Source organism: Melospiza georgiana, chromosome 8 (assembly GCF_028018845.1).
Source record: "Melospiza georgiana isolate bMelGeo1 chromosome 8, bMelGeo1.pri, whole genome shotgun sequence".
NCBI classification, from domain to species: domain Eukaryota; kingdom Metazoa; phylum Chordata; class Aves; order Passeriformes; family Passerellidae; genus Melospiza; species Melospiza georgiana.
The window spans coordinates 20,338,319-20,479,965 of record NC_080437.1 but is presented as its reverse complement, the minus strand read 5'-3'; the positions used below and the strand labels follow the sequence as shown (position 1 = coordinate 20,479,965).

The window sequence follows — 141,647 nt, the reverse complement described above, 5'->3', positions numbered from 1 at the left end:
CATACGGACACAGGCTGCCACCTGCCACAGGGACACCCGTGGGACAGACACACGGACACAGCCTGCCCCCTGCCGCGGGGACAGACACACGGACACAGGCTGCCCCCTGCCCGTGGGGACAGGCAAGGACAGCCCCCGCTGCCCAGCGTGGTGCTCAAACAAGTTTAAAGGAGCTTAATTCTGAAGAGATGTGAGTGGGAAGCTTGAAAATATTGAGTTATTTAGTGAGCACTATGCATCCTTGGGTAAATGAGGGGACACTGTCAGGTATGAAGTTAGCTGCTGCTCCACTCGCTCCAAGTACAGGAATAGGTGTTGTCCTTGTATCTTAGAGACACACCTGGAACCCCAAGACCCTTTGGGGCAGCCCAGATCATGGCCATCCTTCCCACGGGCTGCAGTGACAGCCCCGGTCCCCACCCAGCCGAGCGGAGCCGGGTGCCAGGGCACAGCCAGCCCCCACAGGGACAGAGAGTGCCACGCCAGGGGCCTCCCTGTGCTTCACAGCAGCTTGAGGAGTATCATAAAACATTCCCTGCAGCTTCAGCTGTCCCAGAATTCTGGAGAGGGATCTTCATGTAGTTTTAAGGAAGGACTAGGAAAAGACCAAGAAACATAAACCTTCCAATACCGATAATCTGGAGAATGTATCAATCCTGTCACTGACTCTAGGATAAACATGCAGGAAATGAAACTGGGTATTTCTGTTTCATCAGCTTCTTGTTCATGTCCCAGAGACACCCATACAGGCAGATCCATCCTGTCCTACGGGCAGCCAGTCATGTGGACATCACTGTGGGAAGATGCATGGGAGACAGGGTCAGTGTTTTCTGCTCTGCACGCCTCAGAAGTGTGGGATGCTCAGTGCTGGCTCCCCAAGTCTGTGCCTTTGGATTCCTCCTGTCAATACTTTTTATCACTTACTTCTCTCCTACAATTGTTCAGGTCCTATTTTTCCAGCATCCCTTTGGTCACAGACATTTTTTGCTGATTTTCCACTAGGCTGAAAATAAGTTGCACTTTATTACAACTGCTAGTATATCCAGGGAGCAAGAGACCATTGTGTAAAGTGACGGGAAAGGGCTCTCTAGCACTCTGAAAGATTTAAAAACCTCGCTTTCAGTTTGGAAGGGAATTTCAACTAAAACCACTGAAAAGGTCTTCAGAAAACGCTGACTGTATGTTGTTTTGTGATTGTTCCCAAATCCCTCATAATTCTCAACCACAGCTCTGTGCTAGAGGCTAGATATGCATGGTGGGTGTTTTTGCTCCTGCTAGCAGTGGGGTAGCAGGAATGCGAGCTTCCCTTTGATGTCCAGAATCAAAGTATTGACAACACTAAGAGAGGGATGTGAGTTTTGAGGTTGTATCTTCCCTCAAAACAGGAAAACTGCCAATCTCCAAGGCTTTTCCCAATACTCTTTTATTCTTCTCACGAATTTGTTGGTTTGTTTTTTTTCTTCTCCTTCATACAGGAAATAAGCCTGAGCTCTCACTCTTCAATATGCTTGTCATGCTATCTGTGCAGAAACATTTCAGCCTCCTTGTACTGAGAACTTAATTTCTCAGCCATGTCTTTTCAAGAACTGGCAGCCGGCAGAATAACCTTGAAAATTATTTATTTCATATTGCAGCAGTCCTGTATACTAGAGCTGTCTTTAACCATTCCTCTGTTCTTCTGGTACGATATTACAACATAATATTGCTTTTGTTTCTGTCATCTTCAGGTGTTTGGTTTGCTTGCAGAGCAGCTGTAACTGCACTGCGTTTTGCAGCATGGATGAACAGCTGGTGTGGGTGTGCACAGCAAAACAACCCTTGGAATTTCTAAACAAACATCTCACATGTGGGCACTTTTAATTTGAACTTGAGTAAGATCATCCCCCTGGCCTTTTTTTCTATGTTCCTGTTCTTCTATTGTAGTTATTTTAAAATAACAATTGTTTTGGGCGTACTATTTGCATGACACATGATATTGTTCTGCAAAATTTTGGCTTCCTGAAGAGAGAACTTTTCCTTTTCCAGTAATCTGCTTTTCAGAACGTGACAAGTCATTCCCTGGGCAAGTTTCTCTTTCAGTTTTCACTTGCTTTTCTGATGCTGTGTTTCTGTAAAACAGGGGAGTTTGGGCTTTGGTTTCATTTTTCTTATACAGCCTAGTTTGAAAATTATGTCAGAAGTGGGAGGCAATGGAAATTTGGATGTGCTGCTGCAGGCCAGCAGAACTAAACCACCTTCAGTCCCTGATCCAATTACTCTAAGCTTGATCCAGCTCTGCCCTGCACTGCTGACTGCAATGTAGACACATACAGACTCCTTTGAAAAAACAACTGCACAGTATAATCAGTCCTCCTATTTGATGCAGAGTGTTACAGTTAAAAACAAAAAATTATGATGTATGCTAACCACCAGAGTCAACGGCAGTGTGAGCTGAGCCCTGCAGACCTCTCCTGAACAAAATCTGACTCATTGCTCAGGGATTTTTTTTAAACCATCCTTTTTATACTGAGGTTGGGGAATTCCAGTGTGATGAAAGATAAATTATCATTTTATTTCTCTGACAGAAATTTATGAGGTTTGGTGGCTCCGTTTTAAGATGACTGTAGTTCAGATTGGTCAGTTCCCTGCTCCTCTGGAACCCTGGGAGGTGGACCACCTTCATTTCTGCTGGCCAGATGCTTCACTTGGAGAGACAAAGCCAGAAGCCAAGGGAAGAAAAAGTTCAAGTCAAGCATCTGCCAACACAGCTTTAAGCTACATTCATGCCTTCCTGAATGGGACATGGTATAGGGAGCTGCCTATCTACCAGGGCATGTGAGAGCATGGAGCTCTCCTTCCTCCCTTCCTGTCTTGGCCTCTATACAACTGCATCCTACAGAAGATGGCACACCTGACCCCACTGCTGGGCTCCTTTTCTGAAAAGCAGATATTTTATTCTCTTAGGTATGTGAATGATATTTTATTCTCTTAGATATGTGGACCCTGGCCAAAACAGGACCAGGAACAACACATTTTCATGGTGTGTCAGAGCTGTGCACAGAGAGCATAGATACAGGCCATTCACACAGTGCCAGGCGTAATCAGTCCATGGATGCACAATTTGGCCCAGGGTTAAATCATCTGACTGCAGCAGCCTGAAGGTTTTCCTTCAAAAAGCAGCACAGTGTGTGGATTTTGGCAATATAGCAGTGGATTATATACTTAGGAAAATACAGCTAGATTAGAGGCTCCAAAGTGGGGTGGAAGGTTTTTCTGACTGCTTAGCATGGAAGGTGCTTAAGAACTGTACAACATACACTGGTTCTGGGCAAAATGTGCTCTGTGTCATTGAGACCTTTAACAGGTCAAGTCTATGAAACAGGTAATGAGTTCAAAGCTATGTCTTGCTTTTCCTTTAGGCTCCTGCTTGATGCCATGCACAGATTTTAGCTGTTTCCAAAGGCTATGTACTGCCTTCCCAGGTACCTCACTTCCAGCTATGTGACATTTTGGAGGAACTCCACATGGCTGTGGGCACCCGGCATTGATTGCCAGCCTCTGGCACCCTGTGGCCAGCCTTACCTTGTCCTTTCCAGGTCCCGTGGTGTCAGCCCTGGGACCCTACCCCACAGACCCAACACCCTGGTGGGCAGGTGAGAGCCAGCCCAGGTAGCTCTCTTCCTGTTTTGGCTGAGTCCTGATACTGGCTGGAGATGTTCTCCAGGGAACTGATGACAGAACCAAAGAAAGACATCTTTCTTACCCTGTAATCTGGAAAAATCAAACCTTTCCAGTGAAGTCTCCCCTTCTGTTGAAGGACTGTGTGAGATTTGGACAACTGGGTGTGTGAAAGGGAAAGGCCTCACAGCAAAGCTGCCAGCACTTCACTGGTCCTTTGAATTTAGGAGTAGAGTCCTCTGCACTTGGTGATGGAAGCAAGGTAAGGTGTTTTTTCATGACAATGATCTCCTTTATTCTGATTTGCTAACCTGAGTAAAAGCAAACTTGAACATGACAGCTATATACTGCACGATAAGAAAGACAGAAGTCATGTTTTATGCAGATTTTTTTTAATGAAGAAGGTGCTTTCATTGTATCAATTTCTGCATTAGAAAAGCATCATACACTCTGAAGGCTGCCTTCCAGAAATGTTGTGCTGCTGACTCTATTAACTCCATGCTCCTATTTCTCTGAAGGTTTCAAACATTAGAAGAGGCTTACAAACATTGCTGAGAACAACAGAGATAATTATTTTTACCTAGAACTGAGAGCTTTTAGTATACAAAACTTGCACACATATACAAAACTCCATATACACACAGAAGTGCATTCATGAAAAATAGAAATTGTATTTGCAGCAGAGTGGAATCTACACAGCAACACCTATATTTCAGATTAATCAGGTGTAAGGCAGGTAACACTATTTTTTCAAGTACTCTTCCTAGTATACTTTGTAGACTCATAACACCAGAGCTTTCCCTTCAAAAAAACAAACTGAACAGTCTCCATTTTTAATGTATGCAGAATCTTACATTGATTAAATAATGCAGGACCATGCATTTAAACAATTCCTTTTCTTCAAATTATAACTTCTTTCCTCTTGTAATGACTCCTATACTGGAGTCTTATATTGCACCTTTTAGTAAACAAGTCATAAAACTTCAAGTCCTTAACAATGAAAAAAGGCTAGAACTTTTTTTAAAGGAAAGATATTGCTGCAAAATTTGCAATTATTCCTTTTACATGTAATAACTTACTTGAGTTCGATCAGAACTGCCAATGAAAATGTCATTTTAAAACTTTGCTATTTATATTAGAGAAATACTCATTCAGAAATAAATTTCAAGTTACTCTGTGCAAGGTCTCTTCCAAACTAGCAGTAGAGGCTTTACTTTGCTCAGCACTCTCACTGTAAGAGTTTCCACTCTCCTGAGTACTTTGCTCAGTGTCAGGATTACAAGACTGTCCCCCTTCCTGAGAGCTGGAAATAGCTGCCTTCAGTTTTTTCTCAGTTTTATCAGCTACAGCACACATTTTTAACTCTCTCAGGCTCCTTATTAGGGTTTCATAGGCTCCCTTCATCCCATGACTTTGATACCAGACTTGTAACAGCCTAATCTTCTGTTCAGATGTATCACCAGGAAAATCGTGCATGCTTTGGTCTATGGCAGGTTCTGATACACCACGGTGACGAACAAATGTCTTGACTTCTGTGAGTGTCATCTCTGCCACAATACCAGGAATGTATTTGTACAGGTCAACATCTAGGAGCAGGAAAGGAAATTAATGCACCTGGCTCTTTTATCGTACTGGGTTTTATCACCTGCACTCAGATTTGATGCTTCTATCCAAAGCAAATTAAGTTTCAGGTATTTGTGACTCAGTATAGTTTACGTGTGATTTTTTACAATGCATGGCAGATCTCTTTTTACAAGTTCCTGCCAGATGCTAGGTATTTCAAAGATTCAGGCTTGCAGCCATATGGCTTTCTACCACCTAAAACAGTGTCTCAGTTCCTTCTGTAACCTATTTTGTCCTTCTCTATCATGGAAGTGTGGTCACCTCTCACGTACCCATTTTTCTCAAAATAGCATTGGGAAAGGTCATGAAACAGGACAGGTTTTCTGTTGTGATACAGTCTTGGAGCTTATCTTTTTTCCTGTTGTGTACCACTCCTCTGGATTTGCCCTTTAACAGAATGTAGGTTTGTGAATCTTCAATCCCATTGTGGACTGTTCCCCTGTCATAAATATCCATGGTTATAGAAACAGTTTGCTGTTTCCTAGTGTCTGTACCACATGCAGAACTGAAATTCACTTGTAGACAATGTGTGATTGCTCCCTATACAACAGAATTCCTCCTGAGGCAAGATTTCCATGATGCCACTAAGTGCCTTGATGAGCATTATATGAACTGGCACTTCTTTAGCAAGTGTTCACTTTTGTGCTGGCATGACAGGTCTGGACAGTGGCAAAGTCTACACAAAAATACTTTGGTTTTTTTTTAGTTTAGGATTTTTTTATCTGTATCTGTTTTTTCTTTCTACTGAATTTTGATAAATTGTTTCTTACCTTCAACTATAAGAGGTATATCCACCTGAAAAAAAAAAAAGGCAGGAGAGAAATAAGTAGAAACAACTTTTGTAAAATCCCACACTTATCTAAGAGGATAAATACATTTCATGATAAATCTATGATTTTCTTTTAGTTTTCTCCAGGATTCCTGTTTTATGAATGGGAGAGTCAGACCAGACATACAGACCTCTTTTGACTTGGGTAAGTTTGGGGAATCACCTCCTAATGCCTAGAATTATGCATGGGGACAGAAGCATCCTGGGTTGGTGGAGGCCTGATGATTTGTGAAGTTTTGATCATGGTTATGTGATTTAGGAAGCATTCCAACAATCCTGAAGAAGTAATACAGGGTTTCTCTTACTTCTCCCAAAAAATTCTTGTGGTAAAATTTGCTTCATTCATGTCATAGAAGAAAGGCACACAAATATTTGGGGAGACCCAATGCAATTTAAATGGAAAAAAGTTCTTGGCATAAAGCTGAGTTTTTTATGATCAAAGCAACAATACTTACATGCTCTTCTTTGTAAACTCCATTACCTGGGTCATTGATTTTAAGAGCCTTCTTTTTTCTTCTCTTGTCTGAAACAAAAAAAGCATTTTTAAAATTTAGGGTAGGATATCTCTCCTTTGGACTCCAAGAATATAAAATTATATTTGAATAAGCATCTGAATACCTCATTCAGAGTATAATAGGAATAAGTAGGGAATCACTTACACCAGACTATCACTCCAATTGCTCCAGCTATTATTGATAGTAGTAGTAGTAGTACCCCAGCAATGATCAACGCCAGCTTTGCTGGATCTGTTGGAACATTGGAAAATTTGCATGGAAGTTAAGTCAAGAAACGCAATACAGCAGCACACCAAATTTTCAACAAGACCGTGTCAGGTTTTAAAAGCCCTCCTAACACAAAAGCCAAATATGTTAAAGACATAACCTATGGTGAGCTGCCCCTAAAAAGGGGTAACAGCCCCTACACCTGCACAGTGATCAAGGGAAAATCATACTCTGCAGGTCAGTAGAGGGAACAGTGGGACTGAGGCCCTGAGCTGTCAGGAATTACTATGGCCAGTGTGTAGAACAGGACAATTGCAATTGCCTCTCAAAATACAGCACGTGCTGCACCTTGCTAAGTTTTAATTGGTACCTTTGGTTCCGCACACAGTGTCTGAAGCTGCAGTACATTGCTCTTTAATTACACCACTTTCACATCTGCAGAAAATATGAACACAAATTATTAGGGGATGTTTCTTCTCTCTTAAGCTGTTCAGAGAGCAAATCAAATGTTATGAGATGCTTTATCAGCAAAATATTTCACATTTTGCTGATAAATATGCTAGTTTCATATTCTAAATTCCTGATCTTGGGGTTTGGAATTTAATAGGTATGAAAATGACATGAAAATTTGTGGCAGTGGGAAAACGTATGAAATTATATTTCCAAGTAACAGTAGATCACACAAAGACAACAGGAAAGCTCAGATACTTTATTTGACTTTTTGAAAAGCATATTCAGACTCAGTGGATACATAATTTTTTCTGCATGCTTTTGGAAAGCCTTCATGGCTGCAAATTGAGCTGACTGAACTCAGCTCAGGTGCAAAGGAAAATTGGTATGCCTTCCCTGAGGTTATAAATTACCTCAGCCTCTGCCTTGAAACCAACTGGAAAAAAAAATGTGATTACATATTAACAATTTCAGATGTGGTGATGAAGGCATGAACTTACATGGTACATGGAGTGCAAGTGTCACATCCTGTAGAACTGCAGAAATGGTTCTTTGCACAGGCACACTGCGTGTCCTTTTCTGGGGTACAGTTCTTCACAACCTCCAGCCCTAAAAACAGATCTCTTAAGTGTACTAGTCTGAAAAAGCAGGCTTCTGCCCACAAAGTCTTGTCCTCAGACTTGCTCCACCTCTGCTGGAACTGACGAGGCTTAGCTTTATCATACGCACACGGAGCTTTTCTAAGGAGCTGGGCTGGCAGAGCTGCCAGAGAGACCTCTGCTGGACGGGAGCGCAGAAAGCTCATCCATCACACAGCGCAGCTCTGAAACCCATCACACAGCGCAGCTCTGAAACCCATCACACAGTGCAGCTCTGAAACCCATCACACAGTGCAGCTCTGAAACCCATCACACAGCGCAGCTCTGAAACCCATCACACAGCGCAGCTCTAGAACTCACCACACAGTGCAGCTCTAGAACTCACCACACAGTGCAGCTCTAGAACTCACCACACAATGCAGTTCTCTCCAGGAGAGGACTCATTCAGCACAGCCAAATCCCCACTTCTTTTTCCCATTTAGTATTGTAAACTTCTGAGTTTCCAGAAGGAAACTCAGAAGATCACACAGCCAATCTCCCTACTTGATAATGGAGATGGGTTCTTTGCACTCCCTGACAGACAAAATGTTTTACCTTTTCTTGAAGACCTCCAATGATGGGGAATTCCACTGTCTCTTTTTTGGCTAACATATCCATGTTAAGTATTCCTCTTAAGAATCAAAACAAATAATAATTTTCTCCTCTCCTCAGTTTACATGATAATGCTATCTCCATCCATGAAAAATATACTTCTGCATTAAAAATTACTGTATCTCCCTACTATGAAAGCTATTTTCATAGGCATATAAAAACAGAACAAATTTTTTAGTTACTACATTCAGTGCCCTGCTGTAATTTGAAACTACTTAATATTTCAAAATTTGATGAAGCTCTACTGTAACATCAGTGCTAAAGTAACTCATGGAAATAGTGGATATGAATGATCATAAGAATGGTTCACAGGGAACTTCAGTGGTAATTTTCCTTTTGCCTATTGTCAGTCTACTGATTTCTCTTCAGCTACATTACTGTCTGTGGAATATTGGGGCTAGCCATTACCCTTTTCCTCCCTTCAGTGCTAATAATTGTGACACACATAAAATACTGAATTGTTTCACTCTTACCAATTTCATCACCCACACAAAAACGCTTATTATAGTAGAAAATGAGAGGAAAGTTTTCTATTCATATTGAGGTCCTAAAGGAAGGGGAGAGGACTAAAGACTGATATTCCAACAGGTGATCTGAGTACACCCATATTGGAGTTGAGAACTGTCTGTCCATTCACTAAACTTGATTTTGGGTATGAGGAATGAATAACTGTCATTCCCTAAATCCAAGCAGAGGACATCTACAGGACACCTGGTGGAACTGGTAGGAGATAAGTTTAATGGAATTTTTTAAAAAAATCTGTGATGGGTATTTATGCAACAGGTAGTGAATTTCTGATGTCACCCAGCAGGTTCATGAACAGAGGGCTCATAAATAGACACTGAAATGACTAGGTAGGGACAGATCTTCCAGTGTCCTTTCCCTCAGCTGTGGATGCTGACAGACTGCAGGGCCCAGAGCACGGAGAGCAGACAGGTTGGTTTGTGTTATCCCTGAACAGCCCCTCGTGCCTGTGCTGCTGACTGCAGAGCCCTGGGTGGCTGGGCCCCTGCTCCGCCCCAGGAGGGCCGGCCTCAGCCTCACACACTGTCCCAAACTGCATCCTGAGTGTCTTTCAAAAGACACAATCAGTTTTAAAGAACATTATCAATTTGTGAAACGCTATTAAAAAATCATTACTTTTTATACCCCTCTTTTAAACAGAGGAAGAAGAAGAGGGAGAACTTGCCTTCCTTGACTCTAACCAGTTTGTACAGTGTCAGCTTAGCAAGGACTTTGGCTAAGCAAAGGCAGATATTTGGAGAAATAATAGACCAACTATTTGTCTTCCTACTTTGTGCTTGATGAAAGGGAGCTGGAGGATAAACTTACTACTTTCTCACAAATTCATTCATGTCCTACCACTAAAAGTTTTGACTCTGCGTGCTAACCACGACTAGGAATTGTGGAGACTTTTCAGTGAAATCCTGTGTGAAAGAGGAGCCATTGCTACAGTTGCTATTTCTATACACTTACCAAAGTGGCTGTCACACCATTTGCATCTCCAACACTTGTCTAAGTCATTGAGGTGATCCATGAATTCCTTTCCTTTCTGACATGGAGCACAGTGTTTGGTAACATCTGTTGGGCAGGAGACGTTTTTAACAAAACCTGTAGAGACAGAAAACCAACAATTTAGAGAGCAGCCACCAGCTCTAAGACTAACATCAGAATTTCATTTTTAATCCCAAATACTTTTGATTCCAAATATGGAATGTATATTCTTTGTGCATGTGTAGATGCCCTCCAGAAATGTAGTATACATAACTTTTGATTATCCCCACTCTTCCTCTAATCTAATACTGAAGGGGAACACACTAAACAAAACTACATGAAAAATTGTAAAACCCACAAATCTATGGAATCCTGTAGGCAAAAGCATGTGTTTTCACTTTTTCAACCTTTTTCAAATATGTGCACGTTAATTCTTGGCTCTTTTCTAACAATCACATTACGAGAGAACTACTCTTTGTAGTGAGAAGTTATTGGTGCATTGAGCTTAAGAAATATCTTTGAAGTGGCTAATGTCCTGTAACAAAACAAAGATACAGCTGGAATGAAGTACTGCATCCAGGAAACCACTTCATGCCTCCCCAGTATCCCAGCACAAAGCAATGTGCTTGTGTGGTGTCCCCTGTTAATGACTTCTCAACACACATCATACTCACCCCTTCCACATTTCTTGCAACACTGACTATCTAAACTGTATTCATCCTCCCTGCAGTTAACTTCCCTCCTGGAAATGATTCCAGTATCATTTTTGCACTGTGTTTCAATAACTAGGAGAGCCACCTAGGAGAAAACAGAAAATTAGACAAAAAAATGTTTAGGACTGTGCACTAAAACTGTGTAGAAGAGTCACATTAATAGCATTATCTATAACTAAACATATTAAAATTCACTCCCTTATTAAAACTGTTCATTGCTTTAGATTTAATAGACAGTGAGGGCCCATATTAAAGCCATGAACACTACCTTTACAAACACTCTCCTTTCAAATTAATTTACAACAGATCCATTTCTTTGAATTTTTTGCACTGTCAATTGCAACTGTCAGTTGCACTGTCAATTTGCACTGTAAATTGCAAAATGCTGGGAGCTTTTTGTTTGTTTGTTTTTATTTCGGTCATTAGGCAGTAGAGGTTTACTGGTGGCCCCTGCCCTGCCTCTTCTCATGATAATAATAAAGCACTGTGGCTCAGAGGCCAAACCATGGTTTTTGTATTACTTTGGAAGAAGGAGGAAGAATGATAAGGATAAATCTGGTATAGTTTGTCGTCTTCTCAGCAACATTTTCTGGGGAATTCTATATTTACTGTGCATACACTAAATATGAGATGTCTACATAATGGAGCTATGGATGCTGACCACAATTTCAGTGAGATGCAGAAAACTCTTTATGTTAAATTACTGAAAAAACATTTTGGATATCAAACTGGGTTCTCAAGTGAAGGAAGTGTTATCTGTTGCTAACTAATGATGTAACCAATAAGACCATTGCCTTCTACAGGTAGCCATTTCTTTTCATCTTCTAGTCTATTCACAAGTGAGAAGGTGGAAAGAATTTTATTTCTTTAGCAGCTGTCTGTTTAAAATATATATACTATTAGTTACTGGATGTAATTAAGAAGGCCTTTCTTTGCACCTGGAGGTGAAGCTCCAGCAGCTGAAACAGCATAATTAGCACTGGAGAAACTCTGAGTAGAGATGCCCATCAATTCCCCTGTTTGGTGCTCTCTCTTCCTTTGCTGCCAAAGCTTTCAGGGTGCTCTCCTCTAAATCCTAGTGTTAAAAAATTAAAGTCTCCACAGAAGCTTTCAAGTGGATGTGCCAAATTAGTGTGATTTGTTTTCCTTTTGTCTAGGAGAGCTACCTCACTAAACACTGGATTAGAAAGTCCAATTAAAAATAATCACTAAAATATAGTTAGGGATGTATGACCAGTCTGGTTCGGTTTTTCCTAAAGCAGTATGAAGGAAATGTCGAGAGAGTCATGCAGACAATAGAATATAATCAAAGAAGGAAACATATTTCTAAATTACTAATACCAGTAAAACCTTGGTTATTTTACCAAATGCCTGCAAACACAATGAGTGCAGAGATGTGTTCCCTCACACCAGCAAAGCTCCCTGCCTCTTGTTTATGCTTTTGTACAAATGGGCTGTGCTGGTATGAGGGGCTACAGAAGCAGAACATTTTCAGATGGATGCCCTCGGCTCCTGCTCACGGAGATGAACTTCCTGGTACACTTACAAGAAGTGGGGCTGACTTCTCAGAATTTGACACTCAAGCAGCACCAAACACCTACATTGGCTCTGCTTGCAGGGATGTCTTACAACATCTTCCTGTGGAAGGAATAATGATAAAACTGTGAAGGCTTTTCTTCAAAGCAACGCCCTAATTGTTTCAAACATTTTTCCTCCTGGATTTGCACCCTCGTAAAAGCAATCCATTTGCTATTTAAAAATTTGGGGGTGTCTCATAGGAAAAAAAAAACAGAAAAGAATCAATAGTCATTTAGCTTCCTGTGGACACCTTAGTTGCTTTTTCTGTTGTCACTGAGCAGTAAACACCAATATCAGAAAGGAAGCAGTTTAAGGGCTTTTAGACAGGGATGATAGGTGCTTTTTTATGACATGTACACTCAAGCAGTGGTTGTATGTTTTCAGCCCAGAATGAGTCACAGAGACTCCCTTTCAACTTTCTCAACCTAAAAAAAAATAGTTTTGGTATCTAAACTGAAGACTTAGATTGCACTAAGCAGTCAAAGGGAATAAGATCAATCAGCTGGGGACATCTACTCTTAGCAGAACCCATAAAAATATGAGCCCAGGTTTTCTGGTTTTGCTGCATTTGCATTACTCAGACAATGAAAAGAGTTTTCTACCTAATTCCTCTCCTTCATTACAACAGGGCCCTCCAAAATGCTTTCACCAACAGGTATTTGCTAAGGACACTTTTATGAAACCTGCTTTCATCTGCATTTCTAGGGCACAGTGACAAGAACTTTCATTTCTTTGAATACTCGTGTCATTTTGGGATTCTCCAGTTCTTCCTCTGTCAAAGTACTCTTCATGACATCTCAATCTGTTTCAACAGAAAAGCTTCTGCAAGACACAGCTTATAGGTATGTAATCTCAGCTTTGGAAATGTGTGAGCTTGTAATTTGCATACAGGACTTTTTAAAACTTTTTGAACACTCACTGTTCAAATTCAATCCACTACCCTTTCATATCTCAGCTGACTCACATGCAAACTGAAACAACATACTGGGGCTGGGGGTTCTATGATTGGTTATTTTGTTGGGTTTTGCTCTTCAGAAGTACTGTACTACTAAGCACCTACTAGTAAATACTACAGTAGTAAGTGTAGTAAATACTACACTATTTGGAGAGTTGGGAGAGATATTGACAGCTCTCACCTCAATTTGTTGAAGCTAAGCATGAATTAGAGCTTGTCAGATAAAATCTAGCAACTCTCACCCTTCTCCTTTTCTAACACGAAATGGTTTTCTTATGATTTTCTCTTTGTTCAGTGAGTTACTGCAGAGATGAGGGTGGTTACAGTGGAAACATGCACAGACATGTTTCCAGAATTGGGACCTTTGTACTTCTCACTTGAGTCTTGGGTCATCCCACCATTTTATGGCTGTTTATGCATGTAAATGTGTGTATTAGTTTTCCATGATATGAGGAAGAAAGGCCAATGCAGTAATGCAGGAACCTTGTTTTCAAAGGTACATCTTCTGAACTTCCGGAAAACTGCCTGCTCTGTGGTCATATCATAATTACAAAATATTTACATGACAGGTCACTCTCTGGCCTATTCCTGTGGAGGACTGTCTTGAGGTGATTTTATGGTGGTACTTCATTCCCTAAAGGCCAGGAGAGGTTGGAGATGAAGCAGGAGGCTGGGCTGGGGCCTGGGAAGGCCGGGTGCAGGCTCGGTTCTTTCTCTGGCGCGCTTCAGGCTGTGCCTCGGACTGTTAGCTCACTGCCTTTGCTCCATCTGCATCCCTGCTTGCTCAGGAAAGCAGCTCTTCTTTGTCTTTCCCCACCTTTCCCCCTGGACTTCAGCAGAAATCATTCAGTGGTTTCTTTTTGGTTTTATTTTTCCACTTCATCTGTTTCGGCTTGCAGTCCAGGGAGCCTATGGGGGTGGTGGGAAAGACCCAGGCCAGCAAATAAAGGACACTAAACCCCACCAGTTTCATCTGCTGTGAGGAGCAGACCAAAGCCAGAAGCTCAACAGGTTCCTATCTACTTTTTGCGTGAGCTGCTGCGTGGATTTTTTTTTCTTCCCTTTCCTGAGACAAAGGGAGCAGCCACCATCCTTGACCCCTGCCCATGGGGCTGGATTGGGGATATAAGGTTCAATTTATTTTTTCTGTCTTGTGGGTATCTTGTTTTGTTAGTAAACAGGGTTTATTTTCACTTGCACCCACTAGTATTCATTTCTCTCATTGGCAAAAAGGGATTATTGGAGCCCTTCTCTTTAGAGGAAACATTCATTCCAGAGCATTTTCTCCTAAAATCTGTCTCTGAACTGATACAAGTTTGTCTCTCAGTGGTATGTAGCTTTGTAGCTTTTTCTACATGGAGAACTCAGATGTTTTCTAACTTCATAGACCATGGCTATTTTTGCATGACTATCCCTAAATCTTCTTTTACTTGAGTGCAGTATGGATTCCTTGCGAAATTGAGGTCTCATTCAACAAACTGTTTTCATGTTCTGGTTTAACCAAATAACATGCCAAACTCTGACCATGTTTATTTTATAAGTAATGAAACAACTTGCTAATTAAAACAAAAACCTTTTTAAAAATAGAGATTATGTAGGAATGCTACAGTCTTTCTAAGGTATACTGAAATTTGGAAACTACTGGAAAATAAGAGAAAAAATATATATATATTCTCTGGAGCATTGTTATAAATGAAATTATTTTTAATATTAAGATATATATTTTGAATTGTTCTAACATACTGAGCTACACTGACTTTTCTGTCACTAGTTGGCTGCTCCTGTACAGGAAAAGGTAATACACACTTCTGTCAGCAGATGAGAATCCTCCTTTGTATTTAATTATGCTTTAATGATTTGTGCAGGGGCATGGATAGAGCTCTTTGAAATACTTTAAGTATTTTACTACCTGTTATACAGTTGGTCAGACCACAATTTGAGTGGGATTTTATCCTGGCTAACAAACACAGTTTGTGTTGTGATTTGTATTAAAACCACATTGGAAAGAGACTTGGGAGGTCAGCTGCAGCGAGGTGTCTCTGGAACGGGAGAATCGGGCTGGGTTAGCAGTGTGTTCTGCAGGCACACTTCCAGGTGGCTGTGCTGTCCAGCAGGGCTCACTGCCACCTGCCTCATCCCCCGGCATCCCTGGGCTCAGGGCAGCCCTACCTGGGCACTGAGCCAGGGCAGCCACACACGCTGCACCTGCCCAGGTGCGCTGCCCTGGAGCTCCCTGCCGCTGCAGCAACGCACCCTGAGCAGCGCAGACCCTGTGCTGGCCACTGACACGCACTGACACTTCCCTGCTTTCCCTGCTGCTGACGGCGGCCGCTCGGAATGGATCTTTGTCAAGGTAACTTTACTGATGAGAGTGAGACAGGAGACGGAAGCTCTCGGAAGGGACTCGCTGTGTGCACAGGCATGGCTCATGCAAAAAGGAAGGCCCTGCCCTACTGATTCCAGTAAATGCTGACGGCAGGCTTGGACCATTCCTCTGGCTTCTCCTGGGCCACTAACATAGAGGTTCAAACTCCTTCCCCACAGGTATTTGCTTTTATGTTGTTTTCCCTGCTCGCTGGTAGGGATCGGCTGAGGTGCAGCGCAGGTCGGCTCCCACCCAGCCCGGTTTTAGCCCGGGCACGTCCCGCACCTCCCCGTGCTGGCGGAGCGGGGGCTCTGCACCTGCCTGGCCCGCGGCTCCGGCCGCTGTGGGTGCCTGCGGACCAGCGCCAGCTGTCCCTGGGTGCCCCACCTACAGCCACCTGCATCCATCCCCCCTTTCCTCCGTCCGCTTGACACAACACGCACCTCACTGAGCACCCTTCAGAACTGCCTGGACTTGAAAGTGAGTTTTTTCCACTTAAAACATCGCCCAACGAGCTGACTGAAATGTCGCTAACAAGTTTGCCACGGCCGGCGCCGAGCAGCAGCCGGGCAGCGCTCCCCGCCCCGCGGCGCCGCGTTCCTCGTCCCCGCCGGCCCCGCCGCCCCGGTCGGGGCTGTCCCGCCGCCCGCCCGCCGCCCCGCTGGGGCGGACACTTACGAGGAGCAGGGCAAGGAACCCTCGGGCCACGCCGCCGCCGCCCCGCAGTGTCCCCATGCCGCCGCTGCCCGGCACTCTCCGACGGGAAGTGGCCCGTTCCTGCGGGACAGCCCGAGCTGCCTGCGCCCTCCCATGCCCCGCCGCTCCTCCCATGCTGGCAAACACGGCACGGCACGGCCCGCCCCCGGCTCGGCACGGCTCGGCACGGAGCGGGGGCTGGGCTGGGCCGGCCGTGGGGCAGGGGAGCCCGGGCGCGGTGATCCGACCCCGGGCAGGGCTCCGGCCGCCGGGCGAGCCGCGGACACCGGCGGGACAGCCCCGAGCCCCGCGGTGACCGGGAGAGAGCGCTCGGGGCTCCCGCTCGGGTGTCCCGGAGACGCGGGGACCGCGGGTGCTTGGCCGGGGACACCCACTCGGCAGCTCGGGGTGCCAGCACGGCCCCGAGGTCACCGAGCCAGCAGCCTTAGTGCTGGGAATGACACATTCGATTCCTGCGCTTCAGGTGCTGGGTGGAGCTATTGCCTCCCTACCGGGGCAGAAACTCTGTTTTGCAAGTACTGCCAAGGACGGGCAGTCCCGTATGGGTAGAACGGAGCAGGCACTCAGGACAGGCTAAACTCACTGCAGCAGGCAGTACTGCCCTTTGCTGTCTTATTGAAAGGGTTGCGCAAGCCCGTGACTTCTATTTTCTGCCTATTTCCAGTCAGTTCTTGTGTTTTTCCTGCGAGCTTTCAGAGGTTTGAAATGCTGGTAGTCTGGCCTCCTTTGCAGAGTTAAAAATGACGTGATGGAGTTAGTTATCGATATGTGTTTTCATCTTTAAGGTTTTGACATGATTCGATTGCCTTGGGAGGACCATGGTTGCAATCGAGATGGCATTTTCATTTTAAACACCATTTTTCAGTGGTTTATGACTCAGATTTTCAAAAACTCTTCTACTTTTCTGCTGGTATGGGGCTCTTAGCTGCAATACATAACACTGACAAAAAAATAGCTACTGTTTTAAATACTTCAAGCTTTAAAACCACTTCCGGATGAACCAAAAGTACTGCTGACACACTTTTAGAGATGCTGCCTTTGGAGCAGCCTTACCATCCACTTTTTGCCTTCCCAGTGGCAGTATGGAATGTAAGGAGGAAGAGGCATCTCTCTTGGGTGCAGTGCCTGGGTTACACGTCTCTGGTTCCTACTGGGCAAACCCAAAGGAGCGTGTCTGTGAGGCTGCTAATTTTAGCGGAAATTTGCGTGCGGGTAGGGGTGGAGTAGGGACTGCAAGCAGTGTTGTCCAGATCCGGATCGTTGGTGCAGCAGAAAGCTTGGTAGAATTGTTTCCAGATCCATCGCTCCAGGGGATTGTGTTTTGCCCTAAAATCCAAACCGAATGTGGCCGGGCCCTCAGCAGGCATTGCTCAGGGTTCAGCGGCACCTCGGTGTGCCTCTCGCACTATTTGCCTGGTACCTTCCTCTGATGTCACTCTAGTCTGTGGGGTGCATGTGGTTTGCACTCCTCCCTGCCCCCAGGGTGTGATGACTGTGTGCATATAGCTTCTTTGCGGTGAGCTGTTTTTCTCTTAGGTAGGGAGCTTTGAGAAGCCACCAGATTCATGTCAAAACAGCAGTGCCTGGATGTGACGTGAAGTCGTTCCTTGTGTAGTTAATAACTGTAGTTGTGGAGGGTTTTTATATATATAATGAAGAAAGAGAAATGTGCTTGGAGGACCTTTTGTTATTTGATGAGAAGACAAAGGCCTCTGCATGATTTAATGTGAATCAAGCAAAAGCTGTTTATGGTGCTTCTAAACATTTTTTATATTTACTTCTTATCTTGGCCTACACAGTCACACATTGTTTAATTGGTAGCTCTGTTTTGTCCATGCATCTCTTGATTGGTAGCTCTGCTTTGTCCATGAGGCAAGCATGCATCTTTTCCTTAATCTAATTGGTAGATGCTGTGTCATTTTACTCGAGTTGACACCCCTATGTTTGTCAGCAACTTTTCTGCTTCTTCTTTATTTTTGCAACATCAGCTTTTTTATCCACAAAGATGACGTTGTTCTTTAGTTCCAGAAGGTTAGGTTGATTCATTTAGTATATGTCCTGTAAATATGATCCTACAGTTTGACTATTCTAACTGTGAGAATAGTCAAACAAATAGTTGGTATCAGTGAGGACTGTACGGCCAGTGTTTTCATCTTTGCTCTGCTCCTTGTGTTGCAGCAGCTTCTTTTCAGGTGGTAAAAGTGGCAGCATCCACTCTTTTCTTCACCCACCCTTCATCTAAAGCTTAATTCTTGTGTCAGCAGCGGCCTGCTGAGCAGTACATGCTCTGCAGTTTCTCTCTGCCAGCAGATGGCCTTGTGCCTCGCCTAATGTGGGAACAGGGGTCAGGCTGGGGCAGGATGCAACTCGAGGAACACACACTTTTTAGCTCCTTTGCAATTCCAGCTTTAAAAATGTAAGGTTCTGGAAATAAAGTGATTTTTTTTTGTTTTTTACTGTGATGGTTTAATTTGTGTGTAGGTGTGCATTGTGTTTCTTTTTCCCCCTTGTAATTGTTGTCCTATGTCACATGTACACTCATAGGAAATCCTGCTCTGAGCAAAACCAGCCAGGGAATAATTTTGGACACAGATAGTGACAGTATTCTTGCATTTGGTGTTTCTGATTTGGAATTGTTATTCACACTTTAACTGGCATCAAACCTTTTCTTCCCTCTCCAGAAAGCTGCTGCACCTAAAGAAGCAAGCTGATTCTGTTGATGTATTATGATATTGTGGATTGCTAAGTTTCTGAGAAGGTTAACTTAGCTAGCCTCTCCAGGTGAAGAAAAACTTGTCAAAGTGCAATAACACATAATTAAGGGCCCTGTGTCTTATATTGGTCTCACCTCAGAATATTGAATCCATATTTATATTCCAGAGGGAAAATAATGGGGGAGGAAGCATAAGATCTGACTTGCTTTCTACTACATTTTTCTCTGTTAAATTATTAGAAATTTTTAATTTTATTTTTTTTTTTATATTTTGTTTAGATTTTGGCATTTTTGTAATCTTTAGCAGTTCTTTTGTACTAAGATTGGGCAGTAGATTAACTGTGTAGTATAACTTGACCAAAGTAGTCCCATCAAACTTAAATTCTCCTTTGACCTAAATACACATTGGAAGACCATTGTTGGTTTGTTTCTTAGTTTGTTTGTTTCGGTTTCTGTCTTTTGTTTTCTTTTGCTTTCCTGTTTTGCCTCTCCTCTCCCTCATGTATGTTCAAGAGCAGCCAACCTTTGTTGGCTGTTCATGCCAACTTTTGGCTTTTTGTTCAAGTACGAGAGTGAGTGATCCATTACTCATGCAGTTCGATGATATCTCCTTCATTTTTGATTCAAACCTCTTCAGTGATGTGACTCATGTCACAAACATCAGCTAACACTATTGGGAAATCATTAGAGTGGCATCAGTATTTAAATAATGAGCTCTTGGCCAGGACAGTTTTATGACACTTGTATTGTTTTCCAGATCTTCTGTTAAACATTGGAACAGTGACCTTGCTGCACCCTTTGCCTTATGGTCTCACAGACCAGAGAAGATCTGTAACCACTGTAAATATGGCTATTTGTTGCAGTGCGGTGTGGCCAGATTCTGACACCCTTTGTTCATAAACCACTGTGAACCACGACTTCCAATCCCCTGGTTTTGTGGCGCAGTGAAAGGCTCTTTGTAACGTGATGTGGTAGTGAAGCACTTTGTTTGCGCTGACACCCTGGTCTGTGTGTGGAGAAGCTGACATGCCAGCACAGAAGAGGGAGAGCAGGGTGTGACCAGAGGGGTTTATGAAGACCCTGTGGGGATTTTTCATAAGGGTGCTGCCTGGTCTTGCATCAAATCACAGATCAGGGTGTTCTGGCATGCAGTGTACTCCTTTTAAAAGTAACAGTGACCTGATATACTCGCCTGTGGAGCCAGAGATGCTACTGTTTATCTGAAAAAACCACACTAGCAAGAAAACAGAATGGAAACAAAAGCCCAGCCTGGAACAAAACAGAGTGGAAACTGAAACTCACAGCAAGTAACTTGTGTCCTCTAGCAGCTCTCCTCTGGAGAAGGAGATACAGGAGAACTGGCCATAAACCCTGCCATTCTTTAAGAATATCAAAACAGATATGTGTCCTTTTTCTCATAATTTAACTTCCTGACACTACCCTGGGTCCATGCTTTTGTTCAACAGACCCAGTTTGATGACGTCAATGCATTCTTCACAGCAGGGGGGAAAAAAAAAAGCATTTTTCAAACAAACTGAGCATTTCCTTAGACTGGAAAAGCAAATTGGCTGGATGCCTGGTGGCTCCTACAGCCAATCACCATAACCTTACCATAAATGTAGATGTGTTTCTGTCTTAGGGTTGATTATTGACTTTATTTCAGACATGGGACCATCCTGTCCCAGTCCTCTGTTTGTGCACTGTACAAGGGAATGCTGAGATTCTAAATGCTGCATTATTTTCCAAATGTTTTGCACATTACATGGACTGACATAAAATTTGACTTTGTGACTTCATAGATTGTAAATGCATCTTTTAAATGGTTTTGCAGAGCTCTGTATCCATCCAGATTAAGCAGCAGGCAGCTTTGTTTCAGAAGCTGGCTGGTGATATTTTCTCTTTATTTTCAAGCAAATTGGTCTTAGTTGTTTTTTGAAGATGCTATTACAAAGATTAAGCTTTATACTTTCAAAGCTTGGTGTACAGCAAATGCTGTCAAATGTGTAACAGATCAACTGTAAAAGTTTTGGAGATAAAGTGCTAGGGATGCTAAATGTTCTTCAGAGGTGAGTGAGGAAGTGTTCAAACCTTTTCCCTTCAGGTACTGCCTGGACAGAGCACTGCTGATTTAATTTGTGGGTTTCTTCCATTTGTGAGATAAACCCAAGGCTGAATCCTTGTGCTAAGGATGAAAGAGGAAAATATCTATAGAGAAATGTCTGGAGTTAAAAGATAAATGTGAATAAAAGGAGATCTTTAGTTCTGCTTTTGACCTTTAATCTGAAGATGGCCTAAACAGGTGCACCTGATGGCTTCATTTCCCATGTAGAGTAAGTGATGCTGAGCCACCCTTCAAGGAAGTTTTCCTTACAATTTTAAAGAAAAGAAATTTTATTAAATGTGGTTGTGAGGAGGAGAAGCTAAAGGAAACATTTTAAAGGGTCTTAGCATGCTGTGGTTTCTGATATTGTAAGAAATATTACAAGTTTGGAATTCAGTTCCACTGTTTTGCTTTGCTCGGTCATGCTTCTCTTTCTGGGGTATCATCTGACAAGTGAGACTGGCAGGCTTAGATAAAAGCAGTCTCTTGTGGCTGAGACTCCAAACGTTCTTGTTTTGGTTTCTTTTGATATCACTTAACCTTTGAAATTCTTTGGGGGTGGGGAAGACGCAAGAGTGATGTGAAAAGCCTTATCCCTCCCACTAACATCGATGCAGCTTGGCATCCACTGTGACACCAGAGCCAGAGCAGCATGCAGTGACCTCACTCTGGGTGTTTGTTTCCTGGGCATGGCTGTGTGCTTCAGGTAAAGCTGCTCTGCAACAGCTAGATCCTGCTAGAGAGGGGCTGTTGTGCTGGGAACAAAGTTGGAGGTCAGGGGGTTATCCCTGCCTTCACCAACTCCCCCACTTGTACCACACATTTGCACAAACAGGAGAGAGGCCTGGCTAGCTGCTGAAGATACAGGAGTGAGTCATATTTTCTCTTTTCAGCTGCACAGCCCACTGCATAGTAAGGTTTTGTGAGCTGTAGCAGATGGATTGAGTATGTAGTACAGACTGATTTATATTTCTGTCAGAATGCAGTGGATTGTTTTCTGTTGGTGGTTCTCATCAGGAATTAAATGCTGTGCTTAAATAGCTGTGCATCTCTAAGGGTGGTCATAACCAGAAGGAATGCAGTGGTGGTAGCTGTCTGAAGCAGTCTGTTCAATTCCCAGATAAGACATCAGTGTTATTTTTCAGCTGAATAAATTCTCAAATACTTCTTGGAGGCCAGTATTTTGAAAGAAGCATCCTTTCCCTACTGCACAGTACATGTCTCTCCTGCTGTCAGCCAGCTCAGAGGCAGGAATGGGATGAGGGACTGCAGAGGGATGGGCAGCAGAACATGCGTTTCTGCTTCCCTGGGATGGGCAGCAGAGCCTGGTGGCAGTGCAGCCATGGCTCTGAAAGGCACAGGTTTCCCATACAGTCTCTCCCAGCCTGGGGATTCTCAGAAACCTCTCTGCCTGGAGGCAGCCAGCTGAGAGGAGAGCAGCTCCTCAGTTTCATGTGGGAAATGAAGAGGAAGTCACATGCCTTTGCTATCAGTGTAGGGAAATGGTCTTACCTTCTGGAAGTAGAGGTTTTGGACTGAATTCTCATCTTTCATTTATTCACTTCAGAGAGTCATGATTTTTTAGTGTGGGGGTTTTTTTGTTTTTTTTTTTTTGAGATCAATGGTAATTTTGATATTGCCTCGTTTGAAGCTAAGATTTCACTACCTGTGCATAAAGCATATTGAAAATATATTATATCAATACCTGGGATTTGCCTCTCGTGGGGAGGCAGGGCTGGCCACCAGCCCCTTGTCCCTCAGCTCCCTGCAGGGGCAGCAGGGTCTGTGCTGCACTGGGCGCATGGCAGAGCCTGCAGTGTCACAGCTCGGTGCAGTGCAAGGCTGTTGGCACACGGAGCTTGTTGCTTGTCCTCACAGTCACTGCCCCACTATTCCTGAGTGACCTGGTACAAACCCCACCTGGTTTTCTCTTCAGGAGGCCCACATGATAAACAGGATCTGGCAAAGTTACTAAAGGATAGTAAGTTTTTAAAAGCAAGGTGATAGGGAAGGTTTAGCCCTCATGAAAACAGTAGCTTGTATTGTATGCAGAGCAAAAGAACACAGATGTTAGCCCTTTTTCCCAAGTGTGGTTGTCCCCTGCTCCTTCCAGCCCCTTTTCCTAGAAGGCCTCACACATTTGCAGTGTGAGTGGTGTTCAGTCTCTAATGCAATAAAATGCTTTAGCAACACTACTTTATTTAAATGCCATTCAGAAAGGGGGATGTGTTTGTGCTGAAGATCTGCTAATTGCATCCTTTTCTCCTGGTATTAAACAATGTGTCCATGCTGTGCAGTGCAGAGTAATCAGCGTGCAGGGAAATGATTTATATTATATTGAAGAGGTCTGAACTTTGACCTTCTAAATTAATTCCCAGAGACAGCTGAATACAATGCAGTGAGTAACAGGCTTTAATTAGGAAGCTGGAAGAGTTGTACATAGTTCTGGTATCCTGATGTGGAAACTATCCAGGCATTTTCAGGATGCTTGTACAGCAGTGTTCTGCAGCAGTGAAAGGAGTTACTACGCCTTCAACAAGTTGCTAGCAAGGAACTGAAAGAAAGGGAAACTTGGGAACTACTTACAGGACTGGCAGCATGGTAGAAACTGTAATTCTGAGACTTGTCTTTTTTTAGTGATATTACTGGCTTGCAAGAAGAACAGAAATGGACCAAAAAGCAGTTGAGTTTGCAGAAATCTCCCACTGGCAGGCCAGACCTGAGTCCTGACAGTTTGCATCCCCCTTGAGACCAGTGGTGCAATAATTGGTCCTGAAATGGGCTGGAATGAGGAAAAGCTTTAGAGAATTCTGAGTTTTTCCATGTTTCAGGAGGATGGTTATGTTTGTTTCAGAATTATGTATCTAAGTCTTCCTCACAGTCATAAAAGGAAAGGAACAAAATTTTGCTCTTTGGCCTGTAAGGGAATTTGAGCAATTAGATAAAGCTGGGCATGTAAAACACATTTAGTGGAAGAGGAAAAGAAAACCCTAAGTTTGATTGGAAAATGCTTTTACACTTTCAGAAAACCAATGAAATTATTGAACAATTCACTATTCTATAATATTCTTCTGTTATAAATAATTCTCCTATTATGAACAGGATTCTGTTGGAGAGAAGTCTGTTTTATCTTAGATCTGTAATGTAGGTTGTAGCAAGTTATCAAAATACATACGTGCTCACACAGATTTTATCTGTGACTTTTTTCTGTAACTTATGTTATTGTTCAGATCACTGATAAAGGCATTAAAGTGTGCAGCCAGTGCTGGTCCCACAGAATTCCACCCACTCAGCAGAGATTTCCCTGCACTGTTGTGCTGTAAGGCTTCAGAGGCAGCTCTCATGCTACTCTGTATATCTTGGATCTGCAGTTGTTTGGTTTTTTTAATGTTTTAGAATGTAAAGGGGTTTAGAGGGCTTTTACAACTATGTTTATAATATTCCTCAAAAAAATTTACAAGAATTCATTTTTACACAGCCTTATTCTCAATGTTTATTATATTTTCTCCTTTTATTTTTGTTGTTTGAATTGTGTATTGGCAGTTGTGATAGGTTGACTTTGAGTGGTGTGTTCATCTGGCATGTTTGTAATTAACTACTTCTTGTCATTACATACTTGAAATTTTTGTTAAACTGCCTTTCTTCCTGGGGAAAACCCCACAATAATTTTTAAGGGCTAATGAAAGTAAGTGTTGATTTTTCTGGAGGCACTTTGGCCTATTTGTAACACCTGTGTGGATGCAGGCTATTCCTGCCTGCTGCAATGTCCATGCCCAGCTTTATTGATGGCTTTTTTAACATCCTCTTGCAGTGGAGTTGAAATCAAAAAAGCCCCAAACAGTTTTTGCAAACTTTCAAATTGACTTCTGACTTCTTTTTTCTGATACAGAAAATGCACATGTATTCAATATGACTGCCTTTGCCCCATTACTTTTTACTTTTTGCATATAACAGCACACACTTTCATATAATAGCATGCCAATTCCAAAAGTAAGTTTCCTTTTTATCCTTTTTATTAAAAGTATGTGTTCACTTTAGTCACAAAGGTGATAGAATTCCCCTTGTATATTTTGTACATTCTTTGGTTTATTGCCATTTAACGCTCATTCCTTCACTGTTATTTAGTGGTTCTTGTGAAGTTTAAGAAAAAAGAAGTTCAGCTGTGCTCTCAGCTGTTTGTAGGTTGTGCTGAGTGACTCATACAGAAGACAAGGAAGTTGCAGTGCGGCCACATCTTCTTGTCCTGCCCTACAGTGACACTTAAACTCCAAATGCTCTAAACCCAGTGCCAGGAGCAAGAGATGGAGACCAGGGCTAGGCCTTTGGGAGAGGCTGGTTCCACCTTGGTGGCACTTGTGGTGAGTGACTCCACAATTTGCATCATCTAGAGCCAAAAAGTGAAACTCTGGCACTACAGCAGATTATTAAATGTGCTAGTGAAAGCGGTGACCTTGTTGAGCCTGGGAAGTTTTTGGAGGAAGGGCCCCTGGCCCTCCCTGTCCCACACAGGCTGTGTAGGGTGACTTCCCTGGAAGTACAGCACTTGTTTGCCACAGTGATGGGCTGGGAAGATGTCATTTACATTTTGGCAAGTTGGGATAGCTTGTTGCTGCAGAGGTTCTAATCATCATGGGGAATGTGGCTCTTGAGAGATGTTCCAATGTACCATTATTGTGAGGCCTTACCTGCAGTGTGATTTTGGGCAGTTATGTCAGTACCAGCTGTGACCCAGCTGCTGAGGGGCTGCTGAGAGTTTGCACACAGTGGGGCAGAGAGTTTGCACACAGTGGGGCAGAGCTCTGCCCTGGCCAGTGGCCTGAGGGCTGACCCAGCATCTCTGCTGGATTTGCAGCTCTTGTATGCACAGCGTTGCTTTGAATATCTTTCTGTTATATTTGTTGCTTTCCTTGTAATATTAGGGATGTCTACACCAGTTAAATTGTGAGCTACAGGAGATGCCTTGCATACAAAATGCAGAGTTTATTTCTATAAAAAAAAAACAACTCTTGAAGGGCATTCAAAACTATGTATTTAAATTAGTCAAATTTATGGAGGGAAAATAGGAAATATATCTGCATCTATTAATCTATTATGCATGAGGATATGGGTACATACTCCTGTCTCAAGAAATCCTTCTTACATATACAATCCTTATAAAGGAAGGAGAGAGGATATAGGAAGTGTAGGTGTCCCATTTCTTTCCAAGTATCTGCTCTCAGGAAATCTCAGACACAGGATACTGAGCTATGCGGATATCAGCCTGACCCAGCAGGACTTGTGCTGATGTGCTGTTTATTTAGCTAAGAAGGATGATGGGGGAGACATTATCTCATTTTTGCTTTGAACATGTTCCTTTGATTTTGAATGAAGGATAATTTTACCACATTACCAGAGGAAGATACCTTGTTAAGAAGATGAAGGAAGGTTGTGAATTAACATTATCAGCCTACTTAAGAGGCCCACTGTCTGTCCTCTAGCTCTTGAAGAGCACAGGCAAAACTATTTTCCAAATTTTGAAGGTTGAAAACTGCCATATTTGAAAATGATTAGAACAATTTTGTCTTAGTTATTAGAAAGGGACCAGAGCAGGAGCCTGACAATCACAGAGAAATATAATCTATAGGTCTGACAGTTTATGGTTAATCTGACACTTTACAGATGCTTACTGTGTGACAGCTGCAATGAATCAGGTTGTTAGAGTGACTTTCTGCTCCCTAAAGCTTATTTATTCCTGTCTTTCTCAAAATAGGGGGTGGGGATGTGTAAAGCCTATCAATGAGATAGAGGAGAGGGCCTGAAGCCAGACAAACCAAAACATTTAGAGATTCTGCTAATGTTACGAAGATGAAAGGAATCCCCAAATAAAAGGGAGCCAGAGACATATTTAGCAGAGCCTCATTCCTAAACAGCCAATTGGATGGAGGCAGGAAGGTCTCCATACACATCTCAGAAGTTGTTTTCCCTTATAAAGTAAAGCAAAGAGATTACTTTATTCACATTCTTCTATAGACTGGGATAAGCCTGCAGCTTCTGTCCTCCCTTACCAAAAAAGTATGGCATCAACCCCCTGGTGCTGGGCCTCTGAGCTGGCACTCTTGGGGCCAGCAGGAGCCCATTTCCTTGGCACGGGGGGATCTGCAGCCCCTGCTGCTCTGGGGTCCCAGGCACACTTTGTGTCCAATCCACAGTTACTGAAAAGAAGGAGCTTAAGGAAGGTGTAGCTAAATTTCCACTGACACGTGGAAGGATGCTGGAAATCAACAGGAGAGTACCCAATGTGCGTTGGAGCTTTGCTGGGATCTCTATAAAGAGATCAGGGGAAATTATACTGAAGAGAGGGGCAAAATTAGTTTTTCCTCTTCTTTTTCTTTCTGTGGTTGTACTCCAGACATACTCTCGTGATGCTGACTGTAAAAGAGTTTAGCATGGAAGACCTGAGAAGTTCTCAGGGGAGTTAAATAAAAACCACAGGTTTTGGCTATGGAAATAAAGAGGGAAGGAGAATCTTGGGGTTCTTCTTGGGAACACCAGGCAAATTCTGCTGTGCAGTTTCTGTACAAATGAGTGGGATAAGGACTGAAAGGCAGCAGAAGCTGGTGTTGGAAGTGGCCTCCAGTGGGAAAGCTAAACTACTTTCAGGAATGGTGTTTTGTTCTTTTCCTTGAAAAACAAAAAACCCAAAGCCCCACTCCATATATATAGATATATTTCAGATGAGCTCTTACTTGCCCAGAGCTGCAGAGGAGGGTTCAGAGGTTTGATCCCTAGCATCTAGGCTTGATTCTCAGACTTCTTCTATACAATCCTTTTTAGGTTCTCATTCATGTCTCATGCCGAGTTCATTCTTCCCTCTCCCCTTTGCCCCTCTGGCAATGACCTAAGTTACTGAGAAGAAAGGTGTAACCTACTAATGCCATTTTTTTCACATGAACTTTTATGTACAGAAATATTTTCGTGATCATAACTTCAGCATGGAGCCACTGAAAAGAAAAGAAATTCTTTTATTCTATAATGTCCCTGGAGCTGGACTGACCTAATTTCCTTGTATAGTTCACCTGTTTGCCTTCCTTCCTTCCTGCCCTGGCATTTTCCATAGTGTCCCACTGCAGAGAAAAGCTGCCTGCTGAGCACTGCTCTTGATTGTGTGGCTGGGCAGCACCTCTGCATTTTCCCTGTGCTCTTGCAGTGAATTCATTCTCTACTGCTCAGTCAGCCTCTTCTAGCCTGCCTGTGCCTGCCTCTAACTAATATCCTTCACAGGGCAGCTCCTTCCAAAGAACTGGTGTTTACTCTGTATCCCCATGTCAACACCTGCCTGCTCTGAGTGCGGCTCTGTATCTGTCAGCTCTATCTTTTTCATGAGCACCCTGAAATCCCCTGTGCCCATGGCAGGGAGGGTGATGTGTGATCCCCACCCAGATAACCATTCCTGAATGCAGCCAAGGGCTGCTCCTGCCACCACTGCCACCAGCAGTAATTACACTAGGATAAGGTTACAGGAATCATGATGGAGCTTAACAGAGGTCCAGTCTCTGGTATCTGCGTGGCCACTGTCTCCTTTATATTCACAGAGGTAGGAAACTCTTGCCTGTATTTCTGGCTGTGCCAGGGAGCAGTGTGGATGATGTGCCAGCTCTGCTTGGACAATGTGCCAGCTTGTTTACTTGGCTGTGCCATCTCACTTGTGCTGTACTTGCCACAGTGCAATCACCACCAAGTTTTTTTGGGATTGTGAACTTCTGCTCAGTAAGGCAGAAAGTTGGGATTCTTTTAAATCTTTGTCCCAGTCTAGGTATTCAAGGATGATATTTCTGAAAACCTTGGAGTGTGTTTCTTCTGATCTAGAAGGTAATTGTGTTTGTATTGAAATCAGACATGATATTGCATTGAAGGGTTCTGCTCTGTGAAATTCCCCTTCCCCCTGACCAAGGTTCCCTGATCTAATACCATATGTTCTGTATGAGGTATGCAAGTTTTCTCAGCTATGTTGTTGAGTGTTGTTTAAAAACTAAGAATTTGGTTTTGGCTGTCCTTTGAATGTCAGTTGGGGATGTGCAAAAAAGGGCCTGTTAAGATCCTCAGTTTTGGGTTGCTTACCACAATGGGTATTTTCATTTTCTTTCCATTTTTCTTTCCCTTTTTCTTCCCCTTTTTCTTTTTCTTCCCCCTTTTTTTTTTCTTTTTAGTATCTCTATCTTTTGCCCTGGTGATGGAAGTGAAATAACAAATAGCTTTTGCATGGCTCACGTTCCAGCACTTGCTAGCTTCTGTTTCTGACTTTCCAAAGCAGTTACATTCCTTAGAAGTTCCTTTCCTTAAAAGTTAAATTCCTTTTGGTGTTCAATCCATAATTCTGCCTATTTAATATCTCGGGTAGTAGCTTATTCCTTACATTTTCACATCAAAAAACTTTCACTGTGGTTTTCTGGGAAGTTTTCTTGCATGAAAGCTACTCAGGCAGCAAGCACTCCATAACAAAGGCCTGGTGCCTCTCACTGTTGTAACAAGACTTGCAAAGCAAGGATCTGCTTGGATTATCACATCTCTCTTGGCTTGTGTGCTTGGAGAACTTTTGAATTTGTAAGTTTCAGTATTGGAGTTAAGAGATGCTGTTTCTTGTCTGTTGTACAAACTTAATGACAAAACCTTGTTGGCTGTGAAAGGGCTGCTTCACCAGAATTAATCTGTCCACACAACAGTTGGCTACAGCTGTAGAAATCCAGGCCTGTGCTGAAAATAACTTGTACAGTGAGAACTGTTCCTTTGTTTGCTAAAAGTGTGTTCAATGAAAAAGATAGCTGGGGTTATAAAATTCAACAACTTTATAATGAACAATTTGGGATGTGAGTTTCTGACAGTCTAGATTTGTGGGCATCAATGGAGCAGCTCTAGGGTAAATTTGGCCTGCAGAACCTGGAGCTGGAAAATAAGCTTTCAAAGAAACAGAATGGATTCTAACCCATCACAGAGCAGAGAGGATCATAACTATCTTTTACCGAACATTTTCACAACCTTCAAGGACTTCTCTGTGAATCTTGTACAACAGCTGGTACTTTTTTACTACCCTTAAGCCTGTGGGCAATATTTCTTATACAAGCAAAATTATAAGCTTTTAAAGAGACTTTGTAGAAAAATTGAGCAGCTGTTTAGCTGGCCAAAAATATTTATTCATTGTTTTTATCAAAATCTTCAGTGACAGCAAGGTGTTTGTTTAAAAAGATTTTCCCTGTTATAAATGACTGCTCTTCCAATTTCTCATTCTGCTTCTTGGATGTTACTGCGGAGTCCTGGAGCTCTCTTGTTGGAACACATGATCCTCCTGCCAGAGGATGTCTGTTGTGGGCACACTCTCTCTGGATTTTAGCAACTCTCCTGAAGTTTAAAAGTGTTTATCTTACACAGCTGAAAGTCTCCTCCTGTTTCATGAGCTCTACACTGGAATGCAGTGGAAGAGACCCAGGACCTGTGGCCACCCAGATTAGAGTTTTTTGTATTAAGGTCCCTATATGGTTTTGTTAGAGACTTCAGCTCTGTCTCTGTCTGTCTCTGCTCCTTGTTTGGGAGGCTGGTGGGAGGAGAAGAGCTGAAGGGGCTATAAAACCTCTGGGGTTTCAGATACAGAGTGTACCACCCCAGAGCAGCCATCCTCAGCCAAGCGCTGTCAGGGTAAGTGGCACGGAACCAATGCATGATTTACAGGTTGCTGGAGGATTTCAATTAAATAATGTCAAGTGGAAGCTGTTCAGGAGGATGTACTGCTGCGCTGTAATTTGCTTAAAAGACTTATTAGAATTGAGTTGAAAAAATGCTTGTAGTGTCTATACTGACGTGTCTTTACTTTATATTCTGAAAGGAAAAGTTCTGCTCTAATAATTTAACTGATTCTCCCAGCACTTCAGCATCTGTATAAAGAAATGGTTTGTGTAATGCCACTGCTGGAATTGCAGATATACTCTAGTTTAAATGAGCCTGTGTGACATTGGGGTGTTAGTTTGGGACAGAGTTCCTGGTGGGGTGTGTAGTAGTATTTCTTAGGAGATTTGCTTTAGTGCTTTAAATCAAGTGTGAGGTGAAAGAGTGTTTCGTGGAATGTGACTGCAGGAAGATCTGGAAGTATGCAAATCAGCAGTGTCTAATAGGATAAACTGAGGATGCATGTGTATTCATCCTTGTTTCTATGCATATGAAACTACTGTTCTGTAAAATGCCAAACATTCATTAACAAACAGGCTACACACAGCACTTGTGGAGCTGGAGTTCTCTTTATAATTTATTGTGGAGGTTGTGGAGGTGATTGATTATATTTGCATGTAAAACAGGGAGAAGAAAGAGGCTAAAGACTGTTTATTGGGAGAAAAATTTCCTTTCTTCCACAGCACTCAGTGACATTTGCTCTAAGATCTTGCTACTGCCTGTCATGGCAGTCCTGAGCTGTTGGTAGCAGAGCCCTCTGTCTGATTTTTCAACTTTTTGTGCTTTATTACTAAATATGGTTTTCATTTAGAGTCCACTAAGCTCAGAAATGTAGCCTCTCCTGCCCCCTTCTTCCCTCCCCCAAGTGATTTTTGGCATTGCATGAGCTGCATTGGTTTGAGCAACTCCCCTGACCTCAAACGCTGTTCCAAAAACAGACGGCTGAAAAGCGAATTTCCTAATTAGGAAATGGTTTGTCCAAACCAGCCTGTTCATTCATGTTAGATAACAGTTGTACTCCATTCAGTACATTTTTTTAATATAAAGAACCTAAGGAGTTTATTAAGTGAAAAAATGCAACTTACTTTCCTTCCACAGTTATAATGATAAAATATCTGGAATACAAAGTTAGGAATTCCCAATCCTTGTCTTCTCCTGGGAGCTCTGCCCACACAGCCTGCAGGAGCAGGGCTGCAGCAATGTCTCGTGGCTGCCTGGCTGGGGAAAGGCAGAAGATCTCAAATGAGGCATTTGGGAGAACTGTCTGTGCCTGTTCCATGCACTGTAGAGGTTTAACAGATTGTGGCCTCCCTCGCTCATTGGCCATGGCTCTTGCTGACCCCATTCTCATTTCTGCCTGCACTTCCAGTATTCCTGCAGCAGAAGGTTTTGGAGGCTGCATGTGGAGCCAGCTGGTCCGTGGATGACAGCTGTCTCCCTTAGCTGCTAACACACTGCAATTTGTTGAACTCTGCATGGAAGCCCAGGCTTGGAGTGGGCCAAATGATTCCCTACCACGCTATAAATTGTGAGCAAATAGTTCTTCTTGAGTCCTGGTATTCAGTGCTTGTTTCTGTAATTGACTTCAATACAAAGCCTTCAAAGCATTTTTATTACTCATATTATCTTCCTGTTGCCAGAGGAAAAAAACAGTTTCTTTTTACTGAGCCAAGGAGCCAACATAAATTGTTCTGTCACTCTACAAATGTAGTTTATTAGCTGCTTTGAAATGATGATAGATGTTGTGGCCTGTTTTTAAAACACATACTGTCTCTGACTTAATTTTAAAGGTGGGTTTATTTTTCTGACTGATTAGGGGAGAACTGGATAAGACTTGCTTCTTTTTATTCCCATTTTTTATTTGAAAAATTTCTACCTTTTTAAAAGGTCAAATGTAAACTTAATTGGCCATTTTCATCAGTGGATTAATACCTGCATCAGGAAAACACCCCTGGTACATGTATAGCATTTAATATAGATAGTTTTTGGGAAACCCAAGACTAGAATGGGAAGTTGAAGTGCTCTTACCTTTTAACAGCTATCCACATGGTCAGGATTTTGTCAGGATGATAGAAAAGCACGAGAAGTTGTGCTGAATTCAATGCAAATGAATCTTTGTTTTTGCAGCTGTCAGTCCAGAGTTCTCTTTTATCTCTCTCCCCCGGCCGTGGATTTCTGAGACCAAATTTAGATAAACATTTGCTGCTCCCTGATCTCTCTGCCCGTGCTGGAAGTCTCCTCTGGAATTCCCTGGATAATCTCTAGTGCACCCAGGCATGGTTGATAGCTCTCATGCTTTCAGAAGGAAGCCCTGCAGTCCTTGTGATTCCCAGCCGGGGCTGTTCGCCTCCTTGCAGGTTCTGGTGGCCAGGGTGGCTCTGCTACCTGAGCATGATTTTGGTTTTGATTTAATTCTTCCCTGCCGTTTTCACAGGGCTCTTTTCTGTCTGGAAGGCCACGGGCACTGCTGTAGAAGATGTGTGAGGAAGAGGACAGCACTGCCCTTGTCTGTGACAATGGGTCAGGGCTCTGTAAAGCCGGCTTTGCTGGAGATGATGCTCCAAGAGCAGTTTTCCCCTCCATTGTGGGTCGTCCCAGGCACCAGGTGATGAACTACTTTGGTTGTTCCTTACTGGGCTTGTAGAAGGCTTTGCTGCCCTGTCCCAGCTCTTCAGCCAGGGCCATCTGTGTCTGGGGCCAGTCCAGCCCGGGATCATCTGTGTAACACAGTATTTCCAGGCAAAATGACTACAGCAGCACACTCCCCTCTGAATCAAGGGAGGTCTCATGCCTTGTAAAGGAATTCTTTTAAATTTTTTCACTCCCTTCTATGCCATCTTTTCCCTTCCCCTTAATTTTGAATCACCCAGAGAACTTGGGGGGTAAAACTAGGTTAAAGAAACCCAACTCAAAATCCAAATAAGCCCCACACAGGAAGATCTGTAAATTCTGACTGCCCTTAAAGCTGATAATAGGTGATGTGCAGAAGACTAAAGGAGGAAGCAGAAGTTTTCATTTGGCTTTCTCGGAACCTTTCTGGCTTTATTCATTAAGCTGTACCAGAAATGGGTACCTGTCTAAGAGCTGAGTTTCCTTAGCTTCAAGGTTTACATTTGAGTATATGATGCATTCCACTATATTTTAATAGTTTGCAGAACACATTTATTATCTGAGCTGTTAATTATAGAGAGTTTATGAGACAGATCACCATAAGCATGAATTAGAGCAGCTTGTCTAGGTCACAACAAACTAATCCAGGTAATTAACAGATCCACCTAACTGCTTCTATGTCATCCAAGGCCCTGGTGGAAAGAGGCGAGCTCTTTGCCAGATGCAGACTTTATGTACCCAGCAAATTCATTTAAAGTTCTCCAGGATTGGAGAAATACCTGCCTTTCAATACAGAAATTAGGACTGGAGGGCTAATTGATGCCTCTGGGAATTACCATAATTTGAAAAGTGCATGCAAATGCCATCATCTGTAGCTAGTGGAAATGATAATAATGGCTCAAAACCAAGCCATATAGTTACAGGGGAAACAAATACAGATTTCTAGAACCTTTCTTTCCTGATCATTTAGGATGGATTAAAAATTGCATTATTGCATTAAAAATTGCAAATCTGGAATGCCTGTTTTTAAGACATGGATTTAGAGATGCCAACAAGGTTTGGAATCTCTAATGGCTAAGTTCTGATAGGAGTATTATGCACTTAAAGGATCCTACTATATTCTATTTTTCTTTCAATATTTCTGATTTTAACATAGAGACTAGCGTATATCCAGAGTAGTTTTCAGCTTCTGTTCTTTTAATAATTTCTACTGGATCCATGAAAATATCTGTAAAGAAGTCCACACAGTAGATTTAATTTGTCCATCCCTAATCACAGTATTATGGCATTCAAATAGAGGATTAAAAAATGTTGAAACTGAAGCTTTGGGAAATGTAAATTGTGTATCACTCGATCTTGACCTTTAGATGGCACAATATCACTTTCTGCTTTTACTCCACTTTATTATCATTTAGCAGACTGTTCTTCCCTAAATATTAACAAACATAAACCAACTCAGTTTTCCCACTTTATCTTGATGCATTTAATATTGTACTTTTTCTGTTTACTCAACTGTAGTGGAAATATGAACTCCAGAGATTTAATAATGAAACATTTAATTTTGGCAATTTAAGAGCAACACATAATACTCCATTTGTTAGTATTACTAAACTATGTTGTAACTAGTATAACTGGAAACTGGATTTGTTTCACAGCTGATGTTCTGTGTACTTTATGACACTATTCTCTGAGAGACTAACACAATTTGTATTATTTTATAGGGTGTGATGGTTGGTATGGGTCAAAAAGACAGCTATGTGGGTGATGAGGCTCAAAGCAAGAGAGGAATCCTGACCCTGAAATACCCCATAGAGCACGGCATCATTACAAACTGGGACGACATGGAGAAGGTATTTCAGCTGTGAAAAGTCAATGTGTACTACTGCTAAACAGAACTATTTGAACCAAATATTTGCAGAATATCCACTAAATTTTAGATGAAAGTGTCATGCTCCCCAGTATGGTTCAAGGAAAAACTTCTTATTTGGAACGGTCTGGACAACACAACACACTGGAAGTGTGTGGAGTCACCCAGCACTTGACTCTCAGTATTGTAGAATTTGCTTGAAAGCAAAATCTTTTAGATGCCAAACATATCAACCAGTCCCCAATGACCACCAGCTTGAAAACAAGCTTAGGAAAGACTTCTTGGCCTTCAGACTGAAATCTCTGGTTGTTTTACTTCTTATCAGTGTATTAACCTCCCCACTGCCTCATTTGGCCTCAAATTTTTACAGCTTGTAGGAACAAGTAATTTGGAGGTGATAAACACAAGTTGACTTTCTCATTTGGCCTCAAATTTTTACAGCTTGTAGGAACAAGTAATGTGGAGGTGATAAACACAAGTTGACTTTCAGCCTCACAAACTATTTATCTTCATTTCTTTTCTTGACTTCTTGGGCTGGCCTGTACAAACCAAAAGAGGAAACTGTCAAGGGACCCATTATCTGTTGAACTTTGTGTGTGTTCTCTGAGTTGTTCTGGAACTGTTTCCCTTTCAGTCACTATTGAAATAGCATTGCTGGAACCAAGTGTGTCCTGTGCTGTCTTTTCTCTTGTAAGAGTACTGTATTCATTTTCCTTATGTGTCCTTAAAGTAAGTCATATATTAAGGAAGTAAAGCCTGAGGATGGTGCTTTTCTTTCTACAGTTGTTCTGGTAGTCTCTGTGGAGGCAGTAAGAACAACTGCATGAGAAACATCACCAGCCTGTGTCTAGAGCTGAAGCAGAGTGCTGGATCTCAGCACGTGTCTGGAAGTGATGCTGAGCTGCTGACTGATGGTTTTCTTTATTTCTCTTGGCTTCTCTCACTATCCTCAGATCTGGCACCATTCTTTCTATAACGAGCTCCGGGTTGCACCTGAGGAGCACCCAACTCTACTGACTGAAGCACCCCTGAATCCCAAAGCCAACCGTGAGAAAATGACACAGGTGAGCCACACTAAAGCCATGGCATAGTCCAACCTTTCCATTCAACAGGATGTGAATGTCATCCTTCCAGTTAGTCATGCTGTCCAGCAGTCTGTCTCTCTCAGTTATGGAAGATGGAAAGCACACAGTGACCACCTGTCATATTTACATGATTACCTGTAGTTTAGAAAATCACTGTATCCATGTTGAATGTGAGCACTCCAGTCTGTCCAAACTTTGTCATTTTAATCTGTTTTTATACCCAGGCCTATTATGAAATTATCTTTAATACGTGCATATGGCTATATTAATATGATAAAAATACAGGTCAAATACAGGGAGATACCTTACAGGACAAATATTTTTGGATTTAGATTTTGTATTTTCCTTTCTTGCTTTTACCAAGCATAGAGAAATATCAACATCTTGCATTCTACCTCTCTTTCAGTAAATTGCTTCAACTAAGCTAAACCCTCTAGTGTAAAGACAATTATTTTAATTGCATTTCAGATCATGTTTGAGACGTTCAACGTGCCAGCCATGTATGTAGCTATTCAAGCTGTTCTGTCCCTCTATGCCTCCGGACGTACCACAGGTAAGCCCCAGGGGAACATGGCACAGGTGTTTGCAATGGTTCCATGGGGATGATGGCGATGATCCGTGTGCTACCCTCCCAAAGGGATCGTGCTTGACTCTGGGGACGGTGTCACCCACAACGTGCCCATCTACGAGGGCTACGCGCTGCCACACGCCATCATGCGCCTGGACCTGGCTGGCCGCGACCTCACCGACTACCTCATGAAAATCCTGACAGAGCGCGGCTACTCCTTTGTCACCACCGGTAAGGACACGCCGAAACAGAGCCTCGTTCAGTGGTTGAATAGGCATGGGAAGGTCTCCCACATGAAAGCCCCTTGAAAAGCTAGCAGAGGATTTGTTTAAAATACGGGGAGGGTGTTGGAGGGTGAAAGGGAACAAGCAGTCAACGTGTCTGGGTCGTTCCTGAATGCCATTTTAAAGATTGAATCCTCCTTACAGCGGAGCGTGAAATTGTCCGTGACATCAAGGAAAAGCTCTGTTACGTGGCCCTGGACTTTGAAAATGAGATGGCCACTGCTGCATCTTCCTCGTCTCTGGAAAAAAGCTACGAGCTTCCTGATGGTCAGGTGATCACCATTGGGAATGAACGCTTTCGGTGCCCAGAGACCCTCTTCCAGCCTTCTTTCATTGGTGGGTTCAGAGTCTGTTCTGCCTTGGTAAACAGTACAGAAATACCAAGTCCCTATTTCCTTTTGCTTGTGTTCCATTACTGACTCACCCACAGCTATGCATGTGTCCTAGCACCCATTATAAAACAGTCTTTTAGAACAGGTCTATTAATGTGGTGGGAAGAACTTCACATTAAACAATTAGTCAAAATGCTTTCCCAAAATAAACCCACAATGTTTATTCCTGCCTTCTGGCATTGGGCCTGTACCATTTTGTATGTTTGAATGTGCTTGCCAGGAGTGGGAAGAGGTGGGAGGGGCATGCAGGCAGCAAGACCTACTTTTATTTTTGCAAAAGACTGCTCCAAATCCTGAATCCATGGTTCATTGCCTTTTCGGAGCAAAGTCAAGATGATGCCACGCTAATCAACATCCATGAAGGCAGATTTGCAACTAGGTCACACAGAAATCCAGTGTCAGTTCTGCCAATAGGCAGAATTTCAACTCAGAGATAAAGCAGTTGCATGCCTAGAGGTATTAGGACATATTTTGACTGTTCTGCATCTGAGTTGACTTAATTTGAAAAGAAAAAAAAAAGGAAAAAAAAGAGAACAAATTATTCCAAGACCATATAAGGAATTCTTAGGACAATTGAGAATGCCTGCAGAAGCATAGTGGAAACTTTGCTATTCCACACCCCCAACTTTCTTTTTTAGGAGGACTTGTTGTGTGTAAGGGGGAGAGGAGGGCTGTACATGAAGGAACTCTTAAGCAAATAATTTAGGCAACTGCAAAATGACTTTCCAGATTTCCAAAGCTCTGAGACTGATGTCCTCCAAAGAATCACCAAACAGCATGTCAGTTCTGCATTAACAATTTTAAGTCTCTCTATGGAGTTGCTTCCTCAGCGTTCTTCTGTACCTTCCCCAGGCATGGAGTCTGCTGGCATTCATGAAACCACTTACAACAGCATCATGAAATGTGACATAGATATCAGAAAGGATCTTTATGCCAACAATGTGCTGTCTGGAGGCACCACAATGTACCCAGGTATTGCAGACAGGATGCAGAAGGAAATAACTGCCCTGGCTCCTAGCACCATGAAGATCAAGGTATGTATGGTGCAATCTTTGTAGATTATATGAGCTGGCATGTACAAAGTCCTCAAAGATCTAATGAAACATGAGTGCTTTTAGCACATTCTGAATCACATCTGGAGTACCTAGCAAATTATCACCAACTGGTAACTTTGGTGCTGGAAAAAGAGAGCTTTCTTTCATTTCCTTGTTCATGTTGATTTCAGTCAAATGTGGCCAAAGAACAGCAGGATACAAATGTTCCTCTGGGGCTGTATGTGAGCGTCTTCAGCCCTTCTAGTCCAATGGATGTGGGAGAGAGGAAATTCTGGTTTCGTCTTTGGCTTACAAGTTTGAAAGAGACCCTGACAAACTAATCTTTGTTCTGCTGCTTCAAGTCTTCTGTTTTTTGCTTTACAAACATTTTATCAGCTATACCAAAAGGAGTGCTCCATAGGTCATTGATTTTTTTCAAGCCCACCTAGACTGTCATTATGTTTCCAGAGCAATTCTCTCCCCTTTTGTCATATATGCTCAGGAGTACATGAGTGCACCAGGGACAGGGGGCATTGAGGGTTGAGTCAGGCAGAGAATTTGAGGGTATAGATTTATATAACAAATTCTAAACTTTGCTGCTTGCAGCAATGGATAGCACTAACACATAGGTGCAGTGTTTTTTTAATACCACAGATCACTGCTTTAGTATTTTTGTATAAAAATGTATTCTATTCACAGTAGACAGACATACTTAATGTTTTATCTCTTGAACAGATCATTGCTCCTCCTGAACGCAAGTACTCAGTCTGGATTGGAGGCTCTATCCTTGCTTCCCTCTCTACTTTCCAGCAGATGTGGATCAGCAAACAGGAATATGATGAAGCTGGCCCATCCATTGTTCACCGCAAATGCTTTTAAATTGCTTTTTCTTTATATCCTTAGTGTGAATGTATTCAGGGAAGTGCATTCTTATAATTTCATTCCATAAATCCTTAATCGTAATTAATCTAATTAATTGGATACTGTGTATTTCCTAAAATAAATTTTAAATATGCTATGAAATTGCTGCTCCTATTTAAAACAAAAACAAAAGCCACACCATGAGTGTGTGGAGATGCCCTTACAGCTGGCTTGAAGCTCCATCTTGTGACATGAATTTATTATTACACTCCACTGGGCCTAAAAGAAATGGTGGTACCTTTAGCTCGATGATGCCAATGCCAGAAGATGCTCACCTGTCAGGCTGCATGTTCTCAAAGTTTAGCCTCAGAATACATTTTAATCTGCAGACAGAACCAGCCATGGTTCTTCCAAAGTTCTAGGCAGTACCAAAGGAGCATGGCATCTGTTCAATATCAGGAATATCATGTTCAGTATCATGGGCATACTGCTTTGCATCTGCTCTATCCAGAAATATTATCTATCCACATCACTTCTTACTACCCAGCTCTCATGCTGGAAAAGCTAATTTCTTACAGTTCAGGGCCCAGGGGTGTATGATATGTACCACAACAATCCTGTGTTTTCTTTAAAGAAATAAAACCTGTTCCTTTGGGAGCATATCTAAACACTAATAGTAGGTCAAACATATGACTTTTCTATTGTATGCCTTCAGGATGAGTGCAGCCTATTATTTTTATTTTGTGATTTCTAGCAAGATCTAAAGGGTAATTAAGCTGGCTTAATATACTTTCTTTTCAGAACTTTTTTTTAAAGGGGGGGAGTAATGTGTTCAAAGCAGCTAAAATAATTTTGACAATTTTCTTTTTCTGTGATTTTTTGATTCCATTTATAATCTTAAACACATCAGCTAGAAGTATATGCTTAGAAGCTGAAGCCAGTAATACTGTCTTAGAAGTATATATATATATATGAATAAAGAATTCACTGAGACAGACCTGGAAAAGGTCACTTCTAAGGAACTTGCTGCAATCTGTATTCATTAGAGTTCAGGATAAAGGATGCTATTTATTTTTGTTAACCTATTTTCCTCTCTCAACTCAATAGTTTACCTCACTTGCCTGTTACTTGTTACATTTCAAACTGTAAGCTCTTTGCAACAGAACCTGTTATTACCATGTCTTCATAACCCCAGGGTTTCAGATCTTGTCCAGCTTCTGCCTGTTCACACATGTTGCAAACCTCTTTGTACTAACCTTATTACTTAAAGTATAGGTCATCTAGGTTCTTGGAACAGTTACTAAATAAACTCTTGTAAAAGCAAATAACTTTGTATGGCTCTTTCTTCTAACTCTGTCTAGATCTTTTTATCTAACTCTAGATCGATTGTGTAAATCCTTTTCAGGATAAGAAGTGTCTTTCAATTTAAAGTCTCTACTGACAGGTTTCTGGAGACGACACATTTCTCCAAGGGACTCTGATGCATCCCTACGATCCCAAAATGACGAGGATCAGCTCTCAGGTAAAGGATTTGGATATTTCTAAGTATCTTCTGTTTAATAGCTGAAACTGAGCTATAGAAGTTGGACAGGAAAAAAAGATGAAAAAAAAATCACCTAAACTGATTGATTTGCCTTTACTACATATACAAAGCCAACCACTGTTAAAAACACCTAATTCTCAGAAGGAAATTAATGCAAAAAAGTGACAAAAGAAACATTACTTATTTCAACACAGTTACTGTAGTTTGAAGTTCATTTTATTGTTGTGTTTTATGGGTGAGATTTGTTTACAGATTCAGGGTTAATGCCACTGAACTCCATCTTAACAGAGCAACAAAATAACTCCAAAACAGGCTAGAGCAATAAATATCAAACCATTCAATCTAAAATGTATAAATATAAAAGTAATTTCTGAAAATGTAGGAAAAAACAGGAATCCATTTTTCTCTTTTGGCCTTTTGTAGAGTACATTGTTGTGGTCCATCCGTATCACCTCAGGTCCAGCACGATTATCTTTATGTCTTTCCCAACCACATGGGTACATGGCTGCAGAAGAAGTCAACCCATTACTCTCAGAAATCTCAGTAAAATAGCCAGTAACTTCATTAGATGTGTAAAAGACCAGTGAAAAGTACCTACATGGAACACAAAATCTTAACTTGTTCCAGAGTTGGACTACCTTCTCCTTATCCCTACACTCAGTGATGAAAGAACAGAACAAAACAAAAAACTCTGATCTCTCCTTTTGAGGCCTAATGCTGACATTCAGGGAGCCTGACACCACATAATTTCCAATATCTCTCAGCATGACTTCTCTGTATTGGATCATTTCATATTAATCAATAGGAGATGCTTCTGTATTTGAAGTGAACCTCATTGAAAAAACCAAACCCTTAATTATTCAAAGGTAAAGGCTCTTATCAGAAATGCCAGTGTTAGCTGGAGGACAGTTCTGGCTGACTGTACTGCTCAGCCACACACACACCATTATGCTGTTGAAACATCAAAAGATACACCAGTTACAGAGAAATGCTCAGAGAAGCCAGGGCAAACTTTTAGCAATGAAGGAAATGGGGCTTAATCTTCTTCCAGCTGTACTTTAAAGCAGCTGGGATGTTTTGTTGGGGCACCAACATTGGAGAGATGAACTGATTCATTGCTTAAAAACTGAAGAGTTCAAGAGTAAATCCAATTTGAAAATGTGAGTTTTTCTCCTCCTGAAAGCAGGTAAAAGGGGTGACTGATAGTAACAACCTCTGGCTAACCACCACCTGAATGGCAGCTTGTAACACTCACCTCATGGCTACTTAAGTAGTCTCCTGATGTCTGCCTTGGTCAGTGAACCAAGAGTAATGAATTAGTAAAACAGGGGGAAAAGTATTAAGAAATATAATCTCAAGTTTCTGTTTTCAGCAGAACCATGGTCAAGAGTTTGAATAGCAAAAAGAGTGTTGAATCATATACTTACATTAAATAACCTAGGGTCCTTTGTATGTGGATGGAATCCCTTCTTTTTACAAGCAGAAACTTCTAGCATGCCAGCATTAGTCAGTCTGAAGATGCCAGTGCTGAAAAGCAGAACATGAAACTCCTGTTACACTCTGCTCCCATTGTACACATCCAAGGTTTCACACACAAATTGCTTTGCTTAAAAGAAGGACAACAGGAAGGTGCTTGGTGACCTTCAACACACAGGAGCCCCGGCTGAGCTGGGTTTTTAAAGCTATTTTAAATCAAGGGGAGTTGTGTTCCTGTAAAGGAAGAGATGATGAGGGGAAGGGGACAAAAAGGATCCCAGTACTGTTCCTGTTAGGCAGGTTAGGCCACTGAGGGATAAGGCTGGTTCACACAGGAACAGATGCAAACCAGAAACTTGCATGTTCTGGATTGCATTTCACCCAGGGCAACTTAAAAGATGCCAGCCTTTAAACCAGCTGTGTAAATGACTAGTAGGAGCACATCCTGCCCACTCTTTTAGGTAATCACACAAAGCATTAGAAAATGCACTGCTACAACTCCTTGGGTATTGAATAAAATGTTACAATCCCATCCCTCTGCAAAGAGAACTTATTACCTACAGGGCAGCACCTGACCATATAAATGTTACAGGTTACAGCTGGTTACAGGGTGTCAGCATCAACTGTGAGAGAGGCTTGTGAGAGCAGAGATTTGGAAAGGCATGCAGGCATGCTCAGGGTTAGAAATGCTGGTGCTTGTGCCCTTGCCTCTCAGTTTGTGTTCACAGCTCTGCTACCTGAAGGGCCCATTTAGGAAGTCAGGCAACCAGGACAGGATTCACATCTACTGAGGCAGAAGGCCAGCAGGAAAGGCTGAAGAAATGCACACTCTAAAGAATGGAGTTAGCCCTGGCAACCTGAAATGCCAGGCACACCAAAGAAGAATCACAAATTTGTTGAGGTTGGAAGGAACTTCTGAAGACTGTCTGGTCCAGTCCCCCTGCTCTGGCAGAATCACCTTGAGCAGGCTGCCAGGACCATGTCCAGTCACGTTTTGCTTATCTCCAAGGATGCAGACTTCATGACATCTCTGGGAAACCTGTTCCATTACAAATCTTCACATTAAAATTTGCACTATTTTTTTTCCAGATACATAGTTTGTAATTAATTAAATTAAAAAATAGATCCCTATTATCAAAAAAGGGAATTTTACCCTTCTGCTTTGCAAACTGCAATTTTCACATCATTCTAGAGAAATAAGCCTAACTTCCCTCCACACTCTTAAGCAGACAGAATGAAGACAGATCTGTGGTAGGGCATTGGCAATGAGTACTCCAGAAGAATAGCTCCTGTAATTATTACTTTGTTGAGCAGAATATGTAAAAAAAAAAAACAAAAAAACTTATGTCTGTGGAGGGAAGAAGAGAGAAACAACGCTGTACATAGAGACTGACTGAAATGCAAGTCTAGGCTACTTATAGAAAACAAAGTCACAACACATTGTTTGTGCCCTTCCTCTGAGTTGACATGTACCCTTTGCAATTGATCAGATTTTATGACAAGGAGCACGGAAAAATACCAAAATATTACTTAAAAATCTGAACTTACTCATTATGCTTTGGTGAACAAACAATTGCAATGGCCTCTGGCAACATTAGCTGATAAGAACAATGAGTATGGAGATCAACACTGGATAAGAATGCAGTTTGTGTTGGATGTGTCTACAAAAAAGAAAGGGAAAACTCAACATCATGAAATATTTCTCACAGGTCAAGGTCAACATACATTTAAGAAGGAAAAATAATTTGTTACAAGTGAAAGCATCAGTAATTCCCCAGGCTGATTTCTAAAGTTCTTCTTAGCCCAGGGTCTATATTGTTCTACATTGTTCAATGTGGAGAAAAGAAGGCTTTTAGGATGAGTTTCATGGAGGCATGTTCACAATCAGATATACAAGCAATTTTCTAATCATGGGGAGAAAAAGGTGGAATGAAGAAGCACAAGACAAATGGAAATGACTTAATTGTGTAAAATCTCTAAGAGAAAAATTAATATTAAATTTAAACAACACAGTACTCCCCTCCCTGACTTTTGAATATGGCATTAGAAAGTAATAAAATACCCCTAAATCAACATAAAAAAAAAGTTGCACCAGCAAAAGTAGGCCCATTGTGTCAACAGGATGCCTCAGTTGCATTAAGGAGTTCTCTGTGGAGAACACGAGTGCTTATTTACATCACTACAATTTGAATTCAGTAAGCAAATTTGTATTACTCCAGTTGATTCTTTTTTTTTTTACATAGTATGTAGAGCCACTCTAAGAAAACCAGAATCTATGAATCATACGTACATGGATCCAACCCAAAGTGAGGAGATCATACTGATCCTGAATACCAAATAATTCTTCCACGTTCTCCATGTCACAGTAGTCTGGTCCTGCAGTTTGCTTTGGCACTATTACATGTGTAATAGTAAATTCATTATGAGTCTGCAAAACAAACATTGACTTAGGGTGGAACAGACTGCCTAAGGAAGAAATGCTGAATCAAAATCTGAAAGATGTCAGCTAACAAAACAGTACAGCTCCACTGATTCCAGTGCAGCTCTACCAACACACTGTACCTAAAAATATGCCTTAGCATTTTATCACGAAAGCATACAGGGTAGTATTGGTCACAACAAAAGACTGTTGTATTGAACTGCTCTCAGTGATCAGTGTTAAAAGACTGTCCTTTAAAATAATTAAAAACACATAAAAGAGCTTTGAGAAAACTATCATGATTTTCTGTGAAATAAGACTAATACTGCTGTTCTTTCCCTTCATGCAGTTCAAATACACTTGGGATCATCTAAAATTCTTCATGTCAGCATCAGCCATGCCATCTTTCCCAGCTCTCAAAGGACATAAAGTGTAATCTAGGTCAAAGGAAAAAAAACAGCCTGAAAATCAAATGTTCTACAGCTTGATGTGGGGATTTCTGTTTTGTTGTGCCACTATTCATTTGATGACTCCAGTGGATTCTGGCAGTCTTTATATTTCATTGTCCTGTAACTAAACCTCACTTACCTTAGATGAATGCCAGAGAAAGTACTCGAAAAAGCCTGCATTGTACAGCATGCTGAAAAACTTGCTAGGCTTTACAGCAATAGCAGCATACTTTGAGCAGATGTTTTCCCAGTAAAGCAAGCCCACAGTGCTGAAACAACCACTCAGGTTATAATATGAAGTTCATTACATGGAAGGCTAACCATTTATATCTGCTTTTGCTCTGAAATCAATACATCACAGGATATTACAGCACTATCAAGCATGTCTTCCCCATAAAAATATGAGGCTTAAACTGTACCAGTTTTCCACAGAGAATTCCACATGTCTCTATTCCTCTTACTGTATTTGCCTCTGCCAGCAGCAGAAATTTGTGACAGAGATCCCTGGGCAAAATGACACCTCTGAGTGCTTCGGCCAATTGAGCTAACAAAGAATAAAAAAAGAAAAAAAAGAAAAAAAAAAGAGAGAAAGAGAGATAAAAAGGCATTTACAGCTAGCAGCTAACACAACGAAGATCCCTAAAATAAGGAAATATACACAGTGTATTACACTATATTACCACAAGTGGAAGTTTTATACTTATCACGTCATAGACTTCTAATGAGAATAAATCTACAGAACAAACACTTCATCTAAATTGAAGTCACCAACCCACAAGATACACTCACTAGCCCATCCCTGAGGTGACAGCTGGGACTATCTCCCAGGCCAAGGCTTTCCAGGGGGAACCACTGCAGGTTCTGTTTCTGGTCCCTATGGCAAAATTCAGACTTCATTTCACATGAACACTAAATCTCAGTCTCTGTATCCATCCATTGGTACTCAACTGGAAAATGTGAAACTGTGTAACTGTCCTCTTAAAATGAAGAAACTATAAGGAACTGCTGTGTTTGCACAAACCTGTCCATGGTTATTTCAGTATGGGCACCCTCAAAGTGAATAAAGACATATGTAGGTAGACAAAATAAAATAGGGAAAAAAGAAATGTGTGCACTTACTCTGAACAGCACTTAGAGTAGCTGCTGGCTTTAAGACCCGTTCCATGGGCGGCGAATGTCCAGCACAGCCAGAGGTGCCGCGCCTCTCCTTTGTCTCCAGCAGTGCTGCAGATAAGGAGCTGTTCTCTGGTACAGAAACACAAGACAGCATACTTCCATCTATCTGTTCAGACATAACCACACTCTCTTTGATTTTCTGATCTCGAGCTAGCTCTTGCTTCTTAAGTTGATCCTCAAAGAACTGAAACTGCTCTGATTCGAGCTGCTGCTGCCGCATGTGTGCGATTCGTTTCTTCTCTGCCTCTATTAGCTTTTGGTGCTCCAGTTTCTTCAGAAATTCAGTTTTACATTTGTTCTGAAACATACACAACATAGTGACATCCTCAGAACACCAAAAATGCTAGGAAAAATGGAAGGAAAGGAGCAATCTAACAGTTCAATAAAACCATAAAATCCTGTCATTAAAAAGGAACTCTTTTGGAACCTGGTTACTGACCTGGAAAATACAACTATATCCCCAAAGGTGGGATGGAAAACATAGCATTGATGGATGGAACAAAAAAGATGTTTCTCAGATGCTTTTTCCAAGACAAGGTTTTAAGCTATAGATTCTGTTTTCAGTGGCTTCAATCTCAATTCAAAGTAGAGCACATTTGGAGCCAAGGAATCTTTTCCACTTATTGACATACTCATACTCAATTTCATTCTCTTTATAAGACAGAATCAGAGTATACCAAAAACGTATTTGGATCTTTGTAGACACTTATTAAGCAAATATAGCAGCACATGTATTTCCTAGCACACATCTGCATTACTTATTTTTAAATGACCAGCTGATTCTCAAGAAGAAATGAAAAGTCATTCCTAAGCAGCTCAGGAAATTATTAGCTTTTTGTAAAACTGGCATTTTACTGCTTAATTTTCAAGTTTTATATGACAGGAAAATATTCATGTCAACATTTAATATTCATATAAAACTTACTTTGTGTTGCATGTATTCTTGATATTCTAAGTTATATTTTTTTAAAAGATCTCTTTTCAGTTCGTCTGTCCGTGGGAATGCAACCTCCTTCAATTTCTTTGAGGTGGGATGGGGAAAAAGATAAATAAATTTACTTTTCACTTTTTAAAAGAGCCACCTGAAAAACAAACTCGGCTGTAACACAGATTTTTTTTAAATACAAAACAGAAAAAAACCCTGCTCTTCTCACAGGAAAAAAAAAAAAAAAAGCAAAAGAGAAAATACACACTATATCATCAGTTTATGAAACTTCTGTAGTACATTGCTTTCAATCAAAATATTGATTACATTAGTGAAACATGAGACATGGCTGCTTCTTATCTCAAGGAAAAGATTAGTCCTTTTAGTAGGAGTGTGTTATCTCTGTCTTGTTTAATAGGAGTGTGATGACTAATGTTTTTGTTGTGGGCGTAATTCTTAAAAAAATGCTAAGACCAACTTAGAGAGTTTCAGGTAGGATCATTGCATTTTTCTCTGGAACTTCCCCATCAGAAATATGTCTGAATATGCCCATTTCCAAGAGGTAAAAAAAGGTTTTTTTAAGAGATAGTTATGCCTGTAGCTTTCTGTCACAGACCCAGCAAAACAACAATTCTTATAATATCAATAGAACCAATACCCAATGCTTTCTACTCAGGGCTAGTACAAGGCTAGTACAAGGCTTCACAATTATTTTGTGAAGGCTAGTACAAAATAATTCAGAGGCTGTAGGCAAGGGAGGGAAAGCAACCATGTGCTTAAATCCTGCTGAGTGCCACAGGAGAAAGCAATGTTAGATGCCCTTTCTCAGTAGGGATGTTCTCCTAGTGGACCACAGTTGGAACTTTGGCATGGATTGTTTTGGTTTTGAGTAAAACATTCAGTTTAACAGTAGAGAAAGCAAGCAAACATGGGGGCACAGAGCAAGAGACACTCATGGTCCTACTAGCAACTCTCACTGGGCAGTTTTAAGTTCAGTACAAGGCTACACTTATAATTTATTTAGGATTTATTTTCTAGAGGGGAAAAAAACAAAAGTAAAACTATTTTGTATGGAAATGGAGGGGAAAAAAATCTGGTAAAAACTAAGCAAATACATATATGGTAATAAAGAAAAAAATATACTTTACTTATTTAGCAGAGTAAGCAAATACTGCACAGGCACCAGTAATGCCACACATTTCTCCTTCTGTTTGCAATAGTCAGTTTGGACCATTATCCATTCACATAATTGGGACCAGAATCAAGCTAAGTACTGTCAACATATGCATTTTTAATATGCAAACATTCAGAAATAGATGTACCTGGGCTCCCAACAACCTACCAACTTATTCAGACCATTCTCATTCATGTTTTAGGTCAATAATTTAATTTCCAAAATAAAACATGTATGAGTAGTGGAGAAAAGTATCAGAAATTGAAGCTGTGATGGCTGCTATGGGTGCTCTGGGGAAAAAGAAGCTATGGCCTATAGGGGCTGGAAAAAATGAAGAGGTTCTCAGTAAAACATTTCATAAAGACCAGAAAACCATAACCCTACCTTAATAATATCTTGTTTTTCTGGTACTGCACATTGGTGATAGTCTCGGTGGCTGGGCAGCTTTTCTACAAATAACCTAGAAAATTAAACATGCATGTGTTTAGTCAGAAGAATATCCATAATAGCTCTCATGTTGGCAGAAAAATCAGTTTCACATAACTGTTAAACACTGAATTCCAGATGACTTGGAGCAGGGTTCTACACACATGTTTAAATTAACACATGATGGTATGGACCTGTATGGTACACACAGAAGAAGGACAGGAGACTATTTTCTATGACTGATATATTTTGGTTTCCATTAGCACTGGGTTAAGTTAAAAAAGCAAAACTACCCTCCACTCTAGTCAGTGTTAGTAAATCCTATTTTTATTCTCTTCATCTGTTCTTAGCCAAAATGCTGACTCCCCAATGGAAGACAAGAATGCAACACTGACTGTCACTAAAGCAGGTATTTTTACCAGACCAAGCTGCACAGATAAATTATGGCAACACTCAGCTGCAAAGAGTTTGTAATGCACAGCTGCTATCATTCTTTCAGCAATTTGCACAATATTCACCTCCAGACCCTCATTTTATAGAGACAGATGCATTTGAAAACAGGTGGACTAAGAAAGGCTTGGTCTATTTTTCAGAGTATGAAGAAAATAAGGAGGGAGGGAGGATGTTTCCTTTGCAAAAATTTTAAAATAGGCACTGTAAAAAAAACCCCAAACCTTTATGAAGTAATAAAACAAACCAATCAATCCCACAGCAAAACTAGCTAGGTTAAAAGTTTAAATCTGCCAGTGATATATTTTTCAGCTGTCTATTTTGAGAATTGTAATGAAAGCTGGCCAGATTTGTTCTTTTGTGGTAAGGAGAATAATCATGAACATACATTGTAGATTTTGCATTTATTCCTGTAAGAAACATTAAATTATAGTTAATCCTTCTGGGGGGAAAAAAAGTAAAATGAAAGCAAGAAAACACTTTTCTCATGCTTTTTTAATTATGGTGCAATACTACCATTCTTAAGATTGGCAGATGCTCATAGGACATAACTACTAAAGGCTTAGAAATCTTATTTAAACATTGCTATTAAAGTCAGAAATTTTATTTAACCAACATGCTGACATATAAAGAATATGGGGGTAACAGTGTCATGGTACGGCCTGGCAGAGTAAACTCAAACCTCTGTTAGGTTAATTCACTAATAAAGTCAAAAATTTTGTTTAACCAACATGCTGACATATAAAGAATATGGGGGTAACAGTGTCATGGTATGGCCTGGCAGAGTAAACTCAAACCTCTGTTAGGTTAATTCACGCCTGGCAGTTCACACGTGGATAGGACAACCCCATGAAAAGGCGGCAGGAAGTTTTTACAAATCTCACGCTCAGTGCAAAATATTTCCAGAGAACAGAGCTGTTCTGCAAGAACACACTAAACAAATTTCTCCTTGCGTAAAGGGGTTCTCAGGGCAGCTCTCCATTTCATTCACTCAGAATTACAAGCTGTAAAGGCTGATGATCTGCCCCCTTACGTGATGAACTTGTTGTAGAAGACGAAGGCGTTCTCCAGGTTGCCCTCCTCCATGTAGACGGCGGCCATGCGCTCCATCTCCACGCCCGAGCGGAAGTACCGCCGCGGGGTGATGTCCTCGTTGATGCTGATGTTGCTGCCCAGCTTGCTCAGGGCACGCACCCGCTCCTCCGGGCTCACCGAGATGTCTGTGTGGTCAGGAATAGCCACCAGCTTTCTCTGAAAACGAACGGTCTCGTTAGCTAAGAAAATATTCTGTTTCACTTTCAGTAAGTGGTCTCAGTCAAGAAGCTCAAGGGAAATATTCAGCTAGTTTTTTTTCTGAAAATAGGCATTGGTTTCTCCACCTCTAGCCACAGCTGAAACATTACAACATTTTTCTTAATTGCAAGTAAATTGTGATCAAAAAGAAAAGTTATTTTATTCCCTCCAAAAACAGCAGCAAAAAGGATAAAATTAGGAAAATACTTGTGGGAAAAAAATTAAGTAAATTACTGTAGAAATTACCAAAGGCAGTATAAAGTGTGTTCTCTTTAAAAACCCCCACACATGGATTCTACAAGGTTCTGTCTTAAGTTACTGAAATAATTTGATTGATGTCCTGAACACTCAGACTCCTATTACATGTAGCATTTGACTGCTAGAAATAGTTCAGGAAACAAAGAGCAATAAGTTCCTCTGGTGAGTCAACAGTTCACTTCAAAGATTCATTTCCAGTTTTAAATGAGGCAGTTAAAGACTAAGAAGTTCAAACTAATTACTGAAGAAGAACCATAGCTGCTTATTATGGTCATTACCTTCCTGGTAATTAATAAATAAATAAATGGCTACTGTAAGTTGTTTCCCTCTTACTTTGATGAAATCTTTTACTCTTTCTATTCAAAATGCTCATTTCAACTTCTTAAAACTCTGGTGGCTGACACTCATAAATCACGCATACATAAATATAATAAATTCCAACAAAACTTTCAGGCAGCATGCAGGAAAAGACCCATGGAGCTGGGAGCCACTACTGCTAAATTGCTCTCTTGAAAGTTTTCCTAATAGAAAGAGAAGTTGCTCAGCCACTGAAACACTTTTCTGTGATACATACCAATGAGCTGACAGTGAATGGCTGCTCCATGTTGTTGTCTGCCTGCAAACCAAGGAGATTGCTGTTTTCCTCCAAAGTCTCCATCTGACTGAAAGGCTAGTACCAATCCTGAGCTCAGTATTTGCCACCAGATGTCTCAGGGTTTAATAGCCCAAGGGAAACTGGAATATAGATATGCTGATTGTGGTTGTGTGCTGGAAAAAATAAGTCATTCAGATTAGAAATATAGCCAAATGTCACATAACTTTGCATGCCAGCAGCCACTCATTACTTTGGTGGCACAGTACTTATACATTTAATAATAATTTAAAACTTACCAGGTGTCTAGAATTTAAATTGGGAATGCATAAGGGCTTATAGTGCAGTTGTGAACTAGTTGACCTGTACTAAGATTATTTCAGCAGATTTCAACACAATAAATTATTTTTACAATTTTTATAGCAACTTAAAAACCCACTAACTTTCAAGTATTAAGTGAAAAACACAGAAGTTTGAGGATTTAGAATCTGTGCTTCCTTGAGCATATGTTTACAAATACATTTATAAAAAGTATGAATCTGGTATCTTAATTTTCTGCTAAGACTATGAGAAATAAAACTTTATACACAAATTTCTATCAGTAATATAAAGCACAAAAAATACCTCAAACACCATGTGTTCCACCTGCACAGCTTGCTGGTTTCAACATTCAAAATACAATCAACTCTGACAAGCCAACAAATAAAAATTCCTCCTTGCACAGCTTTGAACAAGTAAAGAAAAAAATGTAGATGTTGTGGTCATCAAAAAAAAACCCAAAAGGAAACTAAACCAAAACAAGGAAATTCAACTCTGAGAGAGGAATGAAATACTCAAATTACACAGGAAATGTGAAAATTAAGTTTCTAATGTGTTTTTTCACTTGTGTGCTCAGTCTAAACAGATCTGATCTTGCATGTCATGGGCTCTTCATAGGTTGCAATAAACTTACTTATGCTTTGTAAAAGCATAGAGTGGGTTCAGCAAAGACATTTTTTCAGCACACCTCTCTCTAGAGAGAGGCCAGAGGACTCTGGGTTGAAAAAAACAGCCCTAATGTGTTTTTAGATGCTGTATTTCTCAAGTATCGATTTTTGTGTTTGTCTCTTTCTGATTTTTCTTCCAAAAAGCAATACTATCTATTAGATCAGTCCTTAATTTTAACTTTTAGTGCAATTCATTTTAAAGAAGTTTTGCTAATTAAGGTATTCAAACTGCTTGCATAATTTGTAACCAAAAAAATAAGCAAGGCTTATACATTTGAGAAAACAATCTTAGTTGTGGTTGCGGTGCTAATTAAAATAGTTCTCTAAACCATTTAATTTTACATCCATGGAGGTCTGGTGTAAATGATCACCTTGGCAGGAGAGCCTATTCATTGCCTGCTCACAAACTGCAAAAAGGTCCCATGGGACAATGATAAGGAAATATTTTTGCTTTAGCCTATTCCAAGAAACTTTCTGCTTTAGGGCTTGCTCCACCTGAAACCCTTCTTCACTGAAGCACTGTAGATGTGGAAGGCTGTGGAAGAACAGAGCTAAAAGCTTGGCCAGTGCACAGTTTGTGTCAGACTTCTGGCCCTGCAGCCCAGATTCTATGCAGAAATAAAACCTTCAATCAGAGACACTGCATGCATACACTTTGTGGAACTCAGGAACAAAAACAAAAAACCAACCCAACCAACCAAACAAGAAAGGACTTAAAAAACATATTTTACAAATACTTATCCATTCACTTATCCATCACTTGTGAATTTTAAATTTTATTTCCCCTAGAAGCGTCTGGGACAGCTAAAATACTTGAATGGAAGAATGGATTTGGTCTAAAATATGCATCCAAGTGTAACAAACTGCAAAATGTTCTAGTCACTCATGTATATAAAAATCATTCAAAAGTAAAGGTGCAGAAATGTATTTCTTTCCAATTTCTTATTTCATTTTGCAGCTTCTGGCAAGAAAGCTTTTCTGTAGCAGTTTTTCATTCTGCTTTCAAGGCTTTCTCCCTTAGGAGTCCTTCTGCAAAGCCTGGAGAGGAAATGGACATTAAGGACAATGCTCATGAGATGGTTCCCACTGAAGACATGGAATATGGATCAAATGCTTCTTTCAGCTGTTACCACTCCTTGGAGACCTTTCAGTCCAGCTGGTAGGCAATTGCAAAGAAGTTATTGCAAGTGGCAAATACAGGAGCCACTAATTAGGGGTCTGGGTGTTTTCTTGGGGCCAGCACTCCCAAAGAACCCTGTGGTATTCCCCCACCAAAATCTCTTTGGAAATGCCACAGGAAGACATGGAACCCTTTACTTGCAAATATTTCTCAACTTGACTGGCTCTAAGAGTATTAAAATTATAAACACAATTCAGTCTTCTTTAAACCTAAAGAAGCATTTGTTATAATTATTTTTTAAAGTGTAATACCAGGTATTTTAAACAGGAGACATCTGGTAATAGCAGAAACTCACACTTCCTCAAAATTGTGTCACAGCCTGGAAAGGATGAAGAAGCTCTGCAACAGACATAAGACATGCCACAGTGCAAGAACTTAGCAGAAGAATGTCTGCAAATAAAAGAAGAAACTGTCTTTGTAAATTCAGTTTCAGGAACACACTAAAAATGAGACACTGTAAATAAAGAAGAAATACTAAGATGAATTTGTATCCCTTTTACAAAAATGTTATATAAGATTCAAATACATTCACTATTAGAGGTGGCAGTGTAACTTCAGAAAAAAATTCCTATAAAGATTGTGGGCTGACTTTTGACTGCACTCCAATAAATTATCCTTAACATGTGGACTCACGGGCAGAATTCTGAATGATTAAAATGCAGAGAGTTAAGATTTACTGCAAACAGCACCAGAGGCATGTGTGCCAGGTGCCTGGAATGCCTGTGTGCATAATGCTCCTCATGCTCAGCTCCACAGTCACCTTCAGCTGCTCCAAGGGCACGGCACTGCCAGGGGCTCCCCTCACCCTCACCATCCTTCTCTGTGCTCTCACTTTGCTGCCTCCACCGACTTCAAGGCACATTGTAGCTGATCCAAATTAGAATTAAATGGACTTTCACTTCATTCTCCAAATCGAAATGCAAAGGAGCAGGCAGAACCATGAAGCCAGCAAAGCAGAGAGGTTTGTCACTTTCTGAGGCACTGCTGTCCTAGACTGATATGAGCTGGCTTTGAAAGGGCACCCTAAGAGTTTGTATAGTTCCTACAAAAATTGTCCAGGTCTAGCAAGTGATTCTGTTTTCCAGAAATATATTTCACTTTACAAGAGTAAAGATAAATTCAAATACCAAATCTCTCTGCACAGCTGAAACTAATTATACTCAAACATACAAAATACTTATGCTAATACAATGAACTACACTCCAACCTCAACCACAGGGGATAAATACCAATGCTAGCTTGGAGCTGTCTATTATACTCTAAAGTGCTCAAAACTCCAAGAGTGAAGATGCATTTTTCTACTTCACTATTTCAGGCATTCCAGTTAACTTAGATGGACTTAGGTAATGTTTGTTTGAGGAGAAATGCCAGGACATTTAGCATCCAAATTAAGTTTGTTTCTAATTATGAGTTTTCTGATAGTTATTACCTAATAATAAGAATAATCTAACATCTATTCAATGGTTAAGAAATTTTTCTTGATTGCATTGGGAATAGCACTTCTCATCAAATCCCATATCCTCCTCAAAAAGCATTTGTTTTCCCATATGTCCCATCTTATTATTGTATGTATTATTCCTTGACAAATCCAGGTTTATTAAATCAAAGCCATTCAGCCACAAGAAAATAGAGCAAACTGAGAAAAACAGTAATTTAAATGGCATTGAAAGTCCTTCTGTTCAGGCTAACAAGCATGGTACCAAGTAGCAGGGAAATGAAAAGCAGAGAGATCAATTTTAAATGAAAGTACATGCCAAGAGTAGGACAAGAAGACAGAATAAGCATATCCAGTACCTCAGGAGCAGGCTCATGAGACAGAGGTGGTGTGAGAAGACCTGGGGAATGCATGCACAAACCAACCCTTCTGAGAGCTGCAATATCCCAATTCACCAAAAATTCCCCAACGCCCTCACGGTTGCTGCACGCTGGGACATCAGGCATTGCCAGGCTGGCTGGAGGTGGCCAAGAGAGGCACCCTGGCTGTGCTCAGGGCCCCTGCCCTGCTGGCTCTCCCTGTGACACACGTGTGGGGTGGCACTGAGAGGTGACACACATGGCTGCACGGCTGCGGTGCTGCAGGAGCTGCACGGGTGGTGTTTGCAATGCCTGCAGCACAGCACTGCAGCCAGGGCACAGCCTGGCACAAGGAGCAGGTCTCTGTGCCTTGCTGGGACAGGCCCTGAATGTCCTTCCCTGATGGAGCCTGGCTCTGGGAGGTGACTGTCCCGGCCAAGGCAGGGACACCAAGCAGGACCATGCTCTGCCCAAGGACGCCCACAGGGACTGTGGCACCCCAGCGGGAGCTGTGCTGCTCCAGCTCTCCACACAGGACACAAAGACAAGCTTAGGGCGCCAGGACCTTCCAGAAACTGACTGCAGAGGGCTAGCACTGAATTTCAGCCCCTTGTTGTCACCTGGAGGCTGCTTTCCCTTCTGCAGTTCTCCAGAAGAGGCTGAACGAGCAATGTCGCTCATTCTTGAGAGGTTCTGAGAAATGTTGAATGAGCTTTTGGATTCTTAAACAAGTAACTGAGTAACTTCCATAAATATTATTAAAATATATATAATTTTCTCTTAGTAACATTAGTTACTTTGAAACATTTGAAACTTGAAACTTTGAAAGAGTTTCCTCTTGTAACACATTTTTAAATTTCAAGGGAATTAATCATAACAAGGACTGCACTGCTGCCAGCAACATTTATCAATATTTTGATTATTTATCTTCCAGAAAAATCTTTGTTAAAGAGATCACTGGCAAAGTTTTCCAAAGCACTTTCTTAATTCAAAGATTATGTTAAAAATAATCCATGCAATGATTTATTCTCTGAATATTTTTAATGGTTGATTATTCCAGAAATACTCATCCTTTTTTTCCATATTTTTGCGGAATGTAAAGCCTAGATGAGGTTCCCACCAAAATCATTCACTTCACTCCATTGGGATCAGGATTCTTAAAGTATATCTGGAAATATTTGCTAATATAGCAGCTGAAATGTAGTATAGTTCTTTTTGAAGCTACTCTTGAGAGAACTGTTCTGCAGCCATCCCATGGCAAGAAAAAGCTTACTTTAATATTGCCATGAGAAGTTAGCACAATCATACTTCATGTTACTATACTAGGAAGTGTGATGATTACAGAATCCTAGAATAAAGATGCATGTCAAACCATAAGGAGGTCAGTCCTCATTAAAATAGCCAAATTAGCAAGTGCAAATAACACCTTTCAATTACCCATAATGGAACAAAGTTGTCTCAGCAAACTTTAAATAGGTCACACCAGTGATTGCCAGATGAAGGTAAAGGACCATTTCATGCCAGTAAGTCACCCATGAAGCAGATACTTAAAATTCTGTACTTGGAAGTGGATACTCAAGTGGATTTGGTGAAAAACAGATTAGAAATACAGGCACCTATCTCATTCAGCTCATTTTGAAATTACAGGCCGTGTATTGGCACAGCACATGATTATTTATATACACACACACTTAGGTTTGATATATAAATATGCTAAATACCAGCCTAAATAGCACACTGCCTTCTGTTGGTTCTCTCCAAAAAGAAACAGCATATTCATCTGTCAACATGCTTTTTGTAACAAGCATTCATCATCACAGCAAGTGATTCAGCTGGTATAGTAAGCAGTCTCTTCTGGGGAAAAAACCCAACAAAGCACTGAATGTCATGGCAAGAAGATTCTCTTGTGCAGAGGAAATACCCAATCCACAAAACTCAACAGAATGGCCTTTCAAAGAAAGGAATCACTGCGAGGAGCCAGTTCCTGAAAGCCCTGTGCCTTTCAATGGAGAAGTTGCTCTTTACAGCTACTACTGAGCTCAGCTCTAGAAAAGCCCATCTCAGTAACAGCTCATAGTCTGACAGTGCTCCATTTAAACAGCTCCATTTAAACAGCAGCTCCAAGACCACCTCCCAAGCTCCACTAACTGCCAGGAGCAGCTGCTGAGCTATACAACCATCTCTCCTAGAAATGGGTCAAGAACATTTCCTCTTTCTCACCGGTGAAGGAGCAGTGCCTCCCATGTCCCAGCACACTGCCCAGAGCCCCTCTGTGCCACTGGAGGATTGACAGCAGCACCTTCACCTGCCGGGGCACTGAGAGGGAGAAATCGCGGGCAGGGGAGATCCTCCATGCACAGGTCTGCCAAACCCAAGTCTTGCTTATATGCTTAGGCCACTGTGCTGTATCTTGGATCACAAAACTGAGCTTTATTTTCATCTAAAAATAGAATGGGTGACACAAGGGTCTGTTTTCCCACTTCAAAACGAAGTTTGAATTAATTGTCTGAAGACTGTTATAGTTCTGCAAATATTTGGACTACTGCAATTAGCCATCGTAGTTTCTTGAATATCATTGACTACCTGTTTTCTAGGGACAGCATTTCTCTTGGCACACATACAAACATCACCGCATCAAGAAGCTGTGTTAATAAAATTAGATTGATGCTGGTTCTAAGACTCTGATAAACCACTACAATATGCAGATAATGTCCAACATGGCATGTGCAAGAACCTGACTTGTGCTCCCTACAGAGTACGTGGATGCAGAGCCTACAGGCTTCTCTCTCCTATTGCTTCACAGCACAGAGGACACCTCTGATTGGCAACTATTTTCTCATTCATTTTTATTCAGGCTGTTTTGAAATCAACATCTAGTATGGTTGTGCTACTACAACATAACCCAATGCATTTGAGCTCTACAGTTAGATGGCAGCTTGCTTCTAGATTTGTTAACAAGCTCTGTCTATAACAATACTAGTGACTTTTAGCAGAATGTCCTCAAAAAAGGACTGGAGAAATTAAACATTCAAACATGCACTTGTGAACTGACAGTTCATGCTCTTGTGGATTCTTGTGTTAAAAGAAAACACAATCCCTCCTCCCCCCTCCTTTCTTTAGTGACACCATTCAGTTTTAGCAAAAAAGCATTTTTAACTTAATGGATAAATATCAACCATGGTAGAATGTCTTGGATTACAAGCAAAATCTTTCTTAGGCAGTCAGTGAAATATTACTTATGCAACACAGAACAGCATCTTTCCAGTGACCCACTAAAAGGATGTTCTAGACATGATGTAGAAAAACAGTGCCATTTCCTTCCTTTGGGAAATCCACAACAATCTCCCAAGAAAATTGCACCAGGGCACAGTAACCCAGAAGAGGACAGAAGTACAAGAAAGAGCTGCTTTTATACAATTTGTTCTTTGATGATTCAACTGAAATACTGAAAAAAGGAGATACTTGCAATCCATTACATCAGTAATAAAACTAACTTCCACCATGAAGACAAGAAGCTGTGTTGCTAAGGGAAACAAATGAGAGGTTAAAATCAGCACAGAGGCCTGCAACTCCATACACTTCTGAGAAACAAAGAAAGCAGATTCCTTGCAAAGCCTTAGGTGTCACAGATTTATTTTTATCTGTATCCCTATTTCTCTCAGGGACAAGGTCCCACTAGGCTAGAGGGGTTAAGAATCTTCTGGTTCTTCCTATAAAATGCAATGATTTTTTTTTGGCAAAATACATTCTACCTAAATTTAGAACACTTGAGACTCCATAGCATCTAACAAGGACACTTGTTGATTAATTGAGTAACTGGTTGCAGCAATCAATTTCTGTTTCTATCAGATGACAAATTTTTATGCTGTCTTACTTTCTATAGTTCAAAATATAGGGGACAAAATAAAAGTGAGCCAAATTTATTTGACATTTCTGACATACAAATTCACAGTTTATTTGAAGCGTATTAAAGTGCCTATAAAGAATGAAACTTGTTTTTTTGGCCTCACATCTAGAAAAGAATAATTTGAGGCATTCGTTCCAAGGATTCTGACTGTTTTGTACAAAAATGGTTAAGTAAGGAAAGGTAAGAAACGGATAGTGAGATTACCTACAGGATGAATCAGTATGTGATCAATCAGTATGAACAACTACCATTTTATCTAGCATGATTCTGCTGTACAATATTTATATTAAAATAACACAGTTAGTTGATTTCATAAGGGAATCTTTGACCTTCTCCCCTATTCCAGATGATTCACGATGTAACATGCTATGAGCAAAAAACAACCCAGAAAAAACAAGAGGAATGCCTGGTTCTATGAAAAGATTTCTGTGAGCTTTAGACTGCTTGTTCTACTTGGATAGTTACAATATTTCATTTCTCTTACTTAGGTTTCTAAGATTGACAGTGTTAAGCACATGTTTTATAGCAGCACTGGCTGTAACACACTCAGCTCACAGGACTGCTTGACAGTCAGCTGAATGATCCAGAATACCAAAGCTGAGCATGATGACTTTTGGTTGACATTTTGTACCCCTGCAGGCCAACAGCTTCATCCCAGTGCAGCTACCCACAGTCTACCTTTGAGCCTTTCAAATTGTTTGCTTTTCCCCTCAGGATGAGCCCACTGATCTTTGCAGCATACACAAGCTCCTTTTTATACCAACATCGAGCATTAGATGTCTCTGAAGGCTTTTTGACAGCAGTGCAGAGATGCTGATGGGTCAGAGATGCTAAAAGCTGCTCCTACGCTGATTGTGTGCAGAGCCCACAGCTTCCATAACGCAGTTCCCTGTGTTGTGAGCTGAATGTGACTCATCCAGAGCTGCCAGTAGGAAGTGGTAGGCAGAGGGTTGTGTCTGAGGAGCTGCCTGACTCACAGCACTTCTGAGAGGCACCAGCACCTGGGCAAGATTGACAAGCCTGGGTTTTTATCATAGGAATTTCTTTGCAACAACAGCACTAAGCCACTGCACAAGGATTGTTCAGGAACTGCACAAACAAGATAATTTTCTTTCATGGATTGATACTTCTATTTATAATGGAAAGCATGACCAGAAAATGTGTTTCCTGGCATAACAACCTAAATGTTCTAATTTTATCAAAATTGTATAGACAAAGACTTCCTTTACATGGCAGCAGACTAATTTTCAGAACAAAAATTGGAAGTGTAACATTTGGTAAAGAAATAAAATTTCAGGAGTCTGATAAAACCAGAAAAAAGCATTATTCATACATGTCCAGCAAACAGAGACCAAAAACTTAGTTTTATATGGTATTTGTTCAGCGCCTTCAATGCACAAGTCACCTTGCCATTCCCTCAGCAGCTGAAGAATTTACAACATCCCTCACCTTGAGCTATACTGTTCCTGATCCTGGTGATTAACTTCCAGGAAAAGCCTTAAGGCCTAACCTTCAGGAGGTTTAATGCACATAAAAAAACCACACAATAAATGCCTTCACAGCGTCTGCAGAGCAATATCAAGTAATACAAATGACTGCAGGATTGATCAAAACAATTTTTAAACATAATGCTACAAAATACCTCCTTGTACTTACAGCCATTTAAAATACTGTACACACACACCCACACAAGGACCCCCAACTATGAAACTGGTACCTACAGAATTACACAGAATTTGGGATGAATGCTTCCTGCATTCCTACCCTATCCTGTGATCTATGAAACTCCAGACTTGTAAACACTGGCCTTTAGTTATCTAAACATTTAGCACTTTGACATGCAATATACCAGCTGCAATGCATTTAGTACATGAGAAAACTCATCTGTTTCAGAGTAAATTGCCCGACCAGCACCCACAACAACAAACCTGGGCTCCATTCTCCTGGGAACATTCAATGAAGTTCTAGGTCTATATCATATTTTCTACAACTTGGTTGTCTAAGGCAAGTCATCAATATATGCTACCTACAGTTTTGGATAGTAATCCATTTAAGCCTGCAATGAGGAGAAACCTCACTTCTGTGCAGACAGAACTTTCTCAAAGCTGGTCTTCACCTGGGGAATGAATGTCCTGAGAATTACAGTGTCTCCAAGATCTCATAATCTCACTGCTTCCCATTGTCAGTACAAGGTGGAGGGTTTCCTGCCCATGACTTCTCAGAGCATTCAGAACCACGTGCATATTAAACACAAATCATTCCAGATCAAGAGGAATTCCCCCAGAAGAGACTTTCTGGCACCTTCCTGAAACCGGGCAGCATGTGCAAGAGGGAGACACATTCCTCAGGGCACTTCAGAAGGACACCTGAGATCCTACAGAGGTCAAAAGGAGGCAGGTACAAAACCAAGTACATGAACAGAAAAAGCTCATCACAGAGTTACAGATGCTCAGCAACCACAATTTCTACTGGTTTAGATTCTTTCACTTTCTATTCCGATTACCACCTTTCACTTATATACGGAAATAATTTAAAGCCAGAACACTGTTATCGGTTTGATGTGCCCCTGGCACACGGCACCATTCCGGACTCCCACCACACCGCCCTAGCCCTTTGCGAGCCGCAGCGGAGTCAGCAGGACCGGCCGGCCGGGCTCGCCGCCCGCCGCCCGCCGCCCCCCGCACGGGCACAGCCCCTCACAGCCCCGCGCTGCCCCCGCAGGGCGCTCCCGCTCCCCGCTCCCGCCGGGTCCCGCCCTGCCCGGAGGGAGGAGGGCTGTCCCGAGAGGCCTCCGCGGCTCCGCACCTGACACCGGGGCGGGGACGGGCGCTGCCCGGGCCGAGGAGCGGATGGAGCGGGTACCGGCCCTTGACGCTGCCGCGGCCCGGAAGGGGTCCCGGCCCTTGTGGCTGTGCCCGCAGGGGCCGCTGGCGCAGGCGGCGGGATGGATGGATGGAGGCGGAGGCAGCGCCTCGCCTGGCCGCTCCGCTCCCGCAGGGGCAGGGCGGTGCTGCTTACCGGCTCTCGCATCCGCGCTGGCGGCGGCTGCCGCGGACAAAGTGCGGGCCGGGGGGAGGCAGGAGCGCCGGGCGGCCTGGGCCTCGTCCTGCTTCTCTCTCTCTTCTTCTTCCTCCTCCCGCCTCGCCTCGCCTCGCCCGGCCGGGCCGCGGAGCCGCGGGCGCCCTGCGCGGGAGCGGCCTCGGGCGGGCGGGCAGGTGGCGGCGGGCACCGAGCGCCCTGCGCCGCCGCAGCCGGGCCCGTCACCGTGCGGGGCGAAGGGAGGAGCCTGCGCCGCGCCGGGAGAGCGAGCGAGCCGTGCCGCTCCGCGCTGCGGGCTCCGGCCGGCGCAGCCCCGCCGCTGCCGCTGCTGGTGCCGGGGCTGAGGGCAGCGGGAGCGCCCTGCGGGGGCGGAGGGTGCTGGGGGCAGCACGGTCCGTGCGCACCTGGGATGGGCCCCCTCCGCGTTCCCCACGGTACCGGGGCCAGCCCGGCCATCACTGAGTCAGTCTTTATGTGCTTGGGTACCGGAGGGCATGCACACCTCACCTGGGCTCTCCTGAACTTTGGGAAGGGCTAACTCAGGGGAAACAATGTTTTGGAGGAAGCTGTGGGTAAGGAGGAAAAGGACGAAAGATAACTGAAGGTGTGGTTGGCAGTGTGAGGCTGCTGTACCTGGAAAGCGGCATGCTGGACAGGAGGGCCTTTCTCTGAAGCAGAGGAGGTAGGCTGGGTTTCTGAGGAGGCAGGGCACTGCTGTGGGCTGGCCTAGATCTCTGCTGTTCTCTGAATGTTCAGCCAAAGCAGCAGATAGTCACTCCATGATAAGTTTGGATGACCTTTATGCTGTCTTTTTGCTGAACTTGCTCGGCAGGTATTGATCATATTGATGCCTTTCCTGGACCCCAAACCTGAACATGGAAGTCTAGACATGATCTAAGATATTTGTATTTAGCTCATCTTGCACCTCCAAACACAGTAATGTATTTTTCCTTCCCTCCTTTCATTGTGTGTGAGGCTGTTCTGGCTGCTTGGCTTCCCAGCCTTGAGGTACCGCTCTTGGTGCTGGTGGCTGTGGAGTGACACCACAGGTCTTGGCCCTGGCTTTAAGAACAGGAGGGACTGATTTGGGCAAGCAACAAAAATCCAGTATGTTCAAGCACCTACCTTGTTATCTTGGATTTGGCTGAGAGAGTTATGAAATAGAGGCTCCAGTCTATGCCATGGAGGGTTTTCAGTGCACTCTTGAGTTAATCCTCTCCTGAAGCAGTCATGGGAAGGACACTTTCAGTGCTGCAAGGATTTTGTCTGGATAGCTGATGATTTTCCAAGGGGAAGTGTAAAGAATGGCTATTGCTATTGTCCAGACCCTGTGCATTCCAGGACTGCATTTCTGATGGATGGCAATAAGAAGATAAAGTTTGCTTGCAGGAAACTTTGGTAAATGGCGAGCCTATCAGATGGGTATTAGGAAATTGTCTTCTGTTAGAAAAACTGGCAATCCTTTCTAAAACTCAGTTATGTCAGAGGTGCAATTAGGCTGAACATTAGCCTGATTTAGGTGTTCAGTATTGAAGACAGTGCACATAGTCCTCTTTCCCAAGAACTGTTGGTCACTGACCTGAATGTTTCCCTGTAAACTCTTGCAGGATGTGTCTGTGTCTGGTTCTTCTTCTACAGCATGGGAAGATGCTCTAGAAAAGATTGAATTTGATGTCCTGGGGCAGCCTTGGTGGCTGCTTCCAGGATGAGTAAACTTAATATCAGACCAGTGTCCACACAACCAGATTTTGAGAAGCTGCTAGATTTACCTCCTTGAAAGGGCAGTGTATCCCCACTGCTTTCTTCAGCTGGGCAGAGCCATGTGCTCTGGCTCATGGAGAATCAGTTCTAGTTCATGGTTAGCCCTGACTCTGCAGCAGGGAAAAGGCACTGCTGGTGAGGGTGGAAGGAGTTCAGTGCTGTGATTCTGGTTTTTCCTCCCTTCCATGTATATTTTGTGCAGAGTCACACTGTCAGGTTCGTCCCACGCACCGTGTCTGAATGCTGGGTGGTGCTGCAGGAGTGTGAATGAGAGCAGAGCTGAAGGGCTTTGCTGCCAGATCCTCCACAGAGGCCCTCTCCTCCTCTTTGCCCGAGCTGGGATTGTGGCTCCTGCTCCCCCTCCCTGCAGAGCTGAGCCCGTGTCTGTGTGGGGTGCAGTGTTTGCTGTGCCAGTGCTGGCTCTGCCCTGCTGCTTCATGGGGGTGGGCAGGTCTGCTGTGAGTTCCCTGGGCAGCCAGGACACTGGGATTTATAAATGATGGGGTGTGGGCAAGAGAAGCCACTCTGTGTCTTGGACTGCAAACATGCCCAGGAGTTGAGAACTCAGTTCCCAGTGGTACCACAGGTTGCTAGAGGAGGTGTGTTGTTTGCATGTGTTTGCATGAAGGTGGCCTTTGCATGTGTTTTCTGTATTACGAGAGACAAACCTGTTTCGTTTATATTGCTCTCTATCTCCCAGATTATTATCAAATGGGTTTCACCTTCCACAAGTCTTGACTGAGGAATCTGGGCTTATGCTCCCACCCAGAAACACCCACAGTGCCTGAGCTCTCCTGGCTTGCCCTGCAATGATGAAGCCTTTGGTGTGATGTGTACCCCCTGGGATAGTCCCATAGGCAAGCACTGACATGGTGAGATGAGGACCTAGAAGAACTTAAACTTGTTTACTGATGGTGGCAGGAATATTTATTGAGATGAATGCAGTTGTCTTTTATGTACAGTTTGCTGCTGTTGCCCGGTTATGAGCATGAAGACAGTTGTGCTCTTTGTAGTAAGAGGGGTAACAAACCATTAGTTAGTGTAAGGATAAGAGAATATCTGCATCTGTCCAACAGTCAGGTGCTTTTTCTCTGACATATATGTTGTGGTGTTGGATTTCTTGCATTTGGGCCAGTATAGCCAACTCCTGTCTGCTTAAATGCCAGGGTAGTTTTACAAGTGAAAACCTTTTGGGTCTTCCTTGCTGCTGTTGGTATTGTGAAGAGAGGAAAACAGGTGAAACACTATCAGGATGACAGATGACTCAACTTCAGCAAAGTTCAGTAAACAGAGAGATTATCTCCCATTTTGGGTTTTCAGGGGAAATCACCTTTGTCTCAAGTGAAATATGTAGTGCAGATCAACAAGGAATCTTTACAAATCAGTCATATAAAAACAGAAATCTTCCAAAGTAAGGGATCCCTAAATTTTCTGTCTAATGTATTTGTAATTTCAGTGGTCATTCACACGAACCCCAGCTTCTTCTGCAATCACCAAATTAGTGTAACACCAAAGGAAGTAGTGTAAAAATATTGCAAACCAACTGTCAGTAGTTTGTAAACCTCTATACCTATACCAATAATCAACTGCTAAATAGAAATATCTGGGGTCTCTACTGCCTTCTGTGGCACTCTAAGCATATTTCTTCAGTAGTTCAATGATTTTCAGATACATTTTCTCAGTTGCATCAAGGCCCCAGAGGAAATCAAGATGTCCCCATGCAGGAAAATGCTCATGGTAAATGAGGTTAGTGATCCGAGGAAGAAGCCTTGCTATGTCTTTTGGATCTGCAAATTTGTCCTGTCCACCACTCCAAACAGCAGTTGGCACCTTTATCTCCTCTATCTTGTAAGCAGGAGGAGCAGTCTGTAAGAGAGGGAGGAGACCTGAGTGAGTGCTGGGTATCAAAGTTATGTTTAGAGAAAGGTTTCTGTGCAAGCACCTCTCTTGGTCTTTTGCTTCTGCACTGCCTACAGTAAAACCACGAGGATGAAGGTCTTACTGCTCATTGCCCTAACCCCATTCCCTGTCTTGCTTGTCATCACAGAAGAAGTTAAAGGAACACAGAAGATTAAAATGGAGATCCTTTGAGATCTGAACCAAAAGCCTTAGTGCAGGATGGTTATTTGTCAGTGTGGTAAGGGACCGTGCACAAGATGTTTTGAGACTTACCCTTATGAAAGGACAGTTCAGTTATCTTTCTTCTTGACTGCTTTTTTGGGCCATTTCCCAGCCTTCCACAGTATTGGGAATAAAACATTGCCCATTTCAAAATTTAAACTTCAGGTATTTAAAGACCGTATGTGTGTATGCAAGGTGTCTGAGAAGGAAGGTGTCCTTGGAATCTTTATCCACTTGCAAAATAATGTGCCATCCATGAAATAACCTGCCCTGACTCACAAAGCAAACCTCAAAAAATAATCAGATGAGTTATAAGTGTTGCAAGAGGAGCAGAGCATTTTCAGGCGTTGACTACACAGTAAATAAAGCTCCTACAGACCAAATTTTGCCTGTTTCCATTTTTCCATACAGGATACTTTAATTCTCCCCAGCAGTCTACATTGTGCCATACTGAACTATCCCTTAAGTTTAATTTTTACAGCAAGTAGCCTCTGAAAACCAAGGTATGCATTTCCACTTATTTTTTTTCATCCCCATTTTAGTGTTTAACTGAAACGTAGACTTTGAGGATTTCTGGGGAGGAGCTCTGTACTCATCCAGTCTAGGACCTGGATGTGACTCTTGGCCTTTTGGGAATGGTAAGCTGACGTGTTGTTGGACACATCCCTGCATCAGTAGGAGAGGCTGCAAAACTCTGTATATGCCATGTTTGTGAATCGACTCTGACAATTATGACTATTAGATTCAGGTGAAGCTTTGCCTAAGACCACCCTTCCCTTCCTTTTGTAGCATTCAAGGTGCTAGTATATGAATTCTTCTATTTTTAGTTTTTCCAGGACCCAAGGATGAGTTCTCAGAAAAATGAATTGCCTTACCTGGTTGTATTTCTTCATGTTTTCCTTACAGCCGTAGTCATAAGCTTGAAATTGTTCTGCATATTTTATCTGTTAATATTGCAACAAGCACAGATAAAATGAAAATGTTAAGAGACAGAGTGCAGGAGTTGTTTTCTTGCATATGATTGAACTCAAATCTGAGGCAGTAGACAGGATCCTAGGGATACTAAGGAGGGATTGTGGGGTAAGTGGTTTCACCACCTTTCACCGTGCTAACATTTTCTCCTGATCTTCAACCACCACCCTCGTTATGTTTAAATATTAAAGCCTTGCTGCCCTATCTTAACTGGCTCTTTACTTAGGTAATGTAGCTCTTTGTGATGCAGGAGCATGTCAGGGCTCTCACTAGCCTGGGATACCTCCTCAAAATCCTCAACTTTTGTGTGCCTGCTTGGTCTGCTCTGGTCTGCTCACAGTAGTGGCAGTGATATCAGAGGTTGTGAACTGCATACAAGTATATTTGGAGCAGAGTGTGATCGCCTTAGCACTAAACTCTTGTCTTCTGTGATTTTTCTAAAAGGAATATCAAAACAATAAAGGGTAAACCTGTCTTACTAATAATGTGTGTGCATTTTTTTTTTAATCTAAACCTCTAAGTAACTGAGGTATGATAGAAATCTGCTAGCTCATCTCTGATTTCTGGCTCTGAGTGCTGGGTTTCTGTTCTGGATACCAGGAATTTTAGGCAGGGGATGTACAGCAGCACACATGTATTTAAGGGCTGCTTTAAGTGGCACAGTGCACTTAGAGTTCATTTAAGTTCACAGCTCATAGAGTGATGTGTCTCTGAGCCAATGCCATCTTGCCCTGGTCTGATTTGGAGCCTAGGCAGAACAAGCTTGGGTCTGAAAGTGGCATGAAGTACCAGCAGAAGAGGCAGTTCCCCATTTTGCCATTGTGCCAGCAGAAGCATTTGTGCAGTAAACTGGCTTTTGGAGGTAGTCAAGGCTGCAATTAACCCTCTGGGAGACGAGCTTTAACCTATATCCCTTTTTTGTCTGATTCATCCCTGACTGTAAAGTTCTCACTTATACCACCTGCCAAGTGCCTAGACTGTGCTTGTGTTCACTTCTGCAGCTTTCTGCATACATCTCCATAAATAAGGACGAAGGCTGGAAACCATTAGAGCCAAGAGAGGTGTGATGTGCCCTGGGGAAATCTCAGAGCCTGTTGCCAAAGGGGAAATTTGGGGAATGATCTGGTGAGCCATGGGGAACAGGGCTCACTGTGTGACAGGTGAGAAGATGTGATGGGCAGATTTCCAGATCTGTCACCTCTGGATTCCCCTGTTGGCTCTCAGTTGCATAGAAAGCCATCCTGAGAGTGTTTATGTGTCAGCACAGTTATACCTGCTGCCAGTGAATAACGTTCTGTACCGATGTTCCAGCCGGGTAGTGTCCCCAGTATGAATCTGTTCGACTCTGCAGACAAAGCAGAAGTGTTGTGAAGGCAGAGATCCAGTGCTGTGACAGAATAAAGCTGTGAAGGCTCTGAGAAACATACTGCTGCATCCCCCATTTTTATAGGATATTCTTCAGATATGAAAATGGAAGTTGAGGAAAGGTTCACAAATATGCTAGTTTACATAGGAATGAATGCATGGGATTTTGTATCTTTGGGATAATATTTTCAACATTCTCAACACAGAGAAAACATCATTTGAGAAGCATCTATGGCCTTTGTTTTCCCAGTTTGTATGATTTGTATAATGCTTTTAAATAGTGCTGTGCATAATCAGTAGAGAAAGATTCTCTACAGTTCTCTTTGGCATAATGAAGCTTTTAATAGGGACACTTGTTAAATAGTCGGAGAGATGAAAGGTGACTGGAGAACAGACATGTGAAAGGTCTGTAAGAACAAGAGGCAGCAGCCAGAGTAAAGGAATGCAATCTTTCTGCTGGGAGAAGTGTGGAGAAAAGTTTTGAGTTTTGGCTGGAAATATTTCAATGTGTAGCAAAGAAAAAGAAACCATTTCTTCTGTTCAGAGGAGTCAGATGTCTTGTTGTTTAGGAAAGAAAATATATGAATTGTGCAAAAGAGAAAAACATCTTTGTCCAGTTGCCCTTCAAAGCTTTTTCAGATTTACCTGTATGAAGCTTTTCTGGGAGGTGCTTACCGTGTTCATATTTTGTATCCTGCCCCCGGCCAGGTAGCAGAACATACTGCCACAAACTTTCCCCTGACATGCACAGAACTGTGTTACAGGTCCTTTCATCAGCTCATTGTAATGAAGAGCTCCTTTGCAGCCAAGCAGTAACTGAGGGGAGGAAAAGTGCAAAACTTTTCTTAGCTGTTGCAAGATTATTTAAAGAAGAAAACTCCCTCTTCTTTAAGTTACTCTCCTTTAATAGCCTTGCCTCTTCACAAGGGGCAAGATTGCTGAAACTGCTTGCCATCCCACTATCCTTTACAGAGTGTTCTTCCCAAGGGCAGAGCACATGTTCCTCCTTCTCCTTGGCATGAATGCTGGAGGTCACTATCCATCTGTTTTTAGTGCACTGATCTCAGTGAGAAAGGAAGCTGGCTACACTGATGGCTGCAGAATATAGGAAGTCCCTTTTTGCCCTAATACCTTTTCCTGGCAGGTGCAAACTGTACTGTGAGTACCACTCCTAAGTAAAGAGGGATCAGATAAATGAGAAGGGTGTAGAGCTGGATGCTCTATAGTCGTATCATCAGTGCAGCTTGGACAGAAAGAGGATGTGCATCTGTGGTTTGATATAAAGCATAGCATGCATGATTTCCACATTCCCAGTGAATTCTATTAAGTTGACACCTTCTGCTGTTTAAGTTTAATTTATCACTTTAAAAGTAAATACTTTACAAGCATAAATGATCTGCATGTCTGATAAAATCAGGATGTGAAATATTTTACTTGTGGTTTTTATTAATACTTAAGGCTAGATTTAGTAGACTATATTAGATTTCTTTTGTTCTGGTATTTGAAAGTTTTCTTCAGAAATATTTGCCTTAAATAAATAATGGTGAAAGTATACCTGCTACCTTAAAGAAATTGCAAAAGCCATACCATGTGAAACCTTGCAGTTCAGCTCCTTGGAAAGTCTGAAGTCTGATACGCTGAATTCAGTTCTAACTGAGCACCCCTTAAAGGTTCAAATTGAGTGAGTCCAGTAGAGACAAAGCAGAAAATTATGTCTTTCTCTTAAGAAGGAGAAATTCCTTACCCTGATCAGTGGCTGGGGAAGCTGTGCAATTGTTATCATAGGACTGGTAGAATGTGTGATGGTGGTTACTGGTGCCAAAGCAAAGAATGCTTTAATCTTCTGAGGCATATCAGGATAAGTAGAAAGTGCTATGAAGCCTACAAGCTCAGAAAAAGAAGTCGAGTTGATGAAGAGATGTCCACAGACCAAATAAATAAAAAAGCAGTAGGCAGCAAAAGAATGAGACTAGGTTAGCATCCCACTGACTGTTTTCTATTTCTGTGCTGCAGACCTAAAGAGAATGTTTGATTCTTGCTTAAAACCTTTATTTGGAAGATAAAGTTCATTCTAAGGATACAAGCTCATTAGAGCATGTCCTGATACTGCTTTTGTCCGAACTGATAACTTTGTGTTAAGGCCGGTTTTGGTTGAAAAGGTATATATTAATTAGATTTTTGAAATTCAAATTCTTTCTAAAGTTCTCTAAATTCAAAATAAAAAGTTTTTCATCTTGTAGTCTCTAAAAGACTGTACATGCGTATGCTGCCATTCAGCAATACAAAAATTATCCGAAGATTGAGAATAAATTTTTTTCCTTGTAATCAAGCATATTCCTTGTAATCAAGCATATACTTGCATGAAAGTGAATTCACACATAAAGGAAGAGTATAAGGAATTTAAATACATTCAGAAAAAGGTTGTTCCATCCTTTTTCTGAATGTATTTAAATTTCTCCACTGATTGATTTGACTGGCTGACATAATTATCTGAAGACAAAGAAGGTGGTGATTTTGTCCGAACTATTAATTCTGTAAAAAGACTCTTAGAATGCACATATGGGAAGAAAGGAAAATAATTTTCTAGTAATGCCACTTCCCTCAATTTTCTCCTCTCTTTCTGAGTTTGTTTTTCTAAAAGGATAATGGTACACTGTGACATAAGAGTCTGCTCACAGACCTTATCTATAAATCATAAACACTAACACCGACTGTTTGGTACCCAGGCAGTTCTAACATTACCTGCAGCTGACCCTTCAGAGTGACCAATATAGTAAACATCCTTCTGTCCAGTTTTATTCAGGATGAAGTTCAGCTCTGCTGGAATATCGTATTTACCTATCTCATCGAAGCTGTGGGGAGAAACACAAAAAGCTGGCAGACAATGTGACTGTCACCGTGTGAGTTCCTGACTGTCAGTTTTGTTCATGGCAGCGAGCAGGAGCCATTGCAGGAGGAGGCTGCACAGTGTCTGCACCCTTGCCTGAGCTGGGGAATGGGCAGAGGGTGCAGCTGTGCAGCCTGGCTGCCTGGTGCCCTGGGCTCTGTGTGCATCAGGTGCCACTTTCACCTGACAGCTGCAGCCCCTGGGGAACTGAATTTAATCAGGGCTTTCACCTGCATGGGTTACAAGAAACATTTTTCTCTCAGATAGCATCAGTTGTGGTAGATCAGATTTCTAGGCTGAGCTGAGCTGTCTCCTGTCCTTTCTGCACTTGGAAAATGGTGTCTGGTGGGAGACTTCAAGGTGACAGATGCCTCCCAGTTTTGGAAGCCATTTCCCACAGAAACCAGCAAAGATGACCTGAGTACTTCCAGCTTTGCTTGTATGTGTGCTGATTCCAGAAGAGCCAATCCAGCTCATGCAGCCAATTCCTTCTTAAAACCTCCTTGATATGCCCAGGAGTGGCTGCATCTCTGGAAAAGAGTTTGTCTAGTCTCCTGAAATGTTGCATGTCCCACTTGAAGTCAGATTATATGAAAACATGTCATGTTTTCATATAATTTAGAAGGGATTTTTTTTTCATCTAGCCAGAAGGGGAAAGGTTGTGCATTCTAATGGCAACTGCCTAGTCTTGCTAGTTCCCTGACAGTTGCTTTATTCAGAAATTCTTTCTCCAATGAGTACCTGAACTCCCAGAACTCTTTCTGGCAGGGCTTAAGGGTCTTATGTTTTAGAGACCAGGTGTCTCCTCGGCTGTTTCCCAACCAGACATCATAGCCAGCATCTGCAAGGATGAAGCCCAAGCTGTTGTTGGGCAGGTTGGCAATCCACTGAATAGAATCTGATAAAAAAACATGGTGTAGCAAGACTGCAGGCTTCTTCCCTACAACAGAAGAGATTTTCTTAAGCTGTAATAGTAATAGGTAATGTGTACTTAAATGTGGGGTGCAGAATTTGGTTTTGAAGGAGTGTTTTAACCAATATACAGAATTCAGACCCCATTCTAGGCTGAATGACTAGGTACCCTTGCTGAGATGGAAAGGTGTGGAACTTTGCATTTGCAAAGGGGAAGGATGGGGAATCCATGTGAGAGTTGGCTCTCATACTGCCCTTATATCCTGTATGTCATACCTGTATTGGGGCTGTTCCTTCCAGAAGGAATTCTGACAACACCAAGAATGTATCCATCCTCCGTTGGAACTTCGTATTCCTCACTGGGGAACCCGTGATATCTGATAATTTCACTCTGTGGGAAGCCAAAGGAGAGTTTGTTATCCTGCATTTACAGTGAAGATATTGGTGTAAGAACTGTTTGGAGGCTGCTTCTGCCCAGGAATGTGAAGCTAGCCAGGAACATGCCAGGGAGATAAATGTGATAGCACATTGCTAGCCTTTCTCTACTGCTCTGTGTGGTACTGGTAGGGAGGGACAGGGATTCCTGCAGGAAAGCAAACCCCAGGTCTCTCTTTTTTGTGGATGATCCTATAGCTGCTATGGGAGGCTGGAGGATGCAAACAGCAGCTAGAGGAGTTGGGATGGGTTTCTGTGAAGTGGTTTGTGTATTCTACTTAATGCCTAATATCAGTCAAATGGTAGTAATTGCTGTAGCTGTGGCACTCAAGCACTACACAGATTTATAAGAGTAGCAGGATGCAGTAAAGTCTTCATCAGACCTGCTTACATGGTAGTTGTCTGGAAATTGATTCCCTATTATGGGGCAAAGTGAGTGACTAACCTTTTGGAGATAGTTTATCCTGTTTTGCAAGGGTGACACAGGTCTGTATTATGATATTCTGCCTTGGAATGTGGTCAAACCACTCAAATAATGTCCTATTTTGCAAGCTATCAGTGGAAGGCTGAGAAGGAGCATCATGTATTCCTGTTGGTGTTGAATTATTCTAAAACAGGTCTGACATATCAACCCCAAATCTCCTATTTCAGACTCACAGCACCACCTACTACACTGCTGCCACAGTGAGGAAATCTTTGGTGATTCAGAGCAAGGGGTTTTGTTTTGAGAGTCTGTTGTTTGAAGAAGGGGTACAAGCACCCTTAGCACTGTACTAGGCAAAGAGGTTGTTACAGAAGGGCAGGCCTTGAGACTAGAAGCCAGCCTTTTTTTCCGCTGCAAGGGAATTCTTCTCTCTAGTTCAGACTGTTTGGATAGGAGCACCAACATTTCCTCTAGGTCTGTGGTGCTGGAGGGACCCCTTTGAAGGGAACTTTGGCCTCCTGATAGGCACTGTTAGTCAGTGGTAGTGGGAGAGAAGCTTTAGGAAAAAAGGAAAGAAGGTGACCCAACTTACAACGTTCATGAAGCATTCCGGGTTGCGGCGCTTGCAGCGGCTTGTGTCAACACCTGCACTGGAGGCTGCTGAGAATCCTGCTGAGAATCCTGCTGAAAAGGCAATTCCCTGGGAGCAGAGCAACATGAGGAGGCACCACATTTTGGGGCTGTGTGGAAGAGCACGTGGTTTTTGTTCATTAGGAAGAGAATGGTGTAGAACTCCACAGGAGGACCCAAGAGCAGAGTCTCCTGAAGGTTGCCCAAGGTCTGTTCCCCAGGGGCTGACAGAATAAGTACCTGTGTAAAGGCAGGATTGTCTACAGCTTTTCCTGTTTAATATGGATTACAAATGAGTCAAAGGCTCCAGGATGAGAAGGAACCAACCTGGGGTCTTGTGTTTATACGACATTGATGCTAGTTTGTGATGAGTACCTTCCTTTCTCTCTACATATAGTCTTTTCTATTGTAAATCTGTCTTTCTTGGAGAAGAGGCTGAATCTTCCTGGAGTTTAGGCATTGTCTGGTGGTCACAATAAGCCTTGTCTGAGCAGAAATTGTAGTGCTCTCTGTGTAGTTACTGCCCTGCTTTTTGGTTGTAGCCACCTTTGTAATTAGCATGGATGGAACAGGTCATAAACCCAGAGTGTTTTATCTGAACCACCATGGGGAAGATCATTAAGGTTTTGGAGCTTGGAAAGGACAGGTAAAATTTCTTTTATTTGTTTCCTCTGTATTTCTTTAGGATGGAGGGAGTGAGTGGGTTGTCAATTATCTTCATTTTTCATTAAATCTGTCGTATCCCTTGAGTGACTACAACATTTGGATTAAGCCAGAATTGGAATATTATAGATAGATGGATAGATACAATATAAAAGTTATATATCATTATATATTATTAAAATATATAGATATAGTGTAATATTATATTTTTAATATTGAAATCCAAACTCATTGTGGTCTATCCACTTTGTAGGAGAACACTCCAATTCTTCTGTCAATACAACAGAAATCCTCCTACCTGTGTGCTCTGGAAGCACAGTTTCAGAGTAAATATTCCACTGCTTTCTGCTATTTTATTTAGTTCAAACAAAAGTAAAAAACACATTTCTTTTTTTCTGCATGTGGAGCATTGTTTGGAAAAAACTGAGAAGTTCAGCATGTCACAGTTTGTATTAAAGATGAATCTATGCGGTAGATAAATTATTACCTTTTTTATGGTGTGCAAATTTCTCTGTACTGTACTGAAGATGAAAGCTTTGTAAATCAGACATAATGCACCAATCAACTCCAAGGCTTGGCACTCAGCTGTCTCATTAATTTCAATGGCCAAGTCATAGGGGCTTTGAACAATAATCTAGTCTTTTTATGCAAAGAAACAATGCCAAAGAATGGCATTTACCATGGCAAACTGGAAACAACTGAAATATTTTAAAAAGAAAAAAAAAAGTAGAGGAAGATGCCTGAAAGATACATTCATGCCATTTCTGGAAGGTTTTGGTATTAATGAAAACAAACCTTAAACCTAGAAATTCATCATTGTACTCTTGGGAGAGTCCTATGGCTTTCATATACAGTAAAAATGGGACAGAAAGACACCAGGCTAGCAGGTGTCAGAATCTCTGGGTTAACTTACAGGGAAAACTCAAATTCTTTTGCAGCTATAAGATTTATTTAATCTATGTACATGCTTTCAATGCTGAGATTTCCATGCATCCACAGTGACATCCCTAGGGGGGAAAAAAGGAGAAGAAAATGAAACCATCAGTTACCCTTTTTCCCACTTGCATGGGCCAAAGGCTTTTTCCTCTCCCCCTCTGGCACACCTGCCCTTTGGTGCACAGCAGTCAGCAAGGATGGCAGGCTGGCTGCTCTGAGAAGCAGCTGCAGAGCCAGGACAGCACACCTGCATGGAGACAGGCAAGGGAGAAAGAGAGCATGGATGCATAGGAACAAACTCACCTCTGGTTTGGCTCCTGTGCTTGCCCCTCCTGCTGCAGGTCCTGGTCAATCCCCTGCTGATTCACTGCCAGAAGCTTGCGCCAATGCAAGGAGCAGCAGCAGAGTTCTGTGTGAGATCTGCATGCAGGGGAGAGCATGTTTAGGTGCTGTTTGCTTGGCAGTATTTAAGGAGTGGAGTTTTTCTATGATAAATAGCACCGTTGCATGAATTCTGAAAGACCAAATTGCACCATGGATCTGGTGAGGTAAAGAGGCATCTAACCTGTTATTAGAATACTTATGAGGAACTTATGAATGGTTATTCTTGTTCCCTGAGGCTGTGGCAGATCTTTATCTGTACTGCTACCTGTCTTACTAAGGGCTGTAACTACTATATTTTGGGATAAAAAGGAGGAAGGATCCAGCTTTTTCAAAACTTTCTGGCTACAAATGTGATCTCTGCTGCTGAGAGTAGTACAAAAACTATTTTGGTCACAGGTTCCACACCAGTTGCTTGTTTTCTGAATTGCTGATTGCCTGGGACAATCCTTCTTTGTTAGATAATCTTAGAATAAAACCAGAGGTGATTTCAAAGGTGTGAACCCCACAACATACAAAAAAGAATTTGCTCTGAATTACCCTGCTTCTGTAGGGATTCTGGGGAACTGAATTAAATTTGAAAACATTGTTTAAACTTCGAGTCAAGAGAGGGTGCTAACACTAATTCTTATTATTTCCAAGCCCCCTCCATAACTCTGTGAACACAATATATTAGAGACCCTGCCTCACCACTGAATTAGTTGAAGTCAGCCTGAGGGGCTTGATCCTCACTGAAACTGGCCTGGCTTCTTGATGCTGCAAATTCTTTGAAACGTGGGTGCTAATGATATGCTGCCTTGCCTGGGAAAATGAATGGAGTAAGTACTTGTTAGGAAAAACAACCTACCTGAGAGTCACCACAGAAACAGTTCTGCTTTATGAAATAGGGCACACTCTGTGGAAAAGCCAAAAAGGTGATTTCTCAATGAAAAGCATCAGATCAGCGGGTCTGATACCCCCACTTAGTGAGAAATATTGAAGACTCTGCTCTATTCCCAGATTACAACATCCTGCATTTTTTGTTTTATAGAATTGCCAGCTGGGAATGATCTGCAACATTTTACCTATATCACCTTGTAGTGGCATATGGGATGTATGGTATACTTTCTGATATTATTGATGGGAATCAAGTGAAGAGCAAAATACATGTTAGCCCATCTGAAAAGGAAAAAGAGAAGGAAAGTAATGCATATAAACAGAGAATAAAACCCACAAAGCCTAGAAACAGAAACTTCCCACGATGGGCTGCCCTGACATAAAGAGCCAGGGAAGCTGAGACAGTAAGTATTCTGTTTTAAAATGCTGTGTCAAAACTGAAGTGCAGGTGGTCAGGCCTGGAGCTGGACTTAGCATGAGCTCAGTTTAGTGTTACAAAATGCAGCTGTGGTCCATGCCATGGAGGGGTTTCTTTGTGTGTCTTGGGTCTGTTGAGTCAGTCCTGTCCTGCAGCAGAGGTGCAAGGGACCTTGCAAGGATGTTGTACAAGTGGTTGACAATCTTCTGAGGGAAAGTGTAAGGTGTCAGTGTCCCTCTTGTGCAGACACTGGCCATTCCAGGACTGCATTTCTCAGGAATGTACATTTGGGAGCACTGCTCTGCACACATGACTCCAACAAGCCACAGTCTGCTTTCCTGAGAGCAACGTGGCTCGTGGGATTTGTGGCAATACAAATTCTAGTGCTTGGAATTTAAAGAGACAAATGATCTTCTGTGACTTTTATTGAATATGCTGTTTTTAAGCTATTGATATCTAGTTTAAAAAATAGTTTACCTCATTAGTGCCCTAGTAAAGGCTCTTATGAAAAATATTTAGTTCCCTTCTGGCTCACAGGAAACTTTTGAAGTATTGTTGAATTCTGTCAGGAAGTAAGAATCATGTTTCCCACACAGACTGGGTAGGGGACAGTTTGCCCATGCACTGCCTTGGCACCTTTTGGAGAAAAAAGCACTTATTCATATTAAAAAAAAAAACAAACGTTTTTCAGGATTCTAATCTTCATTTACAAGCATGGCAAAAAGCACTGAAGCAATAGGTTAGTCAGAAGAGAACCTGTGACTATATACATTTGCATGAGTTTCATATCTCATCATGGTTGGGCTGCTTGACTGTTCTTCAGCTGAAGCTCTGACCAAAGTAGTCACTTCAGTGCTTTTCAAGAGGACCTGGGATGTGATGCTGGATTAAATGGTAATTTACACTGTCTTGGGAAAAGTAAGTGTTGCCTGAAGCTATTGCTCTGATTTGGAGAGGATGTGGTTTTTTTGTTTCTTTTTTTTTTTTTTTTTTTTTTTTTGTTGGTTTGTTTATTGGGGTTTTTCTAATACTTTTTCAGATTACCATACATTTATTTATTTTTGTTAGAAAGAGATTAATTAAACTACTACGTTGTTTTATGTAGCATCTTAGTGATTCAATATTTCTTTCAACAGGTTGTAGCTTATAAATTCCAACAAGCTGGTCAGTAGATGCAGGAGGATGTGACTATCTCAGGATCTTGATGTGAAGAAGATCTTAATGAAATACTGGTGAGGAAGACCTTTTCACCTTTGAGGTGTTACTCACTCTTCCATGCCCTTAGTCCAACATGATATTCAACACGTGCTTGAAGAGCAGGCTGTTGTGAGGATCCCAGTGGGTCTGCCACAGGTAAGTGTTGTATCTGTGTCTGTCACTGCCAGCCTGACTTTCCTCTGATAAACAGCCACTGAAAGGGCTACAACTGGTGCCAGCACAAGAACACCACTGCCAGCAATGTTGTACTACTTTAATTAGATAGAATAAGAAATTTTATATGGTCCTCCACCTCACTGAGAATAAATATGAACATTATTTGGAAACAGAAGTTCTCAAATGTAAGGCAGAGGGCTTGGATTTAAGATGCATACTTACATTAATATGTTTTTAAACTTTTTAAAAATTTGCTAGAAATACATGAAGGGTGATTTAAATTATAAAAGGAAAATATATTTTTGAGGTGAATGCAGAAATTTGAAATACACATGCCTTGCTTGGAAAGACTGAGTGTAGTACAGAAATGCCATCAGCACCTTATCCTCAGGGCCATCAGCAATAATTGTCTTCCCAATTAGCATATAAAATTATCAGGGTAGACATGAATCATATTCATTGGTTGGGCTGGGCTAGAAAGAGAAGATGGAGCAAATGTGATGAAAGCAGTCAGCCTGTTTAATTAAAGAGTGAGAGGCTAATTATATTGGGAGTTCTCGTTAAAGGCGTGGGATTTAGGTGCTTCCCTTTTCCTGACAGGCATTTGAGGTGTTCTTGCAGTAGGTTTGGAATGTATTTTAGTCAACAGCAGCTTGGGTGGCAAGCTAAGTACAATTCTTCATTATTTTAAGTTTTAGATTTCAAGCTCTTTATTTTTTTCACTCCTCCATTTCTTTACTTGTGTAACTTCCTTCCCTTCTCTTTCCCTCCTCTCCTCAACCTGTTTTTCTACTTTCCTTTTTAGGTAACTGGAGGATGTTATTGCAGAAATGACAAAGGAAAATGCTTCTGTGTTGTAACTTGTTCCATCAGCCTCCCGTAGTCTGCTGTTCTCATGTTTGCCTCCCTGGGCTGGGTTTCTGAAGACAATAGTTTTATGCTACTTAGTAGAAAGCACTGAGAGGAAACACAACTTAAGAAAAAGTGATACTTTCACGTTAACTATTAACCAGATTCAAACAGGCTCGAGCACATTTCAAGTGAGGGTAACTTGGGCTGTTGAACAAGAAGGAACTCCAGAGTGAAGAATAGGCATGGGGATACTCTATTCAGAGGTACGTGACCATTTTCTGCAGTTACTGACGCTGTTCAAGGGATGGATATTCACTGGGCTTGGTTTGTTCCCTTTGCAGCCTCCCATACTCAGGCTTATAGAAATCTGGAAGTTTTTTCCCTTTGGAAATGTTTTCCTTTGTCTATTACAAGCTGTCAGTAGTACTATTTATAGAAGCAAAAAAATAATGCACTAACTGGCATAATTATCGTGGTTTCACAAAGTGAAGTGTGTTCAACATTTTCTGTTGTTCTGTGTTGAGATCAGAACGATTCTGTACACGGTGCAAGGAACAAACAGCTTTGCAAAAAGAAGACAACTACTCCTGTATTCCTTGGCTTACACTGAATAGAGATAATTAAGTTAATGCCTAAGAAAACATCCCATGCCCCCCATATCATTTTAGGAAGGTAATTATTTTTTACCTTATCTTTATGGGTTTGTCCCCAAACTACAGTTCATTTAATATTTTCCTGTACTTTAGAATAAATTCTACCCAAATGTATTCTGTTATAGATTTCCCATTTGTACATGGGGACAAATGAGGATTTTGGTCCTTTGTGACTATGAAAAGAGTGCGTTGCACTGTGTTTGTTTTTCTGGAGGTAGCATTACATAGCTGTTGCTTTTAAAGGTTACATTTCTATGCTGAAAGCCACCCTTTTATTTTCAAAAAGCTATTCCGTGAAATCAGGAAATCAGGCATCTTCTCCTCTTTCAGTATTACAAGGAACTTGAATCTGTGCATTCATAGGGTGATCAGCTGAAGAGACTGTAGCTTATTCTGAAAGGACTTCTTGCTTCTCTCCAGATCTGCTACTCTGGGATAGTATTGCAATGGAAATCAGTGTTGTCTAGCTTAATTACACAGATTTTTAAAGAATGTTTAAATGCAGTCCATGTTTCTCGTGCTTATTAGTTAATATTTTCATATAAATTCATTGTCTCTCTTTAAACATTTTGAGAAACAGTTTTCTGCATAAATTATTGTTCATATGGTAAATGATGTAAATTATACAGGATAGAAAGCTAGGCAACTGAAAATAAAGAATTGTAGGTTGCCTTTTCTGAGAAGCAGAACTTAGTGTATTCCTTGGCATCCGAAACATAATTTAGACTTTCCTGTTAAGTTGACAGCATGCTGTTCGTATAATTTTAGTGTAAAGGAAGAGGCTATGGATTGGTTCAGAATATTTTGACATTGCAAAATGTTTTCCTTTTTTCTAAACAATTGCAAAGACTTGATGTAATTTAGGCAATCCCCTGGAGTTCTACAGGAGGAAGCAATTGCAACTGAAATTGCTCTCCAAGTTGCAAGACAGGCTTTACCTTCACCTCCTCTCTATTGGTTGAATGCTTTGTCCTTCATACTGTGCCTTTAACCTTTACTTGGCTGGTAGAACTTGCTAAGTAGCTGGAGGTTTATCACTAAGCTCATCAAAACTGAGCAGAGGGTGATGCAAGAAACTCTGAAAACACCAGACAGGTTCAGATGTGCTGGTTCATCTGGATCTGGGTAAACTGCTAGGACCTAGCATCAATCATGTTCCACAATTGATTAAAAAAAAATTAATTGGTTCTATAACTGCCCTTTCTGATAGTGAAAGTGATATTGCTTTTCTTGCACCATATATTTGGTGATCTTGTACTGAGTGGTCTCACTCATGAAAACCCTTGCATGTCCTGTGAGTATTTCTCACCTTCCTTGAGGCCTTTTATACTGAACAACTAAAATCTGGTCTGAAGGGCTTGCAGAAGAAGTATTGGAGAAAGAGAGATTTTAAACACTCAATTATTGGCATATCTAATCTTCAAACTCTACTTTCCATTCTCCAGTGTCTGCCCACTGCTTTTTTTTCAGCTGGGCAGACTGTGCTCTAGTTATGATTAGCCCTGATGCTATGGCTGGGAAAAGGCACATCTGGAGAGGGTTAAAGGAGTGTTTGGGGCTGTGATTCTGGTTTTTCCTCCCTTCCATGTATATTTTGTGCAGAGTCACACTGTCAGGTTCGTCCCACGCACCGTGTCTGAATGCTGGGTGGTGCTGCAGGAGTGTGAATGAGAGCAGAGCTGAAGGGCTTTGCTGCCAGATCCTCCACAGAGGCCCTCTCCTCCTCTTTGCCCGAGCTGGGATTGTGGCTCCTACTCCCCCTCCCTGCAGAGCTGAGCCCGTGTCTGTGTGGGGTGCAGTGTTTGCTGTGCCAGTGCTGGCTCTGCCCTGCTGCTTCATGGGGGTGGGCAGGTCTGCTGTGAGTTCCCTGGGCAGCCAGGACACTGGGATTTGTAAATGATGTGGTGTGGGCAAGAGAAGCCACTCAGTGTCTTGGACTGCAAACCACTCCTCCAGGAGTTGAGAACTCAGTTCCCAGTGGTGCTTTCTTCAGAACTTGTTGTTGTGTTCTCTTTTCACACATCCCTAAAGGAGACTCCACAGACATGAGCACAAGACATGAACTTTGGGTTCCCTGGGTATGGCTTGCCCCTGGCATGTGAGGCTCAGGTGTTCTGAGAACTATCACATAGGTTTATTTCTCTCTTGTGTACGATGAGTGGATAACAATAACATAGCAACAGTAATAACCATAACACAAATATGAAACTGGCTGTATCACTACTGAGGCAATCTTCCAACACTGTAGAAAACAGAGTGAGATTTTCCAGCCCCTTATTCTCCAGGATAGGTTAAAACAGTGTAAAGCACAGTTAGTCCTCCTTTAGATAGGGTTGCCAGAGTGACAACCCAAAAAAAGTGAGAGATGGAAAAGAGTTTTGTGGCTGATGCTTCACAACCACAGAAATCCTGGCACATGCTCAAGCCCCAGCCTGGGGCCAGGCAGGTTTTGTGTCCAATCTGTTGCTACTGGAAGCTTGTTTTGTTACTTTACTCTGCTTATGAATACAAATGTCTTTTTAATTTTCATGCTAAATTTCTTGGTCAGATGTATCAACTTGTTTACCATATTCCTTGAAATTAATTTGTCTTCTTTAATACTGTCCCTTTAATTTATTTTGGAGCACCAGGGACAGTGCTGTGTCTCCCTAGCCCAGCTAAGCAAATCAACCTTTCCTCAGGCTCTTCATGTTCCTCAGTTGTAGAGATGTTTCACGCTCCTGCCATGGTCTGATCTCATTTTAGGACACAATTTACAAGAACTCTACACACCATCCCAGTAAAGTGTCTTCTATAACACCTCTTTCTGTGAGAGACACTGTCTAATATAGCATTTGCCTTTCTTGGACAAGTGGCTGATTGTCACCTATTTGTATTTTTTCTTATCTTTATACTTTCCTAACATTTTTTTTTCTGAATCCTTATTGTTATTGATGTCAATATCATGAACTTAGAGTTGTTGGTAGTGCTTTGCTCCTTTACTTAAATATTCTGCTACTATGTTTGCTTTTCCAGCCATGGAAAAGCCAATTTGAGAGATGTATTACAAGTTTGGTCTGTGAGATTTTTCACCTTTCTTTGACTAAAAGGTGTTTTCAAGAATATGAACCAGCAGACTGGACCTCAAAAAAATCCCATAGAAATGGGAAAAAAGTTGTGTTTCTTTGTTGTTTTTCTTTTTTTTTTTTTTTTTTTTTTTTAAATATGAATGGAACATAATGCAGATAACATAATTTCTACAAAGTGCCCCCACTCCAGGGGAATAATATTGATTCAAAATGGATCTTTACTTCACATCATATTTAAAATACATCAGTTTCCCAGGTATTAGTTGCTGGAATGGATGAGAACTGCTTCCTTGCATTCTCTGTGCCCTGGATGTTTTCTGGTTTCAGTAGGTGAAGGAGCACCTGTGACTTGTGTGTGCTGGCTCTGTGCATGACTTCACCCCAAATAATGTGGTCTCTTAGGGAGTGGTCTGGGTGCCATCGCTGCTCATGGCTCTAGAACTGAGTTCAGCAGGAGTGGAAGGTTTAGAGAAAGATCCCATGGATCAGTGAGAGCATCAGTCAGAAATGCCTAGGGTTCACCCAGCAAGTAAAAGTCTTTGAGGCAGCACAGAAAGAAAAGCAGAAAAAAGCAAATCCTTGAGCTGCTGAGTGAGCAAAACCAGCTTAGGAAGGAGCAAATTTATATGGTAAATGACTGGGATTTGAACAGATGTTCAACCAAAGAACATCTTTAAATAAGCAAAGCAATATCTAAGCAAAAGAGTAGCAGGGAAATCAGAGGTGCAGGCAGACTCCACAGGATCTTCTCTCTCCTGGACATGAAGATACAGTACTAGACACCAACATGACAGAGAGCAGGGTTCTAGAGAAAACTGATCTTTTAGATGGCACCTGTGTGCAAATCACACCAAAAGGGGTTTGAAAGAGACTTTTCTCCTCAAAATCATTGAAACAGTTCTGGTTCTGGTTCAATGCAAAACCCCAAATTGTATATGTATACTTCTATACAAATATAGAGAAATGTGCAAGTTTAAAATATGGCATGTGTTCTTTTTAGTTTTTGACTCATAATTAGAACAAAACAAGAAGTGGTGTAAGGTCTGGTAAGTATGTAAATACTTTCTTTGGAAACAAATCACTTCTCTTATGCAACTGTCCAGAAAACTAAGCAGTAATTATGCTGGAGGTAAACCTGTTTTGTAAATCAAAGTTTGGCTGAAAATGTGTAAATAAGATGAATATTTTTAATGCAGGAAGGTGTAGGAGTAGAGGGGAGGACAGAGAGAAGGGAACAATCTGGAGGAGTGAGGAAAGAGCTCAGAGATCAGGACTAGATCTTTTTCAGATAAAGTATTTAGAATGTGAAAAAAGGAGAGTGAAGAGGAAAACTACAGCTAATATTTAAAGAAAATATCTGTTTTGGAAGATTTTGGATAAAATCTTCAGTATCAAAGAAAAGACAGACTTATTCTATTTTTGTCTGGAGAATTCAAATGCTACCAGTCTGCCTCACCTCTAAATGTTAGTTTCTGCCTGTATTAGGCTGTTAGAACCCTGCAGTACTCCTGCCCTTCCCAGCTTCTCCTTAGTCTGAATTAGTGCTACAGGAGATGGAAGAAATTGCAGTTTAAGTCAAGGATGTGTAGAAATATTGAGCGAAAAGCTGACCAGAAAGCAGTTCTCAAAAAAAAAAAAAACCAAGCAGGATCTGATCCGTGGGCACACTGGCATGGGGTTTTTTTAGGTATTTCAAGGTCTAGAAAAGAAACACTGGTGGGGCTTGGTTTTTCAACTTTCACCTGAAGTGTGGCTCTCTTCTGGGAATGGATGAGTCAGGAGTGGCTCATTCTGCTCAGCCAGAGGTAAAGCCTGAGGAGAACTCTGGTACTTGTCCCTGCCTGCTGCTTAACATAGTGACCAACTATATTACAGAGTTATATCCCGTCAGAATGGAAGCTGCTTTGGGGGGCTCTTTGCTAATGGCTGCAAATATACAGGACTTATTTCCTGGGTAATAGAAATAGCATCCAAAAGGAGCAGAAAATCCGTTCCACTGCGCAAAGGCTGTCACTTTGGGGCTGGAGGCTGTGTGGAGCTGCAGGAGCGTCTCCTACCACCATCTTCTGGAAGGCACCAAGAACTACAGCCTCTGCCAAGTGTCCTGGGGTGTGTGAGGAGTCAGCCAGGATGGGAGGTATGGATGTCTTAGTGAAACACTAAGTGCTGATGAATATTATCTTCTCACTTCAGCCCATCTGTCAGGCAGCTTATAAAAACGATTTCAACAAAGTTCATCTCCTTTTGGAGAGCAACAGCAACTATTTGAATGTCCAGGACAGCTTCCTTGGAGACACCCCCTTAATTTGTGCATGTAAACAAGGAAACAACAGGATAGTTAACTATCTTCTTAGGAAACATGCTGATGTCAACCTCAGAAATAAGGTAAGTGGCCGCTGACTCTCCTTTTTGGGACTGTTCTTTCAGATTCTTGGTGTGCCAGTGGGGACACTGGAAAACACAGACAAACATCAAGTTTGTTTCCTATTGAGCATATGTGGAGAAACAGGTGGAACTAAAAGGCTTCTCTGCTTATTTTGGGGCTGTGTCCAGCTCCATTTTGACAACCTGTAACAAGTTTAACACTGTAGCACAAAACTATGCAGACCTGCCCTTTAGTTACTTTGGTATTCATTATTCAAGGATTTTTTTTTTAAAGCTCTATTCTCAATAGGAGTCTGTGGTGGTTTTTGCTGCTTTCCTGTTTTTCTCTGATGTCCCAAAAGCGATGCCCTAAGGTCTCACATATCCTTGCTTCAGTAGTCAGCACCTCCATAAGAAGGAGGGCTGTGGTGACTCCTCCTGCTGATTTACCTTGCTGTGTGGCAGCAACAGCCACATGAGATACCCACTCTATCCTTTGAATTTCTGCAGCCAGGTCCAAGTTTGCCAACACACACATGGAATCCTTTGGATCCCACATCCTCCTTGCATGTGTAGTCCAATTTCCATGTCCCTCTATGTGTTAATGTGCTTCTACTTAAAGGAAGCAAGATGCATGTGTCTATTTCTGCTTGAAAATCACAGGAGATTTCCTATTAGAAATTGTAGAAGAAAGCTTGTGGAATTTAAAATGGTCTTCTCTAATCAATGTTAGTCAAAGTGAGATGACTGAATCTGGTACTAATGAGAGTTGCTTTGTGTTTAGAAGGGCTGCACTTGCCTCCACTATGCTGTGAGGAAACGGTTCACCTTCCTTGACTACGTGCTCATCATAATCCTCATGCCAGTTATGCTCATTGGGTACCTTCTCATGGTGAGTCTGGAGGGAAGCAACAATGACTCTGTACCTTTCCCTTGCCATTCTTCCTGGCAGTGTTTCAGGCCATATCCAGCTCTACAGAATATGGGCTGCTTTCTTAAAGCAAGACTGAATGTGTAAAACAGAAGGGTTTTTACTGTGGCTGTAACTGGTGAAGGAACAGATTTGTATTGCTGCATCAGTCTGACATTCCCACAGACCATGCCTCTTTTTGGGAAAAACCCCACTGTATTTAGCACAAATATACTTTAGACTATATGCAAATTAACTGTTTTACTGTGTTACTCTTGCCTTGCACCAAACAGGTCTCAAAGACAAAACAGAATGAACACCTGGTCAAGATGTTGCTTAGAGCTGGAGTCGATGTGAATGCTACAGACTCTGTAAGTAGGTTTATACAAATGCAAATGTGGCTCACAGGAAGGAAATAACATTAAAAACAGACTACAGAACCTTCTACAGCATAGCTGGAGTAGGAGCATCAGGCACTGAACTCACTAATGTACCAGGAAGATTCAGTGCTTCTGCTTGACGCTCAGGCAACAGATTTACAGTGGATACAGAAATAATCCCCCGCTGATCAACTTCTCCTCCCTTTCTGAACAATGCCCTCATAAGAGAATCCAGGCAAACTGGGCTCAGGTATTGATGTATTAAATACTCAATTCTGTAAAGATTCTAGTGATACAAGCATCTGAGTTTATCAGCATTTATTTTGAACTGGAACAGAGTTGTGGGCTACAGGGCAAGACCCTGTGTCTTCTTTTGCTCTTCAAAGTGTGCTGATCTGCCCTATACAGAGTTATGTATCCACTATCCTACTTGGGTGAGGTAAAGAGCTGCTCTTCTCCAAGGCAGAAAGGGAGAAACATTAATTTTAACAGCAATGAAATTCTAAAACACTGAAGTACAAGCAAACAGTATTGTTTAAGATGTAGTTTCTGAGGTCAAGCTCATGTGATCCCCTGAAATTACTGGTTTCCTGCTAATGTATCAAACCTGTTTTAGCAGTTGCATCCCAGGGAAGGAATTAATTTTTTTGATCCTGTTTTTCTCATGGTAACGTGTTTGTTTCATCTTGTAGTGTATTGTGACAGGAAATGGTGTGTGTGTTTTGCAACCAGCTGTTAGGGGGAATCTGATATCCTACAGATAGTCCTACTTACCCAAACTCTACTAAAGAAGTCATAGAAATAAAATTAATTTGCTTCCCTTTCCCTTCAGTCTGGCAGCACAGCCCTTCACTATGCTTGTGAAATGAAAAACCAGGCAGTCATTCCTCTACTGCTTGAAGCTCATGCAGACACTTCTGTAAAGAATCAGGTAAGAAGGTGAAGTTGATAAATGTATTGTTTTTCATGGTGGCCAGCCAGTAGGTACATTGTAGGCCTTAGCTGGTGCACAGCAATGTAAGGAAAAGGGTGCACATCTTCCTGGCAGCCAATTTGTTCCCTGTTTTCTACTTAGCTCAGAGCTATCTATAGTTGTTCCTAAGATGTAGGCTGCAGGGCAAGGATAGAAGTCTTCCCAGGTGGTTTTTGTGCTTTGAGCACCCCTCTTCTGAGAGGCTAAGTCAATCTGCTTTTGTCACCAGAACAGCTCAAGTCTTTCCCAAATCAATATTGACCTGGGAGTATCTGCACTGCTGAGTTGAGGTGGGCAGTGTATTACCTATGCTGCTCTTGAAATCAAATCTTAGCTGAGCTCTGTACATTTGGATATTACTCCCAGGAAAAGTGGAAAGGCTTTCCCTGCTGTAGGGGAGGTCTCTGTTCCTTTCTTCAGCCAGAGCAGTATAGGCCCAGCATGTCCTGAAATCTTTACTTTAGAGCAGAAGTGACAGGGAACATTACACAGGGGGCAAAGTTAGGAAATCTCTTTGTATGTGACCCATATCTGTCATATTGCAATGTATTTCATGTGTTTCTTTCAGAATGGGGAGACTCCCCTAGATATAGCAAGAAGATTACAGTTCCACAGCATTGAAAGCATGATAAGAAAAGATTCTTAGCCATCAAGAACTGTCAAACATGCAGAAAATTACCTCATCTGACAACCCACCTTTCACAACAGCAGAAGTGGGGGCTGATACTTGATAAAGACTCAGTCCACATCCACCCCTTCCTTGCTGCAAACTTGGACAATTTTGTGTGAGATTTATCAGTACCCCAAGGCCATGAAGTTAATTTTATTTTACTAAGCCATGAATTACTACAATAGTGTTCAAAATATCGCCCTTTCCATCTGCTTCATCAGTTTTATTACTTGACTTCCGCAGACTGTGGATTTTGAAAGCTAGCTATAAAATATCTGGAAGCCTAAACATTGCATATGATGGTTGGCAGCCAACGCAAAAATAAAATATCCTTTAGAGTGTGTGCTACTTGTTCCATAGGGAAACTAAACAATGTGCTACAGCAGTTATAAAAGGTCTGGTACCCTTCTTCTTAGTGTTTATCTTCCTTCAATGGGAGGGGCTGGGAAAACAGATCTCTCAGTTGAGCCCTTCTTTCTTCCATCCTTCCTACGATTTTCACACACCTTAATTCTCCCTGTGTTACTACAAGAGTAGGACTTAGATTTCATCTAAGAAACAGCAAAAAGAGATTCAATCCCTTGGTGGATTAGGAAAGAAAGTCAATTCCCAGATCACTTAAATGCATTAAGAAATAGTAAAGAAAATATGTTTGGCTCAGTAGAGAAACAGGTCTCTAGACTACCTTTCCAATATAAACAGTGCACTAAAGAAAAAAAAAAGAGTCAATAAATGAAATGCTGTTGATGGAAACCAGATGTGTCATTCCCATGGGACTAGGCAGGATAGCCTGCTGTACAGAGTGGTGCATGCAGCAGGGGATAATACCAATCACCATAATAATATATCCACGAGTCTTCTCTTGCATAAGTGAAGGCAGAAGAAAACCTGCAGTATTAAGCAATGTATCAAAGTGGTCCAGTGCTTTGTGATTTAATAATGCAGCAATAAAGGAGAAGCTCCTTTCATACACTGCTGTGTTGTGCCTCCTTGGTATAATGGATCTTTATTTTTGTTGACAATTTTGGCCTTTTCCTGTAAGCTGTCAGAAGTGCAGTACAGCATTGCCAGTGGTGCCACAGTAGGTGTGTGGAAAAGCTAGTGTACTTTTCCTGTGTTGCAAAGCCAGCTATATTGTTCAGTGTAACTATTGTATTGGATGTCAACTCCAACTGCAAGGGGTCTTGGCTTGGCAAGATGAGCTTGAGGCTGCAGCCAGAAACACTCCATGAAATAAAGCTCCTGTTGGAGCCTGTAATAATGAACATTTTGTGTGCAGCCTGGGGACAGACACTCCGGAGCAGCTTGAGGTGAGAAGAGGGGAGGCACTTGCATGGATTGTGAAGATGCCATCACTTAGGGCTGATGGCTGGGAGGAGAAAACATCCAACTGCTGTGCCATGTTTCAGGAACTGCTTGAATGAAGAATGGCCCAGACACAGAGCTGTGTAAAACTGAACGCTGAGAGCTCAGAGTGCTGGCAGCAGCTTCATTGCCAGTGTGAAAATAATTCATAGGGTGGAAGCTGTATTGCCTGGAGTGCACCTTGCTGGATGGGTCTACGTCTCCTTATTCCACAGCTGCCACCTGTGGTCTTTGAAACTGTGAGGGGCTCAGGGTGTGTGAACAAACATTTGTGTGACTTGTAGGCATGGGAGGCAGAGGCAGTAAATTTTTTTTGAGGTTGGATTCCTTGATATTTTTAGTCATCTATTATCTGCTCAGCTTCTTGTGCTTGAAGATCTCTTGGTTGTGTTAAATTTAAGGGGTAATTTAAGGAGGGAAAACAAAAAAAAAAAAACAAAAAAAACCAACAGGTTCTGTCAAGAGGATCAAGAATTTAATTTAAACAAAATTGTTCATTTCAACAGAGAAATTATCAAATCACACTTTTGGGTCTCCCTAGGAAGACAAAAATTGGGAATGAGAATGCCTCAATTGGGTAAATAAGATCTATCTGAAAAAACAGAATTTAGGCTTAGGGAAATTAGTCTTGTAGAAATAAAAACTTTTGAGGTTTAGTGATCCCTGCAATATGTACTCCAATGTATTCATGTTTTCAGCTTTCATTCTTATATACCTCGGACTTCTCAGGAAGACAGCAGTCACAGTAACACCATGGAAAAACTCAAATTATGAGGAAAGCAAGAAATAAATAAGAACAAATAAATACCTGTAGAAGTATCCATTATGTGTGCCTGTGTGTTTACCTCTTCCCCAGATACTACCCTTATTGCCAAATAGAAATTTTGGAGGTTTTTATAATCAACACTCTGCTCATGGTTTCAAAAATATTTTCTTAATAATTCAATGATTTTCAAATACATTTTCTCAGTTGCATCAAGGCCCCAGATGAAATCAAGATGTCCCCATGTAGGAAAATGCTCATGGTAAATGAGATTAGTGATCCGAGGAAGAAGCCTTGCCATGTCTGTTGGGTCTGCAAACGTGTCCTCTCCACCACTCCAAACAGCAGTTGGCACCTTTATCTCCTCTATCTTGTAGGCAGGAGGAGCAGTCTGTAAGAGAGGGAGGAGACCTGAGTGAGTGCTGGGTATCAAAGTTATGTTTAGAGAAAGGTTTCTGTGCAAGCACCTCTCTTGGTCTTTTGCCTCTGCAGTAAAGCCATAAGGATGAAGGTCACTCTCTTACTGTTCATTGCCCTAACCCCATTCCCTGTCCATGGAATGACCCATCCTATTCCTGTTCTTCCTATAAAGCATGGCTAAGGGTTGTCCTGCAGTTTGGTCCTGCTTGTGCTCTTCAGAGGTGTGGGCATGGAGAGAACAGTGGCAGTATTCATCAGTCTGGAGATTTTTCTGGAGATTTTTCCTCTATGTATTCAGGGTGAGAAGACCTATAAGTTTTTTGCAGTGCACAGAGTGCAAATTTTGGTCTTAGTTCTCATGCTTAGAACTGAAGTGGAAAGGAAATAATTTGGTTATTATTTCCCCCTAGAAAATTTCTGAGTGTGCAAGATAGAAGTGACTGATTGTAGCTCTGAAGCCTTTCTGTTTGGGAAAATCAGCATTTTAGTACAGCACAGAGCACGGCAAGTCAAATGTGCTGGTTAAAAGTGAAATGGTTGCCAGTCCACTGGAGAGGTCACTGTGAGATCTGATTCCTCTCTTAAATGAAAGACAAGCTTTGAGGATTTTAGAGCAAGTGAAGAGCTCTGTACTCATCCAGTCCTAGGACTTGGGTGTGGTTCTTATTAAATTTTGAAATGACATTGAGCACATCCCAGCATCAGTAGGGGAGACAAAATGAACTTCTGTTAATTGTCTGTAAAGGTCTATCTCTGCCTTGTTTGTGAATAGACTTTTACACTCGTGTGTGATTCAGCTGAGGCCACTCTCCCCCTTGTTAATACTCACAAGTGATAAAATTTGAATTTTTCTATCACTAGTTTTACCAAGACTCAAGGGTAGGTTCTGAGGGGGTCCATTTTGTCTTACCTGGTTGTATTTCTTCATGTTTTCCTTAGAGCCATAGTCATAAGCTTGAAACCGGTCTGTATGTGCTAGCTGTTAAAAGGACAGACAAAATAAAAGGTATGAGAGATGAAGGAGTAGAGTGCAAGAGGCATATTCCTGCCTGTGAGTCAAGTCAAGGCTCAGGTAGTGGACTGTGTTATTCCCACACCTTTCTCTGGTTGCAGGCTTCCAGGGTGCTGAGAATAGAGCATAGGATAAGTGGCATCCTTGCTTTCTCTCTTGCTAACTTTCTGTCCAGATCCTTATCTTCCACCCTCGGTATGTTTTGTTACTTAAAATTTTGTTTTACTACCTTAGATAACTGAAGTGGGAATCGCTGTTTGTCATACAGAATTGGGTCCAGCTGTCACATGGAAACAGAACCTGAATGTCTATAATGTATCAGGGCTATTACAAGTGTTACAGCATATTACAAGTGTTTGTAATATGCCTTGCAGGACTGGTGAGTGAATACTTGGAGTTGTTTGTTTGTTTTGGTAATTTAATTTTTTGCACAAACATGACAAGCAATTTCACTTGTGAGTGTTCTGTAATAAAGGGTGAGAGAAACTCAGTTTAGAAAACCTTTGCTTCCAAGATTTAAGTAGCTGGGTATGTGCTAAAAATCTGCCTGATGCATTGTCTTTGCTGTTCTATCTTCCTGTATCTGTGTTTGCTTTGCATCCACTTGAGTTCATGAGAGGTTGGCAAAATAAAACAGAGTCACTAGCTGTTCATGGTTTGTGTCCATTTCCTGGCTAGTTGTATCCTGTGGGATAGTTGTATCCTGTTGGGAATCTTTGTCTTCAGGAGCACATCTATATCCCAGACCATATTAAATGTGCAGGTGCTCATGGCAGGAGGTGAGAAGGTATGATGGTCAGTTTCCCAAATCCAGAGACTCTGGATTTCCCTGTGGGCTGTCAGGTGCATAAAAAGCAGTAGTAGGAGATGGTTTACATGTCAGTTTACAGTTGTACCTGTCGCCAATGAAAAATGTTGTGTGCCGATGTCCCAGCTGGGGAATGTCCTACGTACATATCTACTCGACTCTGGAGAGAAAGCAGACATTTTATAAAGACAGACATCCAGTGCTGTGACAGAATAAAACTGTGAAGAAAGTGAGTTTCTATTAAAGAAGTCAGCTTACAAAGCATTTTTCATAGTTCTGTTAGGGAGATGTCCCAATTCCATCTCCCTGGATTCTTCTTCAGCTGTGTTATCTTGCTCTGAGAACCACATTAGTAACTTAAGCAAGGCAGGAAATATCCTTCATGGTTTAGCTCTGCAATTCAAAAGCTGCAATTGATTTTGCATTGAGCCATTCAGTCTAACTGCTTTCCCATATGTGCTTTTAAAAAGGATTATAGATGAAAAAAATGGGCCCAGTTGTTACAGACACTGCAATAATAAACATTATACAGGCCAGCTTCTGCATACTTTGGCCACTGTAAAGGGGATTGGCACCACAGCATCCATATACTGGCAAGCAGAGGGAAAACTCTGCTGTCTCTCCTGTCCCCTCTGACTGATGCACAAGTGTTTGTGAATCCCACTGTAGGTGTGCTGCACTCCTCAGCACAGGGGAAGGACTTTCTGTAGCTTTGCTCCTTGTGGATGGAGCTGTTGGGCCCAGTTCTAAGGTCAACAAAGCCAGGAAAATGTCCCTTACAGTAGTTCTTTGGGACCAAGTTTTGGTGCAAATAGTCTGAAAATTGGGAAGAAGAATAGGTTTTTCTCCTGTCTTTTAGCTATATCAGTGTTCAGAGGACCCCAGTGTCTATATCCTAAAGAAGGAAACTGCCAAATATATGGGCAAGAAGTCTGACTCCATCACTCTTTGTCTCTCTTTAAAGATCATCTGTGTGTGACAAAAATCTGGTTGGCTTAGCCCCAAAGAGGATACATCCTGACACATGCAATACAGCTCCACTTTGAACTCAGCTCTTTCTCTCTGCCACTGGAATGTGCCCAGCTGTTGGTCCCACCCATCACCTGCCCTATCCATGTTCCCACTGCTGACAGTCCTGGCATTCCCTCGGTCTGCTGAGAGCTGCATTGTGATCAATGTGCATTCACATGCATGACAGTAACTAGACAAGGATACAGTGCACAAATGCAACTGCCAAAATCCCTTCAGTTTTGCTCTGAGTAGGTGTTCTTGCACATACTCACCGTGTTGATATTTTTTACACTGCCTCCAGCTATGTAACAGAGAACATGGGCACAAAACTTATCCAGGCTTGTACAGAGCTGTGTCACGGGTCCTTTCAGAAACTCGATCTGGTGGGCAGCTCCTTTGCAGCCAAATATTAACTGAGGGAAAGGAAAAGTGCAGTGCCTTTTTTTCTTGTTACAGAAGAATTTTATGCAGAAAATTGTTGCTAATAATTGTTGCCTAGCCTTCATAACACAGTAATCAGAGTGCTGACAGCTTACCCTCACAGTACCCCTTTAAAACACCATCTTCCCCATGGCACATCATTTATTCTTCCTCTTTCATATTACTATCAGCAATCCTCAAGCAAGCTGTCCTTCCATTTCTAGTGTGCTGACCCTAATGCCTACTCATTTTTATAAGTCCTACAGATTGTCATGTCTGTCATTGCAGTTCTGGTTTAACTCCTCCTGCATGAGGCCAGCAAAATTTTAGTTAAACAGAAGGAATCCTAAAACAGGACAGAGTTTCACAAGTCTCCTACTTCATTGGGAGCTGCTGCTACAAGCTCTATATCCTAACTATTTTCACCACAGAGTTTGGGAACAGTTTTTTGAGAGGACTCAATTCATCCCCAGCTCAGTGTCAGCATTGTCACTTGTTTGGGAACACTCGACCTCAGGCTGAGGGAACCCTGTGAAGATCAGTCAGGCATTGGACTCCTAGAAGGAAAAAGTGACATACCCTGAGCAGTGGTTCAGGAAGATTTGTTATCTTAATGAGAGGGCTTGTAGCATGTGGGCATGCAGTCACTGGGCCCAGAGCAAAGAACACTTTCACCCGTTTAGCCAGCTCGGGGTACATATAGAATGCTATGAAGCCTGCAAACACAGAAGAGACAGCCTGGGTTAGTGAAGATATCCTCCACAGACAAACTAAATACATGAACAGCAGATGGAAAACAAGGCATCATAGCATGTTTGCAGCCCAGTCTGTTGTGTTTGTGCTGCAGGTTTTACTGAAGGAAAGTGTTGAACTGAAATCCTGAAACTAATTTTATTTGGGAGGCAAAGTTCATTTTAAGGTTTAAAACGTGCCTGGGCATTGTCTTTATCAGAACCGTTTTTGTAGGGAGGTTTTGAAGATATCATAAATTCTAAAGTTAATGAAACTCTTACTAAAAAATAGTTTCTCAAATTAGAGTCTCTAAAGATCTATGCATGTTTATGCTTTCATGAAACTATAGAATAATTAACTGAATACTGGGAGCTTTGAGTATTTTCAACTGATTGCTTGCGCCACAGGCAGATGAAGAAAGGCTAGATGCATGGTTTGTTTTGCCATGGGGATACTTAAATACTCTTATGAGAGGCAAAAAAAGAGAAAAGGTCAGAATTTGTGACGATATATGATTTTTCCACACTTCTTTCTCTTTTTCTCTGGGTTGTTTACACTAATAACTGGCAGTGGCTTCTTTCTAATCAATGTCCATTCATGGATCTTATACATAAACCATAACCATCATAACTTTCAACTGATGCTAAAAGAAAATTTGCTGCATTTAGAGGCCATGAAATGAGTAATGACAAAGGCTGGATCTAAGAGAAAATAAACTATTAATGTTTCTACTTTCCTGATTTTTGTTCTTTGAGACTATGTTTTTAAACAGCAAAGTGGCCAGTTATAGCCTGTCATTAGCTACAACTTAAATTGTAAGATTTAAACAAAGTCATGACTTAGTAATGCTAAGGTTATTTTTCCTTGCCTTCAAGTAATTTAATTTAAATAAATGTATTCATGTAAATGATGTATTATATGGGCTGTTTTATCTTTTCAGTTTTTCCATCCTGTTCACAAGAACAGGGTTCCCAGGGCAGTGGTCACAGCACCAATTCTGCCAGAGATCAAGAAGTGTTTGAACAGTGCTCTTAGGCACAAGGTGAGAATGTTGGGGCTGGCCTGGGCAGGGCCAGGAGTTGGACTTCAGTGATCCTGTGTCCCTTCCAGCTCAAGACATTCTATGATTCTAATTGTCTGCCTTAATACAAAACAATTTCATGTAAATTCCCGTTGCTGAGAAAAATACCCTATAGCAGTACAAGCAGCACCCAGTAAATGACTGTTATTATGTCTGTTATTATTTAAAAAGTTGAACTACCACTGCAGATTCTATTAAGTTTATTTGCTTCTTAAGGGTAACCAAAGCTGATTTAAGAAAAGTTTTGAATATTTTCTAAATCTCAACACAGAAACATCTCTATGTTTTTTCTAACTCTCTACAAACAAGAAAAATAAGGGAATTAGTGGGGAGAGTCACCTACTGATCAAATAGGAACACAAATGGTTGTCAGTAATTCTCCTGACATTACCTGAAGTTGACCCTTCAGAGTGACCAATATAGTAAACATCCTTCTGGCCAGTTTTATTCATGACGAAGTTCAGTTCTGCTGGAATATCATATTTACCCATTTCATTGAAGCTGTGGGGAGAAACACAAAAAGCTGGCAGACAATGTGACTGTCACAGTGTGAGTTCCTGACTGTCAGTTTTGTTCATGGCAGCGAGCAGGAGCCATTGCAGGAGGAGGCTGCACACAGTGTCTGCACCCTTGCCTGAGCTGGGGAATGGGCAGAGGGTGCAGCTGTGCAGCCTGGCTGCCTGGTGCCCTGGGCTCTGTGTGCATCAGGTGCCACTTTCACCTGACAGCTGCAGCCCCTGGGGAACTGAATTTAATCAGGGCTTTCACCTGCATGGGTTACAAAACACATTTCCTTCCCTCTTGGCTGAATTCAGCTGTGAGAGATCAGATTTCTAGACAAGACTGCTCAGCATGTTCCAGATGAGGTTCTTGTTCTCCCTTTTACAGTACAGTCTCCCTTTTCCTCAGCGTCCCATTTCATTTCCCAGTCTGAAATCTCTTCCCCAGCCAATGCTCCCAACTCTGGGTAGTAGTGAGCATCCATCTTTGTCTGGTTCTTTGCTCTCCTGGGTGTAGATCCTGATCTGATGCTGGTTTAGGTAAAGGCCATCAGGCTGAAGCTATCTCCCCTGGGAGATAAGTCCCCTGGGAGTTTCTATGTTGAGTCTTTGTCTCTCAACTGAGTACCTGAACTGCCAGAACTCCTTCTGGCAGGGCTTAAGGGTCTTGTGTTTTAGAGACCAGGTGTTCCCTCTGCTGTTTCCCAACCAGACATCATAGCCAGCATCTGCAAGCACGAAGCCCAAGCTGTTGCTGGGCAGGTTGGAAATCCAGTGAGTAGCATCTCCTAGAAAAGCATGTTGCAGGAACACTGCAGGCCCTTGCCCTGAAAAAGATTAAAAAATACTTTTATTGGAACAGCAATTAATGTGTATTTAATATTGGAGCACAGAGTTCAGTTTGTGAGGTTTCTGTCTTCTAGAAGCTCCCAGGAGAACTATACATAGATATTGGTTTGAGAAACCTGAAGGATTTTTTTCTATGCAAGCAGGAACCATTTAATGACATTTCATAACAATTTTATGACAGGTCTGGCAAATAATCAATTTACTGAGGATGCTTGTCCTACTTCCTCTTGCACTGGAAAGGCAGCTTACGGCCCTCATGCTGAAACCATCTACCCAAAGGTGAAAACTGCTCAAGGCACAACAGTGTATGGAAGAGGAAGAAAAATTAAATAAATCCAAAGAAGGATTAATTAATCCAGACAGCAGACAAAGAACTTAATGTTACAACTTACTTCATAAGTTTTTTGACCAATCACACACAGCAAAAGCATATTGACAGTAGTTTTCTCTAATTACTATAAGCACAAGTACCTTTGGTTAAAACAATGCTTACTTATTTCGAATACAATACCTGCTTGTAAGCCTTAAAACACAATGCACAGAGCTCCATTATTAAGCTTAGAACTTCCTAATATCTCACTAGATAAACTTTTCTGCAGCTTAGGGAGCTATTCTAGACAAGCGTTAATACACAGATAATTGTTCTATTTGTCCTTACTTTTCTACTTCTTACATAATTTTTCTGCTGACCTATCTCATGGCTACTGCTTAGCTCTAATCACAGTTCTGCTGTCTCTGATGCCTGCCTTTTGCAGCTTTCCCAAAACCCTCTGATTTTATGGATTCCCACAAGTAAGCACTGAGCAGGGAGAGGCCCCTGATGTAACTTGGCCAGTTTTATTTTGAGAGTCAGGCTGGTCCAAATTATCTCCAAAGGAGATGCAGTTAGGGGAAGGCATCCAAATAAATTAACAAGGACTAATAATCAAGGTAACAGTACCCAGGGTACCTCAAATTCCAGCTGGAAATTTTTATTCAATTCAGAAAATGTGATGAAACAGATGAAATGCATTTGCTTTTCATTGACAACCTGGTTTCTTTCCTCCTTCCCTAAGAATATCTCTGTCCTTCAGAAGCCTAGGAATTATTCATATGCCTAACCTCAGAGGCTCTGTTGTCAGGGTACTATTTTATATGTGTATGATTTATGTTGTTAAGGCAAAACCTTCCCAAATTCTGTTTACCAGCCTACCTGCCAGACCATTTGAGGGAAAAAAAAAGCCTCCAAACCTTGGATGTAACACCATTATTAGGAAAGTCAGAAATAAGGACAGAGACACTGAATGTGTGGACTTCAGATGGATTCAGGATTTGAGTCACACTTCTGACAAAGTGTCCTTGTGGAGATGGAAAGGAATGAAACACTCCATTGCCCATGAAAGGGGGAAAGATGGGAATCCTTGTAAGAGCTGGCTCCTCTCAGACCTTCCTTGTGTCCTGTAATTGTCACACCTGTATTTCGGTCATTCCTCCCAGCAGGAATTCTGTAAACACCAAGAATGTATCCATCTTCTGTTGTAACTTCATATTCCTCACTGGGGTATCCATGATACCTGATAATTTCACTCTGTGGAAAGCCAGAGGAGAGTTTGTTAATGTTCCAGTTGTCCTATTCTAGAGCCTAACTAAGATGAGCAGTGCAGATGTGGGATGTGCTCTGATGGTAGTGCAAGGCCCCAGCCACAGAGACCATGGCTGAGAATAAACATTACAAATCTTGTAAAAAGATAAAGCAAAGTCCTCTTCAGACCTGTTTAGATGTTGGTTGTCTGGTATTTAGCCTCTGTTATGGGACAGAGCAGAAATGTGCTGAGTTACCAGCTCCCTTCTGAGAAGTAGTTTCTCATGTTATGCAAGGCTTATACAATTGTACCTTTCTACAGATTAAATATGCAGCTGTATCTGTGTAAGACAATGCCAATACCGGTGGGGATGGTCCATAACAAATCACTTTTTCGAAAAGTGTGGTTAGGCAAGTCATACAGGCAAAGCAAACAAGGGTGGAGATCTCGTCAAAGGAACTAATGGGACCACCTACACCTAATTTTGCATGTACTCTGAGGAAACCTTTGGTGACTCAGGGCAAAGCATCTTTGATTAGCTTGCATTGAGAGAATCTGAAGAAAGGCTTCAACCTCCCTTACCACAGTTCTGAGCAAACAGTCTGTCATGGAAGGGTAACACTTTGCTTCACTTGATATTAGAAACAGCCTTTGCCTTCACTGCAAAGGAATTTTTCTCTGTGGCAGCCCAGATTGTTTGGATATGAAAATCAAGGTTTCTTCCAGGCTAGTGCTGGAAGGTTCCTTGTTCTCTTGCCAGGTTTGCATTCCTCCTGTTCTGCAGTAGCCTGAAATACCAACATGTGTAGAGAAAACTGACTGCAAACAGATATCATGAGCCATGACACAGCTCCACATTTATCATATATCTGTTGGGCTTCACTCTAAATGCCGGCAGCAAAGTCTGTTGTTCAGTTTAGCAGGGACTGGAGCAGTAGTCAGTGCTCTGTCCACAGCCAGGCTGAGTCTGGCCACTGGGACCACAATTATATGTTGTGGATCTGCAGTGCCCCTCAGGAGGTTCTGGGGAGCTGCCCAGCCTTGGAAGCAAAGGCAGCAGCCAGCAGTCCCCACGGCAGTGCTGTGTGTCTGTCCTCATGCAGTGAGGCACATCTGCCCCTGGCACGTTCAGAGCCAGCCCTCACGGTGGGAGTGACCCTAAGGCAGTGGCTTTGGAAACAGCAGGCTGGGAAAACAGGAGATGCAAAAGGGGCTCTTCTTAGCTTTCCTGACAAGGAGTGTTAGTTATACTGGAAAAGAAGCTTTAGAAAAGGAAAGAAGGTGACCCAACTTACAACATTCATGAAGCATTCCGGGTTGCGACTCTTCTTGCAGCGGCTTGTGTCAACACCTGCACTGGAGGCTGCTGAGAATCCTGCTGAGAATCCTGCTGAAAAGGCAATTCCATGGGAGCAGAGCAGCACGAGGAGGCACCACATCTTGGGGCTGTGTGGAAGAGCACATGCACGGGTGCTTGTGTTAGGAAGAGAGTGGTGTGGAATTCCACAGGAGGAGCCAAGAGCAGAGTCTCCTGAAGGTTTTCTGAGAACTGTTCCCCAGGGACTGCCTGAGTAACAACCTGTGTGGGGATGGGCTGTCTTAAACTCACCCTGTTTAACAGGTAGGATTGCAGAACAGGAGTGGGAAGCACCTGGGCATACCATGCAAGAATATGCCTGAGCACTCTGCAGATTACAAGAGAACTGGGCTTGGCAGCCAGGGCCAGCTCTTGGCACGAGCCTAGCAGAAGCTTGACAAAGAAGCATGATCACCTGAGGTGATTGTCACCCAGCTTGCCCACCTTTATCTGCTTCCACCCTTCTGCCAGCAGGAGAGGCAAAGGGAGAGGAAAGCACTGTTTGTTTCCTGTCTCCTCAGGAATGAGGTGAAAGAGGTTCAGGATGCCCTGTTTAAGCTTGCCCTCCCTTCCTCTGGGACTGAATGCTATTCTGGTGTCTGTCAGTGGTGTGCTGGGGGGAGGGGCCAGATAATGAGGCTCATGAAGGGGTCAGGAATAATTCAGTCACTCTGTGAAGAGATTTAATGGATTCTGGGCAACATGCTTGCATGTTCAGTGCCAGTTTGTGCTTTCCTCATAGGGTGATGTGCCCCAGAACATAATCAGTTCTTTTGAGAATATAGAGCAAACAAGGTGACCATGTGTGGGTCCCCAAAATCCCCATGAGTCAGTTCCTAGTCAGCCTTACCTTTTGGCCACCAGGCAAGCAGCTGTGAGGAGAGAGCAAGAGATCCTGAGACTGCCTTTGTGCTGCCAAAGGCATGTCTCCAATACCTCTTAGAAATGGTTGTCTATAGTGCAAATCTTGTATTGGTCATGGGAAAGTGAGACCTTGCCCTTTCCTGGGATGATGCATGGTTCCAGATTAGCATTTCTGAATAGAAATTGCAGAGTGCAGTCGATCTAGTACCAGTTTATTCCAACTCCATGTAAAATAGATATGCTGCCAGGTTTTAGTCTTTATTTTCTAGAATCCAAATCAATAAGTGCAGGAACTGAGCTTCCCAGACATTTTGACAAAAAAGATTGGTCCGGGAAGCTCAGTACTGTGCTTACATATTCAGGAAAAGCCACATCATACATCATACATCAGATTTTTGTTTTATGTGTGAGGAGAGAATGATACCTCTGAAGAGAAGAGTAGTAGTATAAAGACCATAAAGATCAGGGAGGAGACCTCAATATTCAATAGTAGAATCCATGGGACTTAATGCAGTGTAAGGCTTCAGCTCATTGCAGCACCTTGTAAGAATGCCTCACCAGGAGTGGCTGGGGACACCACTGCTCTTGCAGGCTGGGCTTCCTCAGAAGAAGACGACAGGTTTCTGTGACCATGGTGTGTTTTTGCTCACCATCCTGTCCATCCTTTAATGGACTTTTGATGCAATTGTAAAATATCTGCCAAGTCCAGCACTGAGACACAAGCCTGCAGCAGTTCCTGAGGACAGATTGTCAGGGAAGGACAGGGAACTCCAGAGGGTTCAGCCTTGCTGGGGGAAGGCAGGCAAAGGCCACTGGTGTTATGCTCAGCAGCAGCCAGCAAGAGAGGGATTGTCAGCATTTCAGAGTCCATCTAACTTCACAGTAGCCATAGCATACATGGTTTGCGAGTGAATTTCATAGAAGACCTTCCTGTCTTAAAGTTTTTGTTAGGAAGTTAAGCAGGCTCAGGAGACAAGTCTTTTGGGAACCAGGCATTAGACATGGAGAATGCAATTTTTAATGATAAACAGAGGTTCCCATGTAGCCACATGTTTCCTGAGTCTGCTTCTAGCATAAGATATCTGTTATGATGAGATATGCTGCTCTGTGAAGTTTATTTGTACCCAGGAATGTTCAATATCAAGATCAAGAGAAAATAAGGAAGTATTCCTCATAAAGTAGTGGGGAAGAAGAACAGAATTTGTGGGATGAGAGAGAGATAAACAAGGAAAATATGTTTTGACTTTTAGTGATCTTCAATTTGGCCTTTAAATTTGACTGAACAAATTTAAAGAAGTCAAACCTCATGAGTCATCAAACAGTTGAAATGAGGTAGCTTTTGGAAACACCCAGACCTTTAAATTTGGCATAAAAACACACTTCATTAAATTCCCTTTGTATATCAAATACTTCTTAATTTTTTGTCAAAACAGGAAGCCTCACAATTACATACTCAGGCAGTGCAACACTCTGTTTTGCTTTCTGCTGTTTTACTCTGTTCTAGTGGGAGCAAAATATGCCTGCCTCTCCCTGCACTGGGAATCTCAATTTAACAAGAAAAAGTTCTGCTAATATCTCAGCTTGTTTTCACACCACTCAAAAATTTAATTGAGGCAATGCAAAGGCTTAATCATTCCTCTTGTTAAGATAAACGTTCCCCAATGCACTCTGTGATCACCTGGCTTGGCTGGCATGGATTATGGACTTCCAGGTATTCACCTTTTACTCAGATGCAGGGGGCCAAGTAGCATCAACCTTGGCAGGCTACTGCTCCCTTAAACTCTAGGAATAAAGACAGGAGATGCAAACAGCTGTTTTCATCTAGCGAGATGAAGTCATAAGTAACTACTTATGCGTCGTAAACTGTCATAAAAGAATATGCTTAGGTGGAAAAAAGATCAGAGAGATAAATGCCCTTGAAAGTTCCTCTACATACTTTTAAGATTTAGTGAAGCTAAGTTGCAAGCCATTCTGAAATTTTTCCTTTTATCCTCATGCCTTAAGCAGTCTAAAATTTACTTCATAGAAGCTCTAAGGCATAGGCACACCAACCAGAAGAGCAACTGTGACTAAACATGCATGAGAATTTGCTGCCTTACTCACTAATAAAACGTAAACCTGCATTATACAGAAGGAACAGGAGGTCCAGATTACACATTGCTGCAATACTTGCACATTCATTCCCTTGTTCTCAGAGGGAAGAAAACAAGTAGGAAAAATTAAATAGTTTCTCTTTTTTTCCTTTTTGTGCAGGTCAAATATTTTGCCTTCTAGTTTAAGCAGAGAAGCACTTCAGTGCATCAAAGCAGACTTACAAATGAGAGGAAAAACTCTGCTTACTTCTACAACCAACTGCACAGAAGCAAGGCAGCACATCTTCATGGAGACAGGAAACAGAAAGAGACCACGAGCATGTATGTACAAGTAACTCACCTCTGCTTGGACTGCCTGGCTTCTGCCTGCTGCCACGGTCACTGGTCTGTCTCCACCAGCAGACTGATTCACTGGCAGGAACCTGCGTCGATAAAAGGAAGTCCAAACAAAATGAGCTCTTCAGGGAAGCAGCTGTGAGTGTCATGAGCTGGCAACAGGCATTGCAGAGCATGTTTAAGTGCTGATTAGGCAGTATTTCAGAAGTGGGGTAATCTTTGTGATGAAAAAGATGATCTGGTTTAATTCACCACCCCAAAATGCACCATGGAGCAGGAGAGTGTAGAGACTACCTACAAATCAGTGGTTAGAATGCTTAGCTGGGACCTGGGTGTTGCAGTTCACTGGGGCTGTGGCAGACCTTGATCTGCACTGTTGCCCAACTGAGGGGCTGCTTCAAATGTAATCTTTTAAGATGAAAAGGAGGAAGTGTTCAGCTTTTCTCAACATAATGTCTCAAGAACACGGTCTCTGCTATTGCTTTTCATTTGGTTTATGTTAACTTTAACCTTGCAGACTGACCTAAATCTGTTTTCCAGTGAGCAGTACAACTAATGAAACCCACCTTATTCTGCATTAATTACACTCCAGCGCCAAAGAAGGCTTGAGCACATGTAACCTTTTTCCCAGTGAGGGAACAAACAAGGGTTCTTGTTTATCCCAAGCTATTTTCATCACCTCTGAAAACAGGGTATCTGGAGATCTTAGCTTAACGGCTCAATTAGCTGTAGCCAGCCTGAGGGCTCAGTCCTCACTGAGATTGGCTGATGACCATGGGCAGAAGGACTTGTTCCAAGGACTTGTTCCGTGTCCTTGGGCAGCTGGGCTGTAAACTAAGTACAGTCCTCCTAGATGAGGATCAACCTGTTCAGCCAATTAACTCACAAGTGTCTTCAGGAGAACTTGAGTTTCATCATGGACTGATGGGCATTTAGAAGAGCACCAGATAAGAGGAATGTGTTCTTGGGAACATCATTGCATAGTATGATGCCTTCGTGTACTGGGGGGAAGGAAATGAGTAAAACAACAGGATGCCAGCGCAGTAACAGCTCTGTTTTACATACAAAGTAAAGAACATTGTTTGGGATAGTGGGAAAGGTAGTTTGATAATTTCTCAGTGAAAAGCACTATAACTTGACTTCTCTGATGTCTGTAAGTGACAATAACTATCATCAAACCATAAACTGATCACTCAGAAGGACTTCTGCAACATGATGTCTCATCCCTTCTCGTGTCCCAGGGTGGGATCAACAGTCCCCATAATGTGTCCAATGCTGTTTGCTCAGCCTGCCTTTCCTGATTTTCCAGAAAATTCCTCTATGGTGTCCCAGGTTGCAAGATAGCCATACAATTGCAAATTCCTTTCTAGGGGACTTTATGGAATGCTCTGTCACTCTCAGGTATGATGCTCTTGCATTTAGCAAGGAAAGGATTGAAAACTTATAAAGCAGGTCTCATATCCTCATACATTTTCCCTACAAGCAGTGAGTTAGTTGAAAGATTGACTCTCTGAAGGGCATTTGTCTCCAGGAATTTGTATCTGATGGAAGGAATGTCCTTTTCTGGACGGGCACTGTTTTGTTTGGATCAAGCTCTGGTTACATTTGTGAAACAGAAGGAAACAGGACAGCCTTCAGCAGCGGGCTCAGGAGATGAAAAAGGCCTGCTGTTTCTCTTGGAAGGGAAAGGTGCAGAAGTGGTAACAGCCATGGTTAATTTGTTTGGCCAATGAACCATTACTCGGAGTGAGACATTGGTCTTTTGGTCCTACAGTGTCACCAGTGAACTGTCCCAGTGCAACAGCTGCACTGTGCTGGCTAGGATCCCAGCCCTGGCCCACATTAACATGTCATTGAAAAGGAGAATGAGGGTGTCAGGCTGAAAGGAAACCCCTAAATGCACTGTGCTCCCTTCCACAGGAGCAGCTAATGGAACTTTGTTTTGGAGGAATGGTGACCTATAATGCTGTAATCTAATAACCACAGAGGTTACCCTCCAACTGAGTGGTTTTGTGCAGTAACTACCTATTTGAAACAAAATTGTAGAGTCATAATTAACTCAGGAAATTAATAGGATGAATAATTCTTTAGCACTGTCTTGAAAGCAGCTCTTTCCAGTAGTGGTCAAGGTGCTCTAAATTTACATGGGATGAAGATAATGAATTCCTTCTAACAATGTTCAGGTACTTCTCATTTTAGCGTGTAAACTCCAAAGAGGCTGCTCAGAGCCTTGACAAAGGTTAGATCATGTCAGCTCTGTGACAGCCCATAGCTCACATGTGAGACAGCAGTATGTGTGAGGTTTCTGCTGGTGTAACTTGGAAATAAACGGTCCCATGGAAGTGCTGCCATTGCCAAAATGATTAAGATTGAATCAGCAAGGATTTCTCTTTTTCAGGGTGGGTCTTGAAGCCAAGTTTCCCAGCTTCCAGGTGCATGCTTGAACCATGGTATTGACTACTGTCTTCTGTTTGTCTACCTTGTGTCCCTCGCTCTTCCTCATGAAAACAGGGAGCATTCCTGTTTCAAACAAAGACAAACCATCTTTTTTTCAGGAGCGAGGTGATTTTTTTTGTATGAACTCACTTTTTTGTTTAATAATCTTGCTTAACAATAAAATTATACAATACCAGAACTGTTAGAATAAGATTTTGATTACACTATGCCTTTAAATAACTGCCAGCCCAATAAACTGAGCAATAATCTGAAGAATGGAAAACATCTAGAAATCACAGAATGTATCCAGAGAAAGGAAGTGCTTTCATTACTGTTACAGTCTAGAGAGGAGAGTAGGCTGGAAGCAAACCCTGTCTTCTGTTAGCAAAGTATAGTTATTGCAGAATTGAAGACGTATCATTTGAAAAAGTATTACAGATCCACAAGGTTGCCAGAAAACATGAGGTGCACTATCAGGATGCAAAAGGCATTGGAGTGACATGTAGTGTGCAGGAGGAACCCTTTCCCTGACTCCAGATACAACAGAAGGGGGTTTCTGTACCTAGTGAATCTAAGTGCTGTTGAACGAGTCAGGCTCCTGGCTGTGGGTTAAGGATACTTCTGCATCAGGTCAATAATTTCATTGTATACATGTAAAGGTGCATCCAGTCCCCAGATGAAATCCAGGTGTGCCCATTCAGGAATCTTCTTGTGATAGCTAAGCTTCTTGATTTTGGACAGTAAAATGGCTGCATCCTTGGGATCTGCCAGCAGGTCTCGTCCCCCAGTCCATACTGCAGTTGGTACAGTCATCTCTTCTATGTTGTAGAGAGGAGGAATAGTCTGGAAAACAGCACAGGAATGAGTGTCCAGGAGAGCACAGCAACTTTAAACATTCATTTGGGGCTTTCTTCTGTCACTGCTCAAAGTAGAGGTGTCTAAATCAAGGAGGAAGGAAGTTCCCTTGTTTGCCTTTTCTATCTGTGCTCACAGGGATTACTCAACTGATTGCACAGCCAAAAGTAAAACACCTCCTGAGCTGACAAAGAGTTATTGTTGGGTCTTTGCCTTCTCAAGTGGGAATCTTAGGGCAGGAATCTGAAACTAGACAGAGATGTCAGGATGCCTCTGGATAAACCCCCATCATGGTCCTTTTGAAGTAATGTTCATTCCCAGGAGACAGGGGCTAGAAAGAAAACACCACATGTGACCAGGATGAAAAGGATCATAGAATGGCTTCTGTAGGAGGAGAGGGAAAGCAGCTTAGGACTCCTGTGTTTGGAAAAGAGACGCCAGAGCAAGGGCAGGAGACAGGTTTATACAACCACAAACGGTATGAAGAAAGAGCACTGCAAGTAATTATCCCAAACACAAAACCTAGAAGGCATCCCGTGACTTTTCAGGAGCAAGCAAATTCAAAGCAAACCAAAGGAAGCTGTGTTTCATGCAATTCATCATTAAAACATGTAACTTGTAATGACAGGCTGCTGTGGAGACCTAAAGGCTAGGAGGGTCAAGGATGGGATTAGACTGTTGAATGGAAAAGGTGCTCCTCAGGGTCTGCTTGAGGACAAAGTCCTTTTGTCTCTGGCTGCCAGAATCTAGGGGTGCTTGTTAGTTTTCCAGTTTTCCTATTCCTATTGTTGTCATCTGTTTCAGTTACACTAGTAGGCAAGATGTTTTTGTTATTTTCTGTGTACTCTTCGTTTTCAAAATGATTTTCTATTTTTTCTGCCCTTACTTTCTCTTATTTGTATTGATCATTTAATTGGAAAGTTTTTCTCTTCCTCTCTCTCTCTTTCTTTTAAAATGTTTTAAATGTATTATTGCCACTAGTGCTTGCATGCTTTCTCTGTTAACTTCCAAACTGTAAAGCAATAATATTTTCTGAAAATGTGTCTCCTACCACGTTCTTGCTCTCTTCCTGTGTGTTTCTGTGCTGTCCAAGGTTGCTTCACCAAGACATACCTGTCGGTATTTTTCCATGTTCTTCTTTGAACTGCCCCAGTCATAAGCTTGGAACTTCCCTGAGCGGGCCTCCTAAGAGGATGAACAAGAGAAGGGTAGTTATAAAGCCATCATTTGGGAAGTCTGTGTGTTCTTTCCCTGACTCCAATCTAAAGTCCCAACAGAAGTTCTTCCAAGGGCTATGAAAGAGCCGATAGTAAATTAATTAGAAGTGTCAAAAAGTGAAGAGTCAGATGTTTTTGTCATAATGAAAGAAATTCACATCTTCTGCAGACAGACCCAAGGATGTCCTCACAGGCAATTTGTTCAAGTTTGTAAAACTGCTGTTAACAGCTGCTGTCAGCAAGTTCATCTCAGTGCTACTGCTCTGTCCTATTCTTGCAGTCATGTTGCCAACACTCAGCTCTGTGAGTGGCTCCATCTTATGCTTTCTCTTCCCACTCTATTTTGAATATAGAAATTACTATTTTTAGTTCTTCCCCTTCTTGGCTTTACCTACAGCATGGGTTGCTCCTACTATGAGAGACACCTTCACCAGAATCTTAGTATTGAAATTCTGTTAGCCCTTTGGTTGTAATAACAGTAAGGACTACAAAGACTTGGGAGTATTACTTCTGCATGTTTATGCTTGTATTCTGTGGTTAGATGCTGAATTACATCAATTTGCAGAACTCCCCCCACTCTGCTTTTGTAACCCTTTTTCTTTACAGAAGAAGGTCTAGGTCATGGTTACAAAAGCAATTTATTCAAACCTACTATCTAATGCAATCTCACATCCAAAAGTATCATTTCATTTTGAATGAGTGCTTGTGCAGATGTCACTCAGACATATGTGTGTGTTTGCTTTGCTGAAAAGGGCACAAACACTCCTGCAAATTCTGTGTGCTCACAGCTGCTTCCAGGGCTGCCCCAGAGCCCGTGGTGCTGCCAGCAAACCTTGGATCCTCAGAGTGTGAGCCCAAAGACAGAAAGGCAGCTCACATCAGCACTGCTGCTGAGGAGGTACTGTGGCAGTACCTTGTAGGCAAGGGATATAAACAGTCTACTAAATAAAGTATTTATTATTTATGGTTCTACTGCTCTCCAGACACTGACAGCCTTGAAAGCAAGAGAAGAAACTACAAGGTTTTAATAGTAAAATTCTGCTCATTTGTTGACACCACATTGGAAACATGACTAATTTAAGGTAAATTCCCTACAAAATGTGGACATCATTTATGCAAGGTACCAGATACACAATAAGAAGAGTGATGTGTACACCTGCACACACACCTTCCAGCCTACATATTTTCACTCAAATGTAGCACTTCATTGTTGGCTTCAAATGTACCTGCATCACACAGGGCATTTCTATCCTGCTGGCAAAAGAAGGAGCAATGAAAAATAGTGTTCTGAACTGAGTTTTCAGCTGCAATTCACAAGTTGCATGTGTTTCCAGGAAGTTGGCAATGGCTTCACAGCTGATTATCTCTTACCTCTCTACTCAGCTCAAGGTGAGCTGAGGTATGATATCTTATAAAGATAAGATATGATATCATATAAAGATATTTTATCTTTCAGAGCATTGCTCATACCCGACTCCAGTGGACTGTGTTCATACCTGACTCCAGTGGATTATGTTCTGCACAGAAGTTCCAGCAGTGGTTTGGGCAATATACACGTTGATTCGGCTCTGAAAGAGAATATTCAGTGAGCATTCTCTTCTTCCCTTCTATGCAGATGTACATCAAAAGATGTATTACTGCTGCAGCAGAGTCATGTATCAATTAAACAACAGAAATTGGAGTGGCATGATTGGAGACTCCCTCAGTTTTACTTTACATGTGGCAGTATGTCAGATTAGGAGTAGCACGGAAAGAGCAATCCCTTACCAGAGCATTTTTGAGGATGACTAAGAATCTAAAAGAATCTACAGGTGAGAAGGAATTATTAAAAAGTCTGCATTTCAGATCCCAATCTGTATATTTTTTTCAGAATTCTGAGAGGATCACTGTTGCACAGGACAGCAAAGGAAAATGCAATTTCCTGATGGATGCACAAATATTTGAACTAAAACACACCCTAGTACTGCAGGGGTTTCTTAGCAAGCTGCTGTGGGATCCTTCCTCCATGAACACTTTCTGAGGCATTTTTTGAAAAATGCTGGAGCAAAATTTTGACTCCCAGGTGATCTGACCTATAGCTGAACATAGCATGAGGTGCCCAGGTACATCCTAATACTCTCCTACCCTGATGGCCCAAGGCTTGGAGAACGAGGACAAGGAGGAATATGTGTGTTCCTTTCTGTGTTGCAAAGTGAAAACATGAAGCTGGCAGACTTTTAATTTCTTCTTTTTCAGTGTGCCAGCATGTGAAATATCTCTGATGAGACCAGTAGCCACAGGATGGACCAGGATATGGTGCTCTGGGTGAGGTCTGTCAGGAGGCAGACTGCGGAATTCTGGGGGGCTCTGAGCAGCTGCCAGCTGCAGAACTGGTGCCAAATGCTCTTCTGAGGGCAGTGGTTCCCTGCTAGAGAAGGATAGTCAATCAGCAGATACTGCTGTCCTGTAGTGGGGACTGTTCCCTGCAATGTGACACTCACAGAAATTCAGGATTCACACTACAGGATAGAGGGTGAATTTGAGGAGCATAAGCTTAAACTCCCAGAAGAGCTGATAAAAGTTGTACGTACCACATCAATGTTTTTCAGGTTACAGCCACCCAGATTGAAGAAGACACTTCTACAAAGCCTGGCAAAAGCTTGGTAGCTGCAGACAGGGGCTATTATCTTTGTTAAACACTCAGTCTGGGGAAGGAATTCTCTGTTGCCCAGCATACCCTGTGAAATACAAAGGTAACAACAATTTAGGAATGCACACACTTCTCCATCAATTTCAGTGGTTCTTACTCGCCTTTTCTCCACTTCTCAGATGATGTGGCCACAAACAAGTGAGAAATTACTTGGTTTCCCATTGCATCAGCCTGCTTGGGCATTACTCAATCTGGTTTACATCACTTTTAATGAAGAGATACGTTAAATTAACTCCAATTCATAGTTTAAGCTTTTATATCAGTGGCTTTGCCTGGAGGAATCTTGGAAACCTTTGAGGATCTGCATCTTTGTACCTCTCTGGGTGACCTGTCCCTGTGCTGCCTTGGACTGAAAGCTTTTCTTATTGCCCTGTCTGAACTCTCACCACAAGGTAAACCTGCCCACATGCAAATGAGTCGACTTCACAAAGCCCCATACTTTCTACTTATCCATTTTAAGAGCTGAACAAACAAGTATATGGGTAAACAGTGGAAACCAAGACATCACACACCCTGAGCATTTTCTCAGGAAGGTAGAGGAGTTTTGTTGCTGGGCCTTTAGCGTACTTAATAGCAGTGACAGGTGCCAATGCAAAGAAGAGTTTGATTTTTTGAGCCAGCTCTGGCATTGTTGAAAATGCAATGAAAGCTGAAAAAAAAAAAAAAAAGAGGAGTTAAACCCCCATATTTTTGCAATAGGCTGTTTTCAGTATTAATATATATTCTGCACTTTCAATTTATAAGTAACCTTGTTAGTTGTTCAGAGACTATGGTCCAACCTAGATTTGTATGAAATCTCTCCTTTCCATAAGTTACCAGCTTGTACAAGTTTTCTCCTATTCAGAGAAATTTCTTTCTATATTTTGCAGCTTTCTTCCGGACTTGATTAAAAATGGATGTACATTTCTGATGTACATTCATGTATTTCTTATACTATTGGGAGGAAAAGTAATTTTTCTTCTGGTCAATCCAATTTTGTATTTTCTTTTTCATGCCTACATCTGGTCCAAACTGGCCAACTTCTCTTTCTGTACTCTCATCTTCCTGTTTTGTTTATTTTGGTGAACTGACCAGCTGCTGTTGGGCACACCCTTGCATCTTGGATAGAAACAATTTGCACAGCCCACGCACATTTTCCAGATTAATTCTTAGTTGACAGATTTCCAGCGGCAGTGCATTTGATTCATTATGCTTCATTATCTTTATAATACATTTTAAACACCTACATGTTGAAAATTGCTTATACTAACACTGTATTTCCCAACTAGAAAGAGTTAATGAAAACTTCAAGTACATTCAGTAATTCAAGTACATTCATCTTAAATCACATTTTACTCCTGTTTTCTGTGAGAATTCCTCTCTTGTGTGTAACTTACCAATGGTAGTACCTTGAGAATAGCCAATATAGTACAATTTTTCCTGTCCCGTTTTCTCCAAAATGAAATTTATTGCTGCTGGAAGATCAAACTTTGCCATCTCATCAAAACTGCAGGCAGGAGATTTAAAGAGAGGCATGCATAAATTAAAATCCAGACATTAAATTGAATTCACATTTTTATTAATAGCTTGCCAGCAAAGAAACAATCTGACTGATTTAGTGAATAATTCAATTCTTCCAAGTTCTTTGTTTTTCTGGCACTGGATATGGAAGATTCTACTCAAGATTTTTTTGGGGTATTGTATTACACAGACTAGTGTTTGTAAGTAGCTGCTAAAACTGGCTCCAGGTCTGAGGAATGGCTTGGAGATGGCCTGGGCAGGTTCCCCTGAGTCATCCTGCTGCTGTCCTCTAGTTTGAAGAACCTGATCAAGCAGTAATTAAAGTTGTGTCCATTAATATTACAGTCCACATGCTTTCATAGGGGCACCTCAGCAAAAGCAAATGTAAACAGTGCTTATTAAAAAGTAGCATATGTAAATCCCTGATTTAGCCATCTGAAATAAATATGTGAGGATGGGCTGTGGACATCCCCTTCAGTGGTTCTGTCTACCTGAAAGCCCAGAATTCATCTTGATCAATGGAATACTTCTGGTGTTTTCTTGACCAGCGATTGCCTCTGCTATTTCCCATCCAAACATCAAATCCAGCATCAGCTAGCAGGAAGCCCAAGCTGTTGTTGGGCAAGTTGGTGACCCAGTTACGAGCATCTCCCAATAATCCATGCTGGAGAAACACAACAGGCCTTGAAGCTGAAAAATAAAGCAAAACCAAAACAGATTATAATTGTTTTTATCTTTTCATTTCCTGATTGTTCAGAGACATTATTGTCTCATATTCAATACTGGGATTTTTTCCTGAATCAACAAATCATAAGAACAAAACCCCTCTTTCTGTAAGAGAAAATTTCTAAGCTTCTGAAAGAATTGATGGAAAGATCTGCCTGACAGCACAGCAAAATAACTTGGCACTCTCTGGTCATTGTTTGTACAGTCAGACACATCAGCTTGAGATTCTCAACACTGATAGGGAGATGAAGGTGTGCATTGTTTTCAGAGATTTCCTTTACCCAAAATATGAATCAGACACTGATACTAACCAGGTGTAAGCAAAAGCAAAGCAAAATGAGAAGCTGGAAAAAGCTTTTGCAAAACAGGTTGATTAGGCAACTTTTATCCTGTTTTTAATTTTTTTTGAAGTTTTAATCATCAACTCTTCCTAGGAAGCATATGCTTAATACTATGGTGGATTTTTATTATAAACAGGTGCTTGAGATTAATTCTATTGGTCTTACGGGTTGTTCAGCGCAGCCAGAACTCTTTGCTAAAATTTCACTCATGTATACAAGCTTTGGTGGATATTTAAAAAATATGAGTTGTCTCTTTTGAGAATATGCCTTATCTAGACTGGTGTTGTGTCATATCAAATAACTGTACCTGTGCTTCCTTGATTCTGAGTACCATAAGGGATTCTGTTAATGGTAATGGTATAACCATCTTCTGTCACCACTTCATACTCCTCACTGGGGTACCCTTTGTAAGTAATAAGCTCATTCTAGGAGAGAAGGTACAAATGCATTTGTTTGCACAAGTCCATTTCATATATTTTAAGACAGCCACAATGAAGGAATGTTAGAAAGGAGATACAGCTGGGGATTTAACCAACATACAGTAAGCATCTGAATGTATGTAACCCTAAAGCAACAACAAATTACCTTTTTCTTTATGTTATGTCTAGGGCTTTACTACCTGGTTAAAATATGTCATATAAAACCTGTATTACACTCCTGCCATACAATCATCACAAGCCCTTGCATTCTGGGGATATAAGTATCCCTATAAGCTCATAGCAGGACTTTGCTGACATGAGGTGTGTGGCTGAGTCGAGGAGCTGTGTGGGTGCAATGCTTCTGATTTTGACACAGCCTGGGAGCAGCTTATTTTAAACTACCTTCAGAGGAATCCAGACAGCTTCACAACTGTGGTTTGCTGAACAGCATAGATGCAGTGAGCACTGCTGAAAAGCTCACTACATTATGGAGAAAAAAAAAGATCAGGCATTTGCCCAGTTTCAAGGGAAACCAGCACAGCCCATCTTAAGCTCTGAAGTAAATATTACTTCTGTCCTGTAACGTTCCATCTGTTTTGTTACAAAAGAGTATTGGCTTTTATAACTTGTACTCAGAGAATTACTCAATGTGTTTTGCCATGCAGGACAGAACCTCCAAGATTTTGACAAACAATGAAAGACCTACACAAGCTTTCTTGGCAAGAGGTGTTTTTCTGAACAGCTGGCCATTTCTGGTCTCTGCTGGTCACCACTAGTTGTTTACAGACTTCATTGCTGATGAAATGCTGACATTCCAGATAGTCATTCTTTCAGATAGGCAGGCAGTGCCAGCAATAGCAAGCTGGTAACTGATATTTAAAAGGAAAACAGGTCTGGAGATTTACTATTTGCTTTAATTTCTACCAGAGAGAAGACGGGCTGTTACACATGCAGGCAGAAGAGAATAGAAGAAAAAGCAGTAGTACATACACTGACTAGAGAGGATAGGTTAAATACAGGCAGCTTATCTACCCTGTTATTTCTAACACTTAGAAACCCCTCTGCTGTTAGTCATGCATAACATCCATCCTCAGGTCTCTCCATCAACCAACTTACAATACTCATAAAGGCTTCAGGATCCACAACTCTCTTCATTCTTCTCAGTTCTTCTGAATAAGCAACTGTCTGAAACAAATATGTCACAGCAACAAACAGCCATATCTTCTCCCTGCAAAATCCAATATATCAATCTGTCAGTAGTCCTCCTCCGCACTTGCAATCCAGACAGGTTCTGTATTTTTCTGATGAGGAAAGTGCTGTCTAATAATGAATGGAGCCAGTCTGGTACTCTCTACTTGTTAATTAAATGGAACAAAGCTGACTTCAAACACCTCTCTGAGGGTGTTGGGCAGCAATCTGAACTGTCTGCTAAGGTTTGGGCGAGGATGCTGCTCTTGATCAAGGCAAAAGTATCAATGAATCCAAGAAAAGGAGCAAAGCTTCTGGAGAAATGAACTTCACTCATTTGTCTGAAAAGTAGGTCACTTGCATTCCCATACCATGCATTTGAACTGTAGGTGAATTTGGAAACATTTCTGGTTACCTCTGTGAAACAGAGTTATTGGGTAACTTGTAAGTAAATCAGTCATTGTCACAGTGAAGATTTCAAAGTGGAGATAACCAAGTTGTTGTATAGTTAGTGAAAAAATTAAAAACAATTGCAAATAAAAAAATTAAATATTTATCATTTAATTAAAAACTTAGGAACCTAAATAAAGCAGTTCTTTATATTTGCAAAATTCATACAAATCTTCTTAATGACAAAATTTATCCACTCCATAGGATGAGGATGGATAAAGGAAAAGGACACTTTGCTAAATGTAATGCTAGGTAGAGACTGAGTACAGGGACCAGGATCCAGTTTTGTTCAGCAAAAAAGGAACAAAAACCCCTGGGAGGTAGCTGTCCTGCTTAGAGGCACACATAGAGCACTGTCTGTGAAGACCTACATACTCTTGGCTCAAAGAAAATGCAGTGTTTGTATTAGCACCTTCTCTACACTGTATAACCCCCCAGAGGCCACACCTAAACTTCTGTAGTCCCAGTGATACATCTTTGAGTCAGACTGATTCAGCCAAAATCTATTGCATTTATTGTTCTCCTATTCAAGAAGACTTTAAAACGATTTTCCCCCTAAATGATATGAATAGCATGTTATTTTCTTCTCAAAGAACAACAATTTATACACTAACTTCCTAGCACTGCATTCTGGTACAATCTGTGTGTTGAAAATGTGTAGCTCCTTTTGTAGAAAAGGGACATTTAGAGACCTTTGTTTTACTGAGCTAGCACCCTTTCTTTTGGTTTAAACTCACCACTTTCTGATTCTCTCACCTGCCATCTTCCCACGCCTCTTCAGCTACCCCAGAGTTACTAAATTCAGGCTAGGTGAGCCAGGCCTGAATCTCTTTAGTTACAAGGAATCTTGTGAGAAAATGCCATACTTTCACCTACCTACAAGCAAAACAACACACAAAATACATTTGTTCCCAAACAGTAAAGCAACTCCTCAAGCTCAGGTTTCATACCATCTTTTGCAGCTCCCATGAAGCTTCACCAGTTTTGGATCATAAATAAATCAAAGCATTACTGACCTTGTGCCCAAAGTCATGTGTTTGGCTGAGCAGCTGCGGCTGCAGAAGAATGAAAACTCAATTCCTGCCTGTTTGGAAGCGGTGCTGGCAGTGAAAGGATGGTCATGCACTGTTTTTTCCCCCAGTCATGCAGCAATTTGACAATAAGCCTCTGTTTCTTTCCCACTATTCACTCCTTCTGCTATCACTTCAGCTTTTCCCTGATGCAGAATCAGAGAGGGGTGACTCCTTTTATTCTCAAACCTCATGCTTTTGAGCTCCTTAGCCACCACAGCTATAACAAGGCTCTTCTACTATCACAGACTGCTGGATTTTTAAGGAGAATACCAGCCTCTGGAGAGTGGCAGAGCAGGATCAGGAATTTGAAAACAAATATATTCATAGATATACCTTATCATACCTAAGGAGATTGTCAATAGAATTGCATCAATTTTCTCTTTTACTAACAACCAATTTCAGCTTCTCATGTTATCTGGAAAGGAAGGAAGGAACTCTGATACCTCTAGAGATGTTACTGCACATATTTTTCTTTTATTCTTAAATGCTTTGGTTGCTGCTTCACAATTCTACATTGTTGCTAGAGTGGTTTCAGGAGACTTTCCTCCATTTATATTTCACCTCTTAAATGGGCATAGAATTGAATGGATATTCCCTAAATGAATAGTTTTGAAACGAGAAGGCTTTTCTGTAATCTGTATGGACTCAGAAAACATTGCCAAGATGGGCACACTTGTGTCAGTGGTCTCAAGCATAATCTGAGTGGGCCAGGATTGTTCAGCAGTGGAAATCAGGCAGGCCTGAATGGAGAGTCCAGACAGGTCCTTTCTAAGGCATTCAGGACAGTGACCTTTCAAAGTCTCCTCTTTTAATGGAGGATAAGCCCTGTGCAGCCATGTTCCACCATGAGTGGTGACCTCCCTACAGCAATACAAGCCTTGCAGAAGGATGAGTGAGAATTTTTTTTCCACTTGTTTACCCTGATAAAAAGCTGGTGGGTTTTTCATTCTGCATGTTCCAAGTATTTTTAAATCTTGAAACTATTTAGTCTTTCTTGTCCAGTTCCCAATTTTTATTCCTCCAAATATTCTTTCTGTCTCACAAATAATGTTTATCCATATAGAGCAGATCAGCTTAAACACTGAGATGAACATTGACCAAGATTTTGAGCAGGATTTGATATTTCTATTTCGATTATACCTTGCAGTACTGCCTGTGGTTAGGATCAAAAATATTCAATATATCCTCAGAAATTATTTTCTTTAGTATTTACAGATCAGAAAGAAATATGAAAGAAAATCTCAGAAGACCTGTTCCTACAAATGTTGTTATCAGGCTTTCAAAGAGAAATAGAAACATCTGAGTTCAGTTTCTGGGAGCGAGTAAGGAGAGGAAATGATTTTCAAAGAGCTGGTTTAGAACATGGAGTGTTTTCAAATATTGATTCTACACACAGGATGGGATGTTTTTGAATCTTCTCATTATTTCCTTTATATACTCCAAGTTCTTTCATCTTTCTTGTAACAAAAGCAGGTTTCTGCCTTTCTAAAGTGTCAGTGTCTTTTGAAACTTGACAAGAATTTCATGAGTGAACTGTTTAAATGTGTACTTGCCTTTGAGTACCTCATGCTATTCTGTGTCATTAAGATGTGCTATTAACTCACTGTGAACAAAGCCATCTTCATTCTTTAGTGCAAAACAATGCTCCAATAACAAAAACTCACTAAAACATTGCATACACATGCCATAATACCATAAATAGCAAATGAATGGATAAAGTCATTGCAGGCAGTATCTGTTCCGAGTGAGTGTTTGAGATGGGCAAAGAAGGTGAAGCAGGGTTAGTGTTGGGCTGATTTTTTTAAAACCAGACACGCACACTCTGTTGTAAATTATCCAGTTTCAGGGGAAGTTATTCACACTATAATAAGGTATGGAATTCAGTGGAAATGCTTCAAGGTTGAGATGTTGCTGTCAGAGTTCTGGCTGCATCTTCACAAGTGTGGTCATATGTAAATGAACTTTATACTGGTCAGTCTAGGTGTCTTTGTATAAATAAGTGCCTTATATAAATTGCTCACTACATGCTCAGTTTATGAAGCCTCAGCTCTTTCCAGTGTTTTTTATGGATAAAACCCCCATCAATGTACAGAATATAATCCCTAGCATTTTTGTGTTTTCTGTAAACTCTTTGCTCTCCCCATTCCCTCCTGCTGCAGGAATTGGACCTGGCTCTGGAAATTACTTAGGAATGGAAGATATTTTTATACAGCTGAATATAGCAGTTCATCATGGATCAAATATGTCCTTTTGGCTTCTTCATGTAGCTAGTGAACGTAGTTATCAGAAATGTTTGGCTATTTTAAGTATGTTAAGGAGGGCCTTTAAGGGGAGGTATGCTCTATTGAGAGACAGATTTGTTTTTGTGGAAGTTGCCATCCAGGAGTCTCCAAGGGAACACATAGCAGCAAAACCAGAAGGATCCCCTTGTGCGCTGATATGGCTTTAAAAACATTTCATGTCATAATGGTGTAAACAGTTGCTTCCTGAGAGTGAGAAAAACACTGAGAACTAAGCACAGGGTCTCACAGTGTGCTCTCCACTGAATCCCTGGGATAATACCTGGTTCCCACAGCATACAGCTGCCCTCAGCCACCCACCCCATGCTGTTGCCTCAGCTGGAGGGCTGGCTCCCAGCACAGGCACATTTTGGGGGTGAAGGCAGAACCTTCCTATTCAGCAATGGACCCTACACCTCCATACAGCAAAGGAACTACTGCTCTCAGGGGTGTGCCTACACACAGACAGAACTGCAGAAGCATAAAGCACTGACGAGAACAGGCACTGCTTGGGTGAGAGATTCTTCCCACCTCTGTCAGGCCTGCAAAAATATTTCTGGTGGTCATCATTAAGGTCAATGGACTTGCCTGTGGTTACCAGTACTGGGCTGAGTGGCACAGTATTTGTAAGTTATGAGTAGCTCTGTAAGTTATAAGTAGCACTTGGATAATTATGAATCTTTCCTGTGACAAAGGTAAGCTAAGAAGTGTCAAAAGGAAGGGCTCATGAGGGACAGAAAGGGCTGCATGCCTGGCTGTGCTGCTCACACTGCTGATGCCTTGTCTGGAAATGCTCCAGGCAGCGCTGCCCTCCTGCTCAAGTGTCAGTCACCTGTAGAAGGGGCAGCTTCCACATGAAAAGCTCAGCACCAGCCTGTCTGTTAACTTATCCAAGGGAGATACAACTTGTGATAAGAGCTATTATTTCCACAATACTTTCTGGCTGCTGATGAAGTTTGTGAAATGTCTGCAAGCCAGGACTTCTTCACCTCTGAGGGTGGATGAAGTCTGTGTTGCAATTTATGAGCTTTGCATTGTTAAAAATGTTTTGCCTCACAATCTGCAGATTGTTTTTTTAATCCTTCTGCTAATTTTATAGCAATGTATAGAGCAGCATCTTTCACTCCCACAGTCACCAGACATCAGTGCTATCAACTATAATTAGAGAAGAAAGGAATTTACACATCTGCCGACATGTATGGAAAGCTGAAAATTACATATGCATTATTTCTCTTGTACTTGTTGCTAAATGAAAGTCTTGGGAGTGTGAATTGAGATCCTCTGGCAGAAAAACTGGGACCAGTAGGAGCACTGTGCAGGCCTTACACTCAGTGTGCAGCAGTCTCCTGGTGAGCACTGATAAGCCCAGACTGAAGAAGTCTCTGGTCAGCTTTGTGCTGCCATCAGCAGGACCTACCCAGGTATTTATAGAGGTTAAAGGGACTGTGGGCAGAGGGGCTTTGGTTTTTCTTAATCCTAAGAATTAAAGTAAGGGATTTGCTCTGGGAAAGAAGGAAGGTGCTAGGGATGTTAGAGACAGCACCACTAAACCTCTGTCCTCTGTTCAAACTGGGATTTTTGCATACCTGTAGCTGGGTTGAGTGGGGGCTGAGTTAGCAGCATCCCAGAGTGGGCTGTGTCTCTTCCTACAAATACCTTTTTCCTTACCTTCTCTCTGCTGGAAAATTCTCACCAAATATGAATTCCATTACTAATCATCTCCATCATGGTTTCTTCATTCTTTTCATGCATTAAAACCAACTTCCCCCTAACTTCACACAGAATCACATATAATCACTAGGTTGGAAGAGACCTTCAAGATCATGGAGTCCCATCCATGCTCTAACAGCTCAACTAAACCATGGCCCCCAGTGCCACATCCAGTCTTTTCTTAAACACATCCAGGGATGGTGACTCCACCAGGCAGGCCATTCCAGAACTTTATCACACTTTCAGTTAAAAACTTTCTCCTAATATCCAACCTATATTTCCCTTGGCACAACTTGAGACTGTGTCCTCTTGTTCTGTCAATGTTTGCCTGGAGGAAGAGAGCAGCCCCACATGACAACAACCACCTTTCAGGGAGTTCTAGAGAACAGTAAGGTCACCCCTGAGTCTCCTTTTCTCCAGGCTGAATACCCCCAGCTCCCTCAGTGGTTCCTCTCAGGGTTTGTGTTCACAGCCCCTCTTCAGCCTCGTTCTCTCCTCTGGATGCACTCGACCGTCTCAATGTCCTTCCCAAACTGAGGGGACAGAGCTGGACACAGCACTCAGGGTGTGGCCCCAGCAGTGCCAAGCACAGGGTAAGGGTGATCTCCCTGCTCCTCCTGGCCTGATACTGAGCCTGATACTGGCCACCAGGGCACCTTCTTGGCCACCGGGGCACACTGTCGGCAACTTCTGCTATGGCGGCAGGCAAGATAGTCACAGACCTGTCTTTCCAAATCGTAAAGCACTTATTTTATCACTTGTACCTTTAGACATATTAGGAATTTCTTTTGAAACAGCAAAGGTTTTGCTGACTCACAGATAATTTATCTTTAAAAAGTAAAGATACTGTTACCAATACAAACTAATGGTTTGTTCTGAACATCGGCATTAATTTTCCCACATGAAATAATCTACTGTAAACAGTGAAAAATGAAATATACAGTAATTATAAAATTAAGATGATTACTTTGTAATCCTAAGTGATTCTGCACTTAGGATGCAGAATATTGTTTTGATCTTTTGTAAGGGAAAAGGAACATGATCAAAGTATATTAACCTTAGCTATAGAAATGCACTTTAAATAGCAAAGCTGCTCATCAGATATAGTCTGTGTTTTCAATAGAAGCTTTCCCTTATAAGGACAAAATTTGCCTGCTGACCCCAAAGTGATACTTTCCAAACCAAATGAAGAACCTACATGTTCTATTTTACTTATGTCAACAAAATGTTTCATACTCTTGCTACGTGAAGGAAGTTAACTTCTAAAATGTTAGTGCCAACACATAGTTCCACAACATTGCACAGAGCAGCAAATGAAACTTATGGACCTCTTTCAAGCTCTGCTCCACTGAATGTTGCATTAGACACCAAAAGTTTTTATTAAACAAAGGAGTATTCTTTTATTAAGACAAACAATATCAGACAAGGGCATAATTCTTACCATCCCAAAAGAAATCCATGTCTTTTTGATGATCAGGATGACCTCTTTGCTTTGGAAGCATTTTGTGAAGGGTCTTGAGGCAGGAAGATCCCGTTGCAGAGGGGTCTTGTGGCTGTTTCACTCCTCTGGAGCAGACAGTAACAGCCATCTGAAAAGCAGTCCATTCCCAAGGTCTGTGTAAGAGGACACTCTGTCCCTCTTTGTGAGTGGGACTGTCAACCTGCAGAGGAGAGGCTCCAATATTAGAGAAGAACAGGTTGGAAAAGCTGGTAATTTGTATTTTCCTTTTGAAAACCAACAGGACAACAAGTCAGGTCTTCACTGTCCAAAAAGTTGTGGTGCAGTGATCCTCAGGCTGATTGAGCTGGCAGCAGCCCTGCAGAGCAGCACACACGGGTACCAGCTGACAGCTGGCCCTGGCAGTGCCAATTTAAGGCCCTGTACCCCTTGACTGTGCCCTGTCCCTCAGCTGGCAAGGCTGGGCAGACATCTCCCTGCTGCAGCAGTGCCCAGACAAATCAGTCAGCACTGGTTGTATCCACAGTCTTCTCAGGTCATCCTGACATCCTGAAATAGGTGTCTGGTGTCCGTGTCAAAGAGCTGGGACATTGGGCTCTCATCACTGTTATTCGATCTTCTCCAGTAGTTCTGATCTCCAGGGCTTTTGCTTCCTTCCTGTGCTTCAGCTGGCACCTCCAATTAGGAGGATTTTGTGCATGAACTGTCCCTGCTACTTGTCTGAACGGCTTCTAAACTGCAATCTAGTTAATCTGAATAAATATTCAAATAAGTATATGAAAATTGTGGCTGAAATCCTTCCCTTTGTGCCAGAAGGGATGTCAGACTTTTTTTTCATATAAATTATAAATCATGCCCTAATTATAAATTGTACTGAGAGTTAAGAGAATGGATTACTGGAGATAAAAATGTCACCTTTTTTTTGCCTTTCAAAAAAGAAAATATCTGGAAGAAATATTTAAACAAAATTTTAACAGGTAGGTAAATTCTTACAGTTAGCAAAGCTGTAAAAATTTTAATTCAATCCTATCAGAATTCTTCTTTGTTTAATAAATCATTCCCTGAGCACTAGATGAGGCCACCCTGGTTTCCTGTCAGTTTGCACCCTACAGTTGATTGCAGGCACCAGTCAAGTATTTATGGTACCTCTTGTTCTTCTTCCTCTTCTAATTTCCTAATCATGCTGCATTCTTTACTGGTCAGAACACTTGCAATCTTTCTCTTCTAGTTTGTCAACTTTTTGTTATCACACAACAAAGCCTTAATTATTTTGTGGAGGACTATGCTGCAAACCAGGGAACATGCAGACAAACACGAGGCAGCATAATCTGCTGAACGTTGTTCTCTTAGGAAGGCAGCTAAACCATCCTCCCTTAAGCCTTTGAATAAAATCACTGTACGTTTCTATACTTCTGCTAGATTGCTCATCTTCATGGTTTGAAAATGGATAGTGCCATTGCAAAACAGAATTATTTTTTTAGACTAATATAATTTTCAAATAATGAAGACGTGCACAGGTACTTTTAATAAATGAGTTATTCTGATGTTATGGAACTGCTGCAATCAGACTCACCCTTAAACTTATGGGCAATGTGCAGCGCCAAATTTGTATGTGATGCATGTACTGGATACTTGTCTTTTTAGTTTCATAAGAAGGCATTTGATTCCACAGAAGGCATTGGATTAGGAAGCACCCTGAAGTTAGTGCCACTGTTTTCAGCATGGCTGTGCGTGGTTTACTTTTAACAAGGGAGGAACTGAAAGACCAGTTCAGAGAAAATGGGATCCACCCAAAAATGGATGGGAGTTCCCAGTCTCCAAGGATCTTGGCACGTATGTGGAAAGAATCATTACCATTTTGTGTACTGTGAATTCTCACCTGGCATGTTCAGCACCCTGGAATTTGTCCCAGATTGTGCAGAAGGGAAGCACATCTCCATACCAAGTTCTAGCAAGGGACATTGAGGAGGGCCTTTGGGATGATCTGTGGAAGGAGACAGCCTTGCCTTCCCCACTGCAGGACTGCTAAAATCAGCAGATTTTCCACATGATGCCTTCCCCACACCCGAAGCTGCCGCTGGCGCCAGGGAGGGGGAGCAGCATGAGGGGCAGGTCACCTCTGAGATGGCTTCTCTGACCACTGCTCTATAATTTTCACTTGGGACTGCAGAGAATTACAGCCTCAGACTTTATTTATTAGAAAATGAAATCACAGCCAGGGCTAGATAATTGCTTAGGGCAAACTGACTTCTCTACGTGGTACACCAGCCGTCAGCTAGTAGTGGGTAAAATTGTAAATACAGGGTGTATATGCTCACAGGGTGTGCTCACGCAATCCCCTGCTCACAATGGCTACTTCTTCCCTCACATGGCAATTCAGTTCACAAGGAATTTTGGAGAAAATTTTTTCAGAATCACAGAATTTCAGGCACTAATCTCTCTGCTTTCTTCCTTTTTCTTTAAACCGTGGTAACCACAGGACCGTGGGACACTGGACAAAGAGTGGGGAGCAGCAAAAGAAGGGGTTAGTCAACACACCAGTAATCAAATCCTGGATCCATCAGCAAGAAGCAACCAATGGGCTTTAGTGCCATTTCAGATGCCTTTGGGAACCTTGCCTGCCTCTGGGATTTGACTCAAGCTTTGTATGTAGTCATTTTTGCTGAACCAGTTTCTTGGTCGATCATGTCTGGACTGTGTTTAATCTTAATCTGCGAAAGATTGCTTTATTTACAAAACTATAGACTGGATTTTCAGGTAAACTTCACTTGGTTTATGCAAAGCAACAGCCATATTTTCAGGTGTAGAAGAAATTTTCTATTTGTGATGACTGATGGGCACAAGTTGTTTAAGATCCTGAACACCTGTGGTCTGCAAAATTTACACTGTATGTAGATGAACATTATAGGGGGGAAAAGGATGAAAGAAGTGGTCATTTATGAGAGGAATTCTAAACATTTTCCCTTTCCCAGGTGACGCAGACTAGTCAGTTCTGTGCATTCAAAGCCACAAACAAACTCTCCAGGATCAGCAGGTGCTCCCAGTTTGCAGGATTTTTCTCTGTGACAGAGCCATCTCTTTGAATAGGAACTCAGTGTCTGATATCCCCACATGACTCCAGGAGTAGCAATCTTTATGGAAATGCAGACCAACCTTTCAATAAAATCTTAGTAAATTTATTAATTTATAACATCATTATAATTATTATCATTTCAATTGTGGCTTTTCATAGCTGTGACAAGCCTGGGAATTATTAGCAGGATTGTATCCAGTTTGATATTATCCTCGGACTTCAGAATACTTGATAGATAATCTCACAGTTCTTATCCAGTCCTTTGATGTTGTGCAGGTTAGAGAGTTTTAGTTTGTCAGTTTGCTTGTTTGTTTTGTTCTTCCTTTTAGTGATATATTTGGTTTTGGTATTTAGTCTGGTGGTGAGGCTACTTTACATCATTATGACTTTTCTAGCCATGGTATATTTTCTAATGTGCAACAGACATTGGATTGCAGAGATCTGTTCAACACAGAGAGTGTTTATAACCATGCTGCAGAGGTTAGCTCTGTTAGCATGTGAACCCCAGAGGGTTTGCTGCCTTTGAAACATCAAATGCACGATGCATCAGCTACCCAGTGTGCACACACTACTTCTGCCTGAGAAATCACACTCAGAAATGGTGTCACTGCACCTAATTGGAGACAATCACCCTGGTATTTCCCATCAAAGCAATGTGGATTTACCAAAGTGACCCAGAATGAAATAGCAGGCTCTTATTATGCAATGCACATTGTCTTGTTTATTAGTTATAGATAGGGCTGATCATCTGAGACGAACCTGGTTTGCTAAATACAATCATAGCATGGAAAGGTGTGGTGTCTCCTTGACGAGCTGAGGAAAAGCTGGTTAGCTCCAGTGGTGGTGCTGTGAGGACATCATTCCCACACACCCTGGTGTGCCATGGCTCACTGTTCCCTGCAGTGACCTCCCTGTGCAGGGGGAGGTGATGCACCCTGTCCTGCTGCTCCTGCCACAAACCACACAGCCATGCTGCAACAGCAGAGCATTGCACAGTGCTCAAGCCATCTCAGAATTAAAAAGCTGATGGAAGAGTTATACAGGGCAACTAATCCTCATGTATCTGTGTTTGCTTATGTTTGCTACATATTTGTGCATAGACACTCCTAATATATGTGGCAATTTCAGTTCCAAATTCAACTCTGTGTTGCCATACTTCTGCTCAGGGAGGAAAAAAATGAAATCTTCACTTGCCCTCTCCTGCTTTTCATATGCATCCATTTACGAGTGATTCATCCAGGGCAGAGTAAGTTTATAGACTTGTGAACTCAGATCTAAAACATGATTAGAGATCAAATGGAATATAAACCACAGTATAGTAAAACAGAAATTCCCCTTGGCTTCTGTTCTTCTTAGCAGTTGTTCTGCACAGGTATTGAGCCATGTACACACCTACTCAGCTTTACAAGAAAGCTTTTCCTAGATGTCAAACTTTTTCTTTAAAAGGATAGAAAAAAAAGCAATATTCTACTAATAAAATTATCTTTCATCTTAGTAACTCCAGCATTAAAATAATTGCAAAACAGATTAATGTTTTCAGAAATATTATTTAACTTGTAATTTCTAATTATTGTTAAGTGAAAGCTCTGTATAATTTGATTAATAATTATCATTGATTTTCTACTTGAGATTAGCTTTGACTGAATTCCATTCAACTTGTAATTTTGACTGTGCTTGCCTGAGATGTAGAATCTTTTTAATAAGAAAAAATACCCATCTGAATGGCTGATCTGAATGCCAGTAACATGTGGATTACAGTCTTATAAAAAAGGTTTGAGACATTGCTCAACTTGATTTTTCTTACACCTTTGTTTTGAATTGATACACAGACTTAGCTGGTTGTAGGGCAGTTATTTGAATAATTACTTTTTCCATGAAAGTATTGAGTAACAAAGCCCAGCTTGTGCAGGGTAGTTCTGTGCAGGGCAGAGTGGCTCCACGAGCATTTCACAGGTGACACAAGCTACATTTCACAGCTACAAGCAAGTAACAAGAAAGAAGAGAGTCTGTCCAGAATGGCACACAGGACATTGTTTTGGGGCAGAACCAGCACAGTGGCTGCAACAGCATTTCCATGGCAATGTAATTCCATGTGGTATTTTTTACTTCACCTTGTCTGGTAGTTTGTCTGACATGAGCTGTCATGATACCCTGTCTAGATACACAGTATTGATGGAGTAATTCACACCTGTGGCACGGTTTCAGGATGAGTAGGACTGAAATTTATGGGTTTGGGGCATTCTTAATTGTAGCTTTGGGACATAAAGCAAAAAATATTTTGCCATTTCATGCCAGTTTTTCTATGGTTGAAAGTGCTATGTAAGTGGAAAATAAAAATACGTGGAATTTTGATTTAGAAGGAATCAGCCTGAATAAGGAAATGTTTGTGTCTGTGATTACTGGTTGGGAGTGAAGAAAACATGAAACAATAAGCTTGATAAAATGATTATAGCAGAAATGCAGTATTTTAGTACTGGATAAGAGCCAGGAAAAGTAACGATAAAAACAGAGCCTTTTCCATTTCCAAACCAGTCAGCAAGAATTTGTTTGCAATTTCCTTCTCAGGGCACTTCCATGAGATATGTTGAGTAAGATTGTGATATTTTTTACATTGTCACAGCATGTAGTCCCAATGTGAAACACATAACATGTCTCTGTTCTGCTGGAGAAGACACTGAATTTCCATTTCTGCAGCTGGTGATTTCTTCTGAGCTTGCAGATGCTTGCATGAGAAACATGCTGAGATGGAATCATAATTAATGAGAAAATAATAAGATGAAGTTCACTTTCCTGCCTGGGCCTGGGTTTTTGAGGGAAAGGTGCTGGTTAAAGTGTGAAATTTCCTTCTTAAGTCCAATCTCCCAAGAACTGCTCAGATCAAATTTCCTTGCCACACTGCTACAAAGCTAAATATATATGCAGGAAAGGGCTGGGGACTGTTTCCTCAACAGGCACAAAAGTAAAAGAAGTTATAAAGAACCCAGAGCAAGCCTCTCCACCTTGAAAGGGAGAAATGGAGTGCTACTATATCAAATTCAAAAGTCCTACCATTATACCAAACTCCCCCAGAGAATTTTACTTGAGTGTGACTTAGGGAGAAGACAGTGTAGAAAATCTTCTTCCCCTCAGTTTTGTGCACAATAAAACCTTTTTGTGTTCTTCTGCCTTCTCATGCTATTGAAGGAAGTAAGGCAGTCTAGCAAAAACATAACTGAAAAAAACCCCAAATTGCTTTTTTTATTGCACAAATGATTTTTATGTGTTGGGGTTTTTTTTTACATACTGCGTCAGCAGGCAGTTGGAAGAGTTGGAAGGTGAGGTTTGCCAAAAAAAACCTGGAAAAACATAACGAGTTATGTTACAGACTCCCTGTGTCTGCTTCCTTCTTTCCTTCTAGGCACAATTTGGAAGATGTGAGCTCCCTCTGCAGTGCTGAAAGCCTCATCCAAAACTGCAGCTGCAAGCGTGTGTCTCCAGGGAGTGTGGAGCCAGCAGGGCGCTGGGGGCTGGTGACCAAAGCTGGGCATCTGGCGAGTACCAAACACAGCCACTCTTACAGAGGGGCTTTGGAGAGGGAGGGGCAGGAAGGAGCTGTGCAGTCACACCACAGTGCATGCAACTTTGTTCAGTGTGACTTGATCAAGACAGTATTTCCTTTTAAATAGTGCTCTGGAGGGGAAAAGTTTGGGCTGAAGAAGTGGCTTGGTAGAAAGAAGAGATGAGAGTGGGATAAGGATTAATGTTAAGATGCTGTTCACCTTCCACCTGAGCTGTAGGAAGTCCAGGATGTGCTGAGGAGGAGCTCCCAATAAATATTACTCTTCCCTTTTTTTTTTTTTTGTTTTCTTTCCCTTTTATTTAGTTTTTTATTTCCTATCTGACATCTGAAATAAACAACATTTAGTTTTTTATTTCCTATCTCTTTAGTCTGTGATCCAAAGACCTGGGTTGGCTCCTGGTGTTTGCCTAGAGCCTCAAAACAAGATTCAATAAAGTCACATGCTGAGTGAATAATTGCCTAGAATTAGAACCAAGAGGTACCTCAAACATTCATTAGGATATAACCTATGCAGTCATCTCATTAGTGGTATGTCAGCTGATACATGGTGGCTGCAAGTCATATTCCTGCTTTTGCATCATGCCAAGCAGACAAGGGAGCTGACAGCTCCAAGAAATCCCAGGCAGGTTTGGGATCTAGTTTTGGTTTCTGTAACTTCCCTCACAGCAAAAAATGCAGGAGGCCAGCCAAAACAGAAACTGCATTTCTGTCCCAGCACATGGGAGAATCTCCTGGCTGGGACAGGAGAAGGTGCAGGGCTGAAGAGTGGTAGAGTTGCAGGTGTGTTAGTGGAGACAGGTCCTCTCCTGCATGTGGATATCACTCAATACTAGAAGCCACCAATGCCACTGATGCTGATACTGGTGTTTGCTGATGTGAGTGCTGCAGTTACAAACTCAAGCCGGGCATTTTTGATTTCAATTGCTGACACTGCAGAAACGGAGCACTTTTCTCTCCAAGTGTGCTTTATTTTCCTAATACTGCTGTTATTTGGGTAAAACATTAATTTCCATGTTTCAAATATGAAGCAGCACTCAGAGAAATGAGGGACCAGAGTCCCAGTGGGGATTTGGGGAATTAGGAGGGTGACCATCCCAGCCCCTGGTGCGAGGTGGGAGCGCTGTGGTGGGGCAGGGAGTGTGCCTGTCTTCAGGGCCCTGCAACAACTGCTTGTGCATCAGAAGAGAGGAATTGTAAAGTGAAGCTTGCACCAAAATTTGGTTTTCCTGCATATGAAACTTAAAATGGAATAACTGTTTGCAACATACCAGTTTACTATGTTTTGATGGGGGCTGTCAAGTAACATTGTAGAGTTGTTCCATTTCACATGTAAAGCAGGCAAACTTTTCCTGATGCAGGGGAATCTTTGGTGGAAATTTTGAAGGAAACAATTTCTGCCGGGATTACCTCACAGAGTTTTACCTTACAAATGTATTTCTTTTGGATGATGCATCTCATTTCCTTTCAGTATGTGAATCCACAGGAGTTTATAGCTTTATGCACTCTAACTCGGTGAATTAATCTCAATGGACCAGCCAAGTAATGAATTTTTGCAATGCAGGCAAAAATTACATAGCAGAGTTCATGTAGTGGTGTGTGGACTTACAGTTCAGGCAGCTCATATTCAAATGCACTGCACTGCAAAGTTAATAGCATCAAGTTCTCCCTCTTTTTCTTTCCCTCCAATTACCATGCATATATGAGAGCCTTTCTCATACAGACCCCCCACAGCCCTCTACATCATCTCTGGTGCTTTCAGTAGCCCCTGGGATGGCTCTCACAGCTAGATGTAGGGAGTGGGGCCAACAGAGAAGTGCACACTTGAGTGAATAATCTCTGAGGCCTCTGCAAAGTCATCTGACACCCCCTGAGGCTGAACATTTCCTCTGCACTGGGTTTTAAAGAATGCCTGAGGCTTTGTTTCTCTAAGCAGTTGAGCTGCTCTAACAGCCTGCTGACTCTGAAAGAGATTCTTTTATCCTCCATCCCCTTAATTTGTGGCTGGCTCTCCCTGAACTTATTTGGCTCATTACCCAGGAAGATAGCCACCTGCTTTCTTTTTCCTAATTATTGTTCCTCTGGGCTAACAGGTCCGTACACTGATGGAGCTAGAAGGTGGCATCAGGGGTGGGATGGGTGGTGAGGAGCAGAGAGGGGATATACAAATGGACTCCTTGGCAGGGAGAACCTGGGAAGCAGCTCAGGCGCTGTTTGAGGCGCAGCTTGTCTGCCTCTGGGGGAGCAGCCACTTCCCCAGCATGGATGCAAACTCTTGGCAGACTCCAGGGTGAGTCAGCCACAGACCTAAGCTGAACAGGCAATTTAATACCACAAAAAAGACAAGAAGATTATTTTTCCCAGCCTTTATCTCCTGAGCTAGCTAGCTGTGGGGTTGGAGAAGAACCAGGCCAACACAAGAGAGCAAGCAAGAAAAGCAACCAGGTCCATGCTGGCTCTGTGAAGCCTGAAAAAACATCTCACCTGTAGCTTCCTCCATTCTTGGTTCTGAAGGGAGACCTACAACAGACTTTTAAAAGATGAGCCGAAAAATGGAAACTTAATTGTGCAGCTCTAAAAACTGCAAATGCATTTTAAGCACTTCACAGAAATGAAATTTGCTCCCTACAAACTTCCAAGTGCCAAAGGTGCTGCCAGCACATTGCTTCACCCCTTGTGCTGCCCCACGGGTACAACTCATGGGGCTGGCTGACTGAGCAAGGGCTGAGGGATGAAATCTGGCAGAGCATCTGTTCCCACCCTGGCTGCCCAGGAGCTTTGCTAAGGAGAAGAGTCTACAGCAATACAATCTTTCTCTAGTCAGCAGATTGCTCCATATATTGGGAGCAGGGCCTGTTCAATGAAGTTGATCTCCCTGTGTGCAATTAATTAAGCAATGTTCAAAGAAGGGCCTTGGATGATGCAGAAAGCTGACTTTGCAGATGAAAGTGGCTTTAATTGCAGAGCAGATGTGTGGTGAAGCTGGGAGCCAGCTCTGCCTTTTTGGGCAGAGTAGGCCAGGGTGGGTATCCTGTTAGCATGGCTGGGTTGGGACCTTGGTTGGTGCAGGTATGTTTGCCACTAGGTTTAGAGGAAAAGAGCTTTATTTTTTATCTCCTAATGTGATGAATACACGAGGTGGAGGGTGAAGCTGTGGTTGCATCTTGGCTTGCTGCTATCAGTTGTGCAGTGTTAACTTGGCATAATTTTCTGAAGGTATTTTCACAGGTGCAAATCCACCCTAAAGGCACGTGTGTACGTGACTCCTCCCCAGCACACCATGACAGGATAGGAGGTTAATTTCTGCAGCCAGAAACAGGAGGTCTCTAACCCATGTATCATGTTTAGAGCAGATTGATATTTTAAATGTTGGTGATGCAACAGAAAGTTTTCTGTTTATGTCTCATTGTAGGACTGACAAGTGTGTGTAACCCTTCATAAACTGCTCTTGGCAACAGCTTTGGTATTAAACACAGGCAGTCAAATATTGTGAGTCAATATCTTTCATCTTCTTCCTCATCCATATCACAAATTAGAAGTCACTTAAAAATAGTTTATTAAAAAGCAGCACTGGTTTCTTCTCTCAATTGCCTTCTGATTACACTTTGACCTACTTTCCTAAATGAACATGGTGATTGCCCCTTGGAGAGATCAGATCTTAAATAAAAGAAATGAGGTATTTACAAGAAAAACAGCCAGTTAACTGGCTTCTACCTTATAAATAATCTAGCAGGTCCCAGGAACTTGCTCTAATTTCCATCACTTCCCCCCAGTGCTATGTGTCTGGGCTCAGAGCATTTACAGATTTTCATCCCAACAGCAGTGACAGTATGGCTTCTTGTCCCATGTCCAAGGGAACCCAGCCACCTGAGCTCTTCCCACATGTCCTCAGGTGGGAGCTGAATAGGAGGGAAATGCTTGATTATGACTGAATGGTCCTCAAAAGGCAGAAATTATGCCAGGATTAAGCCAGAATTAAGGGGTTCAGTGAAGAGCTGGCATGGAAGAAACTGGTGGGACAGTATGGTAATTTTATTATTGCCTTTGCCCTCTGGGGGCCATAATTACACACATTGGAGTTACACATAGTCTGCTGTGCCAGTGTGGTGCTGAACCTCAGGACCTGGGCTTCCATATCATCCCAAAATTCTTCTAATTCAAGCGGGCTGTCCAAGCACGGGACACCTGGAAGGCCTCTGCTCCTGCTTAGGTGTCCCCAAGGCCAGAGATGATTTCCCTGCTGGTCTCAGAGTGCCTGGGGAGGTACTAAGCAGGTGCTAATGCCAGGGGTGTGCTTGGTCTCAGCCCACCTCACAAATATGTTTTGCATGTCTCAAGCTACTGCAGCGGTGCAGGTGCTGAGAGGGAACCTGCAGGCTGCAGTGCCTGTGCTGAATTCACCCAGCCCTGAGCTCTGCCATGTGCAGTGAGAATTCACCCAGCCCTGAGCTCTGCCATGTGCAGTGAGGCCAGAGAGACACAAGTGCCCCAGCAGAGGCTGCTCCAGGGCACACAGATCTCCACTCCTGCTGCCTGAGTCTGCCAGCAGGGAGGCACACGCCGTGGCTGTGATGTCAGAGCTGTGTGAGCACGGAGGGGTGTGCACAGGGGGTGACACAGGTGAGGCCGTGGGAGCAGAAACCTCACTGTGCTGGCACTACCCCAGCTGAACCCCACCTGTGCCCTGGCAGCCACAATGCAGGGGACCAGGGAGTGCAGGCAGCCCTTGGAGAGGGGGTGGCACAGCTGTCACCCCCAAAGTACGGAAGGCAATAAGGGCCACCTCCTTGGGCCCGCTGGCTGCTGGAGCATCTGCTCCAGGGTAGCAGCAGGCTGTCCTGTCCTCAGTCCTGCTGAGGGCTCAGAAGAGGCCAGGAGAGCTGAGAGGGGCGATGATGATGGGGGCATCAGGTGGGGTGAGGATGGGTGTTGTGTCTGATGTGGTCTCCTCAGCCTCACTCTCCACATCCTCCACGTCCTCGCTGACAGAGGGGATGATCTGCACCACCTTCTCCTCAAAGTGCACTTGCTTGCGAGGCGCTGGCACGGCTGCTGGCTGGACAGGAGTGTCTGGGGCTGAGCTGCTGTCCTTGCTGCCCTTCAGGATGCTCTTCATATGGCCCAGAAACGAGCGGTGCTGCTCCCTCTGGGCCCCGTGGAAGGTGTAGGTCTGCTCAGTGTCACCAATGATGGTTGGGGCTGCCTCAGTGCCTGAAGGGTCCACGTAGTGACCCGCCTGGGGATGCGTGTCTTTGTGCCCTGGGCTCTTCCTCCTCTTGCTCAGCAGGAAGTAGGCCAGGGCAGTGAGCACCAGCATGGACCCTGGGGACAAGAATATGTTGGCTGTGGGCTCTGGCTTGTGGGAAGGCCTTGCCAAGCAGTGCTTGGTATGGCTAGCCCAGTGCCACCAGCCCAGCTCCCTGCACATCCCCACCCCTCACCAGACCATTCTCCTCTTCCATCTGCACTACTCCCCACCCAAGCTTCTTACCAGGGATGGTGACATGCCAGACAAGGACGGGATGCAGGAAGCAAGCCACTGAGAGCAGCGTGTACCCCAGGAATTTCTGGAAGCTCCCTGGGCATCTAGCTCGCTTCCAGAAGGCCTGTGCCAGGAATTCAGGCTTGTGACTGGGGAAAGAGAGAGAGGTCCTTGTGGCATGAGGCACCAACCACATGCCAAGAAGATTTGGTCCTAACCATAACCCATCTAAATGTGCAGATCCTCAGTCTGATTTGTCAGAAGATGGATGTGCTTTTCAGGGAAGATAAGCAAAGCCTGAACATCTCCTGCAGGGAGAAGAGCCTTTGCCAGAGGCCAGCATCTCAGTGCCTCACTAATCAAGTGCCTGCTAATACAAGTAAGGAGATGCCTCTAAGCTGTAAGGACTTTTGAGTTTCTGCTAGAAGACAGCAGCAGCGCTCAGCCTCTGAAAAGGACATAAGGATTGTTGACATTTTAGCTTTAACTTCTGTGCTGTCTCTGGAGGGAGCTGAAGCTCACCCTGGGGATCTGGGTCTTCCTCCAACCCTGGTACCTTGTGCCTCCACATTGTGTTAAGCAGATGCTGAAACCAGGGTTTGTTGTGCTGATGCTCAGGAAATTAGGGCACAAGCCTGGGTTAAAACACAGGTTTAAATGGCTGTGCCCATGGACCCATTTACCTCCCCCCTGTCTGAGTGCACTTGCCTTGGCACTGGGGGCAGGACCTTTGGTCTGGCACTTGCAGCTCCCCCAGATCTGGTGTTGCTGTAAGGGGCAAGGTGCCTTTGGGAGGTCCCACCGTGGCTGGAGAGTAGTGGGCAGGGTCTACTCACGTGAAGCACATCTCCAGGAACAAACTGATAAAGAAGAAGCCTTCACAGACAGTAACTGCAACCCCTGAAAAACTGAAAGGTGGAGCTGTCAGGGGAGCAGGGCTGTGTTTGAGTATGTTCTGCAGGTGGGCAGAAAGGGCACAGGGGGCCAGAATTTACTATCCAGTTCTCAACACAGTCTGTATGCAGGGGTCTGAACACCCTCTGCTTATCTGGTTTGTTGAAAACTCACAGCCCTCCTGCCCCATGGGGAATCAACTTGCAGCCAGTGTTGCCTCTGGCCTGCCTGAGTCTGCAGTAGCATTTCTTTTCCTAACAAAAATAGCTTATTTTTCTGAAATATGGAGATCTGAAATACCCAAAGCCTTGGACACTGTCTCCTGCTGCTGTTGCAGTCTAGTCTGGTGCTACATATGGTGGTGGGGTTGACCTTGTCACCCCTGCTAGCTCTGATTTCAAGGGCAAAAATACTCACAGCAGATAGAAAGCCAGGCTTTTAAACTGTCCTCGCTGCAGAGTTTCTATGCCCACACCGATCAGCACTAGAAAGAGAAGGCAGGAAAGATGCTGACTGCAGAGTTCAATCCCAGTTCCCTTGGGTTAGTAACCAGCTCCCAGAATAAATGTTCCCATTTCCCCAGGGGCTAGCAAGGCAGCTTCTTCCATGCAGGGCAGCATGTCAGGACTGCCAGCACCGGTGACTCATGCTGACGCACCCACCCAGAGGAGTCAGAGCTGAGTGTTGCCCTTGACACAGAGCCCTGAAACCCATCCCAGCTGCACCCCTGTGATGGCAGCCTTGCCACTGTGTGGGCTGGGGAAAGGTGCTCTGGGAATACCAGCTGGCCTTGGACAGCTGGGGGAGGCAAGCAGCAGTGTCCTGTGACCATTCCACTCTGAGATGGCCCTTACTGCCACATCCCAGCTGCCACAGGCCCACTGCCCATCCTCCTCTGCTCCCAGTGCCTGCCAACCCCACTCCCTTGCCTCCCTGCTGCACCCAACACGTGGCTGCAGAGCAGGGCAGCTGTGCCAGCTGCCTTCACAAAGGGCTGTAGCCATAGCATCAGGATCCTTTGCTAGCCAAACACAAAAACATATAATGGGAGCAGGCAGATTAAAACCAGGGAATGAAAGTTCTCTCAGTGTCTCAGCCAGTACAGAGCACCAGGGAGTCAGTTTTAGGGGGATTAAGAGTATTAGCAAGGCTAAAATCTTTGATGGATTGGCCAATAGCTTCAGGGGATGGAAAATTTTCTTCAACATCCTTCAGTTCCCTTCAAGATTATTTCTAGAATCGAGCAGAAACATAATGGCTCACACCAGCTGCAGCAAGCTGGTCGGTACATAACAATTCACAGGGCACAAGTGTCAGCAGTGTGGAGCTGAATGAAGCCCAGCTTTCATAGCCAGAGCAATTTCCTGTCTGCACCTGATGCCTCCACCCCTCAGTGAGCAGCCCACTGGTGCTCAGGAAGTTCACCACTGCTCCTGCTCCATGCACACTGGCCAAGGTTTGAGGTGCAGGTTAGATCCATTTCTCTGAGCTGTGGTTTGCCCCATCTGGAGAAGGATACCAGGCCCCCAAACAAGGACACAGCTCAGTGTCCATCGAGACTGCAGTGTAGTCAATGCCAAGGGTCAGCTTTCCCACCTGGGCTGAAAGAAATCCCTCTGTGCTTTCCCTGCGTCTCCTACAGCTGCTGGCCCCTGTCAGCCAAGGGAACTTATGGGGCCCATGTGCCACCCTTCTACACTGCCTTTCCAGCCCTGAGCAGAGCACAGGGAAATCAGCCTCATCAGAGGGCTGTGAAGCTGCAAGAGTTGTGTAATCCTACATGCAGAGTACTGTCTTTTACTATCTTGTGACTGAGGGCCATTCTTTATAATCTTCCCTACAAATGTGGACTTCATTCATTCCCATTCATTCATTCATTCATTCAGTCTGTGGATGAATGCAGAATTCTACAGCTTGGCTGCTAGCTCAAGCCTCGCTCTGGATGGGGAGATTTCCTCCTATTGCACAGCTTCTGCTTTATCCACAAAGCTGTTTGGATGAAGAATCTGCAAGAAAAAAAGAGCTGTTTCGAGGTGTTTGTTTGGACTAGTCACTGCCTTGATTTGGATCTTGTCCAAACCATGTGGCCAAAGGCACATGATTAGGAATTAAATGGTTGAAAGCATGAGAATTAAGAAATAAGTAGGAAATCTTTCCTAGATGCAAAAAACACAAGGCCTGGAATCACTAACCTAGAGATGCTGAAAACCCTGCAGCAAATCACACAGGGCTGTTTGACAACTCTTTGCTAACTTGCCATGAGACCAGTTAGCCATTTTCTGATTCAAAGGAAGCCCTGTAGCCTCACCACTGCAGAGAGCCATACACTCCATGATCCTGGGGGAAGGGGAGGTTTGTATCATGTGGGTAACTTGTATTTACTAGCAGCATAAAGAGCTGGGCAGGCCTTCTCAAAATCAATTAGCGAGGCTGATGCACTCTCCATTTCATAGTTGTTTTTTTTTCAAACAAAACCCATGGGAATTTCTTCTGCATGGTTTCCATTTCATTCAAAAGCCTCACACACCTCATCAGGCACTAAACACTGCATCAAGCTGATTTCTTACTCCATTGAAATACACAGAGGAATAAAACACAGGCACATCTCAGTCTTCACGGGCCTTTTGGGAAAGTCAGGTGATACTGGGAATGCACCAGACCTATAGAAAAGCCCAGGGAGTTCTAGTGCAGCCCTCCATGCTCTGATGCTAAGCAGACAGATAACTGCAATGCTCATTTAAAGAAAAATTAAAGAAAGATGTGCAGATGCTGCAAAATGATGAAAAGAAAACATGCAGGAAAGATGATATTCCACTAACACATTTCTACATTGTAAACTACTTTTAGTTTTGTTGGTTTAGCATCAGTTTTCTCATGGCAACAAGCTCACATTTTCTCCCAGAAAGGTCTCTATGAATTTCCTTGGAGTTTTAAGTGAGAATATGAGCAGTGTGAGGCTCATGGGGGCTCAAATGGATAGGGATGAAGAAATTAAGTGATGTGCATTTTCTGATTAACGCTGTGTCCCATCTCCCAGTGTTGCAGTATCCTCACAACATGCACTTATCTGCTGGGAGTTTTATAAACTCAGAGACTTAGATCTCTCTGCCTGTTATCAGTATCAGTCCTTTAAAGCACATTCCAGAGCCTCTATCACCCTAGCTGTGTCCTTGGGAACCTGTGCACACTTCAGCTGACCTGTGTGCTTTCTACTTTGTCCTGGTTTGAGCAAAGTGCCTCTTCATGACGTTCTGCAGCTCATAAAGGAAATACAAAGGTAGGAGGGCCCGCTGTGACTTACTCTGATTTCTGGCTCTGAAATCCCTGGGGTTCTGAAACAGGAGCCACAGGCATCACGTCAAGTCACCTCTCACCAGGAACATCTGGTTCACCCCTCCAGCCTTTAGACAAATCAGACCCTTTGATCTCTGCTTTACTGATGGGGAAACTGAGGCAGAGAGTGCTGCCTGTCCTGTTCCATAACAGCTAGTCAGCAGCAGTGCCAGAGTCAACCCCTGAGCCCTCTGCTTTAGCTGATTCCTCAAGTCCCACCTGGAGATGCTCCCTGTGCAATGGTGTTCCATCCCCCTGAGTGAGACACTGTGTCTGACACCTGGCTCAAAACTCCTGCATTTCATCTGAAACCAAATGATTCAGCTTGTGCAAGCACTTGGGTGTGTCACCAAACCCAGAACACCCTGGTCCAAAGCCGCCCCTGGCAGCAGGGGGGAAGGATGCTACTCCCCAGGTACCAGGTGGGTGAGTTTATGGTGTTTGTGCTGCAGTCATAACCTGAACTGCTCTGAGCAGCTCTGCGACAGGCTGCTAGAGAGGCAGAGCAGTGCTTTTATTGTAACTAAGCCATGGTGTCTGGGACAGAACCTCTCCATCCTGCCTGGGACAGGACATCTCACTGTGCACACTACAAGGAGCTCCTCCTTCATCTTCACATCCACAGCGTAGCCCGGCAGTTTTGCACAGCCATGAGTATTTTGCTTTTCAGTCTCATTGACATCTTGTCTATACCTATGCCTGTTTTAGAAGAATATGGTTTTGTTTTCTACTTTTTTTTTCTTTTGGCATGCATTAGCTTGCCCTCTGAATGTTGGCCCTTCCTTTCCGATGTCTCACTGTGCCTCCCACAGCATTTGGAAAGAACCCTGCTAGGCAAGCACCACTGTCCCACCCTGGGTCCCACAGCAAAAGCGAGGAAGTTTTCTTGTCCTCCCCAAAGGAAGGGGCTGTGGCTGCAGCTCGCCAAAGGCAGGGAGGCAGCCTGGAGGTCCCAGCTCCCACTCGGTGCATTTTAGTGCCAAAGCCAGAGAGCATTTGCTCTTACCTGCTGCGGTGGAGATGCCCAGCAATCGGCAGGTGTACTCCAGGGCGCTCCACAGTGCCTTGTGCTGCATGGCGGAGGATGAGGGCTGCGGTACAGCCAGGCAGGAGCTCCTGGGGCTCAGGGCCCCCACGTCAGGCGCAGCCCAGCAGCTCCCAGGAGCAGGCAGAGCCTCTCGTTCCCTGGACTGAGTGACCTTCCTGGAGGAAAGGGCAGTGCGTGCAGGACTGGCCACCTCCACAGGGCCTCCCAGGGGAGGGTGGTCGGAGAATGAGCTGCCACCCGGGGAAGCGGTCAGCGCTGCTTGCCGCCGCTCCCGAGGGGGCTGTGGAGCCCCGGCCCTTTCCCGCCCGCCGCCCGCTCCCTCTCGGCCGGTGATTAATGATTGCTGAGGCAGGGTGCGGCCGGGGCAGCATGGGTGCACGGCCTGCCCTGCTCCTGAGGTGGACGCTCTGGAAGCCCAAGCTGATTAAATGAATGTGAAGTCATTAGTGCTGTGCGGCTCCCGGCAGGTTAACCATTTGTGAGGATGACGATGTTTGCTCCTGGCAGGAGAGCAGCACGTTTGTGGCAAGTCATGGGGGGCACCCCGGGCCCACTGCCTCCTGCAGCTGAGGCCGTGCTGCTGCTCGCCATCCAGGTTCCATCTAGTGCGGCTTGGGAAGTGTCTGTGCTGATGTGCAACCACAGGGACAAGGTCATATTCAGAGGGGTCCCACAGACTAGGGATCTGATATTCTTTCTTTAGGAACACCATTAAAATATGTTTTTGTTTTGTAGCTACCAGAGCCATTTGAACAGCACCAGGGTCCCACAAGTGTCATAACGTATGGAATGAGCTACACAGGTACCCTGACCTCTTTGCCTTGGATTTGGTAGACAGCCTGGGAGTCCTTGGCTTGTTCCTGCAGGACACACTGGCTCAGGAGAGGGGCAACCCTATGGATGTCTGAAGGACAAGCCAAGAAAGCAGTGGCTGTTCTGTTCCCAGCCCCACCCTCCCTTGTGCTTGAACAGGGTACACCTCGCTGGAGGTCACCATTGATCCCCACCCGCTGCCACCCAGGGAAGAGGCGGTGTGGGCAGCAGCATGGCAGTCCCAGCAGGAGGGTCCTGTGAGCACAGTCCCAGTGGGCAGCAGCATGGCAGTCCCAAATGGAGGGTGGTATGAGCACAGCACAGTCCCAGTGGGCAGCACAGGCCTGCAGGGCAGTGGGTTCACAGGTCAGTGAGCTCACCTTGTGCTGGACAGTCACTGCAGCCCCTGGCCCTTGCAGCACAGGCTGGGAAGCTGCTGTGGGCAAGGGACTGGGTGAATCATGCTCAACTCACACACAGCCCTGCAGGGAGGGAGCAACCAGCTGAACCTGTCCCCCTGTGATCCCTTCTCACCTGCCTGACACCACAAAGCTGAGCCTGGCCAGTATGTGTTGTACTGACTTATTCTGGGAGTAGAGATGACTTGTGCCAAAGACAAAGTGACAGCTTCTCTTCCATGGCTTCTTGGTCTGTATTTCAAACTGGTATTTTTCCACGTCAGTCAAATGCCTGAGCTTATGAAATGGGTTCATGATTCCTGTAAATAACTGCTGATACTGGTTCTTTGAATGTTCTCAAGGCTGTGAGTGGCAGAGATTTTACAGCAGGGATTCCTGACAAGATTTGGGCATAGCGCACCATGTGAAAAATGGAAAGGCCCACAGGAGAAGGGTTTCCAGAGCATCCTGGGGTGCAAACCCAACTCATGTCTTTGCTTTGTGTCAGTGTCACCCTTCGGCTGTTCCCATTTCCTCTTGTCCTCCTGCACCACCTCGGGTGTTTGATGGAGCTACCTGTTTTCCCACACCTGGTGACTCAGTGGTGAGCCTTCCTTTCCAAGAGGTGGAAATCAGAGACAGCCAACAGGGAAGGTCACATGAAGGCTGAAGAAAATCCCAGCAGGGGTACCTGTGCCCTGCCTGCTATGGCTGAGCATTGCCTTGGTGGTCCCCATGCCTTCTAATGGTGCTTTGCTGCCGGCTCCAGGAGCACCCTCTGCCTCCAGTAATCACCAGGACAGCTTAAAGGCCCTGGCATTTACAGAACACAGATTCACAGAATACTCAGAGTTGGAAGGGA

General features: G+C 42.5%; 8 protein-coding genes across 12 annotated transcripts; 2 read left to right on the top strand and 6 right to left on the bottom strand.

Annotated features, from left to right (window-relative positions):
- Positions 1-4,125: 4,125 nt before the first annotated feature.
- FAS (Fas cell surface death receptor) lies at positions 4,126-16,391 on the bottom strand. The gene is made up of 9 exons (XM_058029374.1): positions 16,315-16,391; positions 10,700-10,823; positions 10,008-10,142; positions 7,782-7,890; positions 7,202-7,266; positions 6,769-6,849; positions 6,565-6,632; positions 6,051-6,075; positions 4,126-5,243 (listed from the first exon to the last, which is right to left on the bottom strand). Exons 1-9 carry the CDS (start codon positions 16,369-16,371, stop codon positions 4,822-4,824), a joined length of 1,086 nt encoding a protein of 361 aa, XP_057885357.1. The 5' UTR covers positions 16,372-16,391; the 3' UTR covers positions 4,126-4,821.
- Positions 16,392-30,791: 14,400 nt separating this feature from the next.
- ACTA2 (actin alpha 2, smooth muscle) lies at positions 30,792-40,886 on the top strand. Its single transcript, XM_058028958.1, has 9 exons — positions 30,792-30,833; positions 33,295-33,465; positions 35,192-35,320; positions 36,291-36,401; positions 36,891-36,975; positions 37,060-37,221; positions 37,419-37,610; positions 38,519-38,700; positions 39,436-40,886. Exons 2-9 carry the CDS (start codon positions 33,337-33,339, stop codon positions 39,577-39,579), a joined length of 1,134 nt encoding a protein of 377 aa, XP_057884941.1. The 5' UTR covers positions 30,792-30,833; positions 33,295-33,336; the 3' UTR covers positions 39,580-40,886.
- Positions 40,887-41,302: 416 nt separating this feature from the next.
- STAMBPL1 (STAM binding protein like 1) lies at positions 41,303-62,770 on the bottom strand. 5 transcript variants are annotated; one of them, XM_058028985.1, is made up of 12 exons: positions 62,628-62,770; positions 54,160-54,298; positions 51,725-51,885; positions 50,633-50,850; positions 49,108-49,183; positions 47,550-47,645; positions 46,568-46,922; positions 45,868-45,992; positions 44,871-45,008; positions 44,129-44,241; positions 42,532-42,631; positions 41,303-41,609 (listed from the first exon to the last, which is right to left on the bottom strand). In XM_058028985.1, exons 3-12 carry the CDS (start codon positions 51,806-51,808, stop codon positions 41,553-41,555), a joined length of 1,362 nt encoding a protein of 453 aa, XP_057884968.1. In that variant the 5' UTR covers positions 51,809-51,885; positions 54,160-54,298; positions 62,628-62,770; the 3' UTR covers positions 41,303-41,552. The 5 variants fall into 5 exon arrangements, with proteins under 5 accessions (XP_057884968.1, XP_057884967.1, XP_057884969.1 ...); XM_058028984.1 differs by having other exon boundaries at positions 51,725-51,918; positions 54,204-54,298; XM_058028986.1 differs by having other exon boundaries at positions 54,204-54,298.
- Positions 62,771-66,121: 3,351 nt separating this feature from the next.
- Positions 66,122-76,194, bottom strand: LOC131086223 (lysosomal acid lipase/cholesteryl ester hydrolase-like). The gene is given in 12 exon segments (XM_058029134.1): positions 66,122-66,275; positions 67,093-67,170; positions 67,173-67,224; positions 67,370-67,474; positions 68,776-68,847; positions 69,543-69,683; positions 70,612-70,748; positions 71,610-71,719; positions 72,496-72,694; positions 72,943-73,057; positions 74,118-74,265; positions 76,058-76,194. Coding segments are annotated over 12 exon segments (1,413 nt in total). The 3' UTR covers positions 66,122-66,156.
- Positions 76,195-79,725: 3,531 nt separating this feature from the next.
- Positions 79,726-89,605, top strand: ANKRD22 (ankyrin repeat domain 22). Its single transcript, XM_058029456.1, has 6 exons — positions 79,726-79,918; positions 85,570-85,761; positions 86,525-86,632; positions 86,944-87,021; positions 87,863-87,961; positions 88,572-89,605. Exons 1-6 carry the CDS (start codon positions 79,898-79,900, stop codon positions 88,647-88,649), a joined length of 576 nt encoding a protein of 191 aa, XP_057885439.1. The 5' UTR covers positions 79,726-79,897; the 3' UTR covers positions 88,650-89,605.
- Positions 89,606-90,958: 1,353 nt separating this feature from the next.
- Positions 90,959-101,420, bottom strand: LOC131086205 (lysosomal acid lipase/cholesteryl ester hydrolase-like). The gene is made up of 10 exons (XM_058029115.1): positions 101,404-101,420; positions 100,492-100,642; positions 99,087-99,201; positions 97,414-97,612; positions 96,677-96,786; positions 95,052-95,188; positions 94,325-94,465; positions 93,130-93,201; positions 92,132-92,200; positions 90,959-91,192 (listed from the first exon to the last, which is right to left on the bottom strand). Exons 2-10 carry the CDS (start codon positions 100,633-100,635, stop codon positions 90,959-90,961), a joined length of 1,221 nt encoding a protein of 406 aa, XP_057885098.1. The 5' UTR covers positions 100,636-100,642; positions 101,404-101,420.
- A 5,471-nt stretch (positions 101,421-106,891) lies between these two features.
- Positions 106,892-116,796, bottom strand: LOC131086600 (lipase member M-like; the record flags this gene model as incomplete). The annotated part of the gene is made up of 10 exons (XM_058029687.1): positions 106,892-107,125; positions 108,251-108,322; positions 109,851-109,922; positions 110,925-111,071; positions 111,556-111,692; positions 112,420-112,529; positions 113,035-113,233; positions 113,918-114,035; positions 115,146-115,257; positions 116,684-116,796. Coding segments are annotated over 10 exons (1,314 nt in total), but the record flags the coding sequence as incomplete, so codon positions are not given.
- A 15,604-nt stretch (positions 116,797-132,400) lies between these two features.
- Positions 132,401-139,610, bottom strand: TMEM72 (transmembrane protein 72). Its single transcript, XM_058029392.1, has 5 exons — positions 139,533-139,610; positions 135,611-135,677; positions 135,136-135,207; positions 134,309-134,448; positions 132,401-134,139 (listed from the first exon to the last, which is right to left on the bottom strand). The coding sequence occupies exons 1-5, from the start codon at positions 139,600-139,602 to the stop codon at positions 133,679-133,681; spliced, it is 810 nt and encodes a 269-aa protein (XP_057885375.1). The 5' UTR covers positions 139,603-139,610; the 3' UTR covers positions 132,401-133,678.
- Between the last annotated feature and the right edge of the window lie 2,037 nt (positions 139,611-141,647).

Coding starts and splice junctions, on each gene's coding strand:
- FAS (XM_058029374.1), bottom strand. CDS start 16,371: ATGGGGACACTGCGGGGCGGCGGCGGCGTGGCCCGAGGGTTCCTTGCC. Junction 10,824..16,314: donor GGTTCCTTGCCCTGCTCCTC/GTAAGTGTCCGC, acceptor GTTTTCTCCTAG/GTGGCTCTCCTAGTTATTGA. Junction 7,267..7,781: donor ACTTGCACTCCATGTACCAT/GTAAGTTCATGC, acceptor TATTTTCTGCAG/ATGTGAAAGTGGTGTAATTA.
- ACTA2 (XM_058028958.1), top strand. CDS start 33,337: ATGTGTGAGGAAGAGGACAGCACTGCCCTTGTCTGTGACAATGGGTCA. Junction 37,222..37,418: donor CTACTCCTTTGTCACCACCG/GTAAGGACACGC, acceptor TCCTCCTTACAG/CGGAGCGTGAAATTGTCCGT. Junction 37,611..38,518: donor CTTCCAGCCTTCTTTCATTG/GTGGGTTCAGAG, acceptor TACCTTCCCCAG/GCATGGAGTCTGCTGGCATT.
- STAMBPL1 (XM_058028985.1), bottom strand. CDS start 51,808: ATGGAGACTTTGGAGGAAAACAGCAATCTCCTTGGTTTGCAGGCAGAC. Junction 46,923..47,549: donor AAGAATACATGCAACACAAA/GTAAGTTTTATA, acceptor TGTATGTTTCAG/AACAAATGTAAAACTGAATT. Junction 41,610..42,531: donor AGGACCCTAGGTTATTTAAT/GTAAGTATATGA, acceptor CTTCTTCTGCAG/CCATGTACCCATGTGGTTGG.
- ANKRD22 (XM_058029456.1), top strand. CDS start 79,898: ATGGGGATACTCTATTCAGAG. Junction 85,762..86,524: donor ATGTCAACCTCAGAAATAAG/GTAAGTGGCCGC, acceptor CTTTGTGTTTAG/AAGGGCTGCACTTGCCTCCA. Junction 86,633..86,943: donor TCATTGGGTACCTTCTCATG/GTGAGTCTGGAG, acceptor TGCACCAAACAG/GTCTCAAAGACAAAACAGAA.
- LOC131086205 (XM_058029115.1), bottom strand. CDS start 100,635: ATGTGGTGCCTCCTCGTGCTGCTCTGCTCCCATGGAATTGCCTTTTCA. Junction 96,787..97,413: donor AAGGAGTTCTGGCAGTTCAG/GTACTCAGTTGA, acceptor TTCTCCCCACAG/CTTCAATGAAATGGGTAAAT. Junction 92,201..93,129: donor ACATTTTTCATTGGCGACAG/GTACAACTGTAA, acceptor TCCTTTTAACAG/CTAGCACATACAGACCGGTT.
- TMEM72 (XM_058029392.1), bottom strand. CDS start 139,602: ATGCAGCACAAGGCACTGTGGAGCGCCCTGGAGTACACCTGCCGATTG. Junction 135,208..135,610: donor AGCCTGGCTTTCTATCTGCT/GTGAGTATTTTT, acceptor TCCACCTTTCAG/TTTTTCAGGGGTTGCAGTTA. Junction 134,140..134,308: donor CTGGCATGTCACCATCCCTG/GTAAGAAGCTTG, acceptor TCTTGTCCCCAG/GGTCCATGCTGGTGCTCACT.